Source organism: Mesoplodon bidens (genome assembly GCF_964165515.1).
Source record: "Mesoplodon bidens genome assembly, chromosome: 17".
NCBI lineage: Eukaryota > Metazoa > Chordata > Mammalia > Artiodactyla > Ziphiidae > Mesoplodon > Mesoplodon bidens.
In genome coordinates, this window is record NC_138174.1 from 77,396,068 (window position 1) to 77,537,950 (window position 141,883).

The 141,883-nt window shown below is 55.8% G+C and overlaps 1 protein-coding gene across 2 annotated transcripts; it reads right to left on the reverse strand.

The window, feature by feature from the left end:
* Positions 1-9,234: 9,234 nt before the first annotated feature.
* On the reverse strand, positions 9,235-97,433 carry RASA3 (RAS p21 protein activator 3). 2 transcript variants are annotated; one of them, XM_081214927.1, is made up of 24 exons: positions 97,296-97,433; positions 62,154-62,271; positions 50,443-50,546; positions 41,662-41,756; positions 34,913-34,989; positions 31,684-31,764; positions 31,283-31,355; positions 30,568-30,644; positions 29,694-29,798; positions 27,855-28,011; positions 27,412-27,560; positions 26,752-26,866; positions 26,012-26,086; positions 25,268-25,391; positions 24,832-24,938; positions 23,976-24,053; positions 22,371-22,448; positions 21,838-21,911; positions 20,926-21,032; positions 20,462-20,544; positions 16,588-16,796; positions 16,351-16,454; positions 12,606-12,789; positions 9,235-10,632 (listed from the first exon to the last, which is right to left on the reverse strand). In XM_081214927.1, the coding sequence occupies exons 1-24, from the start codon at positions 97,348-97,350 to the stop codon at positions 10,557-10,559; spliced, it is 2,505 nt and encodes an 834-aa protein (XP_081071053.1). In that variant the 5' UTR covers positions 97,351-97,433; the 3' UTR covers positions 9,235-10,556. The 2 variants fall into 2 exon arrangements, with proteins under 2 accessions (XP_081071053.1, XP_081071054.1); XM_081214928.1 differs by lacking the exon at positions 12,606-12,789.
* Positions 97,434-141,883: the final 44,450 nt, after the last annotated feature.

The window sequence follows — 141,883 nt, forward strand, 5'->3', positions numbered from 1 at the left end:
TGTTGGCTGACAGGGTGGGGAGAGGGGTCTAGCTAGGGGTGAGGTGGGACTCACGGGGATCCTGCCTCACCCCTCCAGCTGCAGTAAACGCCTGGGTCTCTGCGTGTGCCCAGGAGGAATCGAAAGCCCGGGGCTCGCCCTGTGCATCAGAAATCCTGATGGAGGAAAAGACTCCCACCTCCTCGAGTGTGACCCCCTCACTCACTCGTCCTCTGAAAAATCCCCCATGTCCATCTGGAACCACTTCTCTTCTTTCATGGCACATGTGATCACCTGTGGGATGTGGTGGCATTAGTTGAGGGGACAGGCGAGGGGGTCATGACAGGGGCCGAGGCCGGACCTGCTGATCCTGCCCAAGGGCAAGATGGGGCGTGGAGACTGCACTGGGTATCCTCCCACGAGACGGGGCACCGTCAAGTGGAAATTTCTAACTAGGGGACCCTGACCAAGGAACTGTGCCCTTGATGTGAGCTACCATGACCCCTGGACTGTAGGTCAGAAGACCTGGGCCCTAAGTCCCAGCTCTGCCCCTAACTGATTCTTCTTAAGTCCTTGAAGCCTGTGGTGCCCCGTGGTAGCCTTGTGTGTGGAGGCGGTCAATAAACAGCTCTCTTCATCGTGCAGCATGTTCTGAGGGCAGATTTAGATGGTGCAATCTGGAAAAAAGCAACCCCCAGGTAGGGGCTTACATTTGCCAGGAGAGAATTTCAAAAAACTTCCAAAGAGATGGCTGCTCACTATAGCAGAGAAATGGAGAATATATGTGTTGGAAAGGCCCAATCAGGCCATGGGGGTTAACCACTTCCTTTTACAGAAAATGGGGATGATGATGATGATGATGTGACAATGGTGATGGTGATAATGGTGATGATGATGGTGATGGTGGTGTAGGTGGAGACAGTGGTGATGATGGTGATGATGATGGTGGTGATGCTGGTGATGCTGGTGAAGAAGTGATGAAGGTGGTGATGATAGTGATGATGACTGTGGTGGTGCAGGTGATGGCGATAGTGATGAAGATTATGGAGATAGTGATGCTGATGGCGATGAAGATGATGATTGGGGTGGTGGTTTTGATGATGTTGATGGTGATGAAGATAGTGATGATGGTGGTGGTGGTGTAGGTGGTGAAGATGATATCTAATGCTGGGCCTTTCTGGGTACCAGGCAGTGTTCTGAGGGTGTCACAAAACAATGCCGGGCTGTGGGTGCTACTAAGATTCCCATTTTGCAGATGAGAAAACTGAGGCATGGAGAGGTATGGCGACTTGTTTCAGCATTCCCTGGAGAGCTGTGGAGGCTGGGTCTCCCAGCTCCTCAGCTTGTGCCCTTTCACCACCCCAGCACAATCTCACAAGAGGCTCTCAGGGCCCCTGGGTACCTCGAGGGATGACCCAGGCCCTGGAATCTATGGAGGTGCAGGAATGTGTGTCGGTTGGCGTGAGGGAAAATGAGAAAGAAGCAAGGTGCTCTCTGGTCCCCTGGCCAGTCTCCAAACCCCGGGGCCCCATCTCTGCCTCAGCCTCCAGCACACCCATGCCCGGGGCAAGCTTCTGGGAATGCCGCATGGCTCCAAGCAAGGCGTTTCCCGGTGGGTGGTTTGGCTTTGTGAACTTTGGGTTTTTTTTACCTCCTCTGCTTGGTCTCCCAGATCAACCTCCACAAACACAGATGATTTCTGTGGATAGAAACCAAAGAGGCGTGGATGGTGGGCTTGGGTGAGCCAGGGAGGTACACAGATCCCTGAGGTGGTGCCCAGGGTCTGGGCGTTACACTGAGCCCACCAGACACTGGCCGTGTGTGGTGGGACCTGCTGACGGTGTGGTTGGTAAGGTGCCCTCTGGCAGAGGGAGAGGAGGGATGTGGCCTCCCAACCCTCCCTGCTCACCTCCCATCAGGTCCCTGAGAACTCAGAGGGTCTCCCCCAGCTTTGCCCCCTGAGAATCAGGGCTGGTGATGCCCAGAGCTGGGTGGACCCTCCAGGTCCACTGCAGGCCTGCTCACCCGGGCAGCGCCCGAGCTCCGCCTCTGCAGACCCCCTGCCCTGCTGCCCGAGCTGCAGAGACACGCAGTGAGCTGGGAAGGCCTGGGGGGCTCAGGTGCAGCGGCCCCCAGGTCTCTGACCAGGCACCTTGGCTTAGCCCAGTGGTAGCAGTGTAGTCAACACTGGGAGAAGTGTTTTGGGGAGTGGAGGGGACCCCAGGGGCCCTGGACGCAGGCCAAGCCCAGCTCCCCTCCCCCCCAGCATGCGGATCGGGAAGGGGAAGGAAAGCCTCTCTCGGACAGGGTCCTGTGAGCACCGCTGCCCCCGGGCTGCGATGGGCCGGAGCTGGGGCTCCCTGACAAGGGCAAGCTGAGGGTCACCTCCTGTCGGGGCCCCCGCTTCCTCAGCAGCTGTGCTGTTTGGCAAGCCGGGGTTAAGGTGCCCCGGCGCCAGCCAGGAGCACAGACTGGGCGCTGAGGCAGCTCAGGCGGGGCCTGGTCCAACCCGCGCGTCCTCGGCAGGACTGTGCCTGACAGGCCTCCCCTTCTGACTCCGTTACTGAAGTGAAAAGCTCTTGCCTCTGTTTCCAGAAGGGCACCCAGCTGTACGGACTCTGGCTCTCCTTCCTGTAAGAAGACACCAAACAGATAAACTGAGGCAGGACTCCCACGCGCAGGGCCGGCAGCGCGTGCACATTAAAGGACCACTCCTGACCTTGGCCTCCAGGGCGCGCTTGTCTGCGCCCTCCCTGCCGCCCGGCTCCTCCTGGCCGCTGGCCTCAGGCTCCGCCTCCTTCCAATGCCCCTGCACCTGCCCAGCGGCGTCCTGGCGCTGCTCCTCCGGGCTCGCCTGGCTGCAGCGGGTGCAAGCAGGGCTTTGGAGACGACACCATCCTCCCTCCTGGGCACTGGCGCCCCTGGGTCAGCAGGGCGGGGCTGGCGGGCAGTGGGCGAGGCAGACCCAGGTAGAGGGGTGGGCAGAGCGGAGAAGGACGCGGCAGGGCTGCTGAGCTGACCTCCCTGAGGAGCCGTCACCCCGACCTGCCCCAACACGAGGGACGCCGGCAGCCCCGGCAGGCTCTCGGGTGAGATGCCTTCTGCCCGGGGATCCGAGGGGGAAGGTCTGCAGCGATAGGCGCCGGCCCCAAGATGCTGGGCTGGGGGGATGCCGGTGGGGGGCTGCTTGAGGCCCTGCGAGCCCCCTGGGTCACCGGCCCCCGACCCTCCCGTCTGAGCCTCGAGGTCTTCTCCGGACACCCTGGCCTCCCTCGAGCCCCCCCTCACCCACCAGGTCTTTAACCTGGCGCCCACTCCCACCCCGGCCTGCCGTGTCCTCCCCACGTCTCTGCACAGCTGCCTCCGCTGGACCAAGGCCACTCACCAGCGGGCATCTTCCATGTCGCTTCTGACGTCCTTCCCCTGATCTTCAGGCTCTGAGGAGGAAGCAGCGGGTCTGTCGTCAGCCTGCGAGGATGCTGACGGGCCACCTGCGGGGTGTGGGCACTGCCGCCCCAGTTCTGACCGGCGTTCTCGCGCATCCCCGGCCCAGGAGGCTGCCCGCCCCGACTCTTCACATCAGCCCTCTGCAGGCCGGTGCAGGCCATCGAAGGCCCCCTGCCCCCCGCAGGGTCCCCGCAGGGCCTCTGCCCGCTCTGTGGCACGCGGCGGGAGGCCTTGGTGTTGCCTCTACTGTCACTGTGCCAGGCACAGGGACCCCTTGCATCCTCCTGGTGGCAGCAGGTTGGAAGCAGCAGGAGCTGAGGGCCGGGGGGGTGGGGGGCCTCAGCCTGCGGCCAGTGGAGGGGGCGACCCAGCCCTGGAGGTGAGATCTGAGCCACACCATCCCCTCCAGGACGCTCCTCCTGGCTCCTCTGAGGGGCGTTGCTGGCGGTGGGAGTCCTCTGGCTGGGAAAGGTCTCTGTCCGGTGAGGAGAAAGGGGCACAGGATCCAGCCCCGGCCTCATGCGTGGAGCGGTTGTCAGTAAACAATTACGGGGAAGCTGCATTTTGGTGACTGCGGCAAGACAGCGTGAGCCTCGTGAGCTGTGAGCTCTGAGCAAGACACTGGGGTTTCCTGGTGAAACGCAGGCTTCTGCTTCTCGGAGGTCGCAGACCTCAAGGGGGTTTCCTACCCCCTTTGGGACCTAAGAGAAAGCCCCCGAGGGAGGGGTCTCGAGGTCGCAGACGCTCCAGGTCCCGTTTCTGTGCAGTCACCTCTGAGCCCAAGATGCCCGAGATGACGGTCCCCGTAGCTGCTCCAGACTCCCCAGAGTGGCCTGGTTTCCACCCCCCAGCCTGACACACAGCCTGGACTCCTGGCCCCGATGGAAACACCGCCCCAGGGAGACTCCAAGCTTTAAATAATGTTTTTGACAGGAGACACAGCAGGATGCCTCTGCAAGCCGCTATCCCGGAGGACTTCCTACAGAATTTGGTGGCCAGATCAGCTACTCGGGATCCTTTCAGCTCACAGGCCTCGGGGCCGGGGATACCTGCCGGACAGAGGGGGTGAGGGCCTGGCTCCGGCACGTGCCCTGCTTTCTGTTCCTGCTTTGTCGCTGGTCCTCGCTGTCTTGCATGCTGTCCCTCCCCTGGACCGTGTCCCCCGACCCCTGCCATCCTCCAGCGCCATCCTTCATGGGGACCTGGGCCCCCTGCCCAGTGTTAAGCGACCTTCCTTGGAGGCAGCTTTCCGTCACGCCCATCCTCCCTGGCACTCGGCACCGGCCCTGGGCTGGGTCGTCCGCGCACGTTCCTTGTCTCTGGTCTGAGTTCCCTGTGGGTGAGAACTAGGTGCTGTGCATCCTCCTCAATCCACAGTTCGCACACGGGCTCCGGGACGTCTGCTGACCTACGGCTGTGCTGCCATCCCCAGGCCGGCCCTGGCCACCTAGAAACAAAGCCCTGAAGGCCAAGGGTGGGGCGACCTTGGGTCTTCAGAGAGTATTTCAGAACTTCGCAGCTCTCAGCGGGAAAGGCGCTGCATCGACCTCAGATGGAAGGGCCCGAATGATTCGGCTCAGTGGTTTTCTGGCAGGGATCTACGGTGGACTTCTTCCGGAAAATCTTCAGCAGCCCCTAGCCCGTGTGTGCACACGTGTGTGCTTGTGCATGTCTGTGTATGTGTGCAAGTGTGTCCGTATTTATTTATTTATTTATTTATTTTGTGGTACGCGGGCCCCTCACTGTTGTGGCCTCTCCCGTTGCAGAGCACAGGCTCCGGACGCACAGGCTCAGCGGCCATGGCTCACGGGCCCAGCCGCTCCGCGGCATGTGGGATCTTCCCAGACCGGGGCACGAACCCGTGTCCCCTGCATCGGCAGGCGGACTCTCAACCACTGCGCCACCAGGGAAGCCCTGTGCTCGGACTTTTATCGGTCGGAGGTAGTGGAGATGCAGCGGCCCCTATGCTGTGACCGCTGGCTCCCCCTTCCCCTCCTCCTCCAGAGATAACACAACTTCGGATTTTTAAGCTGAGAGAAGAACAAATATTTTTATACAATGACCTCTTAAAATCGCTCCTAGGGCTTGAACAAGCAAACCGCATTTCCCGCTTACTGAGTTTTGTTTCCTAACAGAGTCATTTAGACTTCCTACACGACAGTCTCAGCAAAGGGCACTTGCTGGTGTGAACTACAACTGCTGGGGTCCTGCCGACGACTGGCAGTCACCCCGTCTTTCCGCCAACTCGGGCCCACTGCCCTGGGGTAGCTGACCTTCCAGGGGCAGGTCCACGTAAGGACCAGGGCGTTTCGGGCACCCGTCCCCCCTTCGGCCACGCCATGGCCCGCTCGCAGGGTTAGAAACATGCCGGAGTGGGACACGTGGCTGACACAGGGTATAAATGCTCACACTTTACAATGTAAAGGCCACACTAGTGACGAGCAGACGGGCGGCCCCCAGCCCGTGGGTTCACTGCTGCCCCTGGCCGTGAGGGCCCTGCTCTGGCAGCGGGACTGGGGCTCACCCCAGGGCCTCCTCATAAACCTGAGACGCTTCCCATGCTGGCCCTCACGTGCCAACGGTCTTCCCAACGTCCCCAGAGCCTTCACAGGCCACGGGGCCCAGGTCTCTGTCCTCACCCCCTCCTCCTGCCCTCGACAGAGCTTCCAGCTGCCCCCCTGCAGCCCCAGACTGGCCCTCCGGCTGGCCACCAGGATGTCCCCACACAGTCCCAGTCTGGCTCTGCCCCTCAGACCCCAGTGCCCGACACGTCCCACCCTGGCCTTTAGGCTCTTAGGCAGGGGCAGTGGGTCCGGGGCGGGGGTGGGTGTGTGGCCCTCGCTGGCCCAGGGAGAGCAGTCTGCCCCGTCCCGCCCGCGGCCCTACCTAGCTCCTTGCACAGCGTCTTGATGCAGCTCGGGGCGTCCCCCTTCTGGTGCAGGCAGCCCACACTCTGGCTCCTCTGGAGCTCAGCCATCCTGCTGGCCGCCTTGAGGTGTCCGGGGCTCACGGCCGAGGGAGGGGCCCCGGGGCCCGTCCGGTGCCTCCTGTGTGCGGCCACGGGAAAGAAGGAGGACCGGCTCTCACGCAGCCCTTAGACGGAGCGTATGGCTTCCACCCCTCCACGGGGAGCTGCCCTTGTGTGCCCGGGCCCCGTTGCTAGGTGGCCCCTGTGACATCACTGCAGAGGCGGAGCACTGGCCCTAGGTCAGAGGGGCCTCCTCCTAGGGCCGCCTGCCTCTCAGCAGAGACGGCAAAGGGCCAGGTGGCCGGGGGCCTTCATGCGGCTCTGCAGGCGCTTCTGGTGTCGGGTCTGCTGAGCCTTCAGGTGAATCTCTTGATTCCTAGCAGGGACGAAGGACTCGGAGGTCACGGCGGGGACTCCACTTGGCGGCCTGGGCCCTGGGTGGCGTCCTGCGTCCTCCCCCCTCCAGACGAGGGGAGATTCACGCAAACGCAGCTTCGGAGGGCAGCCGTCTGCGGACAGGTACCTCTGAACTGTGCCGAGGAAACCCTCCTCTGCGTTTTCAGTCGAGCTGTTTGCTGACACTGCCGTGACCAAAGGCTCGCTCGGGCGGCTTCCATAGTAGACATTCGCTTTCTGGGTCAGGAGCCCGGAGGTCTGAAGTCCAGGCGTGGACAGGGCTGGCCTCCTGAGGCTTCTCTCCTCAGCGTGTAGATGCCCGTCTCCTCCCTGTGTCCTCACGGGGTCGTTCTCTGTGCGTGTCTGTGTCCTGACCTCCTCTTCTTAAAAGGACACCAGTCAGACTGGATCAGGGCCACCCTAGTGACCTCATGTAACCTTAATCACCTCTTTAAAGGCCCATCTCCAAAGGCAGTCACTTTCTGAGGTCCTGGGGACCAGGAATTCACACATGAATTTTGGGGTGTCACAGTTCAGCCTATAACACAGCCTAACAGAAAGTTGCTGATAATCTATTCAACACAAGTTTTTCTTCTCATCTGGGACCACGGGGGACAAATCATAGCAGGTGTTTCCTGGGCACCCAGCCGACAGCACTAGGTGTGTCATAAATGTGCAGAACGAAGTAAAAGTGACTGACTCCCTTTTTCCACGTGCACTTCCGTTCCCTAAACAAGCTCCCAGCATCTCAGCTCCCAGGAGGCCTCGGCTCCGCCAGCCAGGGGCCGGTTCAGGTGCCGCCGTGGATGCTGCTCAGAGGCTGTCTCGGGGGGGAGACAGATGAAGCCAGGACGGCGGGCAGCTGAACCAGCTCTCTCTTGAGGTAACAGGTGGTCTGGAGAAAGTCAGTGGGCACAGATTGGGGCGCAAAAGATTGGGATCCTAGGAGTGGGGCTTTGGGTCCTCATTCTCCCAGGTTTTCTCTTTTCAGTCCTCCCACATACCCCAACGTGGGCAGAGCTCGTTACCTGCCCCCGCCAGCCCCAACTCTCTCCGCTGGGCCTGGGCCTGCGTGTGAATCTGAGTTGCCCAGGCCCCTGGGAGCTGCCCTGCGGCCCTGCCGTGGACGCTCGTGTCTGGGGCGTCTGAACCTCTTGGCCCCCACCCAGAGCAGACAGGAGGAGCTGGAGAGCAGCAGGACAGCACTTTCCTCCCCAAGTCCACGTGCACCTGGGAAGGAGGCTCATCACCACTGTCCTCGGTTCAGGGCTGCGGCACCCCTGAAGGCCTGACCCGGCTTCCCCAGAGCCAGATCCCACCACCCTCCCCCCACGACTCTCTCATACCAGGCGACCGACCAGCGCTGGACTTAAAAAGACAACTGAGTGGAAACCAAATGGAGAAAAGACAGGAGAAAGGAGATGAGAAGAGGCATTTTTCCCCGGGGGAGGGCGGGTCCCCCATATTGTGCATCCAGCTCCTCCCCTCCGCCTTTCGAAGGGGTGCAGCCATATCTGCTCAACAGCACTGAGCTCCCTCTGTCTCCCCTCAGGCCACCAGCCTCCTGTTCCCCCTCCCTCGGGACACTGATCTGTGACTGGCCCTCGAGCACACACCCCGCTGCTGAGTGCTCGGAGACATGAAGGACCCTGCCTTTCCCACCCTCCTTGAGCTTGACGCCATCTCTGTCCGCCCTGAGGTCCCCATGGCCCTCACAGGGCCGCACTCCACACCTTTCCATCCCAGAAGCATTGTGGTTTCCAGCACAACCCAAACCCCCACAACTGGACCTCACCTGTCACCAGAGGGACCTCACCTGTCATCAAAGGGACCTCACCTGTCGGGGGACCACATCTGTTGTCAAGGGGATCCCATCAGGTGTCAAAGGGACCTCACCTGTCATCAGGGGGACCACACCTGTCATCAGGGGGATCACACCTGTCATCAGAGGGACCTCACCTGTCATTAGAGGGACCTCACCTATTGTCAGGGGAATCTTACCTGTTTGTCAGGGGACCAAATCTGTTGTCAGGTGGATCCCACATGTCGTGAAAGGGACCTCAGCTATCGTCAGGGTGATCACACCTGTCGCTAGGGGGACCTCACCTGTCACCATGGGTACCACATCTGTCGTCAGGGTGATCACACTTGTCGCTAGGGGGAACCACACCTGTTGCTAAGGGGACCTCACTTGTCATCAGGGGGATCACACTTGTTGTAAGGGGGACCTGTCCTATCATCAGGGGGACACCCTCTATCATCAGAGGGACCACATTTGTTGTCAAGGCACCTCACCTGTCATCAGGGGGACCCCACCAGTCATCAGGGGGACCTCACCTGTTATCACAGGTATGTCGTCCAGCTCCCTCCTGCCCCACTCCACCACACCCCCCCATCTCCACGTGTGCAGTATCAGTGGATGCTCATGTGAAACCAAGCCAGTCTCAGAAAGAATAAAAGGTCTGTTTTAATTGGCCAGTAAAATACATCACAAATCATTAGTATCTTATAAACAGAAACATTAAATTACAAATCCATATTAAAAACTGCAGTTTGGAGCAGCCTAATAGCTGCGTATATGGAGCTTTTTTTTTTTTGCAACATTTTCCTCCACCATTTTTGTGACAACAGGCAATGTTACTATCTGCCATCTAGATCTCGAGTCTGAACAGACGGGCACGTGGCACCTGGTCCTATGGGTCTGAAAGGGCCTTTCCAAAGCCAGGCTGCAGCCGAGGCTTTCGGGGGAGTCAGCAGAAGCTCGTCAGGACCCCCAACCCCCAAAGCACAGCAGCCCTGGCAGCCCCCAGGGCCTCAGAGACAGCGGGCACTGCCCCTGGCCCGGTGTCCACTCCCGAGCCTCCCAGTGCGGGCCCAGGTTTCTCCCTGCCTCCCTCCCTGTTTTCTCTCGGGGACCTTTACTTGGCTGCCATGAGACACAACCACTCCCTTTTCTGTCCTATGGAGGCACATACAGGCCTGGATGTTCTGAGTTACTTTATATCAAAGAGCTAGTTAAAAACAGTCCTTTAAAAACATTAAGAAAAACAGCTTGAAAATAATGCACATTTCTATTTTTACAACCTTCCCCAAACTCCCACCAGGGTGGCAAACGTGGATTCTACTTTTAGCCCCACTCACAGCAAACAACACAACTTTGCTTGATGTGGCGGCTGCGTGGACGCGTATCAGCAGCAGGCAGGGGGGCTCCCACCTCGGGAATGAAGGCTGGGACCCCTAGGAAATCTCTCTGCAGAAGGACCCCATGTCCCCAGAGAGTGAGGGCATCCTCAAACTGGGATCTCCGTGCGGTTCCGACCCTCTGGCCAGGACCGATACAAACGTCAAAAGCTGAAACCAGGAGGCCTCGTGCTGGTGGCCGCCCACGGCTGGCTCATAGGAAAAGAATAACGCTCACAACATCCCCGCTGAGTCGAAGCAGAACGTTAGTGCCGGAAGGCTCCACGGTGCGGGCGCCACAGACCAGTGGAGACAAACGTGCATGCAGCACAGGGCACACGCTCTGCAGGCCGCGGTGTCGCTGGCACCCTGTTCCCGAAATGCCAGCTCAGGTTGCCTGCCACTGGCGTGATCAAGTGCACAGCCACCCAGAAATGGCCCGGGAGCCTCAGAAGTTCACAAGCTCGACCCCTGTCGGCTTGCAAGCTGAGGAGCTGCCCTCTGGTCTGGTGTTCTCTCCTTCCTGGACGTGGGCTCACCCGGCGCAGCGCAGGGCACCATCCTGGGACACGGGGTCCCGCGGGCTTCACATGGAATGGGCGGGGGTCTCAGACTGCTGCCTGATGTAGCTTTGGAAGCTCTTGTCTCCGATGGGGTGCTCCCTGCGGGGGTGTAGGGAGAGCAACGTGAGCGTGCGATGCCCTGTGGCTGGTGCGCCTCTGAACTGCCATTGCCTGTTTTTTTATTTTTATTTTTATTTTTATTGGGGTAGAACTGCTTTACAATGGTGTATTAGTTGCTGCTGTACAACAAAGTGAATCAGCTGTATGTATACATATATCCCCATAGCCCATCCCTCTTGCGTCTCCCTCCCTCCCACCGTCCCTGTCCCACCCCTCTAGGTGGTCACAAAGCACCGAGCTGATCTCCCTGTGCTATGCGGCTGCTTCCCACTAGCTATAGATGTTACATTTGGGAGTGTGTATATGTCCAAGCCACTCTCTCACTTCGTCCCAGCTTACCCTTCCCCCTCCCCGTGTCCTCACGTCCGTTCTCCACATCTGCGTCTTTATTCCTCTCCTGCCCCTAGGTTCTTTAGAACCGTTTTTTGGTTTTTTTTTTAGATTCCATGTATATGTGTTAGCATACAGTATTGTTTTTCTCTTTCTGACTTACTTCACTCTGTATGAAAGACTCTAGGTCCATCCACCTCACTACAAATAACTCAGTTTTGTTTCTTTTTATGGCTGAGTAATATTCCAATGTATATATGTGCCACATCTTCTTTACCCATTCATCTGTCGATGGACACTTAGGTTTCTTCCATGTCCTGGCTATCGTAAATAGAGCTGCAGTGAACATTTTGGTACATGACTCTTTTTGAATTATGGTTTTCTCAGGGTATATGCCCAGTAGTGGGATTGCTGGGTCATATGGTAGCTCTATTTTTAGTTTTTTAAGGAACCTCCATGCTGTTCTCCATAGTGGCTGTATCCATTTACATTCCCACCAACAGTGCAGGAGGGTTCCCTTTTCTCCACACCCTCTCCAGCATGTATTGTTTGTAGATTTTTTGATGATGGCCATTCTGGCCAGTGTGAGGTGATACCTCACTGTAGTTTTGATTTACGTTTCTTTAATGATTAGTGATGCTGAGCATCCTTTCATGTGTATGCTGTTGTCATCACCTTTTCCTACCTTTGCTTGTGATGCGTGCTCATCGTAATAAATATGAGAAGTATGGACTAGCAAAGGAAGAAGTTAGCCCAAAACTGCCTGCGGAAGCACAGCCCGTGACCCCGGTCTCAACGTGCAGGGCACATGTGTTCATGCGTGGGGAGACCATGGCCTCCTGCAGTGAGCACGTGGCGCTGTGCCCTGTTAGCTGACAGATGCTGGCGCAGCCGTGAGTCACGGGCTCTGCCGTGTTTAAGAAAAGGCATTTTTAGACGGTCGACGTGGGATCTGACAGGGTGTTAAAGGGTCTAGAATGTGATGGGAACGTCTGTGGAGCCGGCAGCAGGCATGGTCAGCGTCCCCAGAGGTGCTGGGCACCCTCGCAGCCTGGCCAGAGTCAGGGTCTCTCCCAGAGCCCCCCTTCCCTTCCCAGACCCAAGCCACGTCTTCCCTGGAAGGAAGCAGCCAGCAGGGAGGGGGCTGGGCCCACGCAGGGCTCCTGCCTCAGGTGCTGGGGCGGGCTCTGCCGCGGGTCCATGGGCTCCAAGTGCTCATAGGCTCTCGTCACCCACACGCTTCGAGCAGGAGGAGGGCGCCGCCTGGTTGCCTGCCCAGAGCTGGAGCTGCAGCCCCTGGCACAGAGTGCGGGTGGCCCGACTGCGCCTGCCCCTCTGCAGCCGACCCCTCCCTCCCAGGACGCGGTGGGGGGGGGGTGCCGGGGTCCAGAGCCAGCCCGGAGAGGCAAAAGGTGCTTCCCAGGGGCAGGGCCGCTGGCCCACGATGGAAGCCTAATTTCAGAAGCACATGGGTCGCGAGGCGGGGGCAGGAGGCGCCTCCGGGGACCCGGTGCAGAGGGCGCTGGGGGTGAAGCCAGACAGGGGGCCCGCCGCGCCCCACAGGCAGGCGGCCTGAGGCGGCCCCTCCCCGGCTCCCCATGCCTCCAAGACCCCGGACTCACTGGCTCCCGTACTTGGTCCTCTTGAACTTGTCCCTTCTGTGCTGGGCGTGCTCCAGCTCCAGGGCCCCGACCCCGGCGATGACCTGCTTCAGCGTCTTGTAGGTCTCCTGGGGGTCGTCGATGACGAACGTGGAGTACTCCTCCCGCTCTGGGCCATCGTACACAGACCTGCTCCCACAGGCCTCTGCAGCGTCGGGGGCAGGGGCCGAGGTCAGTTTGGGGCGAGCGGACAGGCTGCCCTCCGAGCACACGGGGAGGGGCCGACCGCTCACGCAAACGCACACGAAACAGGAGCCGCTAAGAGTGGGGCCAACCCTGAACCCCGGAGAAGCCTGCAGCGCCGGAACCGCAGCCCCGAGGGTTCAAGGCTGAGCACCAGGGCCCAACCCCTCTCCAGGGTGACCGGGCTCTGTGCAGCCTGGCCCAGGATCCCAGACGGCTGCTCCTGGAGCCTGAGCCAGGCTGGTTCAAGGACCGGTGGGGTCACCCAGGGTCAGTCTGGGGAGGTGCGTTCGAGAAGCCCCACCCTAGAAAGGTGTGCCGGGCTCCACCCCACATTTACGAGGACGCGCCACGGCAGGGACCTGCAGGGCGCAGGGTGGACAAGAAGCCATCCTCTCAGCCGTCACCTGTCGGCCAGTCTGTGCAGCTTCTGAGGGCCTCCATCGCCCCACCTGCTCAACAGATACCTTTCTCATCCGACTACCTCACTCCTGCTGAAGACCACGCTGTGGCCTTCGGGCCCCTCACCTGCCTACAAACACCCGAGCTGAGTCCTGCACTCCAGGGCCACAGAGAGACCAGGTGCCCGGCCCAGGTGAGCTGGCGTCAGCCCCTTCAGCACGGCCTGTGACGTGCTGATTCACCGTCACAGAGAGCTTCACTGCCTTCACTTCCAACTCAAGGGAAACCTCGTAATTCTTACTGAAAAATCACAAGTCTGTGCAAAGGGAACCTGGGAAGATTCAAACTTTGAAGGAAATGGGAACATGACGTGAGAAAGATAAGGGCTCCACACGCGAGGGATAAAGGCACAGAGACCGGGGCGGGAGCACCCAGGGCGAGGGTGAGCCACACCGGTGACGCCCCTGGAGCCCGGCTGCCTGCATGTCCTCCCCAAATCCCCTCTGGCTGTAACTGCTTGGCCTTGAGCGAGTCCTTCAAGCTCCCGAGCCTCAGTGAACCCTTCCGGGAAACAGGGCAGCTGAGGAGCAGGACGGGAATCACCGAAGGACCGCGATCTCATGCGGGGGGACGGGCAGTGGCGGGGTCGGGACACAGGCAGGGACGCCCGGCCGCCTCAGCTCAGGGGCTGCGTGAACCGCTTCACAGGGGTTGTTCCACGCGGCCCCTGGGCCAGCCTGGCGGGTGGGGCCCGTCGCTGCCGTTTCTCAGAGGAGGGGGCCGTGTGCCCAGTTGGTCTTGCAGCGGATGCCCTGAGGCCTGTGCGTCGTGGGGAATCCCATGCTAGGGCGCCAAGGAGCGTGGCCGGAGCCGGGGCGGGAGCCGGGACAGGCCTGGGAGGAGGTTCCAGGACCAGGCTGGGGAGCAGGTTTTAATTCTGGGCCCAACGTCAGACGCAAGGTTCGTGCCTGGACCCAAAACAGACCCGGAGCATCCACGGGGCCGGGCGGCAAGCTCACCCTCTGCTCCTCGTTAACGGGGTTCCCCAAACCAAGCCTGGGCAACACTGGAGCGCGTGCTGGTGCCAGCTGGCGGCGGGTACACGTTTCTAAAACAGCCCTGGGAACGAGGAAGAGCACAGGGCAGACGCGGGACAGTCCAAAGGCGGACTTGCTGACCGACAAGCCGCGTCCCAAGGACTGGAGGACAGCGAGCGTGGCCCCTGCCGGCAACACTGGGGGGCAGATATCAAAGTCGGGAGGACACCCAATGGCCGGGTGACACAGGACAGAGGCCATGACAGTGAGCCCAATGTCCGTGCCGTGAGATGGGAAGGGCAAGACTAAAAGTGCGTCTTGGTCCCTGCTAAGGGCAGACGGTGGCCCTTAGCTGATGAGCTGCACCGAGGTGCTGGCTGAGCCGTGGGGGGAGGGTGAAAAGGCTTCATGCTGATTTAACGGTCACGCGTGCAGCACGGCTCCGTGTCTGTGAAAGTCACCTCGAGACCTTCCCAGGCCCCCTGATCATGCCTGTGGGAAGGTGTGGGTGCAGGCTGCCTTCCAGGGCACAGACGGGGTGGCCGGCCGCCATCACCAGGACCTTGGCCACGTGATCTCGGTCCAGCAGCCCAGGCCCCACGGCAGCCCTTCAGCACACGATCCCGCCCAGCCCTGCACTGGCCCTGCGCCACCTGAAGCACTGGGCACTAAACTTCAGGGGGACACTGAGTGGGTGTCCCTGCCGTGAGGGAGGTGGGGGGACAGACTCAGAGGGGACCGGAACACAGCCGTCTCCAAGCACGGAAAGGCTGCTGTGCCCGGAGGAGAGGCCTTGGTATGTCGTCAGCCCATGGGCTGAGTGCTCAGGGCAGTTTGGCCGACATAAACGAGGGTCTCAAGGAGATGAGAGCCCCTGACAGCACAGTATCCGCCTCAAGAAAGCCCTGAGGTTCCAGGCAGAGGCCTGAAGACTGTGGAAAGTGACTCAGCGCTTTGGTGCCTCCATGAACTGAGTGGTAAGGTCTCCAATCCTGCTGACCTTCCGTGAACCCTTGTTGTCAAGATCACTGCTATCCTGGGAGGGAGGCTGGGTGTTCAAGACCCCTTTCCATTTGACTGTCCATCCACCCACCCATCCACCCATCCATCCACACATCCAGCAAACAGGTACTGAGTCCCTCCTGTGTGCCAGGCACCGGGATGAATGACACCAGCCTCTCCTCTCAAGGTCATGTGTGTCGCTGGTGAACAGATCTGAGAGGGTATCATCGTAATGACAGAGATCAGCACGGGCTGTCCGCGCGGGGGCAGGATAAGCTCAGGAGGGGCCCCCACAGGACACACGGTGTTAGCCAGACGAGGGGCGCATCAGGGGCAAAGGCACAGGGGTCTGCCGCGTGGTGCTGGGGCAGAGAGGGAGGTGGGGGGTCTGGGGAACATGGGCGGGCAGCTGCATGCTCACCAAGGCATGGCTAAAGTGCCCTCCAGGCTGTGGCCCACAACTGACCAGGAGACGAAAAGGAAAAGAGTCCAACAGGCTTGTTTCCAGGCACCTTCTGAGGGGGGCTACAGGGCCCAGCACAGAATCTCTAACAGCAGCTCTGAGAGGCGCCAGCCCCAGTGCAGGGTCAAGCAGCTCACCGCCCCCCAGCTCGTCTTGCATCTGCCTCTCCTGCTACAGCCCACGCGCCCCCCTGGTCTCCTGACTTGCCCCACCTACACTGCTTCATTCTGTAGGGCGTGGAGAGCAACGAAATGCAGGAAAACAAAGTTGCACAGATACGCCTGGAGCTGCTGGGCAGGCACAGACACACGCGCACTCACACACGGGTCCACACACACACACGTGCACACGTCCCTCCGGAAAACACAGAAGAATGAAACTCCTTGTTTGGAGGCGTGGGAGGTTATTAAGACATAGGATCTTCTCAAGAATCTGGCAGCTCAGAGGTTGCAAGCTAACTGCCATCTTAAAATGACCCATGGAACCTGTTATCAAAGTAGCTGCCCCCCAGATAGCCACTCAACCCGCAGAAACGTTTTCCCCATCAGCGCTATAAATGACGACACCGCGCGCAGCCCTTGGCGGCCCCCAGGGCTCACCCCCATCCGCCCCGCCTCACCTTGCATCTTCTCGAGTTTGCTCATGTACGAGCTGAAGAGAGAGTAGATGCGCTCAGTCTCTCGGTCCCCGTCGATGTCCAGCTGGATGTTTGCTGGGAGGCCGCTGCCCAGACACCGCGAGAGGCGGGGGGGGGGAGGGGTCAGTTGTGGCGCTGGTTATCTAAAGGTCACTAAAGACGGGGGACCCAGCCCCGCACTTATCCCCGCCCGGGGCTGGGATGCCAGTCACAGCCTACCTGGTGCAGGGGGAGCAGCCGGCGGCCGTGTCTGAGGAGGCCCTGCAGCACAGCCAGTGGCCGTTCAGGTAGGCGGACGGGTGGTAGACAGCCAGGCGCTTCTGGTTGCACTGGCTCACCTTGGTGAGGATGTCGATCCAGGCCTTGGCCTCCACGCAGTTGTTGGCCTGGATGTACAGTGCCCGCTCGGGCTGGATGACCTGGAACATCTGAGGGGCAAGAGAGGGCTCAGGGGGCCCCGTGGCAGGGCCTCCTGCCTGAACTGCGAGGGCCACTCTTGTCCACGCCAACCAGCCTGGGGCCGAGTGGGAGCAAAGGGGGGACACAGGAGGCTGCGTGGCTCGGCTGGGTCAGCCCTGGTCACCCGGGCCAGGGCACTGCCTTTTGGGGGTCTTGGGGTCCCCCTGGAAAAGCAAAGGCACTGTACCACCTGCCTCCCCCAGGACACCTGAAGTGGGACGTGGCTGTCACACAGATGCGTTGGCTCCTCTGGGCCTCCTCCTTCTTTGGGCGGGATGGGCTTTGTACAAGACGCCATAGCACACCCTGCCCACTCTCCCGTCTGCATCCCCAGACTTGCCTCGGGGCCTTTGCATGTGCTGTTGTCCATCTGAAATGTACCACCCCCCCCAGCCTGACCACTCCAGGGACCCCTCCTCCTCCTTCCAGGCAGATGTTACTTCCCCCGTGAGGCTTCTCGGAGCCTCTACTGCCTTTCCTGTTTATTATTCACTCAACAAACATTCCTGAGTAGCAGGCACTGTCCTAGGTTCTGGGGACACAGTGGCCCAGACATAGTTTCTGCTCTCGTGAGCTCCCAGCCAGCAAGAAAGACAAGAGTGAACACAAAGCACAGGGGCTGTGTGAGTGAGGAGGCCAAAGGGAGGGTCAGGAGAGAGCCCTCGAGATAAACGATCCTCCAGTTGCGATCAGACGGGCGACCCAGAGTTAATTAAGCTCAGTGGGGAAAGCAGGGAGGTAAGGCAGGCAGCAGGGGACAGTAGGTGCAAAGGCCCTGGGGGTCAGGTGCTCCCAGCAGACGCAGGCCCGCAGCCCTGAGCCCTGGGAGGCTGTCAGGCTGGACTTGTCAGAGGGCATGTAGGAGGCCAGGAGTCGGGACGTCCAAGTCCACGGTGGCCTTTTGCAAGGTGGGGCGGTGTGCCCGGGAGGAGGAACAGGATTCGAAGGATTCTGGGAGGGGTCTGGGTCCAAGTTCCTGAGTGAATAGCCAAGGCTCCCCCCAGCCCCACCCTACCCACACATGCACCGTCGCACAGGCCTCAGACTGCATGATTTGTACGTGGCTGTGATCCCCGACGAGGGGAGGCCCTGGAGGGAGCACTCTGCTCTGATCGTCCTCACAGGCTGGCCCCTCCCCCAGGGCCTGGCACAGCACAGGCCTTTGAAGACGTCTCACAAATGCAAGAGGACGTTGGCCTGGCAGTTAGTGCGTGGAAGCCGCCTCTGGGGAAGGCAGCGCGAAAACACAGGCCGATGAGAAAAGGATCCTGAAATGAGGGAAGCACTGTAACCCTGACGGGACGGAGCAGCTCACGGCGGCTTCTAGGGTATTTTCCACACTCTGTCCCTCTGTGGTCGTCGGGAACGCCACCGGCTGAGAGCACAGCGTCCCCAGCCCCATCCGGGGAAGGGGTGGGAGGTGCCGTGCAGACACATGCGGCAGGACGCGGCCCACCAAGGGGGCAGGACGAGGGTGCTAACCTCCCTCAGGTCCGGAAACCCACCCACACCTGCCACGGGGCCATCTGCCGGCCCAAAACGTGGCCTCAAATTGTCCTGGGGCGGGACCAGGAGCCAAGGTCGGGAGCCAGCGCAGGTTGGGAGCCAGCGCGGGGCGAGCGCAGCTGCCGTCTCCAACCATCCGTCCAGCGAGCGTCCTAACCCTCTGAGGCCGTGGGGCCGGCCTCAGACCCATGGCTCCGCCCATGGACCCTGGGTGTGGAGCCCATGCCGCCAGTCACCCTTGGCCCCAGTCACAGGTTGTGTCTCTTTAAAGCTGGAAGACTCGGGAATAATCTGGAGGATTTGAAGTTTTAACTCTTAGTTATTATGTACAGCCCCACTTTCCTTCAGAAAAGACTGCACGCGACTTATACAAAATACATCTAACGAAACTGAAAAATATAAAAAATATTTGGAAAATTAGGAACAGAGAAAGAGAAATGGGAACAGACTTGGGAGAAACAAGACCTAAGCGCGCAGATTTTCTAATGAAAACAGACAACCCAGAAAAGCCCTCAGATCGGCTCCGGGCTGGCGGCCTGGGGAGGTGGGACGCAAGGCCATCGCCCCCCAGTGGCCACGCGAGGCTGCAGGGGACTTCCCCACGAGACCACCCCTTGGAGAGCAGAGTCGTCCTGCCACCCGGTGGGAACCCCATGCTCCCCCTCGCAGGGGACAGGAGGGGACACGGCGGTGATGGCGGGGGGTGGGCAGCAGTGTTCGGAGGTGCTCGGCGACGAGAACTCAGGCACCGTCCCCCCAGCCCCCCTCCACCATGGTGCCCACAGTGTCGGGAAGTGAACGCAAAGCAGGGGTTCCCCAAGCTGTCTGCAAGCATCTGGACGGTCAGCAGTGGTGGACCTGATGGGAGGGTCCCCCCGAGCCTCCGCCCAAAGTCTGACTTTGAAATGACCAAGCCGATTGGCAGCTGCTCATTCCTGCCGGTCAGGCCACGCGTGGGCTCCTGCAGACGCGGACACCTCCGTGGGGCCCGACTGCGTGGACGGCGTGTGCCTGGAGGGGGGAGCTACAGGGGCAGCAAAAACCGTGCCATTCCCACGGCCAGATCCGGGCCACGTGAGCACCCACGTGGTCTCACCAATGAGGGGCTCCTCCCTGAATGAAACGGGGCCCTGCGGGGCCTCACAGCCCAAAAAACACCAGGGAGAGAGAAAGGCTCTCGGCAGGAGGAAGCGAAAAGATGCAGCGAAGGGACAAGAGAGGCAAAAAGCGTGTGGCCGAGAAAGACGGGGCAGAGCTGATGCATCCAGTGGGGCCACATGTCCCCGACCGACCCCCAGCCATGGGCCCCTGGCCGACCCCGGGCCACATGTCCCTGACTCACCCTGGGTCACATGTCCCCGACAGACCCCAGGCCACATGTCCCTGACTCACCCTGGGCCACATGTCCCTGACAGACCCCGGGCCACGGGTCCCTGACACAAGTCACCAGCGCTTGTGCCACATCCGAGGGAGTCCCTACAAAATGCATCACATGAAGCTGCCACACTGACCCCCTGACACACCCAAACCAAGGGCCGTCTCCAAACACTGGCCTTTCTGCTTCAAAAATGCCGAGGCCACAAAACACAGAGAAAGGCTGAGGAATGTCCCAGATTAAGGAGACAGCAGAGAACCAAGTACCAGGTGTTGGCCTGGGACAAACAACGGCTTAGAGAATGTCACTGGACAGCTGGATGGTGGCTCAGTAGTAACGCTGCGTGCGGGTTGGGTGTCCTGATTCTGGCAGCTGCACAGAGTTATATAAAGGATGTCCTTGTTTTTAAGAAATACACTGAAGATACACATGGTTCAGAAGACATATGCACATCTACACGGAGAGAGATGGGAGGAGGCCGGGGACTCAACTCAGCAAACAGGACAAGTGCAAACGACCAACCGCTCGCGGTGAGGGGCTGCAGCCCTTGCTCCGTATTTGGAGCTTGTAGATGCAAGACTCAATCTAAATCAAGTCTTAGAGAAGCCCCGCGGGTCCTGCCGACCCAGCAGGCAGGGTCGGGCTCTCTGCCCCGTGGCAGCACCTGTGGCTGCCGGCTCACAAGGGTCTGGGAGCAGGTGCAGGACGCGGGGCGGCAGCGAGGTCGAGTGGGGATGGGGTGGTAGGACTCACGTTCTTCATCTTGAAGGACTCCTCTTCCAGCGGCTCCACGGCCAGGATGTTCTCGATGGGGATGCTGTAGAGAGGCGGGTCCCCTGTGGCAGAGTGTGCCTGTGAGCCGCCAGGAGGGGCCGGTCTCCCCTCGAAGGCAGGGGACGCCGGCCTCATGCGCTCACCCCCAACAGGACCCGGGTCCTGAGAAGCCAACCCGTTTCCATGGGAACATACTGTGATCTAGATCATAGCCACCCACACAGGACAAGAGCGTCCACCCCGAGACCCTGCTCCCCACACCCACCCCGGAGGTGCCGACGCTGCTCCCCACGATGCCCAGGCCACCCTCTCGGTGCCCCTTCCGGGTAAGGACCTGCCCGCCCCAGAAAAGCGACCGGTGCCGCCACAGGGGCCGAGGCAAGGCTCTGGTCTCTCGGGATGCAATACGTGAGAACGAATAAAAAGCGAACTATTCTTGTTACCTTTGCTTTTCTGGTAGGTAAATTCATGGTTTGTCAGGCGAAACCATCTTTTCTTAAAATTCTTCATCCCAAAGCGTTTTCGCCCCTGTGCCCTCTTAATCATGAACCTGTCGTGAACGGCACAGGCTGGTGGGTGAGCAGCTTAGGGCTGGGCGCATGGTCCCCCTGCCCGCCAGCTCCGGCAGCCCAAGTCACAAAATCAAAGCCTGCAGAATCACAACAGGTCGCCACTGCCGTACCTGTGATACTCGAAGCAGACTGTGGGATTTCAGTATCTTATAATTTTGCTTCCAAGTGACAGGATTTAAAAATCAAAAGGCAAAGGTCTCTACTTTTGAAAAGTTTGGCTCCTGTGCTGGTGTCAACTTCAAGTTACGAGTTGGTGATGACCGTGGGTCTATCTAAGCTTCAACAAAGGGCACCCCACCTCGCCTCCCACCCTGAAAACACGGACAAGAGATGCTCCCAAAGAAAGTGCCGGCGGCAGGCTCCCAGCCCCACAGGTGTGCTCTGCAAGCAAAGACAGGAGGTGAGAGGTAGCTGCTCTCTGCCACGTCCTGTATTCTGAGCCCCTGACGAGGGACACTTCTGAGCGAGGGGTTGACGGAGGGCAGGGGGACCTTGGACTCGGGTGAGGGAGCCACCCGGGCAGAAGCCTCTGACTATTTGGGGGCCGTTCAGTCTCCCCCGCCTTCAAACTCTGCTCCCACATGGGCATCCCTCCACTCGCAGCCTCAGCAGAAAACAGGCACAGGAGTGAAAACTCGTCATGGCGCAGCCCTGGGGCATCTCTCCCAGACAGACCAAGGCCCCAGACGGGTCTGGACGCACTCCGGCCCCGCGGGCAGGGATGCCCGCTTGGCGCCGAGCCAGCCTGGGAGCCCCACCCTGCCTCTCTCCCGCCAGCCCTACCCTTCCTTAAGCAGGATGGGCTGCTGCACACTCTTGGGGTCTCTTCTCCCGGAGGACGAGATCAAATCTAAGAACTGAAGTGGGAAAGAAACCGGATGGTTAAAAGGCGAACCTTCGTAGGAACAGCGCCTGGGTGCCCTGCATCTCCTTCTGGAACCAGAGGAGAGAGGAGACTCTGAGAAGCAAGTTGTCGGGCGGGGGTCCCTCTGAGAGGACCATGGGATCTTGTCTCTGCTGAGACTGAGACACTTCCAGCCCTAGCTGAATCCCCGGCCCCTCCCGGGAAGGGCTGGCCGCACCCAGAGCTGTTACTGCTCCTGAGAGGCTGCCAGGCCTCAGGTAACACCTGGAGGTCCACCTGCTCCCCTCGTGGAGCTGGAAGCCATCCCGGCTCCCCTCCCTGGCCGCCCCCCGGGTTTTGCCCCCACAGGGCACCCCCGCTCAGTTCAACCACCCACGACCGTCTGGATCCCTCCCACCGAGTCAGCTGCCTCTGCTTCCGTGAGTCTGCGTTAATCGCTGCCGATACTTACATTTTTCACTGCATCAGCATACTTCTGCTCGTTGAAAAATTCATAGAATGCAGCCATGTAGGATTCCTTAAAACTGGCCTAAAATGAAACAGGTCACTTAATGAAGGCCTAAGGTCTCCTGGCCCGAACCCGAAAGATCTAGAGTGCGGCCACGGGCGCTGAACAGCAAAACACACAGGGGTGGATGCTGTCCGGGGCGCCGAGTACCCCGACCCCAGCCGCAGGGAGGGGCTTGCCAAACCCTGCAGGGTGGATTCCACTCAAACCGTGTTCAAAAAGCAAACCACACGGGGTCCTTGGTGAGATCTTTGTCGTGCATGACTCAACACCTTTCGCGGGCGCGTGGCTCCCAGACGCGGTTGCTGGGACGGGAGGGGTCCTCACCTCCAGGAGCTGGGGCAACAGCAAGAGGGACCCGGGGGGACCTGTGTCCGCATGAGGGCACTTTGCTACCCTGGGTGTGAAAACGAGCGAGTCTGTGCAGACCTCAGCCCAGCAGCTGCCTGTTTATCTGGGCTTCCAGCCGACAAACGCTGGGGCTGACGGATGCAGGAGAGCATGGGCGCACGGCTTCGTGTCCCTCGGATTCAGAGAAAGCCAAGCGTTTGCCCTGCAGGGGGCTGCTTGTCTGCAGTGCTGAGAGCCTGGGTCACTCCGCCCCACAAAGAACAGAATGGGGAGGGCTGGGGTGATCCTGTAGGTCATGGCTCAACCCTTTCCAGACAGAGCCTGACAGGCCCGTCCCTGAGGAACAGGCCACGTCACTGCCTGTGTGCGGGGTACCCGGAGCCCACACCGCTGCTGCTGTCATGGGGTGGACGCTCGGGGCCCTGGCACATCATCAGTCTCCAGGAAGCCCCCATGAAGGGGAGACGCAGATTTGTCACCAAAAGGGGTAAAACGAGCTCAGACCCAGGGAAAGAGGGGGCTATCGCTGGCTCCATGTAGACGAGCCCTCGGTCACCAGGCAGCACCCCGACTTCCTTAAGGTGCTCAGGCCGAGGACGCCCGGCTGTGTGGCAGGGCTAGGCAGTCCCTACAGCCAAGGGGACATGGTTTGCAGATCCATACATGGCAGCGGGAGTGTTAGCTGCCCACGGGGGACGCACAGGGGATGGTCACTGACCTCAGGGGACATCACCGCCCACAGGGGACGTCTCCACCCACAGGGGATGGTCACTGCCCACAGGGACAGTCACTGACCACAGGGGACATCTCCACCCACAGAGGACGTTCACTGCCCACTGGGACGGTCATCACCCACAGGGGACGGTCATCACCCACAGGGGAAATCTCTGCCCACGGGACGGTCACTGCCCACAGGGGATGGTCATCACCCACAGGGGAAATCTCTGCCCACAGGACGGTCACTGCCCACAGGGGACGTTCATCACCCACAGGGGACATCTCTGCCCACAGGGGATGGTCACCGCCCACAGGGGACGGTCACCGCCCACAGGGGACACCTCCACCCAGTGCGGCCGGGCTGTCCCCCCACAGGGCGCCCTCACGGCCCCTCGCGGGGAGACTCTGGGCAGCGCCTGCTCCTGTCCTACTACTCCTTCCTCCTTCGTGTTGAAAAGAGAACTCAAGTCAGCGACTCACAGACTTGGACTTGGACAGGCTGCCGAGAGTCTGAATGGTCTTCGAGACAAGCGTCAGCGTCCTCGACGTCTGCGGGTCCTGCCAGAGACGGGAAGGGGACGGTCTCACAGATGAGTCGTGAATGAGCCCAGAACTGCCGCTGACAAAACGAACGACACCCCAAAAAGCTGCCCAGAGCGAGCGCCGTCCGTGAGTGAGCAGATGAACTCGCCAACGCTGGATTCGGAGGTCCCTGTGGACCCTCCAACCCTGAAATGCAAGCTCTCAGGCCACCCCTGACCCCAGACCCCACGTTTCCAGCAAAGGATCGGATCCCCTCAGCGACCCTGGGGCTGAGTCTCCCGGGGACCCAGCTTGGGGGCCTCTCACCCTCCACACGGTTCACAGGCTTAATTTAAAACTAGCAAAACCAGGAACGGGCCCATCACCCTGGGCTTTCCGCCTAGCACTGTGGCCCCCTGGCACGCTCTCTGCAAGGGCTCGGGCCTCGGGCCTTGCTCACGGTGGGAGCTCAAAAACCATCTGCTGACCACGTGGCCTGAATGATGACTGAGTATCCACGCTCCATCTTCCTGTGTGTGGGCAGGGGGTAACGTCAAAACAAAAGCCCCCAGAGGAAGCCCTGGTCACACCATCCAGCGGTTTTAACAACACAACTTTGATTAAAACGTCTTGAAACCTTCCTGAGACAAAGACGTAAGGGCATGTGGCACGTTCACGACCCAGTCACCACCAGGGGCTACCTCTGCACCTCCCCGGCTCGGCTCGCGGGAACTGCCTGGGCCACCTGCTGGTCCAGGGGGCCGGATGCTCAGGAGGTCTGGTTGACTAGCTTACAGGACAGGTGCTCACTTACTGTGTGGTGGGGCGTGAGCTGGAAGAGGTTGGGGGACAGGATGGCTGGAGCGAAGAACCTCAGGAAGATGAAGCTGCTCACGGCCGTGTACCTCACGTCCAGGTCATCTGTGGCCAGGACACAGAGACAGCCGACTCACCGGGGCTTCTGGAGCCGCAGGGAATAACCGGGGGCTAGGAAGAAACTGGGAACCACTGGGACAAAGCTCGGCTGTGGCCTCCGGGTGGGGCTGGGGCCCAACTCACACAGGGGCGAGTGCAGACAGGAGCGGGGGGCTCTGCCCGCCGTGCAGCCCTCACGCTCGTGCCTGACCCTGCCCACTGGCTACGGGGTCAGAACCCTCGTTATAGGGCCCTGAACGTCCATTCTCTGCCTGGAGGCCTCGTCCAGAGAGGGGTGTGGGCGTCCCCATGGTGTGAGCGCCACAAGCACTCACCTTGGAAGCGCTTGGCGGCCGCTTCTCGCAGGGAGAAGAAGATGTCACACATGACGGTGGGGCAGCTCACCCCCGACTTGGTGATGACGCTGAAGACGCGGTCCACGTACTGCCGCAGGTTCTCCTGCAAAGGTGGGGCTCAGTGCCGTCTGCTCCGGACTCCCCTGGGCTGCCGTGCCCCACGGCCGCCAGGAGGGGCGAGGGCGGGGCTGGGGCCCCAGAGCAGCAAAGACAGACTTCCTGTCGCGGGTCAGGAGCAGCGCGCTGCAATCACAGTGACCCATGCAACCAACCAGGGATGCGGGTGGAGGGAGCACGCTGTGTCCCCCACATCGACCGACAGCCTAGAGGCAGCGCCCGCAGCGATGTGACCTCCCGAAAGCCAGGACTGGTCTCTGCTCCTTAGAGGCAAAGACTTGGCATGATTCACGTGAAGAAACCACACGGAAAGATGAAAACAGGGACTTGGCTGTTTTAAAAATTGGGGCGGAGCTCCAGGAGCAGCCAGAGGTGGCCCAGGTTGGGGACCGGTGTTTGCTGAGCTGAGGGAGACGCCCCCAACCCATGGGAGCCTCCCGGTTATGGGTGGGGGGAGGCGCAGGCCAGGCACAGAGCAGGGGAGGTGGTGGCTGGCGCGGGGGAGGGGGGTGGTCCCCTGAGGCCGCTGCAGCTCAGGCGCCTGCCACCGCCCACCATCCCGGGGGTCGCAGCGTCCAAGGCGCTGGAGGGCGAGCCGGGCCTCACCGTGTTGCTCTCCAGGCTCTCACCGTCCTTCAGCCTCACGGGGTCGATCTCACAGGACTTGTGACTCTGGCAAATCTGCGGAGAGCGTTGAGGACACGCAGTGCGTGAGCCGAGCCCGGAGCCCAGGTGGGCGGGGTCACGGCGGGCGAGGCGGGCCTGGTCCAGGAGGGGCCGTCCTTCTAGAGACTGCGGCGCGGCGGCTGACACGGGATGAGGCTTCACCAGTTTATTAACGTTTTACCTCAAAGTGCTCTCAGGGTCTGGCTCACAGATCAAACCAGAATCTATTCTCAATTCCCTCAAAGAACCGCAAGGATCGCAAAGGACCTGTTTTTTGGTGAAACTGTTCTGGGGGAAACACCCCCTCCCAGGAAGGGGTCAGTAAGAGATGGAGGGTCACTCCTCCCAGGGTGTCTGACCCGGGGCAGGGGTTTGGGGTTGGGGGGAACAGCAGCAGGGCTGTCTCTCTGGCCTCGCGGATCTGGGGAAGGAGGCGTCCTCGGAAGAACCAGTTTTTCTCTTGTGTGTCATTCTGTCTTAGTGGAATGATGGACTTGCTTAAGTATTTTTCTAATTTGAGAAAAGGAAGATTCTGGGATGCTTAGAAGGTCCCCTTGGGAAGCTGGGGAGAAGCTGACGTGGAAGCCACAGTTCTGGGCTTAGGCAGGGCCCAGGGCTGCGGGCTCTGTGTCACGTGTCCTTCCCTCGGGACTCTGGCCCGCCAGCAGCGCACCCCTCACCTCCTCTATGGTGGGCTTCAGGGTGACGTGCAGGTAGTGCATCCCCGCCAGCTTCATCGTCTCGTCAATGCACTTGGACGTTAGCGAGTTTCCTCGGAAGATGGTATTGGGATCCCTGGAAAACAGTGTCGGATAGGGAGGCATCCAGGGGGCAGGGAGGCCACCTGACCGACGCCTCGCAGAGGGGGCCTGAGCCCTGCGCCTGCCTGCCGTGTAACAAACCCACCGCGGCCACCGCCGGGTCCGTGGGGCGCGGCAGCCGTGCGCCCCCCACCCTGCGCTTCGAGGGCCTCCTGTGCTCCTCAGGGCCTGGGGTCAGCATGGGAGGCAAAGCCCAACCTCATGACACCTCCGGCGGGGCGCGCTCTGGATCCTTCTGAGCCAATGGTCCCAGGGCGCCACTCCCAGCAGAACCCACCTCCCCGGAAGGCCCGCGGCCCAGCCTCAGGAACGGAGCCGCCCCCGAGGCACCCGGTGCCCCGCTCACCGCTCCGTGCCACGTGCCTCCCAGTTCCCAGGAGAAAAGGCGCATTTTTAAAAGAGCAAGTGTGTCTCTGAAGGAACCCTGGCCCGTGTGGCTTCCTCTGGCCGCCCGGACCCCCGTCCAGCCCCTCACCAGGCCAGACCCCCAGAGGGTCTCGGGGCGTGCTCGGCACTCACTGGGTCCTCCGGACCTCGGCGCTGGCGATGGCACTGATGAAGGGCACCACCCGGCCGTAGTGCAGGAAGAGCCGCACCAGCGGGACGGCCGCCTCCTGCTTCTCCCTGCAGACCTCGCCCAGGATGTGGGCCGCGGACGCCGAGACGGGCTGGGGGGACAGGGCGTGAAGGAGGTGAGCCCCGGGCCCAGCCCCCTGCTGTGCGTGCGCCCAGCGGGTCTGCGCCTCCCCCCACAGCCACACACAGCACCGGGGCCGGTGAGCAGAGGGCCACGACCCTGGGGTCACAGTCAGACAGAGCGCCAGGCGTGGGCCACGCCGGGTCCTGTGGCTCTCGCTGCGGGGGGCGTGAGGGCTCCCATCCCCAGCAGAGGGAGACCCAGATGGTCCCGAATACACGGCAGGCCCAAGGTGGGGGCTACGGTGTGCGAGCCACGCAGGTACCTCCACGTCCGCCGACCGCAGAAGCAGGTCCCGCAGGGGGCTGTAGTAGTCGGAGGAGAAGACGTGGTCTTCCGTGTAAACCACGTTCAAACGCAGGGACCCCAGGTCTTCCGGCTTCAGGCTCTTACTGCCGTTGTCCCGGGGCTGAAGGAAGTACCTGGTGCAGGACACACGGACAGACAAGGCCGTCTGACGCAGCAGCTCCCCCAGGGACCCCGCCTGGGTGGTCCTCCCGTCACAGGCTGTGTCGGGGTCTGAAGCAAGGGGACTCGGGAGATGCTGCAGGACACCGCGCTTAGGTCCCTCTGCCTCAGTGGCCCCAACCTGACACCCCCGCAGGGTCCGGGCACCTGTGGGGTCCGCCACCTGACACCCCCGCAGAGTCCGGGCACCTGTGGGGTCCCCCACCTGAAACCCCCGCAGGGTCCCTGCACCTGAGGGGTCCCCCACCTGAAACCCCCGCAGGGTCCCTGTACCTGGGGGTCCCCCATCTGACATCCCTGCAGGGTTCCTGCACCTGGGAGGTCCCCCACCTGATATCCCCGCAGGGTCCCTGCACCTGGGGGGTCCCCCACCTGAAACCCCCGCAGAGTCCAGGCACCTGTGGGGTCCGCCACCTGACACCCCCGCAGAGTCCGGGCACCTGTGGGGTCCGCCACCTGACACCCCCGCAGGGTCCCTGCACCTGGGGGGTCCGCCACCTGACACCCCCGCAGGGTCCCTGCACCTGGGGGGTCCGCCACCTGACACCCCCGCAGGGTCCCTGCACCTGGGGGGTTCGCCACCTGACACCCCCGCAGAGTCCGGGCACCTGTGGGGTCCGCCACCTGAAACCCCCGCAGGGTCCCTGTACCTGGGGGGTCCCCCATCTGATATCCCTGCAGGGTTCCTGCACCTGGGAGGTCCCCCACCTGATATCCCTGCAGGGTCCCTGCACCTGGGGGGTCCCCCACCTGATACCTCCCGCAGGGTCCGGGCACCTGGGGCGTCCCCCATCTGACACCCCCGCAGCATCCGCATGGGCATCCCCCACACTGTGTACTTGGTGCTGATCAAACAGAGCCACAGACTCAGACGCTAGGGTGGGGAAGCGGGAGGGCGGGAGGAACAGGTAGGACGGGGAAGGGGTCACGAGCAGTTTAGGAAACCGCAGTAAAACAATTTACCCCTGAAGACTGACACCCGACAGCGGCCAGCCCTGAGCAGAGCCCGGGTGGAATCATCCTCATAAGTGCACGCCGGGGGGTGGGCTTGTGCTGCAGGGCGGGTGGCCCCGGCACATGGGCACCCAGCGGTCCTCCTGACAGACACTCTACCTCTCCCGGCCCAGCCGGCGGCCTTGCAGGCACCCGGCTGCTCTGAGCACACGTGCCGGGCGGCGTGCCCTGGGCTGAGGCACTGGCCACCGAGGGCCGCCCGTCACAGCCCCGTCACGAGGCCGGGCTGCTGGCTGAGCAGGGTCGCCTGGGGCACTGAATCAGGAATTCCAGTTTCCCCAGGGCACAACCCAAATTTTACCCACCCAGGTCTGCAGGCATGCAGGGCTCTGGTGTGTGGCGTGGGGTGCGTGCACCTGCCCCCGCCCAAGCATCTGTTGCGGGGACGTGGGAAGTGAAGCCAGTCTGGGGCCGGAGCGGCCGAGACTGGCATCTGCTCCCTGTCACGTGATGTGACCTGGAAGCCCTGGTGAAAGGGAACCAGGTGCCCTGGAGATGAGAGAGGGAGATGGGGCGCAGGACGGTGGTCTCCGGGACACGCGAGGGTTTTGAGTGTGGTGGGGCACGGCTGGCACGGCCTCCTTCCGTGCGGAGGCCGCTGCGGGGCCCCGGGTGCCCTCACCAGGCCTCGTGGGGGCTGGACTGCCGCAGCACCTTCAGCGGGACCCTCAGCTCCCCCAGAAACTCGTCCCCAAACTTCAGGTTGCTGGCGTTCCAGAGGTCCACCCTGGAAAACAGCAGTTGTGCGGGACCTTTTACCGGGCGGCGAGGCGGGGCGGGGTCCCTGCGCCCCCGAGCTCTCCCCAGAGAACCCGGGGCAGGACGGGACGGGGCCTGAAGGCCACACTGAGCACGGCTGGGGCGTGAGGTTGGGCAGTTCAGGCCCTTGGAGGGACAAGCCCGGCTGCCAGGAGCCTCACCCCCATGGCCTGTCACTGCTCGAGGCCGGGCTCGCGGGAGGGACCCGATTCTGGCCCCTCTGAGCTTCCGAACCTCAGGCGCCTCGGGAAACCCTGACCCACAGGAAAGCAGATTTTAAGTGATGTCAAATCTGGAGAATCCCCACGGTTCTCGTGAGCGGGGCCCATTGGACCTAATGCGGTCACCCCAGCCCCAGGCTTATGATCTGCCCCCTGACACGGGGGAGGTGCTGTGGCCGGCGTGGCAGGAGGGCTGGCGCGTCCCCCAGTGGACGCTGCGACCTGGCACAGCGGGGGCCCCGCAGCAGCGGGACCGCGGCCAGGCCGGGCCTTGCACACGCAGAGGGGCTCGAAGCCTTCGCCCTTCAGCCCGGTGGAAGATACTGCAAAGCGAACACACACCACCTTTGCCCTTTCGCCATCACCCAACAGCCTCACGTTAAAATAATCCAGAAAACTGAAGTTCCTTTCTATCCATTCCCCAATGTTTAAAGACAAAGCAAAAAGCAAGCAGGAGAGAGGAAATCAGGCCACCCCGCCGAGCCAGCAACTCGACCCCGAGCGCCTCCCGCTCACCGGATTTCCAGCTTGTCCACGTCCTCGTCCTCAAAGTCGAAGTGGGACTTGCGGTTGTAGCTGCAGGGCCTGGTCACCTGGGGGACGGAGGGAGACCGTCAGGACTCTGCTGCCCCTAGCTGCCCACTCTCCCTGCACTGGGAGCAAGGCCCCCTTGTGCTCATCTGTGCTGTGGCCCTTGTGGGGGAAGAACGGCCACCTGCACGTCCCCGGGGCCGAGGCCGCGGAGCCAGCGGCTGGCGGTTCTGCTCCGGCCTCGGCCCCCAGCCGCCGTCTTGCTGGTGGTTCACGTTCTGAGGGGCAGCCGGGGGCTCTCATCTGAATGCATTTCCTCTTCTGCCTCAAGACCCTCACTACTTCTGGTGAAACAAGCCTCCCTCCACTGCTCAGGGAAGACTGGGTGGGGCAGGCAAAAACCAGGAAACCCCAAACCAACCAAACCAAACAACCAAAAAAATCAATGTCTTGATAATTTGGCAAGTATTAATTTGTCAGCATTCAACTCAAAACCGGGTCATGCTGGAAGCAACAAACAGCCTTTCTTCTGCCCAGGGAAGGAAGGACAGGTCCTAGGAATTCGAGCTGCAGGGCAGGACGGGGTCTTCACGTGGGGGGACAGTACCCCAGAACTCTCAGAAGTAAGCGGCTGAGGGTCTTTCTGCCAAAGACCCTGGGGTGTGCTTTTCAACTGCATTTGTGCCACTGAAACACCAACCTCAAAGTAAAACACTTCGTCAAACTGGGGGTTGTTGGTCTTCTTTTTCACTTTTGTCTTCTTTGCTTCCGACCTGTAATCGAGGGGGGAAGATCAGCATGGAAAACAAACACTGTTGATGCCAAATCTCTTGGCTGAGGCTGGGCCACCCAGCACGCACGTCACCGTGGCCTACGGGCGTGTCTGTTTGTCTCCAACCCCAGACGGTATGCAAATCGGGGCCCTTTACTGAGCCAAAGATACCCAACATGAAGATCAGAAAGGCTCTCTTTTTTACAAAGCAACTCTAGTGCAATAAAGGAAACAAAAGGAAGTTAAAATTGCACACCCTTGTCTGGCTCACCTGCTTTTCCGAGCGGGGAATCCGACCTCGCCCCCCTCCCAGCCGAGGCTGTACTTGCCTGCATGGTCCTGCCAGGGTCACCGTGGCGTAGGGGTCACACTGCCCGTTCACGATGGGGAGGCCCTGGCACTCGAGGATGCTGAGGAAAGAAGTGGGAAGTCAGGAGGGGATCCGGGGCCAGCGGGCCATCTGTCAAGGCCACCCGGGGGTCCGGGAGGGCAGCTGTCTCAACAGCTCTCAGGCCAAGAGCTCTGAGTCCCTGCAAAGTGCTTCCCAGGGGCTCCCGTCTAATAGACAGAGATGGACGCGCTGGTCAGCAGTCATAAGACATCTGGAGGCAGGAGAAGGTGCGCGTGCATCCAGGGAAAAGGGAAAAGCAGCCCGGCTGCGGAGGACAGGCTGCTGGTGTCGACTGCAAAAAAACGCACAACAAATGCTATTGAGAATTGTTTTATTGGGTGGACTTTCTGAGGACTCGAGCCGGGGCCGCAGCCTCTCAGAAGGCTCGGAGGGACCCCTCTGAAGAGGTCAGGGGGGAGCCAGGATATGCAGGAGTTTCTGCAACATAGACCAGGTAGTCGGAACATCCAAAGATTACTGTTCATGAAAGAAAACCAGACATCTCCAGTTAAGGAATGTAGCGCTTCTCTATGTGTGGCGAGGCACGGGAGTCGGGGCTCACTGGAATCGTCCCTTTGATCTGCACCTCAGCTCTCTGGGGCCAGCGTCCTGTGCTTTCCCACCCGGAGTCCCCTCAGGGGCGCCGTGGGGGCAGCTGCAGGGGCCGCAATACCCTTTGTCTACTGATACGGCAGCTGACGTTCTTTGTCCACAGTGGAGATTTCCCTGAGCGAAGCCCCCACCCTCCCTTCCTAGGAGCTCGAGAGAGATCCGCCCGGCCCGGCCTGCCAGGTAGGAACTGTGGTGAAGTCCGTGTTATCGGTGGGGACCTGAGGGCCCGGCACCCCAGGGGCTTAGAGCCCTAGGCCGGGCGTTGCCTGCAACGCACCTCTCGGGCCGGGAGACCCCGTCTCGGGCCTCACTCTGCCGACCGCCCCGGCGCCTGGCCCCCTTTGGGCTCTGGACCGCCCTGGTGACTCCTGCGCCTGTCACCCTGGCTGTCGCTGGACAGCTCCTGCTCCTGCTTCTGGCGGGACGCTGGGCACTGTGAACGTCACGTCGCTGGTGCCCGGATTCTGGGCTCATCCGCGCTGTCAGTGGTTGGGGTCTCTGTCTGGAGAGCAATTCTCGTCTGCGGCTCTGTCCGGGAGGTGTCAGCAGCCTTGTTCGGGGACAGCGCGGCCCCACCGCCCGGTGTGGCCCCTGGGGTCCATGCTGAGGGTCGGAGTGAGCGCAGGCTCTCCACTGGGCTTGGTGGAAACTCGAACGACCCCCAGCTCTATGGCCCCATCGCCCCTTTGCCCCCTCGCCTGCCCGGCCCTGAGGGACCCCACCTTGCCCGTTGGCGCAGGTCTGGGGAGTGCCACGAGGCCCCCACCCTGCAGAACGTGCCCACGGTGGCCTTGACGCCCAGCTCCCATCTGTCGCCTCACCCGCCTTGGGCTCCGCTGGGGACGCCTTGCTGGCCATGTTGCCGACGCACCTCCAGGACGAAAGCTGGCCTGCGGCGACCTTGTCGGTTTCCCCACTTGGGGGCCGATCGCCCTCCGCCTGCACGGCTGGCTCGCACGGCGTCAGCTCCTTAGTGCTTTGTGGTGGGAGCCTGGCCGGAAGCAGAGCCCTAACCCCGTGCTCGACGCCGTGGCTCTGGGCGCCCTGCCTCCCACTCACTCCTCCACGCCGGGTGGCCTGGGCGGCTGCTGCGCCTCTCGGGAGCCTGGTGGTCCTGACGCGTTACGGGACCTCTTCTCGCGGGGCGAGGGCCCGTCTCCTCCGTTCCTGCTCCCTGGAGCGTGTGGCCTCTTCTCTCTCCATTTCTCCACCACTGTGTTCCGCCCCGCTAGACAGGCTGGCCCTCAGGGACTTTAGTGCATCTTTTCAGCTCTTTCTCCTTTCACTCTTCTTCTGGAATTTCTGCACTTCTCTCCCTGCTACTAACCTGGTCTTGGGTCATCCTCCTCCCTCTGTGAACTAACTCGTCACTAAACAAGTATCTTCAGGTACATTTCCAGGGACAGGCACAGAACCCTGAGCCAGCCAAGAGCTTGTGCAAGGGGCTGACACCCTGAGAAGCCCCCCGGGGCTCGGGGGTCCCGGCAGCCACAGGGAGAGCGGGTGGGTGACGCATGCGAGGAACACACAGGGCGACCCGTCGGGCGGGCGGGTGGGAGGGGGTCTCAGGACAAGCCCGACCCTCCCTCAGTCGGGGGGTTGCTGCCTCTGGGGCTGGAAGCATGAGAAGGGGCTCACTCGCCCCCTCCCTCTGCCAAAGCCCAGAGTTCAAGGCAAACGCATTTTGATCACATTCAGTTGTTGAACAGGAAGGTTGGGACAGTGGTGCATTTTGGATCCGAAGAGATAACGGTTTTCCCGGCAGCAGCTCAGACAGGGGGAGCAGTTCTTCCCACGGCTGGTGTCTTGGAGAAGCGCTGCCAGGTGCAGGGCAGCAGCCGCCCGTCAGTGTCACTGCCGCCCCTCACAGACCACCGTGAGGAAGGCGCTAACCAACACGCCGCCTGGGCCCAACGGCAGTTACACATCCCGGAGAAAAAGAAAAACCGACACGCTGACACCTGGATGCAAGACGCACAACAGGAAAACAGGTGTCATGGGCACATTGCACCCTCCTCCCTCAGATGTCACTTCACCAGCTGCATAACCTGGGGGTCACGGCTCAGCTGTATAACCTGGGGGTCACGGCTGCTTGCATCACATCCAACCAGAGCCTATTTCACTGCAAAAGGTATATTCACACCCCAGGCATTTGTCTAAGCCGATCCCATACACACATGTGCACACTCACACGTACACACCTACACCCTCACACTCACACCTGCACACACTCACACTGCACACTCATCAAGCATACAGGGTAGGAGGAGCTCCGATTTCGGGTCGAGGTCTGAGGTCGGGCCCCAGCTCCGCCCCCACCTCACTGTCTCCACAACCCCAGCCTCTTTGCCTAAACGTCGCCCTGAGTAACTGGTTACTTGCAGAAGCTGAATGCGTCACCTCCAGGGTGAGCAAGGATGTTAAGAAAGTCATCTGGGGAATGCCCAAGTCTGGGAATCCTGAGTCATTTGTTTAAAAAACATGAGCCACCGCGCTCCCTGGGGGTGAGACTTAGTCCTGGGCAGACAGGCCGTGGCGGCCGTCCCGTGACTTACCGCGTGGCCAGCTTGTGGCAGACGACACCCGAGTCGGTGATGACCTCACTCAGCCTCAGCTCCAGGTGGACCTTGCCCTGAAAGTGACAATGACAGGGGGTCACAGGGGGGGCCACAAGCAGTGGGAGATCTTGGGCTCCGATCACAGACTGGTGACACATGACCCTGCGTGGCATCCACGCGCGTCCAGCCACCCGGCTCAGATCCCAGAGAGTTAAAGAAGCTTGCAGCCCATCGGGCACGACGCTGACAGCGGGCACTGTTTCAGAAGAAAGAAAAGGAAAAGGTCCTGGAGGCAGCAGTGTCCCCAAAGAGCCTGACTGTCCACTCTGGGCTGGGCTGTGTCCACTCATGCGCCGCAGGCCCCAGGCAGGCATGGGCAGCTCTGCCCGGGCGTCTCGGTGCTTCTGCGTCTGCGACAGGCAGGGTCGGAGGCCAGGACCCTCAGCCCTGCTCTTTAGGAAGGAAGCGGACGCTCACGCGCGCTCTGGGAGGAGGGGCGGAGCAGCCGAGGCTGTGCTTCCACCCGTCGGCCCGTGCAAAGGGCGCCATCTGAGGACGGCGAGTGGGCGGGGCGGACACGGCCAGGGCATCATCAGGGCCACGAAGAGAAGAGGGGAGACGAGCTCCTGAAAAGTCCAACGGGAGGAGGCATGATGCTCGTGTTTCCGTGAGCGAGCGTTCGGTTAAATTAAACTGACTTTCCTTAGACACGGAGTGAACTGGATCCATTGTCTCCAAGGTTGTTTCCGACTGAAACCCCTGGACCCTGCAGCCTGGGGAGAGCCTGTGAGGGCCGCCACGTCTCAGGAGAACCCAGGACGCGGTGGGGATTGCTCACCAGCTGGGGGGTCGATGAGGGGCGCTCGGCCCCACACGCTCCCGTCACAGCCCCGACAGTCACTGCAGCGCAGGACCCCGACCCCACGCGGGAGCATCCAGCGCTCCGGCCTGGGCCATCTGCACGGGGCGTGTGCTGACCTGGCCAGCGGCTCCTGGGCCTGGGATGCTTGCTGTTCCTCTTCTGCCCCAGGGAAGCCCGCTCCAACAGCGGCCAGACCTTCCCACCTGCTACTTCTAAGCTTGACCTGAGCCACCAGAGAAGTGTTTTGACAAAATGCCAGCAGCACCGATTATGAGAAAGGGAGAGGCTGGACCCGGACACGCAGCCTGAGGATGGGGGGCGCGGGGAGCACCCCCAGCTAGAACCCCGCCCGCCAGACAAGAGAAAATAAACAAGAAACCAGGGTCTGGACATGAGAAGGGTCAAGGGCGATACCTCCATCACCCCAGGCCCTCTTTCCTACACACCTCTCGGGCCCCGCACTGGTAGATGACACGAGCTCCCCATGATAGCGTCTCCCACTCTGAGCAAACCAGCTCCAGGATCGCGAGCCTGGAAGCGAGCAGGTGCCCCGGGCCGCAGCATGGGGGGTGGGGCGGCCTCACGCACCAGACACCTCACCCACGACACTGACACGGGCTCCCGATGACACAGATGCCTCCCCGTGGGGAGCCCAGGCCGCGGGCGGTGCTCACAGCCGCAGATGCGTCCAGGCCCCCCAGCCGCGGGCAGGGCTGGGTGCCGGCCTTCCCGGCCTTGCCCTCACCTGCGGGCAGGTAACCCGCGACAAGTCCTGCGAGGTGGGACCAGCCCGCAGGCGTCACAGCCGCGCGGCCCGGGTGACACCAGCATCCCGACCCGGAGTCACATCTGTTATCTGCGGAGGCTCTGACGGGGCCCGCCCCTCGCGGGGACGCACTCGCCTAGAGCAGCGGCTCTTCCCACAGTGGCTCGGGGCGTCCGCCCGAGCGCCCTTCACCCGCCAGGCGCGGACACAGGGTCCACTGCGCACCACAACCCTGGCGCGCGGCAGGCTGGTCCGACAGTGAATCCTTGGGGCCGGTAACTGGGGCGGGAGTGGCGGGGGGCGGGGCGCGGCCTCCCTGTGCGGGTGGAAAAAACAAAGTCCCCAAAGGCCAGTGGCTCATCCTGAGCCACCCGATCCTCATCACTGTCCCCGGAGCGGGAACTGCCGTCCTTACAGTGAAACAAGCACGCATAGACTGACGGCCTGGAAACCAGCCCAGCAGAAGCTCAGCTGTCACTGGTGGCCCGGTCAGCCTGGTGTCCTTCGTCGCACCCCAGGTGCACGGCCGCCCGCTCTGAGGCAGATGGTGGACCATGGCCCCTCGGACCGACACGTCCCCAGTGATGCGCGACCGGCTTCCCAGAAGCGGGGCCCCAGCCTCGGGCGCCGGGCTCTGGGCTGGGGAGCCGCCGGCCGTCCAGGCCTCTGCTCCCCAGTGGAGGATGGACGTGGACTGTGACCGCTCGCTCCTCTCCTGGGGCAGTGCGTCCTCCAGGAGGCGGCAGATGTTGTCAGCTGATTCGTGCTGTTACATTTCGGGGGGTTTGGGGGAGGGTGGTATGAGGTAAATAAAACACAAACACACACATCTCGGAGAGAAACCCCTGCAGAACAACCCAGGACCTGCAGCTCAGAAGTTCACACCCATCCTCACTGCACAAACAGTCCCACCGCAAACACCAACGCCCCAGGGTGGCGCGGGCCACACCCTGCACAGGGCAGGCAGGAAGTGTGGTTTCCCAGGCTCAGCCCCTGCAGGGCACGCGACCTTCCATGGATGCATAGCTACACACAAAACTGTCCCCTCCGCTTGTTTTGGCCCCAGGGGGAGCCCTCTCCCCAGGGAGGCAGTCACAGGCCCACCTGCCAGGCTGAGGGCAGAGGTGGCCACGCCTCCCACAGGGGCCGGAACCCCGGAGGGGGTCCAGCTGAATGGTGCTCGTTAACAATTAGCCCAGGCAGGATGTACTGAGACTTGGCCGGCATCCTCGCATTTATGTTGGTGTGTGAGAAGAGAAAGCTTCGGACAGAGCATTGAGAATGCTGGTTTCATAGTCGTTCCCAGTCTCATTTAAGGAGAATAATGAGAAGAAGTCGTTTAAAAAACCAGCTGGGACTGAGCAGCATCACCCACCCCCACGGAACATCCACTGGGAGAGACCAACCTGGCCTTCAACACGTCAGCAAGTCTAGGAAAGTAAAAATCACATCACAGCTGCTCTCAGACCACAGTGGAAATTAAACTAGAGCTCAGTGACAGAAAGATAGCTAGAAAATCCCCAAACACGTGGAGGTTAAAGAACACACTTCCAAATAACAAGCAGGCCAAAGAAGAAGTTTCAGGAGAAACTGAAAAATACTTTGAATTCATTTCTTTTCACAAGTGAAAATGAAATCAAACATCAAAATTTGTGAAATGCAGCAAAAGCAATGCTTAGAGGGAAATTTAAAGCAGTGAATGCAGATACTGGAAAAGACGAAAGGCAAAAATCAATAACGTAAGTTTCTAACCGTAGGAAACTAGAAAAAGAAGAGCAAATTAAATCCAAAGTGAGCAGAAAAGAAATAATAAAAATTAGAGCAGAAATCAACGAAAATGAAAACTGGAAATCAATACAGAAAATAAACAAACCAAAGCTGTTTTTTTGAAAAGATCAATAAAATTGGTAAAGTTCTAGCCCCGCTAAGGAAAAACAGAAATGAAAGCAGAGCCGTCACTCCTGGCTGCAGAAAACCAGCAGTGGTTCCGACAGGGGATCCAAGACGTCACCCGCCTGTCCGCCAGCGGGGCCCAGAGCCCAAGGTGAACCCCACTGTAAGCCGGGGGCTTCAGCGAATATAAGGCGTCAGCCATAGCAAATGCACCCAGGATGCTAGCAATGCTTGGGGGAGGAGTACATGGGGTTCTTCATACACTCCCCTCAACTTTTCTGCAAAGACCAAACTGCTCAAAAAATAAAGTTTATTAATTAAGAGAGAAAAGCACCGGTGGTTCCTGTGCAATTTTCTCAGGAAGGCATCGGCCCCTGATCTGCAGGGCCCGTGGCCGCAGGCAGGGGCCCAGCAGCACATGAGCCATCACTGCCCTGTCCTCATTCTGCACAGGGCCTGCAAGGCCTGGCGGAGGTCAGCGCAGAGCAAACCCAGGCGCAGGCGACCGAGTGCTGGACCTGTAGCCCCGCCGAGCTGAGGGCATCGGGAGGGGGCAGGGACACGAGGGCGACCAAGAGAAGCGGCCACGTCCTCGAGGGGAGGCGAAGGCCACGTCCTCGAGGGGAGGCGAAGGCCACGTCCTCGAGGGGAGGCGAAGGCCACGTCCTCGAGGGGGGAGGCGAAGGCCACGTCCTCGAGGGGAGGCGAAGGCCACGTCCTCGAGGGGAGGCGAAGGCCACCCCCTCCTCTCCTTCGGACGCTCCCGAGCCTTAGACTCTCAGGTCCTTGCAGGTGTATGGCTGCAGGCGCTGATTGTTGGGGAAATCCTCAGACAGGACGGCAGACACACAGAGGACGTTCCCAGGGCGTCCACTATGAGGCCAAGGTTACTGCCCTGTCGCTACAGGTGCAAGAAGAGGCCACGGGCTGGGGGGCTGCGGCTCTGCTGGGGCAGCCCTCCTGCCTCTGCCTTTTCGGAACACGTGCTCCAAGAACAAGTTTCACAGAAGCCGCTCAATACAGAGCTTGCGGCTGCCGGTGTCCTTGGAGGATCAGCAGGGGCCCTCGCGGACGTGAGCATGCATTCTGGCCACCGCTGCCCGGCGCGGACCACGGGTAGGGCCGTCCCTGCCGACTGCCTCATCCAGAAGGTGCCCAGCCGGGGACAGAGAAGGAGGAGAAGCGACGGGCTCTTTTTAATAAAGCGATTGAGCAGAGACCTTCACAAACGTCAGTTCCAGAGGGAAGCCAGGCGTTCCTCCACTCCTCTTCTTCCCCCAATTCCATGACTTGCTGGTCTCTCGTGGGCCCCGGCTTTGCGACACTCCCTTTCTGCTGCCTTTGTGAATCGCTGAGCAGATAGGTAGAGAAATCGTATGTGTCCCCTGACCTCCGTGGCTGCAGGGAAGTTGCGTAACTGACCCTTTAAAGGCTGCTGCCCGTGGCACCTGACGGGTCCCCTCTGGAGAGCACTTGCTCGGTGCCTGGAACTCAGCGGCCGCCACCGCCCACAGTCCCGCTTCCGTGGAATCACCAGTGGGTCGGGACCCACGTCACGGGGACCATCAGGGAATGGCCTGGGCGTCCTCAGGCTGCAGGTGGACACACGCGTCATGTTCCCAAGGCTGCGGTGACCCAGCGGCTCTGGATCTGGACAGTGGTGGTTACACAGCCACACGCGTGAGACGCACCCACAGGGACATGCAGGCACACGCGGGGCTGGTGAGACCTGAATGGGGTCGGGGACCCTGTACCAGTTATGCGGATGTCACTGTGCGGGGCCCGGGAAGGGACGTGGCCCTGCTTCCTATTTTCAGTCTTTGAGTGTCAACAGGAGAACACACAGCTTGCTAACCCTTACTCCCTGTGCAGTACTTCCTGTGGCTTCCTGTGACTCTGTAACCATTTCAAAATTAAAAGTTGGTTTTTTTGAAAAGGCAAGGAAAAGGAAAAGCTACACTTGCCAACAAAACAGAACTTAAATCTGGGGACTAAACAGCGGGCTCATCGCGGCCACAGGCGGAATCTCTCAAGAACGACAGTGACGGAGGCAGGCGGGGCCCAGGTGTAAAGCACACACGGCACAGGGGTCCGGAAACTTCTTCCTAAGGAGGTGATTTCCTGGTCACCTGAGCAGCAGTGGCCGCTGTCCTCCTGGACTTGGGGTTCCGTGACTAGTTCTGAGCAGTCACAGGGCCCCCAATTTCCACAGCACGTGTGGGCCCCTCAGTCGGAATTAACTGAGCGTGAAGCACCCTCACAATGTCCCTTGGGCTAGGCTTCTCAAGGCGTCCTTCTGGCTGCCTCTTTGTCAAAGTTTGAGCATCGGCCCCGGCGGCCACCAGGGGCCTCGGCAGTGGACACCCTGAGCCACCGGTGTGCAGTTCCAAGCTCGGCCAAGGCCCCAGGTCCATGAGGAGGTGTGCTGACGCTGGGCCAGGAGCCCGGGGAAGGCCTCGCGAGGTGCCCACTTGGGGATTTTGTCCGTGACACCTGCTGTTTGACCCTGCTGTTCACAAAACCCCGCTTTACAGGAGAGGAAACCGAGGCTCAGAGAGCATCAGAGCCACACACTCTGCTGAGCTCAGAGCAGGCCCAGCTCGGTGCTGGACCCAGAATTCAGGCATGGCCTGGGCTCGGGGACGGGCTTGACCGGAAACTCATGCCAGGGTCACCAGAGAAGAGAAGATGCAGGCGGCCCCCATGACGGGCATCTCCTGGACCCTGGGCATGGGGAGCGGCCCAGCTGGGGGAGAAACCCCCAGTCCCGGGGTGGGGGCACCTTGCACTGGTCAAGGGGTCAGTCCCAGTTAACACATCGCCAGGGCGCTGGGCGAGCCCCAGGGATGCTTAGGCCACAGGGACTTCATCACTTCGGTTACTCCCTTCAGGTCCAGCCCCGCCTTGCTGAGGTCAGGGAGCCCGGAACACACACGGGCACTTCCAATGGGCAATGCCCACAGCCTTACGTTTTCTCACCTATTCTCTCTTTACCTTCAGGTATGCGTTGCATTCTTTCGCACGTTACATTTTTTAAGCTGCACGACTAAGTCCGACAGTAACCAATGGAACAAACCAAATGCACAAGCCCAGGAGGACGTGTGCAGGGGACAGCTTGCTGAGCCTTGTCCCTCTGAAGGCCAGAGTCCAGCATCTCTGTCTCTAACCACAATCAGGCCTCCTCCGCCAAGGCCCCCATGTCCCGAGGGCCCCGCGAGGCCTCACCTGCACCTCGGAGTCGGCGTCCACGTGCTGCAGCTGGAACCACGTGTCCCGGTTGTGGTACTTCTGCAGGTCTTCCTTCCGGATGGCCACCTTCCCTGGAAGATCAATGCAGAGGAGACCAGTCACGAGGGCACCAACCTTCCCACCCAGCAGGGCTGGGAGCGGTCTCCACTACCTCTGCCAGTCACTCCAAATGGGAAATACAGAACAGATCATCGGGCAAGAGACGACGCAGTTAGAGCAACAGATGCCACTCTGCATCTCGAAGGTGCCACATCCACCCTGAGCACAGCCCGTCTCGAGGTCACTTCCACGGTGTCCACAGCCTGGGCGCAGACGGGAGCCTCTCCCCCTCCACCCAGGCTGCGGGAGATGGGGGCACCCGGCGCAGATCTTACAGATCGGGGAGCGGCTACGCCAGGTTTTCCTGCTCAGGGCCCGGAGGGCGGCGTGTGGGATGGGGTGGGGCAGCAGGCACCCCGGCCATCCACGCCCCGGCCATCCACACCCCGGCCATCCGCGTCCCGGCCATCCACGCCCCGGCCATCCACGCCCCGGCCATCCGCGTCCCGGCCATCCACGCCCCGGCCATCCGCGTCCCGGCCATCCACGCCCCGGCCATCCACGCCCCGGCCATCCGCGTCCCGGCCATCCCCTGCCCCGATGCCCGAGCTGCAGAGCACGGCAGGACGGCGTCTGCTGGGAGGGCTTTGCTGCAGAGTCCCTGGAAGTGCGTGTCTGCCCGTGTGCGCTGTGGCTTAGAAGTCACGTGTGTGCACATCTAGCTCACAGGCAACGTCCACAGTTGGCTTACAGAGTGTGCACACGTGTGTGCGTGTGTGTGCACATCTAGCTTATGTAGCACGTGTGCACACGTGTTCCTGTCGGGCCCGTGGAATGAGCCGGGTTATCGCCCGCCTGGGTCTATGAATCAGTGTCTCTCAAAGTGTAATCACAGGCCACCTGCATCAAAACAGCTGGAGAGTTTCCTAAATGCAAGTTTCCCAGCCCCATCCTGCATGAGAAAACAATCTCTGGGGTGGGGCCCTGCAATCTTCGTTTACACGAGGTCCCCAGAGAACTTCTGTGGGTCCCAAAGTTTAAGGACGTCTGCTCTCAACAGTTTTACATTCCTGACATAGGCTTGGTACTTAGGAGCTAGAATTTCAACGAAAATACACACGTAAATATACGTGTGTGATGTACATTACCTGACGCAGATTTATGGTATTTAAATATCCATCTACCACCGTCATGCATTGTTCATTCACCTTATTTATTCGAAAGACGTACATGGCAGCTAGCAAGCACACACCCCACAGCTTGGGAGGACAGAGGGCACCGGGCACTGGGCTGTCCTCCTGTCCCCACATCCCGTGGCCTCGGGCACGGGGACCACGCTGTCTACCAGGATAGGGGAGTTGGATGCTTGCCCACATGAGCATTCCTGAGTACACATGTATATGCATGCAGTACACACGTACACTGTAAATCACACATGGAAATAGGAACGATAAAGGACAACATAAAAGTCAACATTTTTTCAGTTCAGTTGTTTCTGGCGAACAGCCCAGGACACACTGCCTAACTCAGGATCGCAGTCCAGTTACCAAAGGACACGTTTTGGGCCCCTGGCGCCATTTCACCCCACGTCATCTGCTACTTGGGACGCTCCCCAGGCCCCTGTGGCCACCCTGCAGAGCCCCGAGCTGGCTGGCCCACCCTGCCCTCACCCAGGACACAGAGTCCTCTCCGCAAAGGGACTGCCCTCCGTTTCCTGTTTCTTCAAAGACTTGTGCTTCTGAGCAGAAGCACCCGGCGGCCTCACAGCGGGGCCCGATGCCCCAGCTGATCCTCTGGTTGCCCACACATGCTGCCCGCCAGCCCCTCGCACTCTCCCCTCACGTCGCCCTGCAGCAACCCCGGCGCGAGGCAGGAGGTGCTGGTCACAGACGTGGCAGACGTCCTGCCCACAGGCTTTGGGCCTCGTCGCTGCGGCTCTGCCCTCCGTGCTTCTCCTACCACTTCTTCTCCCCAAACGCCCGCATCCCACGAGGCCCCCCTGCGATGTCACCTCCTCTCCGGCCTCCCCTGGGGCCCACAGGGCAGCCTCTGCTCTGCTCTCAGAGGCTCACACGAGGCCTCGCTGGGGCCCAGCCACCTGCTGGTTGGTAGGCTTAAGGGAAAGGACACTCTGCAGGTGGCTCCTGGGGGAGCTCAGAATGTCACCCAACGTACACGCGGCGCGTCTCAGAGCGAGAGGCGAGGGCAGCTCGGCCGTGAGGAGGGGGCGTCGGCCCAGAGGCCCGTGCACACACCCCGCCAGGCAGCCTCCACGGTTCCTTCCAGTGCTCGGCGCCCCAGGAGCCCGCACCCCCCTCCTCTGGCTTGTGCCTCCTCTGAACGTGCTGTCCCTTTGCTAAGATGCACTGCGGGCCCACGTGTTGCCAGCTCCCAGCTACTCGACGCTGAGGTTCCTCCCGAGACGTGCGCTTGGAAGGCGTTAGAAAATGCTTGCTTCTCTCTTGTTAGCCCATCTTCCATCTAGTTTTGTAGGGGTCCAGCCGGGGAACCCAGGTGGGTGAGAGAAGGGTCTCGCCCTGCAGTCTTCACGCCTGGTGTCCAGACCCGACAGGCGCACCCACCGGGCACAGACGGGAAGCTGGAAATGAAGCAGGGACGCGCCGGCCCGAGTGCCGCGGCTGAGCGCGGCGGAGTCGGGTCTGTTTACTCCCCACCGTCACCTGCAGCAGCCCCGTCTCCCTGCCCACTGTCCCCGCAGCACCTCAGCACGCTCACCTCGGCCCTCCACTCACCTCCCACCGTCACACAGCCTTGGGAAAGGCCAGGCTCGGTGGTTCAGGGCCAGCCCTCTGTCCACTTGCAAGGTGGACGCAGCACAGCTGGCTCCGAGAGTCAACACCACTGCCCACATCGACCTCGCTGGCTCAGCTCTGGCCACGCAGACCCATCTGCGGCCAAGTCCTGCCCAGCCACAGGCCTCACAGGGCACTGAGGCCACGGCATGCAGAGTCCGTAGGTGGAGGGCAGAAGACACAGAGCACACAGGCGCAGAAAGAGGGTGTTCCACAGGGATTCAGGGAACTGGAGCTACAGGCCACACAGGCCTCGCTCCAGCCAGCATCAAGTCACGAGGACTAACCCCACCCTAACTCCGGCCCATCCCAGGCCCCTCCCCTCCCACCACTCCTGGTCTTGGGGGCACCCTCCGAGGTCCTGACGGGGGTCCCGCCGCCTCTAACCACCTGTCACCAGGCAGAGCCCCCGGCTTTCTCTCTGCTCGGCTCCTGCAAAACTCCACCCCTTTCACCGATGGGAATATAATGTTGAGCGTTGCAGGAATAAAGCCACAAGAAACAAACATTTCTTGGAACTAAATTGGGCAATAATATTCCACTAAAAAGGGATAAAGAAATTTGCAGACTCCACGATTAGTTCAGCTGGATAGGAGGGTTACATCTGAAGTTTGAAATTTTCAGTAAATGCAATGTTTTTATGAGCTTTGACTGGAAGAGGGAGGAGGCACGTACGTAAGGCTCATATGACCCCTACAACGTACACAACCTCATTACTCTTTATTTTCAGAAGTACTTAGTTTTAAATAGGTAATACCAGAACATAGAACAAAGTCTGAAACATTAGAAAGGATATAAAATACAGCCAAGAATAACTTTCTCTCTCCCCTGCTACACGGGTCCCACCTCAGGATTACCTCTGTCACCAGCTGCCAGTCTGTCCTTCTAGAGACCGACCACATCAAGAACACATGAACATGCACTCTTTACACGTGAGAGGTAGGTGTTCCCACAGGCTGTCCTGGGGAGCACCTGACCTGCAGACCACAACGCCCACTTAAACGTGCCTGATGTGTCATAATCCACAGCTGTCCCGATCGATCTGAGCGACATCAGGTCACTATGCCCCCTGGGCCTCACCCTCTGACAAGGACACAGGTGGTGTGGCAGCCTTTCCACCACTAAAAGCCCCGTGTATTACTTCCTCTGGTGGGTGCTGTACCTGCCAGGGTCTGTTCAGAAGAGAGAACCACATCAGGTAGTTCAAGAGGCAGCATGTGACGTGGGGAACCAGGTACGGTAGGTCAGAGGGTGCAGGAAGGTGGGCAGTCAGGGGTGACACCTGCAGGGTGGTGACTAAGGAGGGACAGCCGGATGCCCCCCGCTGCCCGGGCCTGGCAGGGGGCAGAGATGTCTTTCTCATCGCTCTTGTTCACCCTGGTGCCCAGCAAGCACACAGAGGCAAAAGAGAGAAACAAGGGCCTGTAGACTTGAAGGGAAGAAATAAGTCTTTATTCACAGAATCTATAGGAAAAGCTACAAGAAAAGCTGGCAGACTAGGTGTGTTTAGAATAAAGGTCAATACATAAAATCAATTGTATTTGTACACACAAGCAATGACAATGGAAATTGAAATCGAAAAGATGCCAACAGCACATCCACAAAATGATGCTTTTACGGCTTGAGTTTTTGGTGTACTATCCCAGAAATCTTTGTCTACTCTATCAAAATCATAAAATATAGGGGTATATTATATGTATACACACACACACACACATACACACACGTGTGTGTGTGTGCTGAAAACACATCACAAAACCCTGATGAGAGAAATTAAAGACCCAAGTACGTGGAGAGACATGCCATGCTGGAGAGTCTGAAGACTCAGTTTTGTTAAGATGCTAATTCTCCCCAAATTAATCTATAGATCAGTATAATCTCAGTCATTTTGGAAATTGAGAAGATGACTGAAAATGTAAATGACAATTCAAAGGACCTAGAGTAGCAAAACAAGTTTGGAAAAGAATAAAGTTGGTGAGCTCACACAACTGACTTAAGACTTGCTGTGAAGATACAGGAATTAAGACAGTTTGGTGTCGTGTGAGGAAAGGAATACAGGTCAGTGGAACAGAACACAGAAGCCATAAATAGACCCATGCATATAAAGTTAGTTGACTTTCAAAAGGTGCTAAGGTAATTCAACTGGACATCTGTAAGGAGAAAAAGGAAGCCTGTCATGTGTAAAATTCACTTGAAATGGATCGCAACATGAGAGCTAAAACCAAAAGCTTTCTAGAAGAAAAGATAGAAGAAAATCTTCACAACCCTGTGGTAGGGAAAGATTTCTTAGACATGACATCAAAAATACAAACTATAAAAGAAAAAAATGTTTGATGAATTGGACGTCATCAAAATTAAAAACTTCTGCTCTTCAAAAGACACTCATAAGAAAATGAAAAGACGAGCCACAAGCTAGAAGAAAATATTTGCAAAACATACATCTGATAAAGGACTTGTATCCAGAATATATTTTAAAAACTTTAAAAACTCAGTAAGAAAATCCAATTAAAAGGGCAAAAGATTTGAATGATTTACCAAAGAGATACAGATGGTAAATAAACACATGAAAAAATGCCCTACATCATTAAAAGTAAATTAAAAGTAAAAGCTACAATAAGATACTACGCACATATTAGAAGGGCAAAAATGAATCAAAAATAAAAGTTGATGATACAAGTGCCGGAGAGAATTCAAAATGGTGCACTCAGGAAAGGAGTTTGTCAGTTTCTAATAAAGGTAAACATACACTGCAGGGGAGGAAAAATCTTTTTCCTTCTACTCTTTTAGGTTCTCAGGACAAAGAGAACTGTAACAAAAGAAAGATTAACAAGAGAAAAACAAACAGAAGTTTATTAACATGTGTATCTCAGATATATGTGGGGGAAACTCCGTGATGAGTATCTCAAGGGGGTGGCTGGAACTCCTAGCATCTTAACGTAAAACAACCACCACCAGTTTTCAGAGAAGTGACAAGACCAAGGAAAGGACTCTGAGTTTCAAGGAAGGTAAATGTATGTGGGAACCAATGGTCCAGAAGGCTCGTTGTGTGGGTTCTTTGGTGTAGCCTCTGGGCTGACAAGGGTCTAGGGTCGTCTCAGATTTGGATGAATTTATGTTCTGCTTTTAGGGTAGAGAGATTTCCTTGTGTCTGCTTCTTCCCAACTGCCTTCCAGCTCAAACAAATCGTTATGCCACAGTGGCCTATTTGGAATGGCAAATTCTGCTGTCCTTTAAAACCTACAGTACGTCCCAGCAATCTCACTCTTAGGTATTTTCTAAGAGAAATAAAAACATTTGCCAACACAGAGACCTAGGCAAGAATGTTTATGGCAGCTTTATTCACAATCACTAAAAGCAGGACACGACCCCACCTCCGTCGAATGTCGAGTGGAAAACGGTGGCACTTCCCTGCAGTGGGCGCAGTGTGCAAATTATACCTTGATAACCCCGGCTTATAAACAAAAGGATCAAGGTCTCACTTCACACCCCCCCACCCTTTAATGCAGAAACTGCAGGAAGCCCCTGCCAGCGGGCTGGAGGGACAAAGCGGGGAGATGGTGGGATGAGCAGGCCCACAGCCGGAGTAGGGCAGAGGGGGAGGCCTGGCTCCAGGCCCCCAGAGCCCCACCAGCCCACGCCCCGCACTGGAAGTGGCGTTGGTGGCCCTGACCCAGCACTGCCTCAGCCACACCCACACTGCATCTCCACACCCTCCCTGAGACAAACCCCACCCCTGGACTCGGTCCGCGGGGGGCCCACGCGCTGCTGCACCCAGAGAACCTGGTGCGGCACCATCAGATCACGTGGCAGAGGTGAGAAGCCGGTGACACTGTGCTCGTTTCCGTGACACAAATTTATACCCTAGAACTTGGTTTCTCATCCTGGTAACAACATAATTGCTAGTCATAGCTTCAAATCATCCCTGGAGATCCAGACAGCCTCTTATTTTTACGGCTGTGAGAACAATGTTGAAAACATCTAAATCTGGTTGCACCCTGACACATCCCAATTTTAAAGCCACCAGGAATTGCTCAACCATGGTTTTGCTGGTTCTCTTTAAAAATAGTGGGTGCCTTAAACAGAATGATCGATAAACATCTTATTTGATTTTTATAAGGGGAAATAACCCCAAAACCAACTAGATCAGGTTCTCTGATTAAAATGTGCAAAGATATTTTAAAATTTCTTTTTCCTTAGGATTACCACTCAAAAAAGCTCCCATGTACCTCCAAGGATTAGTCAAATTCCTCTTCATTCTGGTATAATCTGAGCCAGCTACCCTGCCAGCGCTGCATCTCCCTGTGGGTCTCATCGGTCGCCCAGGTGAGCTCCATCAGGTAACATGTCAGCTTCCAACCCACCACTCTGGCCCTCTCCTTTCCTTCTTGAACAAACCTTGGTGCATCCAGCAGGCGCTAGACCGACACACCCCCGGGCCCTGCTCCGAGAGCCCCAGGCCACAGGAAGTACGGTCCAGTGGACACAAAGGAAATGCTCCCACAGGCGACGGTGAGCATAACGCACACCAAGGAGCAGCCTCCAGCTGACCTGGGTCTCGGGTGACAGCGGCAGCCACGTGGGCATCGGAGAAGGGCCTGAGGTGGGCGTCAGGCTGCGAGGCACCGGGAGAGGGGCCGGGAGGGCCAGAGCCTATGTCTGGGCTGGAGGAGGAATCCCCAGAGCATGATGCCAAGCTAAGGTTCGGGCGCCATCCGGAGGGCGAAGGGAGCAGGCCTGCAGGACGAGCAGCATGGAAGTGCCCCCGCAAACACGATATCCTTCTCGCTTCAGAGTTAAAGGTCTGCTGAGAGGCCCTATCACAGCTCCCTCTTAAATGAAGTCAAGGGTGAATTATCTGAGCTGCTGTGTCATCTAGGCCGTGTACTTCCTGAACAAACTCTGGTGATTTCTACGTAAAACACAGCAGTTTCCAAGCATGCTATTTGTTGGAAATGCAGACTCTGGGCCCTGCCCCAGACCCAATAACCAGCATCTGCATTTTGACGAGTGTGGGAAGCTCTGATCCATGTGCTGGAAACACGGCCAGATGCTTCTTCAAAGGACCTCAGCTCCAGAGCTGCCTTCAGACTTTTTTTTGAGGGCTGCTGGCCTGGGCGCAAACACCCCTGACCAGTCACTTGTGGACAGTGAGTGGAGCTGGTCAGACACCCCAGGAGCGGGCGGGAGGCTGCGGTGTCAGGGGCCCCACAGATTCAACTGCTCTGTCCAGGAGCGAAGCACCGAGACGCCTCCTGCCAGGAGCAGCCAGGCCAGCGACGAGCAGCTGGGGTCCCATGGCCACAACTGAGCCCACATTGGGCAGCTCGGGTCTAATTCTGGTGCCACGGGGAACTGATAGGGTTTTCCTGGGACAGAGGTGCACCCCCCAAACGGGCGGCTCTGGGCTGCCCCACATTCAAGGTGGGCCCCACTCTCTCCAGGACGCTGGTGCCTCTGGGGCCCTCAATACCTCTGAGACCCCCAGTACCTCTGACAGCATCCCAGTGTCTCTGAGAGCCCCTAATACTTTTGAGTGCACCCCCCAATACCTCGAGGGCACCCCAGTACCATCCCAGTCCTCCATACACGGGTGCTGGGTTCGGGGATGGGCAAGGCCTGGGGTGGTGGGATGGTTGGAGAAGGCTCCGGGAGTCGTTTGGGGGGACGCCTTGAAGGATGGTTTGCCTTTGCCGCATGTCCCCGTGTCCCCGCGTGAGCTCGTGGTGTGTCGCCCCAGAACACAGTGACAGGGCAGCTCCGGGACGGCCAGCAAGGGCAGGCGAGATGCTGGCATGGCTCACCGGCTCAGACGGGGTGCCCGGGAGATGCCCCAATTCTGCGAGAATAAGCCCCGTTCAGAAGAGGCAGAGAAAATGAAGAAAACACCTGGTCGGTCGGTACCTACCTATAATTGAATCTCTCCGGAAAACGTCTCTATCGAAAATGTAAAAGGACAGGTGACGGAAACTCCGCGGAATCTCGCAGTAGAAGTCCTCTCCGTAGAAGGGGCTGGACACAGACAGAAGGGGCACCGTTAGATTCTACGAGGCCGCGTCCCCTGCCCTGGGGGTCAGTCCTGGGGGGTCAGTCCTGGGGGAGGATCAGTCCTGGGGGGTCAGTCCTGGGGGAGGATCAGTCCTGGAGGAGGATCAGTCCTGTGGGGAATCAGTCCTGAGGAGGGAATCCATCCTGGGGGTGATCAGTCCTGAGGGGGGGTCAGTCCTGGGGAAGGATCAGTCCTGAGGAGGGAATGCATCCTGGGGGGCAATCAGTCCTGGGGGGATCAGTCCTGGGGGAGGATCAGTCCTGGGGGAGGATCAGTCCTGGGGGTTCAGTCCTGGGGGAGGATCAGTCCTGTGGGGAATCAGTCCTGAGGGGGGAATCCGTCCTGGGGGGTGATCAGTCCTGAGGGGGGGTCAGTCCTGGGGGGTCAGTCCTGGGGGAGGATCAGTCCCGTGGGGAATCAGTCCTGAGGGGGGAAGCCATCCTGGGGGGTGATCAGTCCTGAGGGGGGGTCAGTCCTGGGGTGGGGATCCGTCCTGGGGGGGTCAGTCCTGGGGGGTGATCAGTCCTGAGGGGGGGCCAGTCCTGGGGGGGTCAGTCCTGGGGGGTGATCAGTCCTGGGGGGATCCGTCCTGGGTGTAGGATCAGTCCTGGGGGGGGCCGGCTTCCAAGCGCCTGCCTCAGGCATGCACCTGTGACCTCATATGGGGGACACGAAATTGGGAGCTGGTGGTCCCGGCGGGCCGAGGGAGGTTGGGGAGGGGAGGCGAGGGCAGGTGACAGACATGGAAGGACCTGTGCGCAGGAGCTGCATCAGAGCCTCCGCTCGGGAGGGGGACGAGCCCACCTGTGGTGCTGCTGTCAGAAGCACCTCACAGGTTTCGCTTGTTTTACTGACCAGCTCAGGTCCAGAGCAGGAAGGGGGACCACGCTGGCCTGAGGTCCAGGCGTGCAGGGAAGCCAGCTGCTCTCCCCCCGCCATGTCCTGGGGGCCAGAGCCCCGAAGGCACATCCCCCAGGAGTCAGAGCTGCGGCCGAGGCCGCACGATAAGGCGCACGTGTACGGCAGGTGTTTCCAGGGCTGACCCCGAGACGGCCACACATGCGAGTCCTGACTCCAGTGCCCCTGCCCACGGCCTGGCCCCCATCCCGGCTTTATCTTGGGGGACTGTCCCCACTCTCAGCTGCAAATCAGGATCACCTGGAGAGGTTTCTAGAAAACACACTGCCCAGGCCCTACTCAGAGGACCCTCTTCAGGGGTGGGTCACAGGGTAGCACCTTCAGTCCCACACCTGCCACCTCCTGACACAGAGCCGTGATGCCAGCCGGTTACAAGTGGGGGACACAAATCTCACCCCAAGCCCTGGAGGCACAGGAGCCCCAGGACAGGGCGGTCCTGCACCCGGAATGCACTCCCCTCAGTGAGGACATGCAGAAACTGAACTGCTTGTAGGAATGTAAAATGGGGCCATCACTTTTCCAAAACGGTAAACCCGGAGTAACCATTATAGCCCAACAGCCCACCCCCAGGGGTATGTCCGGGAGCAATGAAAACACATCCATACAAAAACTGGTACGTGCAAGGTTACAGCAGAAACAACCCAAGCATCCATCAACAGAGGACGGACGCACCGAACGGGGCCCCTGACCCGCGGGCACCTTCAGCTCTGACGCTGATGCTCAACGAGAGAAGCCAACACAAGTGGCCACACAGGGTGCTGCTCCCTCTACGTGAAATGACCAGAAGAGGCTCATCTGCGGAGACAAAGTGGATTCCTGGTTGCCAGGGGCTGGGGAGCAGGTAAAGGGAATGGGTTTCTCTTTAGGGAGATGGACATGTTCTAAAATTGGTTGTGGTGATGGCCACACAACTCTGAATATAATAAAAACCACAGAACTGCACATTTTAAACGGGTAAATCATATGGTATGTGAATTATATCTCAATGAAGCTATTTTTCAAAAACAAAAAATTTTAAAAATACATAAAGATGTCAGCAAGTGAATAACAGAATTAACATTCTAGGGTATATCATGCTTAAGTTTTTTTTTTCTCTAAAGTTATATGGATATAGAATAAAAATAAAGACACATGTTTTTAAATAAACGTGGGGTTACATTATTCAACCTGATATACAGTCAGCTTGTTCCTTTAGCATGAGGCCATGGACCACTTCCCAAGTAAGTAAAGGCCAAACAGCACCTGAGGTCTGAGTGACCACAACCGCAGGACTCACACCTTCCAACACTCAGACAGCAAGTCCTCCCCCACGTCCACCACCGGGAGTGTCCCTAGCCCTGGTGTCCTCAGGACAGTCCCCGAGGTGGCCTGCTTGGTGGGAGGGTGTCCTCCATCCTGGGCTCTGGGACCACGGACCTTCCAGGAAGGTCTCCATCAATGTTTACAAACTCTGCTAAGCTGGTGACCAAAACTACTGCTTTCATTTGAAAAGTTTACATTATTGGTGAGCCTGAATATCTGTCAAGTGTGTCTGAAGCACTTCTTGTTTCGTTTTGTGTTGAAATGTCTTTGGCTCATTTTCTGTCAAATGACCATCTTTTCACATTCTTTTCAAGTTCAGGATACTAATCCACTGAGAACTTTTAAATTTATGTTGCAAAGTAAAAGACAAGTACCTGACGCCCAACATACAAGGAGAATGTTTGTCGTCCACGAACAGGGACAGGCAGGCGACCCGGCTGTCCCCACCAGAAGCCCAGGGGGTCCCTGCACAAAGGCCTCCTCAGCCCAATCATGGCATCTCTCAGGTCGGCGCTGGCATCAGCAGGGCCCACAGGGGCATGAGGGAGCAAGGCAGACGTCCTGGGGGTGGGACAGGCGCCCCCTGGTGCCCGCACGCGGCCGGGCCACCCCCTTCTTGGTCGACGGGAAAGCCTGCAGTGTTTCTTCAAGGGGGCAGAGTTGGAAGTATATTTCCGAAAGAAAAGGAAGCTGTGGATGGTGGGGAGCGGGGTGAGATCCCCCCACGTGCCTGCAACTCAGACTCTCCTTTCTGGGGGACTCAGAGGGGCTGCACAACCCTGGCTCCCCCAGCTGGCGCCTTTGCCTGGGCATCTCTGCGCACAGCTCAGCAGCAACAGAGGCAGGGTTCATGCCCTGCACGGTTGCAGGCTTGTCCAGATAAAGGGAAAATGCCACGCAAAGGACTGGACGGCCTTAACTACCACTATCTGACAAGGGGATTAAAACGTGGCCTCTGGCCTCTGAGGCCGGCCAGAGAGCTTTCCTCGCTAATTACAGGGAGAAGTTTAAATGCAGTTTCACAGAATTGGGAAAAGAGAAAAAGCCTCCAACAGGGGAAGCTGTTGGCCTCCTGCTCCGTGAGCCCAGATGTGCAGCCGAGAGGTCCCGGCAGGGCACCCCCCGCAGGACCGCAGAGTCCTTCCCCGGCCCCCACAGAGCCCGGCTGGTACTGCCCTGCCCCCGCCGGGGCCAGACGCGAGGTTCTCCCCAGTTTCGTGCTGTGTGCTGTGTCCTATGTTGCAAACGCCAGCATCTGTTTCCCAGCATCTGAGGGAGGGGAGTGCGGGAGCCACAGGGACAGAGGGGAGCCTCCTCGCAAGCCCCGGATGCACCACAGGGCAGCCCTGGCGGAGTCCAGGTGCCCAGAAGCGGGGACCCGGGGCCCACACTGAGGCCCAGAGAGAGCTGGAAGCCAGGCAGGCAGGGCCCGTTCTCCGAAAAGGGTGCTGGCCGGCTCTGAACAGCTCTGCGTTCGGCTAATAAATGTGCAGGTGGTTAAACCATTCACTAAAACCTGGATTAAAATTCATGAAACCAAATACTGTATTCAGACGTCCACAGAAGAGTCGGGAAGGGAGGGGACTCGTGCAGCCTGCACCCCGCACGGGCTGGTGCTCGTGGGACCCCAGCACTGGGAGGGCCTGCACCCCAGGCGCGAACCGCCCATGGCTCCCAGAAGCAGGAGAAACCCTGTCTGGTTCCTCTCTCACTTCCTCCAAATGGCGATTTTAAAGCAGCGAGGCCCTCGGCACCTGAGAGCTTGTCTCTGAGGCTTCCAATAAGCTACTGCATCTCACTGGGAGGCTGGGTGCTCAGCATCTGCTGCTGAAGCCTCCCCCTAAGTCGTGGGTCACGGCCTGAACACAGGGAGGGGTGGCTCCCAGGAGAGAAAGCCGCTCCGTCCACGCGAAGGACGGATGGAGAAACGAGGGCCTGCCCCCCCACCTTCATGCAGATGTGAACGGAGGGATGCAGCTGACCCTCCCGGGGAAGGAGCCTTGGAGGTCAGATCACAGTTTTCCTCCAAATGCTGGGGAAGAAGCACCCTGCCTGGACCCCACCTGGGCCAGTCTTGGCCCGCAGGACAAGGCTGGATCACAGGGCACAAGGGCACCCAGGGCGCCCGACTACAGGGCCAGCAACACGCTCTTCCAGAAGCACAGGACCCCAGCCGATGTCTGTGCCAGAGCCCGGCCCTCATGGGTGACCTGCAGCCCACGGTGGATGGCCACGTGGCCTTGGCGGGTTCCTCACTTCTTCCAGACTCAGTTTCCCCATCTGCTCACATGGGGTGCACCCCACACGGGACTCCCACGTGCAGCCCCTACCCTCCCCCCACCCCCCACCCCCAGAAATCACGTGTCCTCACCAACAACTCACACCCGGACTGTCCTTTTAAGGCCTGGCCACGTTTCTTAAGGTAACTGAAGCCCCCGGACTCCAGAACCTTCAGAAAGGCCTCAAGGGAAGGAGGGTGTCAGGGTGAAGCCTGGGGGCGTGAGAGGGCCGGCAGCCTGGGGAGCTTTTGGGGACCCCAGAGGAACCCATTAACCACAGCATCCCGACACCCAAACTGCCCAGCCCACAGCTCCACGGGGACTGACTGTCTACTCAGGGAGGGTGGACAGGGCAGGCCCATGGTCTCTCCCTGCAGGGTGGTCTCTCCCTGCAGGGTCCCAGCCTTACGTGGGCCTGGGCATGGCGGTCAGCTGGGCATCTGGGAAGCCCTGTGAGAAGCCCCACATCCTGAGATTCAGGGGCTCAGTGAGGACTGGAGCCCGATGTCAGGGGGATGCTCCGAGCTAAAGGCCCACCCTGGACCAGACATCTCCCCAGGACCGGGGGGAAGGGTCCCCGCCTGGAGCTCCCCAGGACCGAGAGGAAGGGTCCCCACCTGGAGCTCCCCAGGACTGGGGGTGGTGGAAGGGTCCCCGCCTGGAGCTCCCCAGGACCGAGGGGAAGGGTCCCCGACTGGAGCTCCCCAGGACCGGGGGTGGTGGAAGGGTCCCCGCCTGGAGCTCCCCAGGACCGGGGGTGGTGGAAGGGTCCCCGCCTGGAGCTCCCCAGGACCGAGAGGAAGGGTCCCCGCCTGGAGCTCCCCAGGACCGGGGGTGGTGGAAGGGTGGTGTGGAACGTCTGGGCCTGAGACCTGCATTTATGTCAAAAAGACTTATTTTTTAAGCTTTAACTTGAGAAATTAGAGAGAAAAGAAACATGAGGAGAGATGATGCTATTTGTACAGTCTCATAATCTCAAAGTTGGTGTTTTCTAGTCAACAACTTGGTTTTCATTAAGAACATCTGAGAAGATGACGTCTTTCTTCCCAAACCACAGGCTCCCTCTTGTGCCGTCACACCCTAACCCCAAACAACTTCTCCCTCCCGGAGACAAAGACCCGAAGACCGCGGAGGCCACCACACAAAGCTCTATTTTCTGAGCAATTTGCATCTCTCGGAGGAACAGAGAGACCCTCTCAAGCCACTGACCCACATGCTCCCTTCTGATTCCAACCCGGAAGTCCGCGCCCACCCGCGGGGGAACAGCCTTTCATTCCGGAAAATTCTTGGCGACAATGACGGGATTAGAGATTCTGTAATGACACCCAAATAGATAAGCACCCAAATGAGCTAGCTTCTTCCTCACTGTGCTCTAGAAAGCGGTTATTTTACTAACTTCTAATGTTATGTAAAAAAAAAAAAAACCAAAACCTACCAACAAAAGAACAAAAGTACTGCCCATAATCCCACTACCCAGAAAAAACAACCACATTGGCATTTAAGTCCTCACATACCAGACCATTTTTAGAGCTATGCCAGTTTTTTAAACAAAAAGGAATATTACTGTGAACACAACTTTCTAACTTGCCTTTATCGCTTGACAGACACAACCAAACTCTGCGAGAGGCAAGGAGGCACAGTCGCGGGGTCGAGGCCGTCCGGTCCAGAGGCCCTCAGGGGCGGGAGGGAGGGGCTTCTGGGCTGGATATGGGAGGGGCGCGGTCCAGGCAGGAGGCTCAGCACAGCCTCAACAGAGTTGCCCTTGGGGAAAGTGAGGGTCCGAGTAGGAGCCCCATCCTGCCTGTCGTGGGGAGAGGCGGGCAATGTCCTCCTCAAAATAATCACTTACATGGACAAAAGGAAAAACTGGCACTTCATGGGATACGCCTGCAAACGATTGGACCAACCCAGCTCCTAAGAGTTCTTATTTTTAACTGTAGCACGAACGTGCTCCTTTTACTGGATAGGACGGTGGTTTTCTCCACAGGCAGCCTTCAGCTCTGCTTTGCCCTCCCGGGGACCCCAGGATGCCCTCCGCAGATGCACTGTGGCCCCAGGCAGGCAGCTAACCCGCACAGACCCTGACAACCCAGTTTCATAGAGCCTTTCCATTTAAATAAATGGTAAAGAAATGATGACTTGCCATTTAAATGATTAAAAATTATAGCTGTGAAAAGTTAAATGTGAACACCGTCCACTTGCACCATCAGGAAGATACTGTTCTCAGGACAGAACTTTCCCCGAATCACCGTCCTGGAGGAGGGGCGGGGCCGGAACAGCCTCCTTCTCCCCGAGGTGTCCGACCCAGGGGTCTCCCCAGTAAATCTGCAACAGCAGTCCCCTATCAGTGCCCACTGTCCCACGCCAGACAACAGGAAAGGAAGGCAGGGACGGTGACACCTGCTCATGGGTGAGTGGCGTTCTGCAGACCCAGGGCGTGGGGACACCCACAGAGCCAGGCCGCAGCCCGATTCCCGGACCCCCTTCCCCTGGAGAAAGGAGGGAAGGGGGTGTGTGTCCTCCCTGTCGGCCTCAAGCTCCATCTGCATTCCAGCCTGAGGGAGCACAGACCACGCTGTGTGGCACTGATCCTCTGCGGCCACCGAGGCCCCCCTGACTACGAGCCCCAGAAGGGGCACCAGGTCCTGCCGGCTCTCTCAGGTCCAGAGATCAGACGTAGGCTCTTTGTTTCCTACAGCAACTTTGCCAAACAAATGATCAACCCTCACAGGCGATGCTGAGCCTGGAGGATGATCCGGGAGTTAGGGCCATAACACAGCAAGGCGTGCAGCTGCCCTGTGCGGGCAACACTGAACCCTGACGGCTGCTGGTGCCCGTGGCCTGTCCAGGGCGCAATGCCCTCCTTGTCACCCAGGCATGCCCCCTTCCCTCCACCCTCACAGCCGCAATCTGGGTCTGGGTCTTGTGCTGCTGGGCTCTGCCCCCCAGATTCAGCTCCTCAAGAACTGAGCTGCATTAAGACACCACCCCCTGTGACCTCCACCCGGGGTCTCTGGCCTTAGGAATCCCCACAGGACGTATGCAGATGTCCCTCCACCTTCTGTGTCTCTAAACCTCTCTCACACTGTCCATTCCTTTGTCTCTGGGGTAGATTTCTTTTTTTTTTTTTTTAAAGATTTTTTTGATGTGGACCATTTAAAAAATCTTTATTGAATTTGTTACAGTATTGCTTCTGTTTTATCTTTTGGTTTTATGGCCACGAGGCATGTGGGATCTTAACTCCCTGACCAGGGATTGAACCTGCACCTCCTGCATTGGAAGGCAAAGTCCTAACCACTGGACCACCAGGGAAGTCCCTCTGGGGTATATTTCAAATGTACCTTCCACTTTACCAATTTTCCTTTCAGCTATGTCTAATCAACTATTTAATTCATTCACTGAGTTTTTCATCTAAATTCTTGTGATCTGCATTTTTAGAAATTCTGTTTCATTCTTTTTCAAATTGGTGCAGGCGTTCTTCATCATTCCTTATCCTGCTCATGTTTTCAATCTTGTCTCATTACTTTTAAGTTCATTAAACTTTGTTAGCTGACATTCTGCAAACACTGCAGGCCTGATTCTGCTGTCTGTTGTTTCTCTTGGGAAATGCACATGACGCTTTATTTCTGTGTTCTTTGTGCATTTTCTCCTCTGAGCTCAAGCTCCCTGAAACGTTTTACTGGAGAATCCTGAGACCTAGATTGAAGGAGAGGAGTGGATTTGCTTTCGACTGCCCTGTCATTGCCTCAGCAGGCGTTACAAACTACTAACCCAAGACTGCATTAATGTACGTGCGTGGATTGTGGTTTTTGAACCACAGATGTGGTGTGGATTCAGGCTACACACTCACAAGAGCCAGCTTGTGATTTCAAGTACTCAGCACCAAGTGGAGGCACAATTTTCCTTGCGAACTTCTTTTATGGAGCAGGTTATTTGCTTTTGCCCTTACACTGTAGAGTCAAGGTCTGGGGCTACCAGCTTGCCCCTCACCAGTATAAATAGGGGTTTTGCCTCAAAACTAAATGGTCGCATACACCCATATTTTTAAATCATTTTAAAAATTAAAGTATAGTTAATTTACAATGTGTATTAGTTTCAGGTGTACAGCAAAGTGATCCAGGAATATATATTCAGAATATCTATCTATCTATCTATCTATATATGTGTATATATATATATATACATATATATATACATATATATATATGTTCTTTTTCAGATTCTTTTCCATTATAGGTTCTTGCAAGATATTGAATATAGTTCCCTGTGCTATACAGTAGGTCTTTGCTGTTTATCTATTTTATATATAGTATTGCGTATGGTTAATCCCAAACTCCTAATTTTTCCCTCTCCCCTCCCCCGCTATGCCCTTTGGTAACCATGTTTGTTTTCTATGTCTGAGTCTGTTTCTGTTTTGTAAATAAGTTCATTTGTATCATTTTTTTAGATTCCACATATAAGTGATATCATATATTTGTCTTTCTCTGTCTTACTTCATTTAGTATGATAATCTCTAGGTCCACCCATGTTGCTGCAAATGGCATCATTTCATCTTTTTTATGGCTAAGTAATATTCCATTATATATATATATATGTACCACATCTTCTTTATCCATTCATCTGGTGATGGACATCTAGGTTGCTTCCATGTCTTGGCTATTGTCAATAGTGCTGCTATGAGCATTGGGGCGCATGCACCTTTACGAATTATGGTTTTCTCTGGATATACACCCAGGAATGGGACTACTGGATCATATAGTAGCTCTGTTTTTAGTTTTTAAAGAAAGCTCCATACTGTTCTCCATAGTGGCTGCACCAATTTACATTCCCACCAACTACGTAGGAGGGTTCCATTTTCTCCACACCCTCTACAGCATTTATTATTTGTAGACTTTTTAATGATGGCCATTCTGATCTGTGTAAGGTGGTACCTCATTACAGTGAGGTTTTGATTTGCATTTCTCTAATAATTAGCGATGTTGAACATCTTTTCATGTGTTTGTTGGCCATTTGTACATCTTCTTTGGAGAAATGTCTATTTAGGTTTTCTGCCCATTTTTTTATTGGGTTGTTTGATTTTTTGTTAGTAAGTATGAGCCGTTTGTATATTTTGGAAATTAATCCTTTGTCAGTAGTATCATTTATAAATACTTTTCCCCATTCCATAGGTTGTCTTTTCACTTTGTTTATGGTTTCCTTTGCTGTGCAAAGCTTTTAAGTTTAATTAGGTCCCATTTGTTTCTTGTCTCATTTTTTTTAACCTCTTGGAATTATTTTGTGTATGTTTGTCTCTTTATTTACTGTCAGCTTTAACTTTCTGCTTACAGCACTCCCTGACTTATCTGGCATATTAGATAAGCACTCAATAAATATTAATTGAGCTAATGCATAAATTAACCTTTCAAAAACTAAGCTTATTAAAACTGTCTGAGGAAAGCAGGAATGGTCTGTGAAGGGTTAGACGCTCTGATGAGCTGGGAGAATCACCTCGGCATACTCACTAGAGTTAACTGGCTCCTGGTGACAGTGTCTGGGGGCTGCCCCTGATTCTGGCTGTATCACAGGTAGCTGACTTCCCAGAAGAGACAATATTACTACACCACTATTTTTATTTGGCTTTCAGCCTCCCTTTTCTGCTCCAAAAGCACATTTTCTTGTGCCATCAAAACCAGAAACTATGATTTCTATTTCTAAACTTGTAAGAAATATTTTCAGGAATGGTCCCTATTTCTAGGCCTCAACTAAAGCAGAGGTTCCCAAATTCCCTTCCCAGAGACCCTCACCCAGCAGGTCTGCGGGGAGCCCAGCTCTGCAGACACAGACACTGGTTCTCCAGGTTTACAACCCTCTAATGTGGACTCTTCTCCTGGGGAGCTCACGGAAATAGCCCTGAGGGCGACGGTAGCACCTTCAACATCAGCACCAAAGCCACACGCGACTCCTGACAAACTCCTCAGTCTTCTCCTTCTCCTTCAACAAATTACTTCAGAGAATCCAGAGGGTGCATTCAAATAACACAGGGCCTCAGGAGCAGCCCTGCCGGTCTGGGCAACAACGGGGCAGACGGAGAAGGGAAGTGTCTCCATGTTTGTGGGGCAGGAGATCTTAACAGTTTCTAAAAGTTAAATTCATTAAGTCATCAGAATGTGCTGTTTGTTCCCACTTAGAAGCATCAATATGCAAGGATATAATTCATCTGCTAAAAATGTTCTCAAGCCCAAGATAGCTCTTTGGATGGACCCATACAACCCACAGTTCTAAGCCCGAGAGTGGGCCCACTGTCAGCACGGGCTCCAGAACCACTTACTCTGGTTGGGACTCCACTCGGCTTTACTGTGCTTCCCCCAGACTCACGCCACCGTCCCCGCCCGCCTGCCAGGGCGGCAGAGGCCCCCCTCACCTACCCACTCCCTCTCCCGGAGACATGCTGTGACCACAGGTGCCACCACTTCCTACCCCAGGGCGGGGTCCGGGGCCAGCAGGCCAGGAGCTGGTGGGAAATGCAAATCACCGCCCTACCCCACCTGCCTGGGGCGACACCCGGGCTTTAACAGGCTCTCCGAACGGTTCCTACACAAGCTGGGGTTGAGGGGCACGGACGTGTTTCTTAGGCTGCAAACCTCTCAGTCTTAAGGCTTAAATGCTGCCCTCTCTCACCTGACCCCTCTTTTGCTCAAATCTAGCAACAATGCTTTCTAGGTCTCTGATCTCTGTGAACAGTTACCTCCTCCCCCGTCTTGAGCCTCTTTAGAAAAAGGAAGATGGTCAAAGCAAGCTTCCTGAATATTTCTGCTCTGAAATCCTCGATCTGTACTCTTCTGTTGCACTACATACTGCCCAGCTCACCTGGACTTAGAAAGTCCTCGCCCACCGCTCAGCCGACAAATAAGTCTATGTGCTCTCTCCCTCCCGCTCTGCCCCGGTCATTACGGGCATTTAGGGACCACGAGTCCGTAACTGCCCCGGGAGCCCGTTCCTCTCTCAGGCCGAGAGAGAGGAGAAGGATCGAGTGAGGACACCCTCCACACAGAAGCAACTGTCAGCATCAAATAAAGCGGCAGCAGAGATTACCAGAGTGATTTCTCCACGATTTGGGTCCTGAAAACCTCCTCCTGGTCTAGGTTCACGGTGCAGTAACAATCTCGCATCTTGTTTGGCCCCGGGTAAGTGGGAAGATTTTTGGCTTCACCTAAAAAGCAAACGTAAATCTATCATCAGTTTAGCATGGAATTATTTAGTCTCCTTGTTAACCACAGACACCTTTCCCAATGATGGATTTATCTCACAGCAAGGCACCTGCCCACTTCTGTATGTTCATTAGCTCTTCATGAGGTCTCGGTTTTCTTGTCACCAAAGTGTTGATGAGAAAACCATCTGTTCTGTTACAGTGCAAGGTAACATATACATTAACCTCTAAAGCAATGGATTCCTATAAAAGTAGTGATCCATTGGCCTAGGAATTAAGGATTGTTTCGTTTTACCCAATTAGTCCCTTTAATATTTTTCATGTTTAAATGATGGTAAGATACATAGAAATTAAAATGTATCCTCTCATGCACCTTCACACATACAGCTCAGCAGCACCGCAGTGAACTCTATTCACACTGTTGCACAATCAATCTACGGAACTCCTTCACCTCGTAAAGCTGAAACTGCACCCGCTAAACAACGAGCCCCGCTTCCCCGCCACCCCCAGCCCCTGCCGCCCACCTTCTGCCCAGGGACCTCACAGAAGTGGAACCACACACTGCCTGTCCTTCTGGGTCTGGCTTGTGTCACTGAGCGCAACGTCCTCAAGGCTCATCCACATCACGGCCCGAGACAGGATTCGCTTCTTTGCCAAGGCTAACGTTTTGCTTATCTATTCATCCCCCGGGTCCCTTTTTATTTTGAATTTAATTTGATAGTACTAGGTCAAAGTTGGGGCAATAATTAAGGAGAAGGACTCTTTTTTTACTGATGAGTAAGCTACGAACTCCAGCTGTGTAGAAGCCGGTGAGGAGAAGTCTGGGGTGGGGGGACCAGCCACGGGCCATGCCTCCCTGAAATACGCTGGAGAAGAGGCAGGAGCTGCCCACGGCCCCGTGGAATCTTGGACGCCATGTCGCCTTTGATCTTGGGTCTCCCCGAAGACCATTAGCGAAGCCGCAGCTGCTGGACCCTCTGCCAGAAGCTGGGAGTGAGCTTGGGCTGCAAGTCCAAGCAGCCCCTTTGCTTGTGGACTGACCGGGAGCAGAGGGGCTTGCAACCAGGGGGGAGAAGCCCCTCCATGGAAGGAACCCCCCCCGGGCTGGGCGTGTGCAGGCGCCAGACCCAGGGCCAGGAAGGGGGCCGGGGCTGAGCACCCAGCACCCACCAACGCAGCCCAGGCACGGCCGACACCTGCTAGTACCACCCAGGGCCGCACTACCTCCTCTGGTTAAAACTGAAGGAAAAGCAACAACAGAAAGCAAACCAAAACCTCAGGGCTCAGCACCCAGAGGAGCCACGCCCACACCCCACAAACACACTTGACGCCGCTCTCCGGGAAACACGCAGTTGGCAACTTCCTGCTGTGACCTCCCAAGGGTGGAGGTGAGCTTGACCGGTGCGGAGTCTTTCTCTCAAACTTCTGATTAACCTTTTTGCTCGGGACGGAGGAGAGCAGCAATGAACAGAAGTGGCTCAGTAACTGGGTGGATGTTTTCTGGGCCAATACATCGAGTGTTTTGAGGCTTCCTAGCAGCCCCAGCTGCACTCTGCACAGGCGGATCTGCCGCACACGCGGCCGGGACACCAGGCCTCTCCTCTGGGCCTCGGCGTCCCCAACCGTAAAAGCAAGACAGCACACGTCTCCCCGCCTCCTCTAACTCAAAAGGTTCTGGGAATTTTTCTTTTGGGAATCATCAGGGAGTCGTCAGTGACTCTCAGATGGTGAAGAAAAAGAAATAACAAATGAATGTCTTCCTAGGGGTGCGATTATCCTCACAGAAGGCTCCGGGAAGCGCCAGTCCACAAAGAGTCAGGCACAGACCCACAGACCATCTGAGAAGAGGCGCGTGATCCCTGCCCGGCTTCGAGCCCGCTGTTAAGTGTCCAAAGACAGACTTTCCGATGGCTCCTGGCAGACGTGAGCAGTCACGTGTGCACACACAGGTGCATGCAGGGGGCGTGACGACCCACATCCGAAGGGGCCCAGTGGCTTCCCGCCCGCTTTCCAAACTGATTTACATTCACAAATCTTCCCCCTCAAACAGCCCGGCTCTGCTGACTTTCCAGCTGACACCTCTAGAATGTGACCCTATTTCCTGCTGGAACTTTTGGGACAACAAATGAGATATTTAGCTGCAAGTTCCTGTGCTTCTTAAAAGTAGAAAAAAACCCTTTTCTTTGAAAGTCTTATTGGAGATGGCCATTGGTGGAAAATACAGAACTGGGATTTTTCTTCTGTTTATTCCCGGAAGAACCTCAGAACACAAGCAGCGGCAGCTGACACTTCTCTTCAAGGACGCGCCTGCCCTGAGCAATCGGGTTAACAGCTGCGAGATGCCGAACTACCTTGTGCGGCTGTGAACATGGCCTGGCTCCCCGCCTCCCACCCCTGGCCCTGCCCAACCCCACCGGTTACAGAAACATCCCGGTTGCTATGACGATGGCGGCACCAGAGCACCGGCAGGCAGAGCTGAGCCAACATTAACGAGCGGCTCAGGCCAGGAGGGTTGGGAGCGGGCCGGCACCCGGTCCTGGCCACGTGGTCTGCCCAGGGTCCTCCAGCTGGGGACCCCACCGTGGTCCAGGGGGCCGGGCGGGGCATGTCCCAGCCACACTCAGAGCAGATGACGTCTCTTCCATGCGCGTTACTTGTGCCAAAGGCCGGAGGCCGCTCCCCTCCCTGGATGCAGATTAGGGGCCTTTGGTCTCCCTCAAAGGAGAAGAGAGCCGTGACCCTTTTCCCAGTGTGTGGAGACATTTACCTAAGAAGGTAAAGCCATGCCTCGTATACATTTGTTGAATGACTGGATGGATAAACGCCTGCAAGGAAAAAGGAAAGTAAGCTCTGGTTTCAGTCTACGAGCCAAGTCACATTTTCAGACGCCTCCCTCCTGTTACCCACGTCTCAAAAGCGCACACTGTTCACCCACCAGAACTGTCTGCTGGTGGATTTGATAGAGACAGCAAATTGGCGCCCAGTACCATCTCTGAACCCTGAATTTACTAACAGAAGTAAAAGGGAGCACTTAAAAATCGGTAATGAAACGGCACTGAAACAGCAAACCTGTTTCTGATTACAGGCGTCACACTCGGGGTGATCACAGCCAGAGAGCCCCAGACCCACAGGCAGCTGGGTCTCCAACCTGACCCGGTGGAGGGAAGAGCCAGGTGTGGATGTCCACGCCTCCCGCAGGGCTGTGGGTGGTCTTCGTGGCACCGCTAGGTTCTGCCCTGACGAGAAAGCCTACTGCCCTTACGGGGCAACAACGCTGTCTGCACCCCAAGACGGTGTTGGAGGTCTAACCAGCCTGAGCACCGCATGTCAGCCAGCTCACCTCCAAGGGGCTCTGTCTTGTCTGCTGCCCTCGAGAAGAGTGTCCTCAGCCACCCCAAGAGAGACTCCCAGCCGTGAGCCGGGGGCTCAAGTCTGCCACATCCATGGAGTGTTGGAACTTCGCTCTTTCCTGCTCAATGTGTTGGTTTTCACCTCAACTACAGGCCAACCTCTGCAAATGACACCTAAACAGGTACTAGAGACCAGTGCACTAGTCCTGTAAAAGCGACCCTCCCTGGCCCAGGGCCTCTGTGCACAGAGGCAGGACACGTGGAGGAATTACAACCCCCGGTGCTCCCGTCTTTACATGGGCTTTCTGGTCATTCTAAACACCTAACGGGTCTACAAATTCTGGCAGCCAACAACAGCTCATTATACCTACATAAAAGCCTACTGGTCTCAAAAGAACAGTTTCATGATTGAAACATTCTATTTCCATGAATATATTTTTGACTGCCTTGCTATTTTACTTTAGCACTTGATATTAAATAGAACAAAAGTCCGTAAAACCTGATGACATTGGATTTTATAATCAAGTTACCAACAGCCTCCTTCCTCTACTGTATGCTGACTTACAAGTCAGGAGAGCTCCAGGCTGAGCTGCCGGACCCGCAGGGCTCGGCTGATGTCTGCGCCCGGGGAGGGGCATGACCAGGACACAGGAGGATTTACTAACATGCATCGCAGGTTTCCTCCAATTTCCAAAAAGAATAGGCGACAACATGAAAGACAAGTTTAAAATAAGGCTGTCAGGGCTTCCCTGGTGGCGCAGTGGTTGAGAGTCCGCCTGCCGATGCAGGGGACACGGGTTCGTGCCCCGGTCCGGGAAGATCCCACATGCCGCGGAGCCGCTGGGCCCGTGAGCCATGGCCGCTGAGCCTGCGCATCCGGAGCCTGTGCTCCGCAACGGGAGAGGCCACAAGTGAGAGGCCCGCGTACCGCAAAAAAAAAAAAAAAAAAAAAGGCTGTTAAAATGGAAATTAAACGTTTAACATATGGTAAGAGGGAGGAAAGTTACACCTATCCAACCCCACGGTGAGTGGTTCCGAGTTTCCCGGAAGCTAAGGAACAAATGGAAATATGGCAGAACACACACTTCTCACAATTTACCTAAAAATGAAACACACCAGGGGCTTCCCTGGTGGCGCAGTGGTTGAGAGTCCGCCTGCCGATGCAGGGGACACGGGTTCGAGCCCTGGTCTGGGAGGATCCCACGTGCCGCGGAGCAACTGGGCCCGTGAGCCACAATTACTGAGCCTGCATGTCTGGAGCCTGTGCTCCGCAACAGGAGAGGCCGCGATAGTGAGAGGCCCGCGCACCGCGATGAAGAGTGGCCCCCACTTGCCACAACTAGAGAAAGCCCTCGCACAGAAACGAAGACCCAACACAGCCAAAAAGAAAGAAAGAAAAGAAAAGGAAAGAAAGAAAGGAAGACACCAGCTCTCCAGGAGGAAACGCCATGAAAAGGGACGGGCGTGTCCTCCGAGAAAATTTTACAAAAGATGCAGAAACATGTTCATGGGTTGCTTCTTTTCTGTCCTCAGCAGGTGGGGACTCGAGTGACGACCTGTGAGAATCGCTTGGCACAGGAGGGGACGCTGACGGGGGCCGAGGACGCTGGGCGGCCAGGAGTCCCAGGAAGAGCCCGGTGAGGCCCCATTCCGCACACAGACACGACAGGGTCGCCCCTCAGGCCCGGGGCCTGCGGGTCGGAGGGACCCCGGGGGAGCCTCTGGTCACCCCCTCCTCGCTGTGGACCCCCCGGCCACGCCTGGTCTCCTTTCCTCTCTGCATCCAGCACCCCAGCAGCGCCAGGCAGATGATGAGCGTCCCTGAAATGTTTGTCCCGGGGATTAAAGGAGAAAGTCTGTGATGAAATGACCACGCACGGCAGCTTCTGAAGACACTCGCCAGAGACACGACGTGGGGACAGTCACAGCTCCTATTCTGCTCCTCCGAGGGGGACTCGTGCGTCCCTCCCTTTGGTCTGGGCTGGCCTCAGGGCCCTGACTGACCAACAGTGACTGCCCAGCTTCCTGGGAGATGTCAGAGCCATGTGCCTCCACCCTGGCCACTGGACACCCTCTGAGCCCTGAGCCACAGGCCAGGCCCCGGAGGCCACCGCTGTGGGGACAATGCAGCTGCCTGGACAACCCGGGCCAGTCTAACTCCCCAGCGCCCCACACGGGTGACGGACGCATCTCGTGCCTGCGGGGCAGCCCGCCCACCAGCTGCCCACCATGGCTCCATCCAGGCCTCACGTCCAGACCAAATCCCTGGCCCCAGCGGTGTGAGAAGTGATAGGCTCACGGGGCTCTAGGCAAAGCAGCTCTTCACCGGGCCCCTCCCTGCACACGGTGAGGGCTGAAAGGTGGACCAACCCGGCAGCGGAGAGCCCAGGAGACACCCTGGAGAGGTCCCGTCCCTACAGGTGAGGAGACCCTGCCCTGCGCCCCTGCTGCCTTCTGACTCTGACTCAAAGTACCTCCGACTCCAATGAGAATAATAATGAAGTGCGGCAGCCGTGCAGCCGGGGGACACCCGGGCTCCGGCAGCACCGCCGACAGCTGGGCGAGGGCGGCGGGGGGCTGGACCGCACAGCAATGACCAAGGGCCTTCCGGACTGGGAGCTGACCCTCAGGTCTCAGCTGGGGGCTGGCGGGGAAGGCAATGCTCTCCCTACACGGTGATTTTTCAATTCTGAATTAGTTGACGCCATTTAAAACTGGTGATTTCACATTTTTCTAATCCAGGACTCCCACTCTATTAGAAAACTCAGAAGATCCAGTGGTGCTGGGCCACGTCCCCGTTTTAACAGTCCCTGGCCGGGTCGGGCAGCCCCTCCCAGGGGCACCTGTCCGCCCTCCTCATGTGCCGTGACTGTCAGATTCTATCTTGTCGCCGCCCAAAAGACTTGTGGAGAGAAGTACCGACAAGAGCCCCCAGCTACACATGGGTCTCCTCCCGCCTGAGGCCTCCACCCGCCCCTGGAAGCTTCCGTCTCTCCCCATGGCCCAAGCACCGGTCACCTTGAGGGACGGGAATTTCTGGCTGGATGGATGGCCCTGCAGGGCTTGTGGGGGTCCTCTGGGGCACAGATCTGTGGGACCCCTGCAATCATAAAATGCAGGGCTGGCACCACCTGCCGGGCTGCTCGGCCCGGTGCCCCGACACCCGTGGGAGCCCCCCAGCTTCTGAGCCGGCGGAAAATGCCGGGGCTGCAGGGGGCGGGTGGGCGTCTCCTCCACCCTGGGCTGTCTCCCCGCCCTCAGTGCTCCTTCATGCAGAGCCCGGCAGACGCCCTAAGGCAAGGGGGCGCGGAGCACCCTACGCACTTCCCTGCTTGAACTGAGAAGGCCTTAGAATCTAAAGAAAAGTGCAGTTTAGGCTCCTGGACAAGAAAGAACGCCTGTGGCACGAAGAACAGCAGGTGGAAGATCATCCGCTTCTCCACGTCAGACGGACTTTGTGGACAACAGCACAGCCCCAGAATTATCTAGATCCTCCATCTGAATTGAATTCAACCTATTCAGCACCTAAAAACACACAAAATATTAGCTAATTTTGCTTTTACTTAGAGGCTGGTCTTTTCCCATCGGGAAAAAAAAGCAAGTGCTATTCTCTTGTGCTTTTCCAATTAAGCTAGAAATGAAAATAGTGTTCTTGGACAATAACTCAATCCCCAAATAAAAGCTGTAAAATTAAGTCCAGGGAAAGAGAAACCACTCGTTTCCTTTCATTTCAGAATGCTGTGGTGAATGGGTATTTCTGATTTCTTGGAACCTGAACATTTGTGCCTCTGTTGAGGACATACTTTTTCACCTAATGCTGCATTTCTAAGGGCTGCTAAGGCCAGAAAAGAGCAAGTGGCACTTACTCTGCCACCCTAATCCTGGGGACACACCTGAGGGGCCTCGGGGAGTGTGGAAACGGGGCAGCAGGCGCCCCAGCAGGCACTTGGGGGCACACAGCGCCCCCGTCCAGGGCTCCCTCTGGGGGCAGGACGTATGTGCTCCGTGACATACACGTGCACTCAATCAACAGCTCGGTCAAAGGCCCCACGACTGAGACACAGCATCTGACACATGTGCCGGTAGCCACTGCCCCGTGTGCCGGGTACCCCGAGCAGCTGTGCCTCTGCTCTCGCCCCCGGCCTGCGACCAGCCTCGGGACCCTCCCCAGCCGAGCTCCGGGCACCCGCGCCTCGCCCGGGCGGGAATTCCCTCCCATCTCTCCTCTTGGCTGTGAGCCCCTCGAGAACAGGAGCAGAGTGTAAAGAAGCTGGGGTCCTCCCGAGAGCCGCTGTGGACACATTTGAATACACGTGTAAACTGCACATCTCCCGATTAATTTTCACACGAGAAGATGTTGGTTAGCTGGTTACTAAGATCAATGCAGAAGCTTCTGGAAAACACCTAAGAAATAAACAGGGATCAAGAACATCATTGTGTGTGACATCACGATGACTACAACAGCAGCTGAAGCCTGTGGGAGCTTCACCCCAAGTCCAGACCCCCTCCCCCCCCCGCTCGGCTGCACGGCCCCCCAGTCCTCTGCCTTTACTAACTGCACAGGAATTTCTAGCAGGTTACCAGTAAAGGGGGAGGTGAGAATTTCAAGGTAGCTGAGAGGGTGAAGGAGAAAAAGGAAACAGAGATGGCAGGGCCATTACTAGATTTTTCTTTTTAATGAAACAAACTAAGGTGAGGATATCGTGGAAACTTCGGGAAGAGTGAGGACCCCTGGATACGAGCTCCGCAAGGGCAGGGAGGCCACCCCTAGGGTCCCTGCACATGTGGGCAGCGATCCGGAGGTGCCCGTGAGCACAGACGACACCGAACAGAACACAGCCCTTGGGACGTTTCCGCGCTACGAGACCCAGACGTGAGGGGTGAGGAAGGGACCCAGAGGAGAGCCAGGAAAGGTGGGGACACCCAGGCTGACGCGTGGCAGTGGGCATGGCCAGACAGCCATGCCCGCAGCCGGCCGTTGGCCGCGACAGCCATCCTGCACGTGCCTGGCATGTACAGGTGTGTACATGCATGTTTCGATCTTTGTTTTTCAACAGCTTTATCACACTAGGATCGGAGGACCATGAAGTTCACCCACTTAAAGTGCACAATCCAATGCTTTTAGCACATTCACAGGGGTGTGCACCTATCACCCCTCACACCCCACACCCAACTCCCAGGCCCCGGCAACTTCGTTCTGCCCAAGGGTCCTCACGGTTTGACCAAGTGTCCGTTCGGGGTTCAAGCTGCCTTCCCCTCAAGCCTGCAGGGCCCCGTCCCAGCTGTGGGAGCAGCTCGAGCGCACTGAATGGTCCGCATTTCAGTGCCAGCCTCAGCCTCCTCCACAGGCTGCAACGTGCGGAGTCCTGCTCCTGCTGGAGATTCGGGGTACACAGGAGCCAGCCCGGCCCCCAGGCAGCAGCGCCCGCCGGGCCGCGTGAGCGCCCGCCTGGCGTCAGGACCGGGCAGAGCCCCCTCTGCCGGGGGAGGGGTCTGCTCAGCCTCCCACTGAGTGACGGGCCCCTTCCCGGGACCGTGAGGGCCGCAGCAACAAGCGCCCAGAATCAGACGGTCCGGCCGAAGGGCGGTTTGTGCTTGTCACACACACGCAGCGCGCTGCCCAACGGCCCTCGTCCGGAGCAGCGATGCACGAGCCACCGCCGCGTTTGGAAACGCTCTTCCCAGATCCCGGCTAGAACTGAGTCGTCGAAATCATGCGTCTTTGCCAGTCTGAGAGGTAAAAATGCTGTGTGTGCTTTGCCCTCCGTTTGTTAAGAAGGGCTCTTTTTTTTTGAAGGACCTGATTCCATTCCATTTATTCGGGAGTTGAAGCCACTCCCAGCCTCTCCTGTCCCTCTTCTCTGTCCTCCGAAGGACGAGGGCCCCCAAACCAGCCCTGACAAGGGTTAGCACCCCCAGCTCTGACGGAGGCTGTGAAAGCAGGGGTTAGGGAGCTGAGACCTCCTTGGCTGTCAAATTCTGATTTTCCAGCTGTGTCTAGATCCACCCTCCTGACTAGCCCTACAATATCCTGTGGCGCACGGACTGGAGGGGCTGAGACCCCCGCACGGCCCGACGCGGCAGGGGGTCCGCCCGCCCTCCAGCGGGTCCCCTGGTGAAGGCCAAGGACCCTCACCTCGGGTTAAGGGCTGCCTGGCACCGCTACAGTCCAGGTTTCTGGATTCTGACAGGAAAACATTCCTCATAGCTTGCATTAGTGTTATTTTGAATTCAAGGAGGAAAGACAATCTGGAAAATATGAATTTGGGGAAAGTCGCCAAGTGCAGTGCAGCCATGAGCCCCGCTGGTCTCAATGAGCAAAGGAAGACGCCTGGCCTCCAAAGACCCCCACTCCATTGGCAGAGGAAAGATCTAGGTTCATTTTTCAGAAACAATCCACATACGACCCCACCCTGTATATTTTGGTACTATTTCTGCTTTTCTTTTTCCCACACCTTTCTCTGAAAGAGTCCTGTCTTGAACTTGAGGAAGAAAACACAAAGCGGTGCAGCCACGGTGGGAAGAAAAACTTAAACACAGAGTCACCAACCAGCCCAGCAATTCCACTGGAAAGAAGTGAAAACAGGTGCTGAAACAAACACTTGGAGACTTCCCTGGTGGCGCAGTGGTTAAGAATCCGCCTGCTAACGCAGGGGACACGGGTTCGAGCCCTGGTCCGGGAAGATCCCACATGCCACAGAGCAACTAAGCCCGTGCGCCACGGCTACTGAGCCTGTGCTCTAGAGCCCGTGAGCCACAACTACTGAGCCCACAAGCCACAACTACTGAAGCCCACATGCTTAGAGCCCGTGCTCCAAAACAAGAGAAGCCACTGCAATGAGAAGCCCGCTCACCGCAACTAGAGAAAGCCTGTGCACAGCAATGAAGACCCAACGCAGCCAAAAACAAATAAATTTATTTTTTAAAAAGCAAAACAACACACATGTACGTGAATGTTCACAACAACTCTGCTCATGCTGATAACACACGGTGCGTCCTCCGTGTTGCCAGGGGGTCGGGATGAGACGTGTCCTTAGAGGCGACTCAAAAGCTCTAGAACTAGAGCCCGTAGTGGCACAACATGTAAACGTACTAAATGCCCCTGAACTGTACACTTAGGAATGGCTAGACTGCTGAATTCTACGTGATGTGCATTTTACCACATTTCAAGCAAAACCAAGAAAAGCTGGTTACGAGTGTGGACAGGGCGGGGGTGGTTCAGTGTGAGCGTGTGTCACTCACGGCCACGCACCTCCCCAGACCCTTTTCTGGAGAGAGAAAGGGCGGGAATAAATAAATACCTCTTTTGGAGTGTACATTTGATGTTGTTGTTTGTCATTTGTACCTTTTTGTTGGGGTACAACGCACACTCGGTAAACAGAGCTCCACGAGTTTCCCTACATGCACGGCCGGGTAAGATGGGGAACATTTCCGGCGCTCAGCACATCCTCAGGCCCCTCCCCATCCAGAGCCTCTCAGAATTCCACAGCATCATCCGTTTTGCCCACTCTGTACCTCATAAAAATGGAGCCAAATCCAGGCGGTTCCTGGCAAACGTGGGAACAAGGAAAGTGCTGGGTGCTAACGGGGACCCGCCCAGAGGGGAGGACGACCTTGGCTCGTCACCCGCCTTCTCTCAGCGGAGCAGCAACCATGCGGCCGACTACACGCACCACCACGCAGAGGAAGTCAGGGGCAGGTGAGGGCGCCCGGAGGGCGAAGGGGCACCGTTGCTGAGAGCAAAGCGCCCGAGGGTCCGAGGGGCAGGCCCCTGGAGACAGAGAGGTGGGCAGGAGTCTGGAAGGTGGAGGCTGGGGTGACCGCCCCTGGGGGTGACAAGGGGACGCGGGAAGGGCAGGCACAGTGGAGGCTGGCTGGAGTCAGAGAAGGCGTGACACCCCGGGAACATCCCGGAACATGGGCTTCCTTGAGCCTGGGGCCCAGGAGAGAGGCAGCTGGAAGGCACGCGGGTGGGGTGGGGGGAGGCAGGACCCTGCCAGGGGTTCCGAGAATGAAGTAATAAAAGCTTCAAAACTATTTCTAAAGGGCTGTCTCAGCCGTGATTCATATGCAGGAGTGTCTCCCGGCGGGAAGGATCTCAGGCCCACCCTGCACACCAGGACCACATGTCCCGGGTGACTCAGGCCTCGGCCCGGCGGCTGCTCTGCACTCCCCACCTCTGGGGGCCTGAATATGCTACAGACCCAGCCCCACAGAAGCCCCCACCCCCGCCCCCGGGCTCCGCATCTCAAGAGCTGTTTAAAGCTCCAAAGTCATTTTCAACACCACTGTCAATCTAAGGAGGCACGAAACACCATCAAGTTTACCGCCTCAGCCGCTAGACACACCTCCTGTTGTGTGGAGGGGGAGGGAGGGGCCATCAGGACCTGCAGCAGCAAAGGGCTCGACAGCTGGGCCTTGCCAGGCACAGCCCCCAACACCCACTCCATGGGGAACTGAGGCCCGGAGGCACCCGGCAGATTCGAACCAGGGGGCGTCTGGGCTGCTCCCCACACTGCGGGCGCATCTCGGTCAGAGGACACAGGCCGAGTCTGCCTTCGCCCGAGCCCGAGGGCTGTGTGCACAGCGTCCTCCCGGCAACAACTGCCGTGCCCCAGGCTTCCCGACTCGACTCTACCATCTGTGGCAACAGCCTGCTCTCCGGCTGGTGGAGGACCACCTTGAAGAAGAGCCCAGGACCCACCCGGGCACGAGATGCTGCAAAAGTGCGATCCAGAATGGTCCTGATCCCGGCGGCCACGTGGGCGCGGCATCGCTGCGGCCCTTCTCCCCGCGGCCACCACCCCTGACCGGCCAGCGGGGGGACCTCCACGCCAGGATGTGGGCCTCCAGGGTCGGGCTCCTGCCCAACCATTCCCGCTGCAGACTCGCCAGGTCTCAGGGAACAGACGGGCGCTGGCCTGAGTGGGGACCAAAGCAAGCCAGAGATGCTCACGCTCGCCTCACCCCTCACCTGCGGGGCTCCACGCAGTGCACAGGCCTCGCCCTGGAGGCCTGAGACAGGGACCCACCCCCAAGGGAGCCCCGCTGTCATCCCTTCCGGGTCTGAGGGCAGAGTCTTGGTGAGTGACCAGAGGCCACGTAGAACAAGCAAACAGCAGAGGGTCAGTCCGCGGACTGGCTGCCCCAGAAGGTGTGCACGGCTCCAGTTTCTCGAGGGGTAGACGGCCCGGCCCAGAGCAGTGAGCGGCCAAGGCCGGGCCCCTCTGAGCTCACCAGCTCGGCGGTGCCCACACTGTGCGGGGTCCGGCAGGAGGAGAGGCAGGCTGACCAGCTTAGACGCGGCAGGACCCCAGGCCTCAGATCTCGGCAAGTGCGCCAGTCGCCTGGCACCAAGCGGACTGCGGTCCGCCACTCGGGACCCCCTCAGGGCAATCCCGGCCCCATCAAACCACGAGGGTCTGAGAGGCTCGGAGACGCCAACAAACACAGAACCTCAGGATCCCAGGCACGCTGGGTCTGTGCCCAGCACCCCAGACTTCAGCGCCCAAAAGGGAGCCCCGGCTCATGGCTCATGGACCCAGGCCTGGGGGGCTCCTGCCACGAGGTGGCCAACTGCCAGGTGCAGCCACACTGGAAGCCGGGCCCAGGGGTCTGCAAGCACAGGCCGTGAGCCCCCAGGAGTGCCACTCAGACCTGGCCGTCGGGCATGGGTGACCGTGGTGAGCATCATCCCGCTTCAGTGAACCCGCTGCAAAGACGGTCTCTAATCTGCTGTCCCTGCAGAGAACCGCAAGCCTAAAGCCCACGCTGGCCTCTGGATATGAGTCTTCGTGGCAACTTTAGGACAGAAGAAAACGGCAAAATTAACACTTTGGTTTTTCCTTCCTCATTCATTACTGGAAAGAGCGGCCAAGAGCGAGATCAGGTTCCACGTCAGAGAGACGGTGGCGTGTTTGCCCCTTCGCTCCTGAGTCACAGCCGTGGCAAACCTGCGGCTCACACGGGGCGTACACGGGTGGCCCACCTTCTCCCACCCTGAGGCTTCCCGCCGCCCCGGGGCAGGAGGCCCCGCCCACAGTGCGCAGAGAGGAGGCAATGGGTGGTCCTGGGGCCGGGCAGAGGGCCCCCTGCCGCCTGCTCCCCGAGCTGTGTGGACCACGAGGGGCAGGTCCGTTCACAAGAGCAGCGGAAGCTCGGGGCGCAGCGAGTGGGTGCCGGCCCTCCGACGCCGGCGCCCAAGCTCCTTACGCCTGGTTCTGGCCAGCAGCGCGGGCTCCGTGGAGGGCGCCCAGGGCGAGGGCAGAGCAGCCCCGCCACCGCGGCCTCTGCGTGGGAACTGCCCCCCACTGGCCACCCACCTCCCCCAAAGCCAGTGTCACATCAAGGGCCACGGCTGACAAAGCGGAAACCCACCTCCGCATCCTCGCCGGCCTGAGGTGGGGACACGGCACCCACGCCTCACTGCAGAGGCCCTGTGCCCGCAGCTCCACGGCCTCCCCCGACGCCTGGCTACCATTCCCACAGCTGCCGTTTCTTCTCGAACTTTCAAAACCATGTTTTAAAGGCCATGAATACATCTACATCTAGGTCTCCTGAGGCAGGGGTCCCCAACCCCCGGGCCACAGACCGGTACTGGTCCGCGGCCCGTTAGGAACCGGGCCGCACAGCCGGAGGTGAGCGGCGGGCAAGCATCTGCCGTCCCCCACCGCTCGCGTGACCGCCTGAACCACCACCCTCACCTCCGTCTGTGGAAAAACTGTCTTCCGCAAAACCGGTCCCTAGTGCCAAAAAGGTTGGGGACCGCTGTCCTAATGAAATAATCCATAAAACAAAGATTTATGAAGGATCGATGTTTATTATAACAATATTTATGTTGGCCAAAAGAAAGGGAACAGTTAAATGTCCAAAAACAGGCGATTCCAACGGCCTGGGCCCGGCCTCGAGAGCTGACGGCAGGACCCCCGGCGTCCAGAGCGCAGGAGAGGCGAGGGCGGGGAGCGCAGGAGGGAAGGGGGCTGCGACACAGCAACCAGAGCGGAGTTTACAAACAACTTCCAGTAACACACAGACATGTTTGAAGGGAAAATTTAAGGGGCATACGTAATACACACGTATATATGTGTGTTTTTTTGTTTTGTTTTGTTTTTGTTTTTGCGGTACGCGGGCCTCTCACTGCTGTGGCCTCTCCCGTGGCGGAGCACAGGCTCCGGACGCGCAGGCTCAGCGGCCATGGCTCACGGGCCCAGCCGCTCCGCGGCATGTGGGAGCTTCCCGGACCGGGGCACGAACCCGTGTCCCCTGCATCGGCAGGCGGACTCTCAACCACTGCGCCACCAGGGAAGCCCTATATGTGTGTATTTAATAACTAATAAGTATATGTGCACACACAATGTATCTCCATATGAAAAACAAAAATGGAGAGGAAATAATTGAACAGAAGAACCAACATGTTAACAGTGGCAAAGCTTTCAGCGGGGAAATGAGTCACCTTTTTCTCAACCCTGGAAACTTAAGAACTAGGTTTTCTAAAATTTCTATAGAGCATGCACTATGTTTGAATAGAAATGCTTATAAATTTAACAGCATCTGAGATTTATTTTAAATATAAATTTTAGGTCTAATCTCTCTTTTGCCAGCTATTCCTTCCTTTTACATTAAACACTGACGGAGTCAATTTATTATGTGTAATGATAACAGCCATTTCTGATAAGTAAGTTTAAATGTAAAATGACAGAGTATAATTCAGGGCTTTGTGAACAAATGCCCCCTTTATTAACTCTAAATTAGAAATTCACTCACAAACCCCACTGAGGCCGAGAGCTTCCAGCTCCAGAGGCTGAGTCCCTGGCAGATGGTAAATTAATCACTTAATCTTATTAAGTGTTTTCTGCTTAAGTCCTGAACCAGCTGGGTCCAAACTGTGACACATGCCAGGAAGTCACCTGTCCCGTCTCAGGGCACACGGGGGGCACACAGTCCACGGCCACCGAAGGACAGGCACAGGCTCTGTGCTTGAAACTGAGTTTTATAGAGAAACTCTTTTTTCGGCCTCTTTTTGAACACTTTTTACTACAAAAGAAATACATATTCATTGTAACCGGTAACGCTGCATAAGCACCTACAGAAAAGGTTCGTCACCAGCCTCCCTCCGCCGGCCCCGCAGCCCTGAGCTACACCAGCCCTGCTGGTTCACTTCCAGACCCTGCGCTGCACCCTCACAGCCCCACAGGGAGGAAATGTCAGGGGTGGGTGGAGAGACTTAACTTGGTCACTGAAACAGGATCACTGATCACGGCTCGGCGAGAGCAGTTTTCTCTTTACCACGAGACAGGTCTGCTTCCACCCATGGATCCAGGGACGACCCGGCCGTCCTCAGGACGTGGCACCAACACGGAGTGTCCACCCCGCTACCGTGTGCAGGCAGGGCTGAGGGCGAGGCCGAGCCACCAGGGGAAAGTGTCTGCGAGCATGTGGCCTGGGCCCCGCTCACCTGTCCCCCACCTCCTGGCCGGCCTGTCCCGGGCATGAGCGCTCAGCCGCTGTGAGGTCATCACTTAGACATAAATCTTTATTCTTATATAATCAGATCGGTCTATCTTTTTAGTTTACTGACTGCTTAGAAGTTCTCCCACATTCCAGAGGTTATTCACAATATTCTCCAAAATGTTTCTGATATCTTGCTTTAGTTTTTCACTTTGTAACCTTTAATCCATTCGGCACTTGTTTTATATGGTGTGAGCTAGGATGTAACCTTTTTCAAGCCGCATGCCAAAGAAGGCAACTCCCACATTCTCCAGGGAACTAAAATGCGTCTTCATTGTGGATTAGGTGCCCATATACGTTCTGATCTGCTTCGGTATCCTCTGTGATATTTTGTCTATTAGGAATCTAAGAATATCTACCTAACGTTTTAAAGAGTCGACCATGTCTGTCTACTAAAAGGTGACATATACGCAAGCTGACAACCCCGTCACTTGTCATCCTCCAAGTGATAATCACATTTCCACACGCTAACTTATACACCAGCTAATAAACCAACACTGAACGCTCCACACTTACTCTTTAATTTATTCTAATCTGAATTTAACCATCCACTTCCCGCTTAACCGTCTACGGTGCCTGAGCAAAACACAAAACTCTACAGAAACTTCTCCGGCCGCGTGCCCTGTCGGCCGTGTGCCGTCTGGGCCCCAGCACCTCACCTGGGGACACTCGCCCTCCCCAGAGCACTTCTATTTCAGCTCCCAGAATCTGAGCCCTTGGCTGGCCTGGCCTAGCCTGCCCGATCGTTAATCAACCAAGGGCCAATTCGCCATTTTCCATGAATTAAAATAAACTGCACTCATAGAAGAGTCCAGTCCTAATGCCACCACCACTTCTAAGAAATGAAAAGTGCCTCCAGCTGCAGAGGCCGTCTGGCGGCCCCTCCCCAGGGCAGTGACGGAGGAGCAGCCCCGATGGCCGTGTCAGGGGACCGGGGGCGAGAGGACGGGAGAGGGCGGAGGTCAGGCAGGGAGATGGGGACAAGGCCAAAGGGCAGGGCGGGGCGTCAGGGAAGGTGGAGGCCCAAGGGCAGAGGGAATGCTCCCTGCATTAGCAACACAGGAAGCAGCTACCACTGTGTGTGTTGTTACAACAGTGGAACAACGGCCCAGGACCTCTGAAACCCAGAAAAAAGGAGGGAAGAGAAGCAGAAGCCTACGGCCCTCGCACACACCGAGCGCCCTGGATGTTTTTCCCGCGTTTTCTGTTCCCCTGGCTGGTGATGGCAGATGTAACGTTTTGTCCCCACCTCCCTCAAGCGCGGCCCAGCGGTGCCACTTCCCACCCCCATTACCCGCCCTTCGAAGGTCTGCGGTCCTGCCCCTCACGCCCCGCTCCCAACGTGGGCGTCCCCCCATCCTCCCAGGAAGCTCCAAGCCTCCGGGCTCAGGGCTCACGGCGCGGCTGTGCTCTCCAGGACAGAGCCAGCGGCCTCCCTGCTGGCACCTGAGGTCAGCAGCGGCCTGTGTCCCTGTCGGTAAAAAGGGGACATACCGCCTGCGAGACGCCCGGTTCCTGGCACTCTCCCAGGGCAGGCGCTCCCCCGGGACCATCCGAGCCCTCGTCTTCCCGCTCCTACCACAACACAGGGGCTGCCACTGCCATCGCCTTGCTTGGCTCTCTTGGTGCCATACCAGCAAGGAGAGGCCCCTGCTGCATGTCTGGACCCGCCGGGTCCACAGCCTCACACTGGAGGCCGGGTTCACGGGGGGGTGTCACGGCCCCCAATCACACCGCCAGCGCTTCAGCTTGCGTGTTTCTGAGCCGAGCCAAGCGTCCCGTGTAGGTCACAGTCCTTCCACAGAACTCCGGTCCCACAGTTATCACCGTGAAGGTCCAGTTCATCACAGAGAGGCGCCCAGAATAACAGAAGCAGCCGCGAGCAGACGGGTGACCACTCACTTCAGAGCTGCAGGAAGGAGGCTCGGGCTGTGTGGACGGTCAGGGCAGATCCAGATCCAGACGCGGGGACGCGGTGCCTACAACCTTCAATGGGGTCAGAATCCCAGGCGTTTCCCAGGGAGACTCTTCTGAGGAGCTGTCAGGCCCTCGGGTCTGACCACAGGCCACGCAGGCCGGCCAGGCTCCTGGGCTCCGAGAGGCTCCCCACGGCCGCACGACGTTCAGCTGCCTGTTTCAGTCCAAACCTCTGGTGCAGCGATCTTGCCTAGAGAAAAGCTTCAGGTAGCCAGCAGGCACTCTGCAGCGCTGGGCACCTTGCTCTTGGTCCCCTTCACAGTTCTGCTTTGTCACAGGGCTCTTCCCACCAACCCAGAAGCCCAGCCAGGCCCTCGGGGCCCGTTCCCGGCCGCCTCTCTCTCCACGTCCCTCCAGAGCTCGGCCCAAGTACACCCGCGTCTCGTCATGACTCCCAACCACCAACAGCTCCAGACGCAGGGCCGGCCACTGCGCAGCACAGGCTGAGAGGCCGAGTCACGTTCTCCCAAGCTGAGGCCGCCTCTAAACCTGCGCCACTCACCGGGCACCAGGGTCATGCACCCACGCGGGTGAAACAAAGGCCCTCAGCCTCTAACCGCCACCCGCAGGCCCCTCTCCGCTCCAGCTCCCGGAGCAGAGGCTGCAGCCGGCCCCGGGCGCGGGGGCGCCCTGTGATTCGGGGGTCTCTCAGCTTTGAAACGGGCCTACAGGTCGGAACCCACACGGATGTGCGCACGCGGAGCGCAAACGTGCCCCGCTTCGCGGCTGCCGGCTAACGGGCTGGAGTGACCCAGGCCCGAGGCACCCGCCGTGCAATTACAGCTGTTCACGTCCTCACTTTGCTTTTCTATGTTCCCCACACCTTCTTCAGGGAAGATGTTTACTTTTGAACACACACACACACACACACACAGACGGCATCCAGAGGGTGCTTGCTTCAGTCCTCAGGGGACGAGCGGGCAGCCGAGACCCCGAGAGGGAAACGCGAGGGGGGAGGGGAGGGCGGCGCAGCAGGAGCCCCCCCGCCCCTCAGCCGTCGCTGCCCTCCTCCTCCTCCTCCGTCTCCAGCCCCGGGCTCTGAAAGTGTCCGGCGCCTGGCCCAGCCAACAGAAGCAGGTCCTGGGGGGGACCCAGCACTGCTGTTGTCCTAGAGCTCTCTAGGGCAGCCTGGGGACAGCTGCCTGACTGCCCGTGGGCGTCAGGGGGACAAAGAGGTAGGTCCCGGCCCCATGGGCATCTCCTATGGGTCCGGGGATGCATCCACCCACTTGGTCATCAGCCCGCATGCACCTCGCTGCACAGGGACACACTGCTCTGGAAACTAAGAAGCTGAGCCCTGGTTCATGCCTGTCTGGGGCCCGTGGAGACTGGTCAGCATGCGGAACGGCGCTGAGACCCCGACTGGGGCATGAAAGCTGCCGGCATGGCAGCCCAGAGGACGTGGGACCAGCCCCGCCACCACTCAGGGCTGCTCCAGGTGAACCAGGTAAAACTACAGAACAGAACACTGTTGATGCCACAAACGAGCTGAGTGAAAATTCCAGGGGGCTGGCGGCTCCAGGAAAGAAGCCCCAGGTCCCACACCCCACGCTCGCAGGCAGGGCCAGCCTCTCAACAGCACCATGAGAAGCCTCGGTGTTCCAAGTACATTCGTGACAATCTCCTTCCAGAAGAGTCTCTAGCCACACGAGCTGTTCAAAGCAGCTCAGAAGTAAGAGCAGAGTGTGTGGAGTCTCCGTGCACGGCCGGCGACCGGGGCCTGCCTGATGCTATCTGAGCAAAACCGGCACTTCTGGGGGCTGTCAAGCCCCAAGCTGTGGCCGGGGCCACCAGGCACAGCAGCGGTGACTCAGCACAGAACGCAGCCACCCTAAACCTGTCCCGCTGCCGCCCTCCGTCCAATTCCACAGCACGGGGGAGGGGGTGGATTGTAGTGGAAACAGCAGAAGCCAAAAGCAGATCAGATCGTGGGGTCCCACCCTCTCCTGCAGACGCGCGGTGGGTGGGGAGGCGGGGGGCGTCCTTCCAGAGCTGCCAAAGCCACTGGCCCCCGTGGGAGCCGGAACCTGGCCGCAGGGCAGGGAGGATTTCCCCCGGGAAAGCCGGGCCCAGGGCCAAGCGCAGCCTTGCCGATGACAGTGCAGGATGACAACGCAGGACGCACGCGGGTGCCCAGCTCAGCTGTAAGGGAGCAGACCTTGGACCTGGGCCCTCGGACCCCCTCCGCGTGGGACCCTTAAGCAAGACCCCCAGGCCCCGCCTCAGAGGACCCCCCAGGGAGAGCCCTCCGTGGGTCCACAGCGGGTCGAGGGGGAGAAACTCAGGAGGGGTAGGGTCCCGTCCTCTCCCACGTCCAGGTGGGCCTGGCAGCCTCCTCATCGAGCTTATTCAGCGTCAGGCGTCTGGTCCCCAGAGGGTCTCTCCCGGGACAGGCCCCACCCCCTGCACACCACACCCTAACCAGCAGCTGTGGCTTGGGGTGTTCCTGAAACCTCCGAACAAACAAAAGGAACATCAAAGAAACATATCTGAAAGGCTCTGCGGATCCCCGTCACCCCATGGGGAATAACCACCATTGCTTTCAGCAAACTTCTAAGAAAGAGAGAAATGTGCGAGTGAGAAAACCAGACTGGTAGCCTTTGTTACCCGAACTTCAGGACTGAGACTTGTTCGCTTGCACACGGTTCCTTAATTTACCCCAGTTTACTCGGAGGGCCCCGGCGCCCCTGCCCTTTGCTGCGATGTGAGGAGGCCAAACCGCAGTTTATCTGCAGAGCTGAAAAATGAACTTCCCCTTGTCACGTGCTAATGTGTATCCTGGACTTCCTGGGGTTTCCTTTATTAGACTTGCGTCCAGGTCTATCTCAGAAAGGACTCTGGGTCATCTCGGCCTCGCACTTGTGAGGGGGTGAGGAGGACAGTTAACCTGCGGAGGGGCGTGGAAGTGGGCGCATCCCTGCTCTGGGGCCCTCAGGGACCAGCCACAAAACTGCTCAATGCTGCAAAATGGGCCAGCACCTCATCCTACCTTTAAAAAAATGCCTTATTCTTGGCTGGTCTTTACACTGCATGGGCCAAAATGAGTGGAACATTTTTATATATATGATTTTACTTATAAAAGCAACGTGTTTGGGCTTCCCTGGTGGCGCAGTGGTTGAGAGTCCGCCTGCCGATGCAGGATACGTGGGTTCGTGCCCCGGTCCAGGAAGATCCCACATGCCGCGGAGCGGCTGGGCCCATGAGCCATGGCCGCTGAGCCTGCGCGTCCGGAGCCTGTGCTCCGCAACGGGGGAGGCCACAACGGTGAGAGGCCCGCGTACCGCAAAAAAAAAAAAAAAAAAAAAAAAGCAACGTGTTTTTCTTCCTTCTTCACTAACCTTTGTTTACTCTTTTTTTTTTTTTTTGGCTGTGTTGGGTCTTAGTTGCGGCACGCAGGATCTTCGTTGAGGCATGCGGGATCTTTCGTTGTGCCATACGGGCTCTTCACTGCAGCGTGTGGGCCTGTAGCTGTGGCGCGCGGGTTCCGGAGCGCATGGGCTCTGTAGTCTGCGGCACGAAGGCTCTCTAGTCGAGGCGCGGGAGCTCAGTAGTTGTGGCTCGCGGGCCTAGTTGCCCTGCGACATGTGGGATCTTAGTTTTCTGACCAGAGATCGAACCCGCGTCCCCTGCATTGGAAGGCGGATTCTTTACCACTGGACCACCAGGGAAGTCCCGAACCTTTGTTCACTCTTATCCATTAATAAAATTGGGACAAGTTTTCTGGACGAGCCTGAGAGTGGGTTAAACACACCCTCCAAACTTGTTTGGTGTTGGTTTCTCAGAGGCCTCATTTCCATGTGTGGGGAGAAGCAGACTCTCTAAATCACTGGTGAAATGATCCACGTCACCTGAGCAGGGGACACGGGAGCTAGACTCTCCCCCCACCACCCACCCTGGCTAATGTCTGCGTGCAGAGAGCACCCCCGGCCCATGGAGAGGTCACTGCTGCAGGGGGGCACGGCGACAGTGAAGCATCCCCAGCCCACAGAGGTGGGTAAATATTTACACCCTTGTCCCACTGTGAGAGGCTGAGCAGTTTCCCCAAGCATTTCCCAGGCAAGGTTAGCACATGAGGGGTCAGAGCAGCTGTCCCTACCCAACTGTGCAAGTCCCGCCCATAGCGCCTGTGTTTGGGGGCTACAAAGACATCACAAGACAGCACCCTAGATTTACAAAATAGTTAACTGATTCATTAATACCCACTTCCTGTCATAAAAGCATTGTGCCATAGAGATAAAACCACAGAATGATCCAGAAAAAAGTTACAGAATTCAAAACATGGTAAATAAGCAACTGTCACCTGACGTCCACAGTATCTAAAGGGGGACTGCTCTTCCCATTTCTTCCCAGACGCGTGCAGCCCTGTGTGAGCTTTTTAGCCAGGCTAAGTGCTCTGTGCTAGCCCGGAAGCCAGAAATCCCTGCCGCTCCCCCCTCCCTGCCTCTCTCAGGGAGCACAGCCCCTGATGACGCTGCTGCAGGTCCCTGCTCCCGCAACACCACGCTCGAAGGCGAGATTACGCTTCTTGGTTAACACTTCACCTTTAAGTCATCGGCGGCTGCCCAGAGAAGCATCGACGCTCGGAAGAGAACGCACGGGCTCGGAAGTAGCCTGCGACGGAGCTGGTGCCATCCCGGGGTCCCCTCGGGGGGTCGGGTAACGCAGCTCAGACCACACGGCTGGGGAGGGTGCCGCCAGACCCCAGGGGCGGCCACACAAGCCCACGCCCTCCCAGCCCAGCCCTTCCGCCCACAGCCACATCCTCCCCAGGAGTCGGCGGCCCGGTCCTGCTTCCACCGCTCGTGAAAACAGCTTTGGCTCACGGACGCAACCTGGCGACTCGAACAGGTCCAGACCCTTCGGAGCCTCACTCTCCTCCAGCGTGAAGTGCGGCAGCGGGCAGGAGGGTGACAGTCACCCTCAACCCTCTAACAGCCCTGCGAAGGAGCTATGAGTACCCTCAGTTTACAGACACGAAAACTAAGGCACAGAGAGGTTAAGTGACTTGCCCCAAGCTGCAGAGCGGGAGTGTCGCCAGCGGACTGGCCACAGTGCCGCTGCCCCAGGGTCCTGCCGGCCCCATCCACACCCTAAACCTTTGGGCAGTGTGGCAGGTCCACACCGCAGGCGTCTCTCCCCCAGGCGAGCATGGGATCTGGCTGCTCCCCGCCCGCACGCTCCTGAGGAGAGGCAGAGAGCACACAGGACACAGGCGCGGTTTTCACACAGCCCCCTCCCCCGGGCACGCCCCGTGCACACTCAGGTGCTGAGCTTGGGGGGGGGGGTTCCGCCCACTAGGTTCACACTCCCCCACCCCCAGCGTGACAAACAACAAGTCCCCGAGCATGGCCACCTGTCCCCGGGGGGCGGTTCCCTGTCTAGAACCGGGGCACTGGAGGAAAGTGGAGACACTTTCCGCAGCGGCCGGGAGCTCAGGACGGGTCTCTCGGAGCCCGATGGAGAGACTGTCCCCCGCCGCAGGACGTCTGCCCTCAAGGCAGGAACCACGCTCACTGGTAACCCAGGAACAAGCGCATCTTAGAGAACCCACGGGCCGTCCTGCTGGTTTCCACTCTGCTCCTCAGGGGCAGAGCCCAGCAAGCTCCCTGGAGCCAGGAGACCCAGGAGACCCCGGGGCCAGGAGACCCCGGAGCCAGAAGACCCCGGGGCCAGGAGACCCCGGGGCCAGGAGACCCCGGGGCCCGGGGGACCTTGCAGAAGGCGGCCTGCTGCTCCCTCACTTCACCTGCAACTCGTGTTCTCCGTGGTGCTTCTCTCCTGTGCCCTGCTCCGCACCCTCTCTACAGGGACCCCACAGGTTACAAAATCCCTGGAAAGGAAAAGACAGAGGACCAAACCGCGAGCTGGGGCACAGCCCAAAAGCCTGGCCCAAGGGGGCGGCCGGGTCCCCCGAGCAGGCCTGCCCTGCTCAGGGCCCTACTTTACCTAAGGTGGTTTGCGACCCAGAAATTCAGACACACTAAAACAGACGTACAGTGTCCTGTCCGCCGCCCTCCCGGCCTCTGCCTTCCAAGGAAGACGGCACGTTTCAAGGACCCCAAGACGCCTTCATAACAAGACAGACTACTGTCGTCTGCTACTAAGAGCGGGAAGCAGTGACCATCAAGGGGCCGCTGTAGAGGCGTCCCCTCCCCAGAGCTGTTAACCAGGGGGCAGGTACACCTTCGGACAGACTAAGCCTTAGAGTAGAAAACGACAAGTTAATGTTTAGTTTAGTTTTAATGATAAAAGTAAGTGCTGCCCTCTTCAGTGGGGGTCACTTTATACATTTAGAAATTAATTCTGCACGTACAGTTTCTATTACTTCTAAGAATTCTCCAGGCTTGGAAAACACATTGTGTGCAGAGTGTGTGTGTGCGCACGTCTGCACGCGTGTGCATGTATGTTTGTGCACACGTGTGCACACATAGGCCCCCGTTCCTGGGAGAACAGGAAGAGAGCAGGGAGACCCCTTCCAGTCTTCCTTAGCACCTCCCCAAGACCTGAAAATCCCAGTTATTATTATTCCCATAAAAGCGTGACTATGTTGATGGGTTTGTCTTATTTATCCTTTGATCTGTAGAGGCTTGGAAGGCAAGGCCAACGTTTCCCGTGCATCCTGTGAAATGCCCAATTTATGGCCCCACGGGCCCACGTGCAGCACCTGCAGGTGGCGTCCAACTGCCGTGGGACAACCAGGGAGGCAAAAGTCACCCCCCACCCCGCCCCCAGGCCGACTTCACCTAAAGGTCAGCCCATGCGATGCGGAATCCCCCCCTAGACCACCCCTGAGCACTTTTTGCAAGGAGGAGAGCTTTTGGAAACTAGCTTTTCCCAACCAGTCTTTGTGATTCACACGTTAGGTCAGGCTCAGAGTTCCTGCTGCTGCTTCAGGGTGGCCCTTACACTGGCCTCCACGTGCCCTGATGCACAAAATCAGCATGTCTGTACACGCCCCCAACACGTCCCAGGTCAGATGCACAGAACCCTCCCACACTGTTCTGAAATATTCTGTCTGAAAAGGGTGCCTCCACCACTTCCAGGCCCCGGTGACAGTAAACCTGGACTGGCCTCTTGCACGTGAAGGGCTGAAGAGATCTGTGTGCTGGGGGCCAACACCCACTGTCCCCCCAGCCAGCTCCTTCCGGCCACAGAAATTCCTGCTTAAGAAAACCCAGCACTCTTATGTTATTCACCAAACTGGGGGGTCCTCGCACATATACTGATAGGGAAGCAGGCTAGGCTGGGGAGAGGCAGGAGGAGGTCTAGTAACAATCAGAACTAAATTGCTACTAACTATAGTGAATCCTGTGCGGGTGAAAAAGAGGTGGAAGCGTCTCATTCAGGACCCAGGCTCTGCCCTCCTGACTGGACAGCCTGCCCGTCCGGGAAGGACACAGGCAGAGAGGGAAAGGCCCTGGAAGAGAAGGCCAGAACACCCTCCGCAAAACCAACAAACAGAAAGTCAAGAGACGGAGCAAAACCGTAGCGACCAGGGGTTTTCTGTCCCCGAGACCCTTCCTTCCGGTCAGGATGTGCACAAACACATCCTCGGGTCCAAACGCTGAGAAATCCTTTCTCCAAATACGGAGGCGGAGCTGAGTGGAGCAGGAAATGATGAACAGAGAAAGGAACGCCACGGACTCCAGATGGACGGGGCCAGCTGGGGCTCAGGAAGCACAGGGTCCTCTGCCCTTCCCCTCCCAACGCCCCAAGAAGCATCACCCAGGAGCTACAAGGTCTCCGGGAGCACGGCCAGGAGAGCCAGGGGGCCATGGGGCATCTGCAGCCCACCTGGCTCGGGTCCCACCAGGCAGGCGCCCACTTCCAGGGAGCTGGGCTCTCTCGCCCGTACAGCCGGGCAGGAAACAAGAGCCTCACACCTCGGGGGGCGAGGAGGCCCCTCGGCAGCCCCCCACCCACTATGGCTCACCCCCATTTGCAGTGCTTCCCGATTCACCTTAACGTCCTCTCGCTTGATCCCAGCATACTCTCCCAGGGAGCCCAGCCCGGCCCGGGGTCCTCGTAGCTTCTCAAAGCCTGGGGGCTCCCACCTGAGCACAGCCAGGAGACAGAATGGGCCAGAAATGAACAGGAAAAGAAGCTACAGGAAAAACCCGGCTTGTGGGCCTAAAATGTGAAAGGTGTCTGATGCACATACAAAACATTAAAGAATCAAAAAGTGCAGAAAAGACGCTCGAGTCACAGAGAGCGGAAAGGCAGGCGTCCCAGCAGCGAGGCCCCAGAGCGGGGTGGGGACCCGGCCATGACGCCCTCAGGGCTCTCGGACGGCAGGTGCCGCCAAACATACACCCCAGACCCCCGGGGCCGGGCCCACACAGGCCCCGTGACTCTGCAGCCTCCACCACGTCGGGCAGGAGAAAGGACAGCAAGAACGCCTGAGAAACAGGAACCTCTTCTAGACTCCACACGCCTTGCTGCGCAGACGAGGCCGGTACCCTGGCACCACGGGTCCCGCCAACGGGAAAGAGCCAGCAGGAGCCGCTGTGGGCCTCCCGGGCCTCCCCCGCCATCACCGCGCGGTGACACGACACCACGCACCTCTGCCCCGGACAGGCCGGGGGCGTGTGTGTGCGTGTGCGCGCACACCCGTACTGGGACGTGAGGGGCCCCCGTGAGAAGGTCAAGGCGAACCACCCCTCCCTCAACTGAACACTCTGCCTCGTGGGGTGCAGGCCTTCCTCAGGGGAGCCTGGGGACACCTCGCTCCTCCAGAAGGTCCTGGACACACCACACGCGGGTGGGGTGTGCCCTCCACGGGAACATTGCATACACGGTGTCTTCTGCCCTTGAAACTCACCCCTACAAAGTAGATAAAACACCCAGTCGTCAGATCCTAAGCTAAAAACTGCTTGTGGCAGTCAGCCCCAGGACAGGCCAGCAGGGCCCCCTGAGAAGGGTGAGCTCGCCAAGCCGCAGCCCAGAACAATCTGGAATTCCCCAGCCCGCCCTCACCCCGAAGGCCATGGGAAAAGCAGCCCCGGCACAGCAGCCCATTGCAGACCTCTACAACAAGGCAGCTTGGCCAGGTCCCCTGGAGTCTGCACACCGATGGGATTTCTGGAACCAGCTCGGGTTCCAGGATCTCTGCAAACAGCTCTGTACCACCATCTGAGCCCAGCTCTGGGAAGTCCCCAGTCAGCTGGGTCCAAACAAGCAGAGGCCCAGAGGCTCTGGGCCTGGGGCTGAACCACCTCCGGCTGGAGTTTAACTGGCCCACTTCACCCCTCCCCGCTGTTGCCTGCCTGGCCGGGGGACTTTTCCTGCATAAGGCAAACTCTGGGCCTGGGTCCCACCCCAGCAGGAGGAAGAGATGGTCAGAAGCCAGACGGCGGAAGAAACAGGGCTGCTCCCGCCCCCAGGGCAGCCTGCAGTCTGCCCACTGGGAGGCTGGCCCCTGTGTAAAGCACGGTCTCAGGGCAAATTGCTCAGGTGTCCAGCAGCTCAAGACACTCAGCTGGGAGGTGGTCAGCAGGCCCTGAGCCCCGGGTGTCCTGGCCTCTCAGGACCACAGGTTCAGGCGCCGGTGTCACTCTCCTGAGAATCTCCCATAAATGCTTGTTCAAAGATTCTCAGGGAAGGAGAGGCCTTGGTGGGAAGTGAGCTGCCTACTGAGGAAGTGACTTCATAACACACCCAAGAAGGCTGTTCCTCACTGACCACAGGAGGAGTGCCTGGGCCTTGGTAATTTCAAGTTCATTACAGGACAACAGTCACAAGCTCTCCTGCTGTGTGACTTTGGGAAAGTGACCTGGCTTCTCTGAGCCTGGGGGGGGGGCAGTTAAGACACGTGCCTGCACAAGGCACAGAGTCGTTGCCAGACTCTGACAGGACCACGTCCTGCAGGGGCACCTGCTGCCCCCCGGCGTGTCCAGGGCTCCGCGGGCAACAACGGATCCGGCATCGTGGAAACGCACAGAGTGCACAAAATCAGACCAGTCCCACAGAGCAAAAAAGGAAAACGACAACTTTTTCCTCAGAGGAAAAACCACACCAGACAAAGCTACAGAGAAGATCCAGGGGCACGCGTAGCTGCCCTCAACCACGGGGGGCTTGGCCATGGGGGCTCCTGGGAGGGCCAAGGGGCGTCACAGGAAGGAGAGACAGGCCCTGACTCCACACACGGATCACACCCGACGGGACCCATGGTCGAGTCCAAATCAAAGCTCCAGAGAAAGGCAGGCTAGTTATCAGCCCCCCACTCAGTTAAATGTCCCCAAAACCCAGAAGCCCAGGCCCACTCCTGGGCTCCCGTCAGCCCTGGGGGGTGGCCGAAGGGGGAGCCAGTCCCGGGAGAGGCCGGCCACCAGGCCCGGTCCTGGCGCTGCCGCAGGCCGCAATGGCACTCGTGGCCGCCAAGCCGAGAGCGAGGCTGTGTCCGGAGCACGAACGGGGCAGCCTGGCTGAGGAAGCACGGCCGCCAACCGAGGCTCCAGGCTCTGAGTCACCCTGAGTCCAAGAGAGATGCGGTGACTTTGCCTGCCTTTGGATTTTATCCCATTGGCAATGGGGGCCGAGACAGAACACTTCTTTACACTTTGGAAATTATTCAGACAACAGGAAGAGAAACTGTGCGAAGAGGGAAACAGGCACTGGTCTGACTTAGGAGTGCAGGGCACAGCGCTCGGCTCAAACCCTGAGCGGCGGCGGCCCAGCCTCCCCCAGGCCTCCACGGCAGGTCTCGGGCGTAGACACGCGGCCGCACCAACAGGGCCCTCGCCCGGATGCTGACTGGCCCTGCCACAGGCTGCAGGCTTATTCGAAAACGCAAACGAGCAAGGCCAAATCTCAGGAGAGACCGGGCTGGCCAGGGATCTGCCCCGCGTGCAGAAACACAACCCGTGTTTGCAGACACTCGGAGGACGAGGGTCACGACCCGTGGTCCCACGGTCCACTTGTTGACCCATCACTTCCGGCAAAGAAGCTTCCGATAACGAGCAGCTCTGAGTCTGACCCAAGAGCCGTCGTGTGGAAGCGACACGTGGGTCCCGGCCCACGGAGTGAGCTGGGACGTGCAGTCGGGAGACACTCGTCCGCTTATTTCTAAGGAGGATCACGAAACGTGCATTTACGCCGCAATTTGAATGTGTTCACTGTTAATTCTGGAAGTTGCCTCACACTTAAAGAAAAGCACAGGGTCATTTGTGTGGATGGTGGGACTTTAACTTCCCTCTCATCCGGGTCAGGGTTTCCTGAACACAGGGCTGCAGCCCGCGCCGACCGCGTGTCTGGGTCCGTTCGAGGTCCCCTCCCGGGCCAGCCCTCAGCCCGTCACTCACTCGCTCTTGGACCTGCTGGCAGCCCCACGCTTTCCCTGCACTGAGTGAGCCTTGTGTCATCTAGGAAATTAGTTTATCTTTCTGGGCCTCAGTGTCCTCTATAGAACATTGTTCATTCCATTTTTTAAGTGGTTGTGACTTTTAAACTCTTTATTTACCTATCTGTATACATAACAGTAATATTCTTGCTTTTTCAAACAGACCTTTTACTCCCTCTTCCTACAAAACCACTTGCACACTCCCAAGCCCTGGGGGGCCAAGTGACAGACGTGTGTGGGTCTCGCTTCCACACCTGCACACCCGTATCGGTTGCCTTGCTCTTCTCTGGGACCTTCGGAGACACGCTCTGCATGCTGCTTTCTTTCCAGTCACACCCCACGGGCTTCCTGCATGTCACATGGCTGGGCCGGGCTCCAACTTATTTCTCTGAAAGCTGCACAATATTCCAGGCTGTGGAAGCTCCGTCATGTAACTGCCCCTTCCACTGGCATTTATCAATACTCTGTCTCCCCATTTTGCTATCTGAACGTCCCACCGACTGGGCACAGCTGGAACACAGACCCCCATGTTGACCCTGGGTGCAGGGGACAGACAACTAGCGAGCCCTCCCCACTCCTGCCTCACCACCTTCTCCTGACTTGCTGAGCTGGATCTCTAACCCGTTACAAGATTAAGAGAACAAGTAGCTTCAAACTGTACCAGCAGTAACACCTTGCCATCAGGACCGGAGCGATGCGAGTGTCTGTGTTCACACAAGCTCGCTGAGCTGCACAGAAAGGGCCTTACTCTCCCCTGTGACAGAGGAAGAAACTGAAGGCAGAGTGGGCTCAGATGTGCCTGAAGTTGCAGAGTTAGCGAGAAAGGTGGCCGGGACTCAGTCTCAGGTCCCAGCCTCCCCTCCTGGGCCGCCTGGGCCCAGCATGGACCCTCCTCGCTCGGAAGCAGCTGGGACACCTGCAGCCTCCACCTTCCAGTGTGACTTGCAAACCTCACTTCTCGGGCTTAGCTGCTCCCACTGTGGTTGTTTCTAAAGCGTGATGCTCCGATGTCCTGATTTCCCAAATACTCTCCGGAAGGTGTGAGTGTTGACACACGCAAGTGCCTCGTTAGCTTCAGAGAAACAAATCCAGATGTTTTCTGCCAAATGGTGTTTTGCAGCCCCATGGCCCATCCACAGGGCCCCACTACCTGAAGACCCTTTTCCCTGCGTGCCCGGGGCTACGTGGGCTGCAGGTGGCCCCGCTCGAGGGCTCGGCTCCGGGTCTCGTGCCCTGTTCAGTCACACCTTCACGCGTTCTGTCCCCTCCAGCTTCCTCCCAGCACCTGCACTAGGGGCCGTGTGCGCACACCCCGGTCCTCCCACAGGCGCCAGTGGCCCGGGACCTCCCCTCAGGGGCACCGGTGGCCCCTCCTGTCCAGGCGCGTTACCGGGCAGGAGGCAGCACGTGAGGTGAGCTCCCGCGCCCTGCAGGCCAAGACCCTGGGCAGGTGACTCCATGCGGGCTTGTGAGAGCTTAGGTGCAATGAGAGAAGGCGCACGCCAGACCCTGAAGTCTGCACCCTTCCCACCTCACACGTCAGCACACGCCACTGCGCTGCCCGGAGGAGCCCAGACCCGCGGGCTGCGGCCAGGCGGCCGACCCTGCGGCCCTGCGGGCAGCGCCAGTCTGCACACCGGTCCTCAGGGGCCAAAAATAGACCGCAAGCTGCGCTCCCAGGTTAACAGAGTATCCAGGCTAATTTTAGCATCAGAGAGCTCCAGAGAACACGCAGCCCCTGATGCCAAGAACCGTGCGTGGCCGGCGCAGCTCCCCGCTCCCCGTCCCACGCGCAGCCTCGCGCGGACGTCGGCCATCGTGCGCACAGAACGTGTCCTCTAACAGAGCCTGTGACGCCCGGCTGCTGACAACCGCTGCCACTTACAAGCTGGACCGCCCCGCCTGAGCCTTACAGACCCCGGGACCAGCGCGCCACTGCTTCCCACCTTGGACATTGCGTTAAAAAATCACACTCTCGGCAGCGCGGCCCTAGAACCCTGAGCTCCCAACCCCTGTGGTCTGGGGCTTCTTCTCCAGGCCACCCAGGGGCCCTCCCTGCTCCCCGCTTCCCCGACCTGAGGAGCCTCCTGCTTCTGGGGGGGTGACGTTTGGGGGGCGGGCGAGCCTACAGCCAGCTGCCGCGGGGCCACATCTGGCTGAATGGGGGCACGTCGCTTGCCCTGGCCCTTCTTGGTGACGGGTTCAAATCTGAATGAGAAGGAACAGGAGTGGGTGCTCTCAGCCCGGGGAGAACAGGGGGGCCGCTGCTCTGGGTCCAAGAAGGAAGGTCTGCCCTGTGGCCTCACATGGGACTCGCCACGCATCCCCAAGCTGCCCTCAAACCTGACAACGACGAGACCAACTCACAGCCCAAGAGGACTTTTCTCACCCTCAAGGGCAAGGCCAGGATTTTCTCTTTTTTTAGCTTGAGAGGAATACCTTTGGACATTGCTCTTAACTGGACACACTTATCAAGATGACACTTTTAAAAACAAGGAGTAACTATCATGGAAAAGGGAAATATCACCGTAAAGTAAAGCTATGTTTCAAGACCTAAAGGAGTGCCGAGTCCAAAGGAGCCTGCCGGGCAGAGGCGCTCTCGCCGGGAGCCTTCACCCGTCGCCGCCTACAAACCTTCACGTTGCTTCCCTTCCAGGGCTGAAGCCCTGACTCATGGAAAGCCAGAGGAGCACACTTCCTCAAGCAGCCTCACAGGAAGTGTGTTCAGTCTTACGTGACATGAGATACTGCTGTTACCAAAGATAGACCGCGGGTAAGATTTTCAAGTGTGCAGAAGAACGGTCCAAAATAACTGCGAGATTTAAGTGGGGAAAGACACAAGTTCTTCAGGACAAGGACTTGAAATAGTTACAATAAAAATACCCTACTTTTATTTGGCACTTTCTTATGTATTATCTCATTTGCAAAAGGTGGAAGGAAAAAGAAAGGGGAAGAGGGAAAAAAGGAAGAGATTCTTCTCATGTTCCCCAGCGTTAGCCTCTCAATGACCACGTACTACCAGTACACATTCCAGACTTTCTAAGGACTACACGGCCAAGGCTCCCCCACTAAAAACTCTTCAGCCCCCCAAAACGTTCCGCCTTTCCCCTCAGCCACAGGAACGGTGACACTGCTGATGCTATAACTGGAGGGAGAGTTTCTCTCTGTCTCTTTCTGGGATGAGGGGCTCCCACCGGATGCCACAGACAATGCCTGCCGGCATTTCGCAAATGGAAAAATGAGGCCGTGAAAGGGGGGCGGGGGGGCGCCTGCCCTGGGTCTTCCAGCCGGCAGGCCAGAAGGCCACCAGCAGACACGGGCACGCAGCCAGCCGGCCCGGAGACAGGGCTCAGCATGAGTGGCCAGCCGGCCGGGGTCTCCGGGAACAAGGAGACGAGCATGCCTGTGATTCCTGCGCAGCTGCCCCTCCTCCCAGTCATCTCTGGTGTCCTTCCTCGTCATTGTACCTTCACGGCTGGGGCACTCAGGCAAGTCAGAGTCAAGACTGGCCACAGCAGAGGACTAAGGAAAGAAACGGAGAGCTCGGGGCACCGCCCACCAGGCCCTGTCTACTCACAGTGGGACAAGACTAAGCCCCAGGCCAGTCCCCACAGCTCACCTCTGGGGCCGGCCCCGGCTCTAAGTCGGCAGCACAGCCCAGGACACCTCTTTGCTCCAATGCCTGTGCTGTGCACAGGCCCCTGTTCCCTGCAAGCCCCAGCAACGAGGGTGGGACACAGATGTCTCCCTCCTGCAGCCCCGAGCTGCAGGTGAAGACCCTTGGAGTGGGGAGAAGACAGGGGCTTCTGAGAGCCGGAGCCGCGTCCAGGGAGTTGGACCACTGTGCACAGCCGTTTCTGCTCATCGTCTCTGCTACAGCCCCCAGATATGGGGGCGGGGGTCCAAAGGTTCTAATAATACCCCGTGCCCACACGGAGTTAGACCGGCAGATGTTCAGTCGCTGCACTAATCCTCAGCTGAGCTGGGCATTTCTCTCACTTGTTTCAACTGAAGCACAAAAGAGGGAAAGCCTAACCGAGCAGCATCTTCAAACTCCTTCCTTCCACACATGGCCCCTGTGTGTGAGGTCCAGAACCTCCCGTGAGGGCGCCCTGCCAGGCCAGCAGATCTCCTCGGTGCCATTCTCGAAAGAAATCAATCCCCTCTGCTTAACAGACCACGGTTCCAGAACCCTCCTGAGTCGAGTCCAGGCTGGCCGTGCGGGGCCTGAACCCCAAAGTCCCCAGACCCCTTCCTGCCTGCTGCACCCAGAAGCCTGGCACAGCCCTCACAGCCTTGCCCCACCCCTTCCTGTACCCTAATTAAGGAAGCACCTCAAGGCCTCTGGGTTGGCATCCCCCTCATGCTCACTGGACCCTGGCACTGAGAGGCACTTTCCCTGCCACGCTTCAGGTGGAGTGCCGTGCTGAACCTCTCAGCAGACAGCGACAGCAGAGCTCAACCGAGTAAACAAGAGAAACCCCCTCCGGGCAGGCTCCTCAAGGCGGAGGTGTGACCACATCCCATCTGCAGTGCCTCTGAGCCAAACATCAAGAGCGTCCCAGCGATGATCCATAAACCAAAATAAAGCAGACAGGAAACAACACGCTGATCTGGGGTAGCTGGAATTCCTAAGCAGCATCGAATGTCACCAGCAACTGACGCTCCAGCAGTCACTGGGCGCCTGGCTTGGTTCCCGGAGCCCCTTTTTCACATGGGAATGTGGAGGACCCAGGCATTCAGTGGGCAACAAGGGCCCCGAGGACGGGCAACACACCAGGGTCTCAGAGGCCCTCTCCAATGGGAGCTGTCCTCTCAGCTGGCACATTTATGGCATTAATGTGCAACAGTCCCTCCAGGAACCGATCTTGTTTTGGGGGGAAGAAACTTGCACATCACCCTCCCAAGTTAAAACAGAACTGGGAAAAAGCAAGTCTCCCCAGATAAACCCAGGAAGTCCAGATATAGCCTTCCAGCCCACTCCAGAATCTGCACTTCCCTCCCCCAGCTCTTGGGTCCAGTGAGAAAGGCAGACTGCTCCGGGGACACGACCTGAATGGCAGGCCCTGGTGGCCAGAAGCTCCCGCAGCCAGTTCTCAATGGAAGGGGGAGGGGTGGCTCTTGTGGCGACCTGCCCGGAGGGAGCCCTGGGCCAGAGCGTTCCACAGAGTCACAGGCAGACACACACACACACAAACACGCAGGAACACACACATGCCCACACATCCACCTACACAGTCGCGTGCACACCCCGGCTCCATTCAGCCGCCCGCTCGGCCCCTCGCCCCTGGGGGAACCTGAAAGAGCTTCCACTTCCCCAGCGAAGGAAGGGTCTGGGTGCCGCACTCAGCGAGGCTCGGAACCCCGGGGTTGGTGTTTTTGGCACCTGAAATGCACTCATCCGGAGAGCACCCGCGCGCGCGCTCATGCACACGCAGATACACACTCCCAGCGGGGACCCGACCCAAGTCCGGCACCGCACCTCCCTCTGGTGCAGGCGACCCCACCTCCGGGGACCTGGGGCCGCTAGTGGCGTGGAGGCAGCGCAAGGAGCTGCGTCCCCGTGAGCCGCCGGCCCGGCTCACCCAGTCCGTCCTTGGAGGAGGTGGGGAGAGGGCAGCGGCCGGGCATCTCCTGGAGATGGGGAGGGAGCCGCGGTCCATCATCTCCCTGTGATGGGGAGGGGGCCGAGGCCCGCGGCCTCCGGGGTGGTGGGGAGGGGCCGCACCCGGGGAGCGCACATGGCCAGGAGGCGTCAGGGCCTTGGCCCCCAGGGAAGGGGTCGGGGGCCTGGGGGCGCCCGCCGCGAGCCCCCTCGAAAACCCCGCCGCCCCCGCCAGCCCTCGGGAGCTCACCGATCTTGATCTTCACGCTCTGGAAGACCCGGAGCCCCTCTTCTTCCACCGCCATGCTGGGTCTGCCCGGAATTCGCGCGCCGAGCCCCGCAGAGCAGCAGAGCCCGAGCGGCGGCGCAGTCCCGAAGCTCTGCGCCCTACCCAGTGCCCGCGCGTCCGCGGCACCTCCACCTCCGGCTCCGCCCACACGCCCGCTCATTGGCCGAGGACGCGGGTGGGGGCGGTGAGGCTCCGCCCACGGCCCTGCCCAGTTCCCGCTTGCCCAAGGCCCGCAGAGGGGCGGGAGCGTTACGGTTCCGCCAACAGCGCGTCCCCAACTGCCCATTGGCTGAGGGCTAGGAGGCGGGAGCAAGACGGCTCCGCCCACATCCCAAGGCCCGCAGAGGGGCGGGGTCAGCCTCCGAGGAGGCAGGCATCGAAGGGACCCGGAGGGGACGTCTCGCCCCGCAGGGAGGATCCGGCCGGGAGTGCGGGGGTACCTGGTCGGGCGGCGGGGGCTACCGGGCGAGATTTGCTGGGGGGGCGACCGGGCTAGGGTTGGTGGTGGGGGGACCAGGCGGGAGCGGTGGAAACTGGCCGGAGGCTTTGGTGGGGGACACATGCACAGGGTTTTAAGAAACTCAGACCTGCAGGTATCAAAGGAAAAGAATTCCCTGGCCCAGCTCAGCCCCCTCAGAGTAGGGGCTGCCGGCCACCTGGGGTCTGGGGGAGTGCGCAGTCCGGGTGAGATCCTGATCAGGCTCCAGAGCTGCCCAGTCCCTCCCGCTGCCCTCCTGCCCCTCTGCTGTCCCCGGGCATCTCTCGGGCCACCCTGGCTCCTAGCTTCTCACACAGGCCAAGTGCACTCTTGTCTGCCCTTGCTGACCCGCAGACCACCAACCTCAGCTCATTTTCTGTGTCTCCTGATTTCCTGTCCACTTCCTACTCCTCTGGCTTTATAGCGCCCAACACCACTCTCTCTCTCTCTCTCTCTCTCTCTCTCTCTCTCTCTCACACACACACACACAAACACACAGACACACCCCCCCATGTGTAGACCAGACTACAAGCTTAATAAAGAGAAAGCCCTGTTCTTTTTATTGCTTTACCTCACTTCCTAAAAAAAAAAAAAAAAGCTTAGGTACATGTTAAAAAAGATTAATGAATGACCTTTCTTTACCCAGACTACCTGCGCCTCCGTCCAGGTCCTCAGTCATCTGCTTGAGTTTATCTTCTCAAGACCTTCACAGGAAGCGTTTACTCAGGTTTAACAGGGCGGTTAGGGAAGCAGCCAGTTAGAGCTGCCGTCTCTAAGCCTGGACGTCAGGCGGCTTCTGTAGCGAGTGCTGCCATCCCTCTGCATGACCAAGGCTTTGCCTCCATCCATGTAACTGAAAAGCACCCCCAGCTCCCGAGCGTCTCAGAGGATCGGCCGGAGCCCCGGTAGCAGCAGCCTTGTTGTCAGGCTGCTTCTCTGTCCAGCCCACCTTCCCTCACACCCTCACAGGACTTCTCTTCTGAGAACACTGCCAATAAAGGCCTGCACACAGACTTCTGCTTCGGAGTCTGTTTCCAGAGGAACCCGGCATAAGATGGCTGGGGCCAGGAGTGTTCCAGGAGCAGCCTCTGTGACGGGGTTTGAGAGCAGGGCACCTGCTGGTGGATGCAGCAGTGCTGAGCGTGGGGGGCACACAGTGGGGGGCAGCGTCTCAGGCATGGGGAGGCTGGGAAGCAGGAATCACCTCGACTTTGGAATCAGGTGGTTCTTGCTGAGGGCAAGGCAGTGAAAAGATCACCCATTTAAAGAAAAGTGCGACAAAAAGGTTTTCTTGCTACCATATAAAGACAGCCTCATCTCCTACACCACAGAACCAAAAAAGGTGCAGATCAGAGCGAGAACTTAATCATGAAGGTAGTGGTGCTCCAGGGCTGCCTGCAGGCTCAACCAAGGAAGGTTGCTGTAACCCTGAGGCTTGGGGGAACATCATCTGAATTAATGCACTCAAAACCTTGAATCCCAGCTTTCCGTAAATCTTCTGGACCTGAAGAGGTGTCCTCCTTCCCCTGTGCTTGGAGATGATTGCGGGATGGTACCAGTGCTCTGTGTCCAGCTCCACTCCCAGCCAGGGAAGCACAGCAGCATCACCCAGCCAGGGAAGCGCTGGGTCTGCAAAGAGACCCGGGAAACATGCCAGTGGGGGCTGGGTGAGCAACGGCAGAAGCAGAGCCAGAGAATGCTGGACCCGGGAGAGGTAGCACGCAAGGGGGACCAGGTTAGAGTTCACTGGTATGGCATCATTCAACCATGATGCAGGATTTGGCACGCTGGCCAGGACCCCAGGCCCCTAGTATGGCCTTTGAAAGCTTGTAAAAAGCAGCATCCCACACTAAGTGAAGTGGAAATGCCCTGTGGTCATGGCAGACAGCCAAGGAAGGCATCCCAGTGCTCAGAGAGATGGCAGGGGAGAGTAAATAAGCTCCATGAGACCAGGAAACCTAGTCAGTGCCTAGGATGAGGAATGTGCCAGAGAGAGCTCAACCACGGCTGGACATGCAGGACTGGGCTGGGGGTGGAGACGCTGTCACAGGGAGCATTGGGCCCCCTAAGAGCAGTGAGGATGATGGGGTGGTGACATGACAGAGGCCAGAAGGTGACATTTAACATCAGAAGCCAGGCAGGGGCAGTTATTGTGAGCAAGACTGCAGTGGCAGCCCCGGCGCCCTGACCTGAAGAGGCTGTAGTGATGGTCAGTCGAACACAATGTCAGGGGCAGGATGGAGAGCCGGCCAGCAGCAGTGTAACTCAGTTTACGCTGCCAAAGGAAATCGTAGACAGGGCTCGGGGGTGCTGAAGAAAGTTGCTTCAATAAAACCTCACAACCCTTTACCCAGTTTCCAGGCATGAGCCAGTTCTCAGCCCTGGAGCCTGCTGACTGGAGGAGAGGACCCGGCTGCACATGTGGACAGTGAGGATTCCCCTGGGATGTCCCCAGAGGGGCCTGTGGCCATTTACTCATGTAATTCCACATGGAAAGGGAAACACCTAGATGTCTGAAGGGCTGCTGGGCTGAGGTCTGAGTCGAGGGGTCGTCATGCCCCTGTTAAAGCAAAACTTGTGAGGTCCAAGAAACACATGGAACTCTGCTAGGAGCGGCTCACAGGGAGCCCCCAAGTGATCATTTCTCCTCTCACCAGAGGTAAGGGACCGGTAGGGATGCATGTGACAGTTGTCAAAACACCCACCTTGGTTCCTTGGTATGTGGGTTAACAGGCATACCAGCAGGGAAGCCTCAAAAGCAATGACACATCCTGGAGGAAACATGGAGATCAAGACCTCCCTTAAAGACCTAAAGGATCATATAATTCACCAGTCCCATGTCTGATGCCAGATAGGTTCTGGAGGATGACACTGAACCACCAAAAACTCAACCACACAGTAGCCCCCATTGTAGCTGCCATGCCAGAGGTGGTGCCACTTCCAGGCCACATCAGCATGGCTTCTGATCCGTGGTATGTGGCCATGGAACTGGGAAATGCCCTCTTCTCCATCCCGAATAAGGAGGAGAATCAGAAGCCGTTTACATCACATGGCATAGACTCTAGCCCACACTTGGAATCTCACCTCATCCTTCCGCTTTCCTGCCCTCTGTTATAATACAGCCCAAAGAGACCTGGACAGTCTGGACAGTCTGCAGAGCATCAGTTTGGTTTGCCGTATCCATGACATCATTTTAATCAGACCAAATGAGCAAGAGGTTGGCAGCTCATCAGAGGGTTTGATAAGACACGTGTGCTCAGAAGGTCGGAAATAAGTTTATGAGGATGCGGGGCCGCACATCAGTGGGGCCAGATGTCGGTGAGCACCTTGCTTTCCCTCCACGCAACACGGAGACCCACACAGCACCCTTCCTCTATTCCTTCCCTAAGAAGACTCACCTCCGTAGACCTGTGCGGGCACCGTGCCTTCTTAAACCTGTGTTCTGCCCAGAGGGATTGATCCTTCTTTTCTAAATTAGAATCTGTTGCCTTAGAGTTGTGATTATAAGAGACAGGAAGATACTGAGGGATTAAAGGAAAAGGTGATGACTCATAGAAAGCATCTATACACTCTTGTTTATAACTCGCTGTTGTCTTATTCTCTCTTTGATAGAATCCTCTTCTGCAACCCCCCCCAAAAAATATTTATTGAGAGGCATCAATCTATCAACCAGTGGATATTTATGTATTGGCTAAAACAGCATAATTAGATAATTTATTATTCATATCTGCTCAGTCTACTTTCAAAGGATTTGAAGTGACATAAAATAAATGACCGGTATACAATGAATTTAAAAATTTTTTGAAGGAAGAAATTATTGCATCAAACATCTGCAGTGAAAACAGCTACTGCAATGAATGTAGAGCTCAGCTCTGAGTTTCCTGATAGTCAAGGTGAAAAGGGAAATATGGAAACATGTTTCCATATATGTTATATATTACCTAATAAAAAGAAGTGTATCCATTTTTTCAGAAAAGGCAATATTTTGGCCAACTGAGCAATAGGAGGAAGTTTTTAGATAATTTTTTTCCTACAGATATTCAACAAGTCCGGGAAGGATTTTTCCATCTCAGATGACTGACCTTTGCTGCTCTGCTCACAGCACTGCCTGGCACATAGTGAACGTCCAACTAATATTCGTGGAAGGACTGTAGTGGTTTCTCCTACTGTCACGTGGAAATGTTGGGGACGTAATGCTCAACCCTAATTCTCTGATAGTTACTCAGGCCCTTAGGAGTCAAGGGATGTGGCTCTGGTGACCTGATAGTCTAGGAGAGAAAGCGCTTGGAGGGTCCAGAGAAATGAGTAATAACGCCCTCAAATAATCTTTCTCCAATGCTGCTCGTTTGGGCCACAATGGGGAGAAAAGCCATAGAGGGGAGACGCCTGCGCTGAAGTTCCCACTGGATGCTCGAAGCCCAGGTGTTCTAAGGGGGCCCGCCTACAAGGAGGCAGCGCCAGAGCCACTGCCAGCACCAGCAGCTCCTCCTGGGACGGGCTGGGGGGCGGGGGGAGTAGGGGCCATGCCGCCTCGCTCCTGGCAGCTCGCCGAGGGACCGGGTGCCTAGGAAGTGGGCGCATCTGGTTGGAAGCTGGGAAAAGCCACCGTGTAGCTTCGTCTCTCTCTTCTCCATCGATGGCAACTGGGAGGCATCGCTTCAAAATTCAGAGCTAGGGCTTCCCTGGTGGCGCAGTGGTGGAGAGTCCGCCTGCCGATGCAGGGGTCACGGGTTCGTACCCCGGTCCGGGAAGATCCCACAGGCCGCGGAGTGGCTGGGCCCGTGAGCCATGGCCGCTGAGCCTGCGCGCCCGGAGCCTGTGCTCCGCAACGGGAGAGGCCACAACAGTGAGAGGCCCGCGTACCACAAAAAACAACAACAACAACAACAACAAATTCAGAGCTAAGTGGACCCCTGAGTCCCTGTGGAGAGGCAGCTGCCCTGGAACCGTCTTGATGAACAAACGTGAGAAATGGCTCCTGTTGTGTAAAGCCAACGAGATGTAGGGATCACTGGCCCAGCCCATGCCTGGCCCAGCCTCACTAACAGAAACCCTAACAGCTGATGTGGGATGGCATTGATCAATATCAGTATACCCGTCAGTTCGAGTTAATAGTAAAATATAACCCCAGGTACCTAATGGACTTAACCTGTGGAAGACACTTGTATAATGCCTTGATCGCTTATTATGAAGAACAATTGCTGAAAATATCTACGTTTTTATCATAGTAAAGTTTAACTTGTTATTTTTGACCATAATTAGCCAAATATCAAGCAGCTCCTTGAAGACACCCCTGAAATCAGCAATTAACTAGGCTCCAAGTCTTGCCTTCTTAGCTATGGACGGATGGTGTGCGTTTTTTCTTCTAAAATCTCCATCGAAGGATCCCAGAAGCTAAAAGGAGCGGAGGGGGTAACTGACCACACCACGGGAGACGGGGCTTTGCTGCCACTCAGTCCTCACAACAGGATCACAACACAAGCTGCAAAGGAGAAAACCCAGGAGCTCTGACCACAGACACTTCCTGTCCAGGGAGGCAGGCTCCAGAGACCCAGCGACAAAGGCAGCCACGGTGGCAAACTGCTTGGCAGGTTGTTACAACCACGCAACAGAGATTTTATCAATGGCCAGTAGGAGCTGCTGCTTTTGTGAAACATTAGGTTGGCAGATGCAACGTAATAGTAAAGAAACTGGAAAAGAGCCAAATGATACCTGTGTGCCCACCATTATATTGTATTTCCTTCAAGGTTTTATTAACATTTATAGACAATCTTGTACAGTGGCCGTACAAGGTGTTTGAATGAGTATGTACTCTTGTTTAGCGATTCATTTCCTGAGCACGGGGCACATGTCCAGAAGCCGCGCGATCCCGTGGGAAGAGCAGGAAGTCACTGTCCCCCCCACGGCCTGCAGTTAGTTCCACCTGGAATGGTGCGGGGAAATAAGCAGAGGAGACAACCCCAGAAGCTGACGTGGTCTCGAAGCTATGAGCACAGTGGCAGCACCGAGTCAGAATGGAAAGCCCGTGTCTGTCTTCTTCTTCTTCTTTTTTTAACGTCTTTCTTGGAGTATAGTTGCTTTGTGATGGTGGGAAAGCCCATTTCTGAGGTTGTGCCGACTCTGGGGATGGGGGAGCTGCCTCGGGGCGGCGCGGCCGGGACTGCCCCTCAGCCCTTCGCAGGAGCTGTGTGGCCATCACTCCCAGCTTCAGGGCCATGGGTGGCACAGGGGGGAGTGGACGGTGGCAGCTGGCCAGACTGCATTAGCACAGCACCTGCGGGTGTGAACACGTGGCAATCAACTGTGAGTGTGAAAGTGACGGGCTGGCCCTGCTTTTACTGCAGACGTAGCCCACGACACCCCAGTTAAACTACTTCTCTTCCTTCCAGATGGTTTGAGGTGAACAGAACTCTTCCCCGCTGATTGTCTCTAAGTTTCTTGGTCTGTGAAATGGGCCAGCAGCAGTGCCCACCCACCCGGCTGCCGTGGGGCCCGTGTGCTGCTGTGCGGGGTGCAGGACCCGGGCCTGCTTGGCAGTTTCATCAGCCCCAGGGTTAGGGCGGGATGCTTTCCCCTCGCCCCTCCCCACCAGCGCCCAGGAGACACTGGCTGTCCTGCAGCACTGGCGCTGGGCCTGGGAGATGCTGGGGGGTGGGCAGACGGTGGCTCTGCCCTGGGACCTTGGGATGCGGTCCCCGCAGGTCCCTCCAGGCCTCCACCTCCTCCCAGGAGTCAGCACCCCCCCGCCCGCCCCCGATGAGCCTGTAACCAGTGCAGAGGGAGGCTTTACCCTCTGCCCAGACCCTCCGCCTGGAGGAAGAAAGTCTCCTTCAAAAGACAGGACGCTCACAAAACCACGCTGTTCACTGACGCTGCAAACCAGAGGCAACCTCCACCCACCCTTCCACAGGTAGGAGCCGAAGCCGACTCTGCTCTGCAACAGAAAGGAACAGATGACTGACGCAGTAACCCCGGCGACCTCGAGGTGGAGGAGAGCCTGCCGCGCTCACGCGTGATGCCACTTACACAACTTCTTTTCTTTCTTCTTTTCTTTGGCTGCGAGGCTTGTGGGATCTCAGTTCCCCGACCGGGGATTGAACCTGGGCCCTGGCAGTGAGAGTCTGGAATCCTAACCACTAGGCCACCAGGAACTCCCTACACAACTTTCTTAGAATGACAAACTGCAGAGACGGGGAAGGGACAGTGGGGGTCAGGGCCCAGGGAAGGGGGAGGCGACGGCTGCGGACCTAACAAGGCAGCAGGAGGGACCCTGTGGGGTGGACGCGTTCTGTGCCCTGACAGTGGTGGTGGCCACACGCGTATGCCCGTGTGACAGAATCACACAGATCTACACACACACATGCGCGTGTGCTTATGCCCTGGTGCACCCCAAGCGGGCAGCGGGCTGTATCTCTCCCAGCTCCTGCTGAGATCTCTGCAGTCACCACGGTCACGCAAGACGTCACCACACGAGGCCTTGGGGACGGCGATGTGGGATCTCTGTCCTACACCTTATAATTGCACGTGAACCTACAATGACCTCAAAATAACAAATAATTTTTTTGAAAAGGACAAGACGGTGGTAGACGAGCGCTCACTGTTCCCTCCTGTGCTCCTGCTGCAGCCCCGCAGGACCCAGGTCCCCTCCGGCGGGGAGTCTGAGACCCGGCGCCCCGGGAGGGGTCCCTGCACGACCGCTCACCTTGCCCTTGGTGTCATGAGACGGTGATGTGTGGGTCCCCGTCCACACCTAGGACAGCGACTGGCGCCAGCGGCTCAGGGGCCCGAGGACAAACCCGGCTCTGCTGCCTTCTTTCCCCTCCAGGGTGTCCTTTTGCAGAGTCCGTCTCCTCAAGCTCTCGGGGCATCTCCCTCAGACAGCAGGTCATGGGCGCGACCCTCCTGACGGTCACTCTGAAGCTGGACAGAAAGGCAGCTGGAGTCCCGATTCCAGAACTGCTCACACTTCTTGTTAAAAGACCCACAAAAGTAAATACACTTTAGGTCACGACCTGACACACACAAGCACTTGACATCCTGACTAGATATAATCTGCTCTAAAAGTTCATATTCTATCCCAGCTTCACTTAACCTCGTCTGGTTTACGTCATCTTGAAACTGCTTTCAGGACCCTCAGTGAGTCCGTGAGCCACGGGTGGCCTGGAGGCAGCGGCTCACGAGGTCAAGCGCTGCGTCTTCGGGACTTCTGCCGGCCGTTGTCAAACAGAACCATCATGTTAAATTAAATTATATAAGCTTTCTAAGTGTATAAAACTGTACAAAGCCCTGCTCTTGAAGTCCTCACTGGCTGTTACACGGTGGAAACACCGCATATGATGGGCCCTTTGTGTCTCTTCCGGCGGAGGGTTGATGCCATGGAAACGGACAAGCCCTGCACGCACCCCTCTCCCCGCTCCCCGGCAGCTGTTGAGCTCTTACCTGCCCGTCGCTGGCCATGACCCACCGTTTGAAACGCCCTATTCCAGGCAGCTACCCTCGCCTGCCCAGCTCTGTTTTATGTGAAGGGACTGACAGGGGTGCGGGAGGGCCCGGCGCCCAGGACCAGCTGGTGTTTGAGCTGGGTCACGGCCACAATCCTGCTGTGGAGACCGGGCCCCAGCTTCGGGGAGGCGTGGGCCCTGGCTTCCTGCCGTCCTGCTGACTCGGGGGGCGTCTTCACTGTCCCTGTCAAGACACCTGGCGGAGGAGGCGTGGGGAGAGGCCAGTGACCGAGTGAGAATGCCCAGCCTTCCGGAGGGTCGTCCTCCAAGCCGCCCCTCAGGGCGGCACACGGCAGGAGCTGCATGTGGCTGTGTGTTGCTTACGCACTCCGTCCAACTCCAGCGCCCAGAGCACTTCTCTGCGTGTCCGCTGCCGGTTGCTGTACGAGCAGTGCTACGGGAAACCTGAGAGCCCACGCGTGCCCCCCTCCCATCTCCACCAGTCCTGTCCCTGAGCGCCTGTATTTTCACAAGGTCCTGGACAGCCGGACCCCTGCACCATGCCAGTGGAGCGCGCACTGCGGCCTGAGGGTTTCCCTGGCATGGACGGCGAAACTGGGCTCTGCGCGTTGGAAGGGGATGAGGTGAGTGAGGCCACGATTTCACTCTCCCACCACGACTCTCTCCCCGCCTTTTTCAGCTTTAATTAAGAACAGATGCAGTTAGCGGGGCCTCTTTTCCTCTGGACAAAGAAAGCGGCAAACGCCGTGTGCCCCTAACGAGATCATGACCCTGGACCCCAACCACCCAAAGGTCCCCAAAGGTCCCGCCTTCACTGTCCCTGCCCACCCCCATCATGTAGAGCAGCTTCCTGAAGCAGAAAGAGGGAGAGGCCCCTGGAGGAGCCCCGGGATAGACGGGGCCTTCGGGCTGAGGTGCCAGGTTTGGGGGCCAGGGTAGCAGGAAGCCTCATGGCTCCCAGTTGAATTGTCTTTGTAATTCCGGCTCACACAGTGGACGGGACTCAGAACGTAAATGTATGAGTCTGCTGGACGGAAGAGCCGGAGGTCGGTGGCCAGAGCAGTGCATGATCACACAGGGCCTGATCACACAGGGCCTGAGACTCGACGGAGGCTGCCGGCCTGGGGTCTGCACAGAGCGGCAGCAGCTGTCAGGTTCCTGAGGGTCGCTTTCTTGCTGCGAGGCAAGGAAAAGATGTTTATCCCTGTGCTAGCTGGGTCGCAGTGGCCATGCTCTAATTCATCCCAAATTTCTAAGCCAGTGAAATAGAAATTTACTTTTAAAAGTCTACCACAGGCCGCTCTCACCTTCTGAGATGGCCCACACTCTGTCTGTGGAGTGTGTTTCTCTCTAAATAAATCTACTTCTTACCGAAAAAAAAAAAAAGTCTACCATAGTGACACCGAGGCCCCTCCTGAGACTCGCGTATTTATTTTAAAGGTGATGTCCCAGGGGTAACAGGGCCAGGCCGCATCCCCAGGCGTCAGTTAATCTGCCCCCATATGTTTATGTCAGGCATTCAGTCTCTGAACCGTGGTGAGTGTACCTCTGAAGACGGGAGGGACTGAAACTCAGGGATGCTCGCGGCTGTCCGGCCTACAGAGCTAATCAGGGCCTGAACGTTTCGCATGCCCTCACCGGAGGATTCTCAGCCAGAGTCGGTGACTCACGGCCCTCCGGTCACTTCCTTCCTGCTCCCTGGAGGAGGGCTTCCTGCCAGGGAGACAAGAAGCATTGCTGCCCTAGCCTCCCGTGGCCCCAGAAGCCTGCGAGCAGGTCTCCCACTGTGTGCGTGGCCTGCGCCCCGGTGTGACCTCCATCCACACGTGTGGTACTCGGCCCAAAGAGAATTTAAACGGTGGATCAAAATGAGAATTAAGATGTGTGGCATCATCATCTCTGTTGCTGTAATTGAGGATGTTTTCTGATTTAGCAGCTGTCTGACCCCCAAGGAGCCAGGAGTTAAGGTTTGGTGGGTCCCATCAGGTGTCGAGATGGGAAACCCCCAGCACGATCTCTGGACCGCTAAGCAAACCAGAGCACCTCGCTGGCGGATTTCCCCAAATTCCTTTCTAGCCCTCAATGCTGAGTTTAAAAAAGCAACTGAGAAGTCCCAGAGCCAGAAACACACACAGATTTAATTTCTTTAACTCTTAAGTGGGGTTAAGCCAGAACTGAGAAAAGTAAGCAGAAACAACTGCTCCAGCTCAATATGAGAATCTGGCATTGACATGCCATTCCTGGCTCTATCCTCAGCTGCTGGTGTATGTTAGCTTCATCTGTGTCTCAGTCTCCCCATAAAATAACCAGAAATACAAAAAAGATGGTTGCATGGTATTTTGAAATTCTTATTCAAAAGGGCTGTATTTGGTTCTTTTTGGAGAGGATCTTGTACTTCTGTTTCATCTTTGTTTTCTTTTTTGTGTGTGTGTGCTCTAAACTAAATGCCAACATCTAAACTATATATAGATAGACATCATTGTGTAATTACCAGTATGAGACTCTCCTAAGATGGACTTAGATATTCAAAGGCTTTTGTACTAACAGATTTTTTTTTTTTTTTTTTTTTTTTTTTCCGGTACGCGGGCCTCTCACTGTTTTGGCCTCTCCCTTTGCGGAGCACAGGCTCCGGACGCTCAGGCTCAGCGGCCATGGCTCACGGGCCCAGCCGCTCCACGGCATGTGGGATCCTCCCGGACCGGGGCACGAACCCATGTTCCCTGCATTGGCAGGCGGACTCTCAAGCACTGCGCCACCAGGGAAGCCCTGTACTAACAGATTTTTTAAAAACTCCCAACCACGTTCACAATGCCCTTAACGGCTTGATTTCTGTTTGAGACTTTCAGAGCTAGTTAGCAAAGCCCAGCTCAACCCAGAGCGTCAAGGATCACGAGCCATGTTTACCTACTCAACACTGTGCTGAAATGCTTAATCCCTGGTTAAGTTACAAGACTCTCTATTCAAAACTCAGAGAGGCCCATGTCACTGCTGATCTCAAAGCGAACTTTTCTCCCAAAATCTGGCCAGTGATGAGGGCAGCGAGGTTCTGTGCACACGTGTCCCTGCGGTTCTCAGCTACGTCTCCACTGTGGCCCCGACGGGCTACTGGGACCTGCCAAGTTTCCTGCACCGGCCGTGGCAGGGCTGGGAGCTCAGGTATCGCGTCGCATCGGCTCTGCTGCTCGCAGCTTACGTCCTGCTCAGAGCAGCCCCCTGATCACGTCCTGCTCAGAGCAGCCCCCTGATCACGTCCTCTGCTGCCACTGCAGGAGATTCCAACGCCAAGACAGTAGGCAGTCACACTCGTGGAAGTCACTCACCGGAAGTCGCTGTGATGTGGGGCGATTTCTCAGGTAACAGAAATAACCTACACTATGTGTTTTTTATTTTAAGCCAACTGTGAAGTAATGGGAATACTACAAAAATTTATAGAGCTACTCTCTTTACTTTGTCTCAAATTTCCTCCTTAAGAAATATAAAAGACATTGCATTTTGGCGACACTCATCACTAAACCATCTTACTTTCTTCTGTGTCCTGGTGAAGGCACCCCATAGATTTTTACCAGGACTGGACAATATTGGCACATCACCTACAAAGCAGAGTAAAAGCTAAAATGTGGTTGAGTAAACCGGCTGAATTTCAGAATATCATCCTTTATCCTTTTTCCTCAGAAATCTGTGCTTACCAGTTTCAGTCTGACCAGAGCCGAAGAGAGTGTTCTTTGTAATTACACACGACCGCGCTGCAGTGCTAATTATGCCAATTATACGTTTCTCTTCATCACTGCTGATGGCGTGATTGACTGCGCATGCTTTGCAAATAGAGACACCTGATGTTTCAGCAACCAAGTCAGCCACTGGGTTTACTCAGATTTCTGACGGGGTGATTAGCACGTGCCACCTGCTGGAAACATTGACAATGTCCCCCACGTGAAAAGGAAGCCTGGAAGGTGGCCTGGAGCCAGCCGGGAAAACCCAGCTTCCTGAGGCTTGGCAGGTTAGGGCTGAGAGCTGGTGGTCAGACCACAGGTCTGCCGGCTTGCCCAGCCACTGGGTTCCTGAGGTGCTTCTGTTAAACTCCAGCCCTCCCTGGGCCCCTGCCAGACGAGCCTGGACCCCAGCCCCTCCTGGAGCCAGTGCACAACCCTTAGCTGCATCAGCACGGCCTGAGGTTCTGACTCAGCAGGTCCAAGGCAGGCCCAGAATTGGCATTTCTGTCAGATCCCAAAGGATTCTTCACTGTTGTTTCTGGAAAGGTATGACCAGCAGTCCCAGTCTGCCAGGGACAAAGGGGGCTCTCAGGACATGGGACTTCAGTTTTAAAACTGGAGCATCCTGGGGCAAAGCTGGGATGGCACCTTGGGACCCTGACCTAAGCACCCACCCCAGTGATGGAGTTCTACCTCCAGTACCAGTGAATGGTCCAGAACGCTGTTGTGTTCATGGCAGACATTCTCCTGAGATATAAATGCACCAGGAAGATAGCAGAACAAGCCCCAACACCTAATCTGGATTTGTTTACAAGAAATTTTCTCTTACAAAGAGGAACTTTGAAAGAGGTAACCATTCAAACAGGGGTAAAAAACCTTTCAGAGACCATTGTGCATCTAAGCTAAAGACGTATTTTATATACTTCACTTCTTTAGGTCTCAGATCTGCACTTTATAAAGTGTTATGTTCTTTCCAATGTCCACGCGTAGACTCATTTCCACATCTTCATTTTATGCACTAAGCAGCTTTAGCTTCAACCACTAACTTTTTAACAAAATCTCTCTGCCGGTTATAAAACAACCGCCACACACCTTGTGGCTTAAAGTGGCATCGCTCTCTTGTTCTGGGGTTGGTGGGCAGTTCTCCTGGTGGTCAGGCTGGTGGCCTAGGACGGCCTCACTCACCAGTGCAGGGCCGGCCCCACCATTTGGTCACTCGTGCTCAGGCCAGCAAAGTGGGCTTGCTAACTTGGTACCAAGGGGTTCCCCACAGCACAAGTGGCAAACCCCAAGATCCATGAACGTTTCAAGCACCTGCTTGTGTCCCATCAGTCGAACCAAGTCACCTGGCCAAGCCGAGAAGCAACATGGAAAGGGACCACCTGTGCTCAGACACAAACCCTTAAGCAGTTTGCCACAATCTCTTAACAAAAACTTCATGGCTTCTGAATTGTCTTTCAAAGCAACTTGTGAGAAAGGAGAGGCTCACCAGCAGAGTGCCCCCCAAATCCGTGCTGAGAGGCACGTCCAGTTCTCGTTCCTTGGGGCCGATCAGACAGTCCCCCAGCACAGCCCCCATCTAGTGTCCAAGGCCACCCCTCAGCCTGGGCAAGCTGAGACAGCGGCCACCCTGTAGTCACCCCGTGACTCCAAACCACTGTTACCCCATCTTGCAGGGGAGGAAACCGGGGCCTGGGGGCACGAAGGGACTGTCCCAGGTGCTCTTGTGAGTAAGCCGCAGGCTGCGGTTGGACCCGTCCAGTGGCACAGCCCAGAGCCGTAGCTGCCACAGCATCTCCCGTAACACCTGGGAGGCACCTTCAGCTCTGGGAAGCGCTACTGCCCTGTCCTCATCACTCGCTTCATTTAAAATCATGATTCCAAATGACTGTGGTCTGTGTTGAAAAAGAAAATTCACATTTACCTTCAATGACAAAGATTTGCCATATATAAGGATACTCCAAAGAAGGCACAGCTGGCTCTGAAGAGGTGTAAAAATGCTTTGAAGAACGGGGGCACAGATGCACTCAGCCACATGCCCAAACAGGACCACAGCAGGCCTCACCCCACACTCCTTGTAACGTTTGTTTGTGTTTCTTGGGGTCATGAATCTTTTCACAGTTTTAAGGCCAACGCATTTCTTTTTTGCTGTGAAATGTCTGTTCATAGTTATTGCTCACTTTTCTATTGGGTCTGTGGTCTTTTGTATTGATTTGTTGGTATCCTCATTTGTTAAAGCAATTAACCTTTTGTTTATGCTTATAGGTTGCAATTTTTGTCTTTGGCTTGTGTTTTGTTGAAGATATATTTTATTTTTATGTAATAAAATTTATTGATGTTTTTATTTTATTTTAAAAATTATTTTTATTAATCTTTATCATACTTTAGAAAGAAATTCCCCTCATATTATTTTAAAAGTCATTCATATTTTCATTTTCTACTTTCATGCTTTCATTTTCTCCAGTTAAATTTTGATTTATCTAGAATTTATTTTGGTGTGGATTGAAGTTAATTTTTCAGATGGCTATTTAGTTGTCTCAGGACCACATGAGGACTAATCCTTTCCCTGATTATTTGAAATGCCATTTTTATCAGTAGATTCTTGTATAAACTTGAGTGTATTTCTGGTTTTTCTAATTTGTTAATTGGTCTATTTATGGACTAGCACTACCCACCACCATGATTCTTTCTCCTTGGATACTTTTTGTGGCTATCTTCGATTCTTTACCTTGTCTAGTTAAAACGATATGCAGCCCCGTTCTGATGTTTTTCTCAGGATCACTTGCCTGGCATGTCTCTGTCCGTCCTCTCATTGCAAACCCTCTGACTCCCTCTGCTTTAGGAAGCTTCCTGCTTTGTGATCCAACCAGATGGTCCTCTTCTAAAAGGCGAGCTGAGCTCAATGAAGGACATTTGTTGATATCAAGGACGTGGTTAGTCTTAGTTTTGTCATCATGTTTCTTGTTACAGTTTCTGGTTATAACTAATTCTCCTTAAGAAAATTCACTCTGTGCCTTTCATTTGCTGCGTGTTCTCATTTGGAAGGGCAATCTTTTTGTTCCTGAAGGGGTGTCTGCTCAGTTTTCACCCGCTTCATGGCCATTTTTTCTGCTCCTTCTGCTGTGTTTTGCTTGCTCTTTTCCCTTTATTTTGTGTGTTTTATTCTCACCGTGTCTTTGCACAGGTCCTGTGCTGGTTCCTTTCTGATGATGACTCCCCTTTGCGTAGCAAATCCTCCCTGGATCAGCTATTTACAGGGGGCTCCATCGGGGGTGGGGCCCGTCCAGCTGGCACCACTCCCCCCAGACCAGGGCTGGGCCCAGGTGATCCCCCGGCCCGCTGGCAGGCGCGAGGCGCGAGGCCTGCTCTGGCGGCTCTAACCGCTTCTTTTTCGCGCCGCGAGCCTGACGCCCACGCTCTGTTCCTCGCTGGGGGCCTGGCGATGACTCCGAAGCTTCGTGGCCTGCAGTCTCCTGCCCCTCGCACCTCTCCGGTCCGCGTAGTTCAGGCTCTCGGCTGGCTCCTTGTTTCGCTGGAGGTGGAATGTGTTTCTTCTTCTCCTTTTCTGTGTGTATTTTTGGTCCCAGAAGAGGGGGTGGACATCATCTCCCCTCTGCCGTTTCACCCTGTGCGGCTTGATTGCTCGTGTCCTGTGAACTGGCGTTGACAGGTCCGGTGTCCCCAGATATCCTCGGGCCGGGTCTGGATAGCCCGTCCTGCTCCTGACGTCCTCAGCCTCCGTGGGATCAGTCTCCTTAGCCACGGCTTCTTCCTGCTTGGGAAGTTTTCTCTGTTACGTACTAGTGAGTACTCACCCTTCTTTTTTCTCTCTGACACCCTAGTAGTCTGACATATCACTCCCAGGCTGATCATCGATGGCCCTTACTCTCCTTGCGTGTTTCCCCATCTCTCCACATTTGAGCTCCATCCTGGCCGCCAGCTCTTCCGTGGATTTAAGTCCAGCAGTCATTTTTTAATTTCTTTCCTGTTCTCTGCCTGTTCGAAAACAGCATCCTGTTCTTACGTTATGGACATGCAATATTTTCTGGAACGTTTCTGAGGACAGTAATTCGACTTTTAATTCTCTTTTGTTTTCTACTTAGCTGTCTGCTCCAAGGTCAGCGTCTCTGTGGAGATTCATGTCTCTCCTCTGTGCTGACTTTCTTCTGGAAGGCTCTAGGCTAAGAATCAGGCTGCTCCTGAAGTGCAGCTGTGGGTTCCCCTGGGTCCTCAGAGTGGAGACGTTAGCTGGGGTTGTGTCCACAGATGGGTTTTGCTGCTTTATTTGGTTAGATGGGCAAGGAGTCAGCTGGGCAGTAGGCGGGCCACCCCCCTCCCCTACCCCCAACATATCCCAACCCAAACCGGAATAAGGAAGCCTTCACTCAGGGGCCACAGACACGGCTAGAAGCTGCAGCCCAACCCAGGTCTTTGAAGGAGGGCCCTCTGGTGTCTGCCCCACGGGCGAGCGGAGAGGCTGGGGGTCAGGGGGCAGGCGCGCGGGGAGCTTGTGCACAAAACCACGCCCGGTGACGCCCACACCTCGGGCCCAGGGCCCCTCCCATGGGTGAGAGCAGCCTCCACGGCCCCTCCCCGCCTCGCGGCCCTCCCGCCCTCCCAGCCGGCCGCCTCCTTGCTGCTCCTCCCTGCGTGTGTCTCCTTCCCCCGCTGGTGAGGCCTGGGGGCGGGGGAGGGGAGGCCCAGGTGTCCGGGGGCGTCCTGCTACTTCACGACCCCGATGTGGAACGAAACTGACCTGTCACCCTTCCAGGAGCTCGAGAAGTGCTGAGACGGGGTAGTTACTGTCTCAAGTCTTTCCCTGGAAACAGCACTCGGCAGCAGGTTATCATCTTAAAAATCACCTCTGTTGCTGATTCGTCTTCAACACAATAGGACCCTCGCTCATCTTTCCTTTGTCCTACTGTCTGGTCATTATGGTTCCGCTTGTGCTGAAGCGCTTGGACACTTGTGGTCCTCAGACGCTGCTCTGTCACTGTTGCATTGTCAACCTTTTGGGTGAATCCCTTTTCTAGTAAAGGCCAGGCTCAGAGAGGGGGGCCTAACATACCTGTGGGGTACGTGCAAGGGCTCTGCCCACGCCGTTGTGAAGCGGTCTGTGTGGAGCTCCCAGAAGATCCGTCACGCTCTCCGGGACGCCCTGCAGGATGTCGCAGGCCCCGTCCACCCTCCCTGTGCCATCTCTGTTAGGGTGGCCTGGGTAAAAATCTTCTGGCTTCACTAATAGGCCAAATCCCTATACTCGAGGACAGAGAGGGGAAAACAGTATCTACTGACTGTGTCTTCTACTTACCTGCATGTTTCACCTCAGCAGCTCCACTGAATTGGGAAGAATTGTGCTGATTCATTGCCCAATTCACTGACATCTTTTAAAATTAGACATCACAGCAAATTACTATTCCTTGTTTATGGGCAAAATATCACATGTCACACGTACTAGTTATTAGCTTTAACACTTAATATTCCAGCTGTGGATTACTTCGTTTTTCATAGTTCCTATGAGTTTCAGGACATTTTCTTCAAACAAAAGCACAGAACCAACATATTTAAGTGTGTTCAGGAAGAGTTGCTCTGCTTGGGTTTGGAAGGTTCTCGGGGTCCTGCCCTCTCAGCCTCACACCCTCTGGTGGCTCAGGGGCCACCTCAGGAGACGTCTACCCAGCAGAGAACACGGGAACAGGAAGCATTTTGCAGAGAAGGAAAAGGTTGGGGCAGATCCTGAAGCCGATATGATTTGACATTGGGAGGGGGCGCTTGTCTACCAAAAAGAAAAGGGGTTAAAGTTACAAAGAGAAAATGACTAGACTCTTCCCAAGGCCTTGGGGTTGGGGTCTTGCGGGTGCAGTGTAGGCTCTGGACTTCAGCTTCTTTAGCTTCAGGGTAAACTTGCATTTTTCCTGCAGAGGGACCAGTGGTACAGAAGCACGTGGGAGAGAAGCAAGGCAAGGTCAGGGGTGGGACAGGAATCTTTGGGTTTGGCAGTGAGCAAGTCAGATTTTGGAAATTTTAATTGGTGTGGTCTCCATGGAGACTCAAGGTCAGGAACCTGATTGAAAGGGCCCTGGAAGCTCACACAGCAGAGGAAACAGCTTGTGGCAGCTGGTGAACCAGGGGAAGGAGCGGGGGAAACCACAGCCCAGCCCCTACCCTCCCCTTTCCAGGCCACTGTCAGTGACACTGCAGAATGAAAACACTTCGCCTGCACATCATGGCCTCAAGGAAAGCAACAGCTCATCTTCAACGAAAGACCTGGTCTGACCTTCTAACTTGTATGTCCTTGACACCAAGATAGCTACTGTGATGTCTGTAGAAGAAGGTAAGTTATCACCAGTGAAACATCTGGCTTATTTCACCAAGACACGACAGACACCGAGGTCTAGGCAGAGGGAAACATCACTGGACCAAGAGTCAGAGCCCCTGGGCCCAGCTCTATCTCCACTGGATCTGGGCCTACTGTGTAAGGTTGGAACACTTGTTATTACTGCAAAGTGGATCCGGTGCCATTTTGACAGAAATCACTTCCATTTTTAAAAATGAAGTAGCTCAAGAGTGCCTCTGGCCCAAGGACAAGAGGACAACAAGACACTTTTCTGGCATTTAAACTCAATTTTGTCCTGGAAGAAACAAGCTTTAAGAACTCATCCACTCACTGTTAATGAGATGATGACCATAGGGGAGAGTGTGAAAGGAGGGAGACCATACACATAACTGCTTAAACCGGCTTCGCCAGCTGCACTGAGGTGCGGCCTCCCGCCGGTCCCCTGATAGTGTGCCAAGCCAGCTGCCCCCCCAGCGGTGTCCGCACAGAGATGCGGATGGGGCAGCAAGTGCCTCCAGAACTGCTTTCCCCCACGGAGGCCGAGGCCCTTCGTTACAGCGTGGGTGAGCGGCGCTCTTCTCACATCTCCTTTTTCTTCTCAGTGGAGGGGGTGCAGTTTTCTCTCCAGGTGAATTTTCTCCTTTTCCTCCATGTGCTGCCAAGACCACTGGTGAACTGCTTCCTTGTCTCCTTGTTTCCATGAGGGAGGAAATGGTTTCTTATCGTACGGTGGCATCTACATTAAAATGGCAGCAAGGGACAGCGGGATTGAGACCTGGGGCCCGCTCCTTCCCTGGGTTCCCGAAGAGCTCATGAGCATCTGGAGGGTCCCCTGGACGCAGCCCTTGGGCCCAGAACACACACGTCCTGTTCAGCCTGTGCCCCTGCAGAGCCCGAACTTCAGGGCTACTGAGACAGTGTCTGCGGCTGCCGGTGGGTCAAGGGCTCTCCCGGGGCCTCCCGGCAGGTGGTCCTATGGGTCCTCCGGGGACCAGATGCTCTGCTGACTCTGCAGGTCCCGCCAGCATCCGCATCCCTGCCCTGCAGAGGCAGGGCTTTGCCAAAGGCCACACCGTGGGACCCATAACTGGCGACAAAATTATCTAGCTGCACAAAAGCCCAGAAGGCCTCACTGTCTTCTCGAGCCAGATGGAAAAGTGAACCGGGGTAGAGGCCCTGCAGGACTGGGTGCTGGTGCAGACCCGGGCACCCGGCCTGGCCTTGGAGGAGCCCACTGGGAGCTGTTCACAGCGTCACTTCTTTGCCTGGTTTCTCAGTTGCCTGAAAATTCAAATCCACTCTCACTCAGCCTGGCTTGGAAGAGGGAGGAAGGTACAGAAGGGAGGGTGCCCCTCAAATCCTCCCAGACACTCTTCCCGGGAATGCTCTGTGGCCTGAAAACTTCTCCATGTTTGGTTCTTCCTCCATTTGTGGGCTCCCCACTACAGGGCCCGGGGCAGCCAAACGCCCTGAAAGCAGTGGGAGGCTGCATGACCAGCAAACAGGAGACCCCAGGGAGGCCCTGTTCAGATGGGAGGCCCCGGGGATTCTGTGTGCTTCGCCAGAGGCTCTGTCATGGAGTGGGGGGGCCCGCGGTTGGAACTCTCCAGGCTCAGTGGACGACAGCAGGGGTTAGGGAGCTGGGTGGGCTGCAGATGGTGTCATCAGGGCCCACTCTGCACCCCAAGTAGATTTTTTAAATACTCACACCAATATGATAGATCCATTTTAAATATCAAGACTCGCTTCATTCCCACCTATAACAAATCAACCTTTCCAGGACGTCCTCTAGGCTCTGTGAGCACTCCTGACTCCTATGTGCTGGAAGAGGAACAATTTTCTATCTGCTTTAGTGGGTTTACAATCTTTGTAATCATAGTGGTTCGGCTGCACTATATCCCATCATGTGATGTGCACAGGTGACCTTCCCCCACAGAGGACACTGCAGGTGCATCACTCCGCTAGCAGTAAAATTAGAAACACTGAAGTTCGTCGTCTGTGTATATATTAGCTTTTCTTTTTTTCTGGATTAACTCCCTAAGACCATCTTCAGAGTAGGGTTAACAGACCTAAGTGAATCTTTCTGGGACTAACATTCTTGAGAAGTGGTTGCCTAACTGAGGCTACAAATAAGCCCAACATCACTAATTACTGGCAACTAAAATTCCTTGGTTTCAAAACACCCAACAAATACATCCAGTTTATCCTAAAAGCACACGAAGGTCACAGGAACATCCCTGTTCCTGACCTTAGAGCTCATCCAAATACACGCGATTCCTAGCTATCTCTGTCGTTAATTCTTAGCTCAATCTCACTTTAATGTTATCTGTATGATCGTGGTCCTTTGAAACTTGTGGAGATATTTTTATAGCTCAGCATATGGTCAAATTTTGCAAATTTTGTAAATGGTCCTCCTGTATTGAAAAGTTTTGTGGTTTCCTGTATCCTGCAGATATTTCCAATTTCGGCTTTTTTCCCCTTAAAACGCAGTAAGTGCCGTTGTCCTATAATCGTCTCATGATTTCGGTAGCTGTCATCTCTGGGAGTTGGTTCTGAGGTTTCTGCTGGTTCTACTCACATCGCTTCACTTTGTAAGACGGTCGTGCCCTGGAGACACTGGGAAAGTTCGGGGCCTTGGAGGGAGGCCATGGCTTTTTCTCGGCATCTTGGGACGTCTCCGTCCAGGGCTGTTTCAGCCAGTGCCCCAGGTGAGGGTGTTTGGCTGCCAGGCACTCGAGCTGGGCTGCAGGGTCTCCTCCTCACTGGCCTGCTCTGCAGGAACCTGGCAGCTGCTTTTGGAGATTATTTCTTTCTTTTTTTTTCCTTTGGCTGCATTGGGTCTTTGTTGTTGCGCACGGGGTTTCTCTAATTGTGGTGAGCGGGGGCTACTCTTTGTTGCAGTGCGCGGGCTTCTCATTGTGGTGGCTTCTCTTGTTGCGAAGCATGGGCTCTAGGGCGTGGGGCTTCAGTAGTTGTGGCTTGCAGGCTCAGTAGTTGTGGCGCACGGGCTTAGTCGCTCTGTGGCATGTGGGATCTTCCTGGACCAGGGATTGAACCCGTGTCCCCTGCACTGGCAGGCGGATTCTTAACCACTGTGCCACCAGGGAAGTCCTGGAGATTGTTTCTGATTCACCTTTTCCCAAGGGTGCAGCCGTGGTCTCCTATTGGGCTCCTCATGTCTCTCACTTGCAGAGACCCCAATTTTGGGGACCGTGAGTGCCCCCAGAAAGAGCTCCCCGTGGGCTGGCTCAGGACTCTGGTTTCTTTGACTGTAGCCTTGACCCTAAGTCAGCTCCTTGGTGCATTTAAGACGCTATCCATGTTTTCAGGTGTTCTCGGTGCTGGGAGGACAGGCAACCCCTTACTGGATGTAGGAGCCCGGTGTCTTCACCACGGCCTCCCAGTGACCCGCACTCATCAGTGGCCACTGGGGGCACCTCATTATTTCTGAGAACAAACATCTGTGGGCCAGTTTCCCTCCAAAAGTGAATGAGTCTGAGGCAATTTGAGATCGTCCTTAAACTAGTCTGTCCTGTGAAATAAGAATGAAGCCTGTTGCTCTGTGTCACTCTCACTGCCCCTGTGGGAGGTAAAGGAACAGAAAAACCAGTTATAGTCATAGGACCCAAGCAAAGAATTATGACTGTTAAGGACTTAATGAGCACTTATTATGTCACAAATGCTTGACCCGTGTACACATCATAACCAATCACGTGCAAGGGCTTCACGCAGTCATGGCATCACTTGGTAACATTTCAAGGCATTATTAATAAACTCAATTTTCAGGTCAATATTGGGCCAAAACACTGATTAAGACTGAGCCGAACACACAGGTGTCATGTGAAAAATCAAATTGAAATCAGGCTTTGGTGTTTATTTTCAGCAGAGCATAAGTAGAAACTGTATAATATTAAACGTTCAAACCTAGGACCATATAAAAACAATTCTCTGCTTAAAAGTTCACAAAATGCAAAGTGGTATCACGGATTGGGTCTTGGACAGAAAAAGAACATCAGTGGAAGCTAACATGGTCTCTTGCTACTAATTAAACTCCAGGCCTTCTTCCACTTTTATGAGTAATTCTTTGATGTGTGTAAATCCTTGTCAGTGTTTCAGAGTCTTTCCTCAGGACAAACCCCAAGGAGCTCCTGGCTAACTGACTTTTCTGTCTGATCTTGTTGAAAACTAAACCTTAGCTCGAGCCTGGGTGGGCAGGCACATGGGAGCCAGGCCAGGTAGCTTGATGGTGACCTTTCTGGTTCATGGGGGCACATCTACCTTTTCCAGGTCCTCTGCCCTGGGTCCCGCCTTCAAGTCAAATCAAACAGCAAACGTGAATCTAGTTGCTGGTCAGTCGAGAGCAAGCCCAGGTGGACGGTCAGCACACAGCTGGACGGGCGCATCCAGTATTTGCTGTGGTGTGCAGCAAAACCACATATTCAAAAGCCCTCAAACATCCTTTACCCTGTCCAGTTTCTGCTTTGTCCTCAATCCCCAGGCTCTCCACATGACCTCGAGCAAACTGGACAGAGTGGCCTCCACCCCCAGGCACCTGGCAGGACGCTGAGGTTGTCAAAAATCTCTCAGCCTGTGAGGCCAACGGGCTTCAGGAAATGAAGGACAAGAGTTATGTGGACCCAGACCCGTGGTTGAACAAAAAGTCTCAGATTCCCAGCTGGGGACTCAGTGACCAACATCAGTCCCATTTTCCATCATCATTAATGGCAGATATTGGGCTTGATCAATGACTATAACTGGGTAAAGACAATTAACTATTTTAACAGAATTCCTCTGACTGTGACGTGCAGGTTTTATAGGCTAAGAAATCTTAATGAAGCCTACGTCTTAAAGTGCCGACTGTATTTTTTAGGCAGTAATTCTTACATCTATCTTCTACTGTATGTGCATAGTTTTCTAAAGTTAATACTTGTGAACAATCCTGAACTAAAATAAATTAGTTCTTTTAATAATTTATTCTACTCAGATAACTTTTTAACTTTCAGCATATCAACACTTTTACCAACCTGCAAATTCTTCTACCAAAATTTCGAAGATCATTAGAACCAGCTAAGTACGTTGTAGCTCAGGTGCCTGGAGCAGGACACGGGAGAGTCATATTCAGATTTTATTTTCATCTTGCTTTTCCCAAGTCTGATTCAACTTAAGCTTGGCTAATTCCCTCTCAGACTGACAGCCACTGAGTCGTGTTAATATGCAGAACTCGATTCCTCATAAAATGCCCCTTTTCAACACTTTACTTACACATAGCTGAACAGTGAGCTCCCATTCACGAATTCCACACTGCAAAGTTTTTGTAATGGATTCTGTAATGTAATGAAGACCAGAATTCTGAAAACGATACTGCTACTTTGTCATTAACCAATTCCTCTAATCATGTCATCTCCAAAATGATGCACATGATTTTGACAAAGATGAATGACTCAACAGACATGCTATCATCACTTTACTTCATTTGTCTCACGGAAAACCCATCCCGACCAGAAAAAAGCCAGGGAGAGAGGAATGGCCTAAAACGCCTAAAGCTTTCTATGGCTAATCTTCAAGTCCATTGCCAAAAAGTTTAACGAAGGGGCTTCCCTAGTGGCGCAGTGGTTAAGAATCCGCCTGCCAATGCAGGGGACATGGGTTCGCTCCCTGGTGCGGGAAGATCCCACATGCCGCAGAGCAGCTAAGCCCGCGAGCCACAACTACTGAAACCTGCGCGTCTAGAGCCCGTGCTCCGCAACGAGGGAAGCCACCGCAGTGAGAAGCCCGCGCACCGCAACAAGGAGTAGCCCCCGCTCACCGCAACTAGAAAAAGCCTGTGCACAGCAACGAAGACCCAACGCAGCCAAAAATAAAAACAAACAAACAAAAAAATTTAATGAAGATCTGCCACCTAAGCTGCAAATAAAAATATTTGGAGTTGTCCAAATTATTATCACATTCAAAGACAGAAGAGGGAGGGGCTAAGGAAGGGGAGGATAATGTGGGGGAGGAGAGGAGGAAAAGATGGGGTGGGGAGCGGTTAGCTGGGGGAGAAATTCTTTACCTTATTCGTGAGTGTGCGGTGGTGAGGGGTGCTCCTCAAAATGGCATCTCTGAGAAAATGCCTACTGGAGGGAAGGACATTCAGCTGCTCCTGCCAAGTGCACAGGCCACCCTCTTCTCTCTTGCCCTCCCCCGAGCTTGGAAGCCATGATGATGGTCATGTGACCCAGCAAACACAGTCCCTCCAGGGCTGCACGGCCGGGGGCTCCTCTCTGCTGTGGGAGATTCCCAGAGCCCCCCGGCTGACTCTTCCCCATGGCAGGGGCTGCCTTTAGGGCACATGGGAGAAAGCCTACCCGGATCTCAGGAGAAAAGTAGGGAGCAGGTGAGCAGAGCAGGACCCCGGATGCCAGGGCTCCCCTGGAAGCCAAAGGCGAATTTTCTTTTCAGAGATGGAATGGTTGAAATGACATTTCCTTAAAAGATTGGTCACATATGTTGCCATACAATAAAAATTCCATTAAACAGACTACAGTTGGTTTTCAAATGCTATGTTTTAGGACCATCCGTTCTCAAACGTGGCACGTTTATAAAGTACTTAACTTTTCCTAAATGACCCAAAAGGCAAAGAGATCCCAGGGACCCTTTCCCTTATCCAAACAGCACACCCCAGTGGGGACGACGAGCTGACTTTTGTCTCTGTTGGGACACATGTTATTCTTTCCACTTACCTGATGCAAACTTGGAGCTCGTTCGAGAAGGTGGCTCTGTGGTCCCGAGCAGCCCGGCGGTCTTCTGCCCCCGAGACCTCGCAGAGCCATCCAAGTGCAGGGTGCTGGCTGGCTGTCAAGGCTGAGAAATGCTCTGAAGAAGCGGCCGTTCTGGGAACCGGGGTGCCCTGGGATGATCTGGAGGGGCCCCCCAGGAGTGAACCCAAGATTCCTGCTCCTCCCGGGGTGCTGTGCGCCTGGGTGCAAGGCTGGCCCAGGGCCCCCTCACGCGGCCCTGCACCCGTGTCCCCACGGGAGCCCCGTGGAGCCTCTTGGCCACGTCCTGGGCTCACCGCCCTCCCTGCGACCTCCGGTTCTGGAACCTTCCCCGCTGGCTCCCTGAGAACAAGGACCGGCACACGGCCTCTCACTCTGCGTCTTGTTCTCCTGCTTCGCGTCACTGCGTAGTGGATGGAAAGCGTTCGCTTGGTTCTCTTGTTTGTGTCCCCCAGGCTGGGAGGACGGTGGTCTGGTCCTGTCACCCAGAGCACGTCGTGGGCACTCGGCAGAGAGCCGTCGGTGGGGAAGGGTTCACCCCCTGATGTCTCCCCGGTTCTGCTTCCATATCAGCGTGGGGTCGGCTCTTCAGAGGACCTCCTCCCTGCTTGGCCAAGAACCCCTGGGGATGGAAGGGACTTTGGTGCAGCTTGTAGGAGTGCTGTGCCCACAGCACCTGAAGGTTCAGACCCCTCCCCCAGCCCCGCGTCTCAGCAAGGCCTCAGCCTCGGAACCTCAACACCCATTCATGCCAAAGATAAAACAATAAATAATAAAACAGAAATTGCTATTGATGTTTCCTTAACGTAAGCCTGGGGCCGTCTCCACCCCTCCCCTCCCCCTCCCCCCACCCCAGCAGGCTCGCGCCCCGAGCCTGTCTCACCTCCCCTGGTCCCCACGGCCCTGGGTGACTGCGCCTGCGTGAGGCCTTGTCCCCCTCCGCACGCAGCGGCAGAGGACCTCTCCCTTGCCTCTGCTCTCCAGGGGCCCCCTTACTTCAGGACACAAATGCTGGTTCCTGAGCATGGTAGCCAAACCCTCCGGCCAGCTCCTGGCTCTCTGCGCACGTGCCTGTTCCTTCACCACTCAGCTCTGTGGGTTTGGGTCCCAGGTGCCTGGTGCTCAGCCGTCACATTGGACAGACGCGGCTGGGGGAGCTGCCGCTTCCAGATCAGCATCTGGTGATTTGTGAGCAAGTGTCTAGAATATGGGGGTTCCTTCTTATTGGAAGTGATAATATGTACAGCCATTGTGCATTTAGTCCATCACATTTTACAATATAAATTCTTCCCTTGTTTGTACATTTTCTGATAGGAAACTCTGCATAGATCATTTTGCACTTAATCAATGGCTAAGGTGCTCATTCTGAAAATACTGCCAGAGGCTCAGAAATTAGAGTCAGATGGATTCAGGGACATAATTCACTGTCTCAAAGCCCTTTGGCAACAGAGTGCAGAGCAGAAAGTCAGCTGGCAGTTATGCTTTATGAGATCTCCCTCCACATGCACCTGATTCTCTACTTGAAAATGACCATGTAGGCTCATTTCCGAGGGCTGCCTGGTTGCCTCCAGGGGATGCTCGGGCTCTGAATCAAGTCCTGAGCCTCATTCAGCACTTTCTGCCCAGGCCAACTTGAAATCTCTGGTGCCATGAATGACGATCTATACACGTTCCCAGTGCCTGCAGCCAAGGAGCTGCCCGATCAAAGCTAGGTGAATTGCCTGGTAAGAGTGTGCCTGGGCCACACCGCCTGCTCGGCACAGATGCAGAAGGCCCGGCCGCTGGTGGACACCTGTGCCTGAAACTCGGGAAGCTCAAGGTAACCTTCAGTTCTACTCCAGTTACTATAACGGCTAACTAACATGACACCGAAGATGTCAGCTTAAAACCCAGGAAAAGGAAAAAGGCAAGTTTCTCATAAGGAAGAAACAAGTCACGTATCAAAAATAAAATGTCTCTAAGCAACCAATTAAGCCTGTCTCATCTGGAAAGGAGGGGTGGTAACTGCACCAGAAATCTTCTCTAGTCTCCCTGCTGACCTGGCAGGAACCCAGGAACAGGAGGCGTGGCAATTTATTCAGTGCAGATCTAGAGTAATTAATTAGCGTCGTTCCTTTAAACCAGACCATTTTGTGCCCACCTCAGAATATTTATTTCTTGAAGTTTAAGCCATCTGAGGAGAGTAAGAATCACATGGTAATACTGATGGTCATGCCTCCAGAAGCAAAATGCTGTGTGCTCTTTATGTGCCTGCCAGGTGCCAGCCTAACTGGGCAGGACAAAAGAGAAGCAAACCAACAGATCAATTTAAACTCTAGAGCAAGAGGACTTTTGATTCCTCTGGCCTCAAATCTCTTCTTCTGGACAGTATAAAATCTATCTCTTAAAATATAAAGTGAGGGCTTCCCTGGTGGCGCAGTGGTTGAGAGTCCGCCTGCCGATGCAGGGGATACCGGTTCGTGCCCCAGTCCGGGAAGATCCCACATGCCGCGGAGCGGCTGGGCCCGTGAGCCATGGCCGCTGAGCCTGCGCGTCCGGAGCCTGTGCTCCGCAACGGGAGAGGCCACAGCAGTGAGAGGCCCGCGTACCGCAAAAAAAAAAAAAAAAAAAAAAAATATATATATATATATATATATATATATATATATAAAGTGATTTCCTTTATATTTCACTGACACAGCTCAGAGTTTTTGAGGATGACCTAATTTCACGAAGAATCACATCATGCTCACTGTTACTTCCACTCCGAGCATGTGAAGTTTGGCCCCATCTTAATGGGTCCCAGTTCAGAGACACAGGAGCCCATGGCGTCACACAGGAAGCTGCTGTGGCAGCGCTGGCTGGCGCGTGAGGACGTGGCCTAAACCCCAGGAAGGGTGGGGCTGAAGGGATCCTCCAGATAGACCTGTGCACAGGGTGGCCCAGGCACAGCTCCCGTGGGTCTGCACAGCTGGAGGAGGGCCGGCTGCCCGTCATCGACAGGGACAACCGTCTGCTGCTGTGGAGGGGGTCCTGCAGCATGAGGACTGGGGTGCAGACCTGTGGCAGAGACGCCTGCGTGCACAGGAGATCAGGGGCCCCCATCCACAGGCGGCACCAGAGCCGGGTGGACATGGAGCCTGGGTGCAGGGCGAGCAGGTTCTGCCCACGAGCCAGAGCCAGGCGCCTCTGCCCTCTCCAGAGAGAACTGCACACCGCCTGTGAATCGAGGTTTCACCCAGACCTGGGCTGGTTCCCCACCTACAGCACAACCGGGACCCGAGCAATAGCTCTTGTGGCCAGGGGCTGCCAGTCCACACGGGCCCCTATGAGCCTGTTAAAGCCGGCACTCTTTAATCCTCACAGTGACCCAGAGACGAAGAGGCTACTGCATTCCTGATTTACAGATGAGGAAACTGAGGCCCAGCGGCCACAGAACGCGGCGGGGCGGCAGCTAGAAAGTGGGGGAGCACAGCTTCCTGGTGGAGTGGCCGTGCCCCAGGGCCTGTGCCAGGCGGTTCTCAAAAGTTCCATTTCCAGGAGGTTTTCCAGGATAGGGTTTCATTTTTCTGCTGGCAGACGCCTGGGCCCAGGATCTGGGAAGAGCGCGGAAGGTCATGTACTCCCGTGTCCTGCATCCTGCTTCTGCTCGTTACACTCCCAGCCAGGGCGCCGCTGCTGCCTTCTAAGAACCCCGAGTTTTTACCCAAAGCAGAGTTCTCTGTGGACGTGGAGACCGGCAGGCTGCCACAGTCTTTAAAATCACCCTGCAAATGCTTAGAGACAGTCGCGAATCCTAAAAGCCCGTCTTTCCAAGGTAAATAACCTCTGTGCCCTGCACCCTACACACCCCAGACTGTGCTCACTGGCTCCATCAGAGTCCTTTAATGTAGTGACCATGATTATTGTAATGAAGGCGGCTCTTTTCAGAAGTGCTCAATCCTTTTATAACCTGTAGCCTGTAAAGTGTTTTCTTGAACATTAGTTAGTGGGTTTGTCCCATGTTCTAATACAATGGCATCATTTATTTGCTCAATCAGTTCCTTCTTATTAGGCCACTAGATTAACTGAGTATTTCCACTGTCATAAGTGATGCGGAAACGGACGTCTTTACGCACGAATTTTCATGCAGACTCTTTTCAGCTCTACTCTGTGTGTGTTGAATGAAATCGCTGATTTTTCATTGTTTTTCACCTACAAACATGTCAATTTGACACCAGTGCCCTCTCCCTGCCAGCTCCAACTCTTTCTCCCATCTTACAGCTCCTTTCTGCCTCATCATCTTCGTCTGCCCGGATTTGCCCTCCAGTCTCCCTAACCTCCCCACGCAGCGGTGCCCTTTCTGCCTCCACATCAGTGCCACTCCAAGCTGCCCATCCTTTCACACCCACAACTTCAGCTGAACAGGTGACTCCATCTCGACGTTCCACACGACTCAGACCCACTGGGGCATGTGCTGCAGCTCCACCACCAAGTCGCTCTGTGACTCTGGACACGTCTTCCACCTCAGCAGGGATAATGATACTGCCTGCCTCTAAGGGTTGAGTGAGATCATCACATTTCATAGATTCTAAGACACACTCGTGCCCCCTACACACACACACACACACTCTCTCTCTCTCTCTCTCTCTCTCTCTCTCTGTAACAGCTCTGGAGATGGAATAGGTCTTACAGAGCACGGCATGGTTTTGCTGGCAGCAGTTTTCTTTCTGGTGGTACATACAGCAGTGGATGGCATCTGTCGTCAGTGGAACGGTGTGTCTGAAGTATTTAGGACGGTACTCAGTAAACGTTCTGACGGTGGTGCGGGTAGCACCCCACTGTCACTCCCTACTTCAGCAACTCTCCCCGTGTTCAGCCAGTCACCCTGTCCCAGGACCTATGCAGCCCTCACCCCCTCTCCTCTGCCTTCCCACAGCCAGCCAGGGCCAGCTGTTCCTGGTTCCTCCTCTCGGGCAGCCCCCCATCCGGATGCAGCTGCCTGACTCTGGCCCTCGTATTGTCACCTGGACTGCGGCAGTGGGCTCCCAGTCGGTGCCCCCTCCAGTGTCACTCTTGTTCCTCCTCCACCCTCTCTCCAGCCATCTTTCTAATGCACGTGTGAGTGTGATTTAAAACCATTGATGGCTCACCACTGCCTTCAGGACAAGTCAGAACTCCTTGAACTACATGTACCCAAAGGCCTGGCTCTGTTGACCTCCTGCTCACCTCTCCAGACATGCCAGGCCACCTGAAACATCCTTCCTCTCCGTCTGGCCTGTGACAACTGCTCTGCCTTCAGGCTCTGTCCCAGCATCACTTGCCCTGGTCACCGCCTCCTCCCACTGCCCTCAGGAGGCTCTGAGTGTCCCCCGCCTCGGCCCCCAGTGCATCAACACCACCGTCTGCATATTCTCCTCTACACATCACCTCCCCAGCGGGGCCACAAGGTCCCCGAGTTCAGGGCTGCGTTTGTTCATCTCCAAAGCCCAGCACCTCCCAACCAGGCACCTAGAGAGGGGTGGGCTTCCAAATGTTTGTGAAACAAAGGAACGAGGGGGACACTCCCGCCCTGGGAGCCCTTCCTGCCCAGACGGCACTTGGCTCATTCTCTTGAACTGAGGACTCTGTCACAGGCTTTAACCCTCTGCATGGTTCAACATCAGCGCTGTTCTTTGGAGTCTAAACAGGGAGAAAGGAGAACAAGAGCTTCGTAGAGTGCAGAGAGAAAACAGAATCATTCTGGAAAGGACCACAAACTCAGGGCCAGCCTATCGAGCTCAGAGCCAGGACACTGTCACCAGGCACCCTGGAAGGGGCGGACCCGCCGCCTGAGAGGTACTGCGCGTTCCTTCTTCTTTCCAACCCATAGCTGTCTGAGACTTCCATTCCCTTCATCGGATTCATCAAACATATGGACTTACTGATTCTTTGCTACTTTAGGGCATTTTATTCTATTGTCAGCAAGCGTATGCCAAGTGGTCATATCCTAATAACAGAAGACACAGAACAATGACTCAACTCATGAATTCATCTACTATTTCCTCACTGAAAAAGATAATAAGGAGATAAAAATGAGCTCAGCTGATTGATTATAGGTCGTAGAGGAAAGATTTGGTGAAAACCTTTCTGAGTAGGATAGTCTGCATAAACCTCAGTGGGAAATTATATGATAATCCTGAAATAGCAGTCACACACTGTGTCCAGAAAAGCAAAGAAAATAATCTGAACATGTGTGGCAGATAATTTAAACTCTAAACTCTCTCTCTTCATCTTGTCCTTGTTGCTGGAAAAACAATAATTCCGAATGAAAAAAAAAGATACTTTAATTTTGTCATTAATTATCCTGTTTATGAATGTCCCGATGAATCAAACTGAAGAGCTGTAAAATCTTCACTCACGCCCCCCCCAATTTGTATACATAGCCGTTATGTTTCGGGGACTTGCTTTCCCTTGAAATCTAGTCCATCACAGGGAACAATGCAGAGACATCAAAGTTTGAATAAACACTCGGTGCCCAGCACTCACCCCAAGACGGACCCAATGTCTTGGTTTCCCAGCACATCTAAAAGTTATGTTTCCACTATACTGTAGTCTATTAAGTGTGCAGTAGCATCCTGTCTTTAAAAAGTACATTCCTTAATAAAAAACACTTTATTGCTAGAAAATTCTAACCATCATCTAAGCCTTCAGTGAGTCATGGTAGTAACATCAGAGATCACCTAACAGATATGATAATAATGACAAAGTTGGAAATATTGCGAGAATTACCAAAATGTGACACAGAGACACAAAGTGAGCAAATGCTGTTGGAAAAATGGAGCCAATGGACTTGCTTGATGCAGGGTTGCCCCAAACCTTCAATTTGCAAAAAAACGCAATGTCTGTGGAGTACAATAAAACGAGGTGCTAAGGCATTCAGAAAACCTAGTTTGCAAATTACATTGAAAAATTGAACAATTCGTTACAAATCTTTATTTTTAATTATAAAACTAATATTTGTTTATTGTAAAAAATAAAATATAAAACAGTACAAAGTGTGTAAGAGGCAGGCTTCTCTTGGTCTGGACCCCCTGGAAGTGATCACTGTCACCAACTTTTTTGTGAGCTCTGACTTTTCTCCTTACATAGATTCGCTTGTTTAAACAAAAATGGGATCACATTCTACACAGTTTTCTGTAAGTTGCTCATTTCATTCAATAACATACCACGGAAATAGTTTCATGTCAGTATATAAAGATCTTTTCCATTCCTTTTTAGCAGTTACAAAGTATTTGTTTTCAGATGTGCCCTAATTTATTTAATCAGCCCCCTAACTATAGAAATTTAGGCTGTTTCCAGTTTTTCACTCTTCCACATGAAACTATGATAATCATCCTAGCCCATATGGATCTTTACACACATTATTTCTGCAACTTATATTCCTAGAAGTGAAATTGTTCAATCCAAAGGTATGCACATTTAATTTTTCGGTGCTGCCAAACTGCCCTTGAAAAGGGTCCAGCAATTTGCCGTCTACATGCAATGGCTTCACCTGAAATATCCGTTTCCTCACACTCTTTTCCTTCTGATTTCTTCTATGGATCAACTGTCTGTTCATACCTTTGATCAATTTCCTACTGGTGTGTCTATTTTAGTTTTTAATATGTATTGTTAGTATTTACTGTTTCCTATTATCAATGTCACAAATATTTTTCCCACGTTATTATTTATCATTTCACCTAGTTTATTTTTAGGTCATCAAATCTGTCACTATTTTCCCTTACGGCATCTGGTTCTTGTGCCATACAGAGAAAGGGCTCTCTCAAGCTAAGATTGGGAAAATATTCTCTTATATTTTCCCTTAATTCTTTCATAGTTTTCTTGATTCACTTTAAATCTTTAATTAATATAGAATTTAATAAATATGGAATTTTTGTACATTGTGTAAGTCTGAGATATAAGTTCATTTTCCCCAAATTTATTGCTTAAAAAACACCAGTTTGTAATATCAAAAGCTTTTCCTATTCTTTACACTTGATACAAACTGCTTTCCAGAGGTTTTCAGTGGCTCACACCCCCAGTAGCACAAAAAGCTTCTCCTAGGTCCTCCCTGATGGAGGGAGGAATGTGCCCATCACATGGGGTCTCCTCACTGACTTCTCTGGGTCCTAGGGCCCTTTTCTATTGGGATCACATGTGTTTATTCCTCTGAAGCCCTCCTTTGGTTTATATCTATCTAATTTGTTTTTTGACATCATTTTATTTTTAATATTTCTGTGTCTTTTTATTTCAGGTTTGTGTCTTCTAAGCAGAACACTGTAATTTTGTTTCATAATCTAGTCTGAGAGGCTTTTTCCCCCAGTTTTATCCATTTATATTTATTGACATAAGTATCATATCATGTTTGCTCTCATTTCTAGTTTTTTGCTTATTTTTGTTTCCTTACTTTTTTTCCCCATTTATTGTTTTCTTTAGCAAATGTCAAGAAAATGCTTGGAATTTGTGCTTCAAATCCATCCTTCATTTATTTACTTTGACTCTCTTGAAATCCCCCTTTTACAAAACAGGAAACAGATAAAGCCCAAGAGTAAAGGGAGATGTTAAGATAAAGTAAAACAAAGAAAGGGAAAACAGAACTTCCTAGTAATAGGGTTTCCTGCACTTTATTTGAAGTGTCACCAGCTCTGCTAAGTGTTTAAGTGTAGGGCCAGGAGCTGCCGGAGGACTAGGACAGGGGCCTTAGGGGAGAAGCACTCACAGTTCTGACGAAGACTAGACCCTAGGGAATGGGGCAGGCAGGTTCCCAGTGCGGGGCCTCCCAGCCGGGTTATCACTGCTCTGTGCTTTCCTCCTTCATGAAAAAACAGACAGGGAAAGTATCAGGAAACAACTGCCAGCTCATGGTCTCTGGGTCCCCAGTCGAAATTGTGATCTGAGTGTCAAAATCAAAATCCAAAGACAGCTCTCTCATGAGTGGCCTTCATGCCCTGTTTGAAGTTTCCAGGGCCTCAGCTTCTGTGTGCAGGACGAGGGTGGTGACAGGCACAGGGCAGAGGGACAGACACCAGCTATGGAATTCCTCAGTGAAAGACCCCTTCCCTGCCTTGAACTAGCAGGACTTGCTCTGAACCGTGTACCCGAACTTTTCCTTGACAAGTCCCTGCCTTCCATCCTTGGAAACACAGGGATTTGGTGAGCATTCAGGTGGGAGCAGGGGGAGCAGGACAAAACCAAGCTATGTGAAAACTGCAGGTTTAGGGAGGAAAGAAGTCTGTTTTCTAGGACCAGAGAGTTGGAAGACGGTCCAAAGAAATCCCAGTAGCCACCCTTGACCAGATGTCACCTACCCAATGTCCAGTCAGCTGGGTCTGGGGCCTTTGCTGGTCTGGCACAGACAGGATATGCTGCAGTTTATGTTTAAAATTCCAGAAAATATGGGTTTCGTTGATTTGGCAGAGAAAACGGCCCTTCCCCCCTAGAGCCCTGATTCCTTCTCCTCCAGAGCAGCATCTCCCAAGGGAGCACTGGACATTTCTTAAGTCGCTGAAGGGCTGAACTGCCAGCTCGTCTGGATGTCTCTTCAATCTTTCTTTCTTTCTTTTCTTTCTGCTAGTTTAAATGTTAACTTGCAAAATATCTCAAATATTTTGAAAGAAGGATTCAGCTCTTCGTCCTCCTAAACCCTCTCAAATCACCCTCATTTACCCCTAACTCTAAACTTGGAAATTACTGAACTGATTGGTAACTTTTCACCGAGGGAGGATAAGGGTTCTATAAGATCAACCGATAAATCCTATTAGCCGTCCTGGAACAGCTGGAGCCCTCAGTTACTGGAATTGTGTATTATTCTAGTCTAGCACCCCAACCCCAAATAACCCACATACGTGAGAAGGAAAGAAAAACAGAACAAACACAAGTGACCTCGAAGAGCAATGGTTCAGTGTTTTTGTAACCAGTGCAGAGGGCTGGGTGGAGACACAGGGACTGTGAGACTGACCCCAAGCTTGCCCGGCCCCCGTGAGCCCCCATTGCTCATTTGTAAGAGAGAATATGAACCCTCTCCCAAAACTCATGTCAGGGTTAAACATTTGCAAAAATGACTACAAGAGTGCCTGGCATTTACTTGGCAAGCAATGAAATAATGAAATATTCTTTCTTTCTTCCTTTACTGTATGCATCTGCCACACAAAATAAAAACACTAACCAAAAATCTCACTCACTTGAAAGGTATATGCACTCGCCCTGTTCACAGCAGCACTATTTACAACAGCCAAGATATGGAAGCAACCCAAGTGCCCATCAATGGACGAATGGATAAGGAAATTGTGAGATATATAGTTATACATATAGATATTATTCAGCCATTAAAAAGAATTAAATCTTGCCATTTGTGACAACATGGATGGATCTCTAGGGCATTATGCTGAGTGAAAGACATCACACAGAGAAAAACAAATACTGTATGATCTCTCTTATATGTCAAGTCTAACAATAATGATGATAATAACAAGCTCATAGATACAGAGAACAGATTGATGGTTGCCAGAGGTGGGGGTGGGTGGTGGGAGAAATGAGTGAAGGAGGTCAAAAAGTTAAAAAAAAGTAAAGACAGAGCCTTTAACATTTATGCAAACCCTAAATTTTGTTTATCTAAAATCCTTCATTAAGAACACATGGTGGGGGGCTTCCCTGGTGGCACAGTGGTTGAGAGTCCGCCTGCCGATGCAGGGGACACGGGTTCGTGCCCCGGTCCGGGAGGATCCCATATGCTGCAGAGCAGCTAGGCCCGTGAGCCATGGCCGCTGAGCCTGCGCATCCGGAGCCTGTGCTCCGCAATGGGAGAGACCACAACAGTGAGAGGCCCGCGTACTGCAATAAAAAAAAAAAAAGACCACATGGTGGGCAAATGGGACCTTAAGGTATTTGCCCACCTCAAGGATTTTATAATCTTGGTGTGTATGGTATGTGTGTGTGTATGGTGTGTGGACAGTGTGTGTGTGTGTATGTGTATGTGTGTGTATGGTATGTGTGTATGTGTGTGTTTATGTGTGTGTATGTATGTGTGTATGGTGTGTGTGTATGTGTGTATGGTATATGTGTATGTATGGTGTGTGTATGTGTTTATGTGTGTGTGTGGTGTGTGTATGTGTTTATGTGTGTGTGTGGTGTGTATGTGTGTGTGTGTGTATATGTTGTATGTGTGCCGTGTGTGTATGTGTGTACAGTATGTGTGTGTGTGTTGGAAATCAATGGACGATGAATGACCAGGGATGCCGTTAAGATTACTTCGATTCTTACTTGAGAATAGTGCATGAGGAACAGGGTGACATTTTTCCATAGGTAACTGAATTTTTTTTTTTTTTTTTTTTTTTTTTTTTGCGGTACGTGGGCCTCTCACTGTTGTGGCCTCTCCCGTTGCGGAGCACAGGCTCCGGATGCACAGGCTCAGAGGCCATGGCTCACGGGCCCAGCTGCTCCGCCGCATATGGGATCCTCCCGGACCGGGGCACGAACCCGTATCCCCTGCATCGGCAGGCGGACTCTCAACCACTGCGCCACCAGGGAGGCCCCGGTAACTGAATTTAATTACGAAATACTCTTGTATTATCGTTTAATGTGTTTTTTGAGAGCCTACTACTTACCAAGCATTCAGCATCCAACAGGGATTTATTATTTTAGGCTTATAGTTAAAACTGAAAGAGAATCTAATAGGTTCTATTTATAGGTTTTAGCCATTTAAGATAATGGAAAAAACTAATGTGGCTTATTTTAAGCCATAGGAATCCATCAGTATGTTTATTGAGGTGGCTTTTCAACCTACCCCTTGAGCTATATATAAGTTTTGGGAATATTTTGTGATCACATAGGCCATCCCTTGATGGGTTGTTTGCCTGATTATATCTTAACTATGTTGTTCAAATAAACAAAACTGTAAGAATTCAACTCCTAGCATTTCACGTGAAACACTGATTTGTGCTATGTAGTCCCCCTGACACACACGCTGTGGAAGGTCAGGGTAAGCGGATACTTTCCAGGGCAGGACACAGCAGGGAGCCTTCATTCTCCCCTCTTCCAGGTCCTAATGAGTCCATACACTTTCCCTGAGAGACCTGGACTGCTAAGTCCCATTACCCCAGACTCTATCCACAGGCAGTTCCCAGCACAGCCTTTCAGGGAAATAAAAGAAAAAATAAAAACTCTGGGGTTTGGCTGATGTCCTAAAGGCCCAGCAAAACATCCAACACCAACAAGCCAACAGGTTCAAAGTGCAATCGTGGAAGTACCAATCTAGTGTAAAAGTACTTTGACCCATTTTAGAACGATTTTCAACAATGAACTTGAAATAGCACAAGATGATCTGATTACTTAAATAGATATTTCTCCAAAGAAGATGTACAAATGGCCAATAAGCCCATGAGAAGATGCTCATTGTTATTAGGGGAATGCAAATCAAACCCACAATGAGACCTCACTTCACACCCACCAGTTGAGTAGAATCAAAAGACAGAAGATAAGTGTTGAGGATGTGGGATGTGATGCCAGGATGTGGCAACAGGACACTCTTCTTCTGCCAGTGGGGATGTGAAATAGTGTGGCCACTTTGGAAAATGGTCTGGCTGTTCCTCAAAAAGTGAAACATAAAGTTACCATAGAACCTAACAATTCCACTGCTTGGTATACACCCAAGAGAACTGAAAACACATGTCCTCACAAAAACTTGTACAAGAATGTTCCATCAACTGATGAACAAATAAACAAAATGTGATATAACCATACACTAGAATATTATGCAAGCATAAAAAGGAATAGCGTTCTGATACATGCGCATTGTAGCTGACCATCGAAGACATTATGCTCAGTGAAATAGGCCAGATACAAACAGCCACGGAGCATATGATCCCATTTTTATGAAATGTCCAGAACAGGCCTCTCCACAGAGACACAAAGCAGATTAGTGGTTACCAAGAGCTGGGGAGGACAGCCGGCAGCCACAGCTGGTGCAGGGGTTTGGAGGGGTGATGAAGGCCTCTTCTAAAGCTGGATTCGGAGATCACTGCACAGAATTGAATATACCAAAACCACCAAAGTATACACTTTGAAAGGATGAATTTTATGTTATAGAATTATGTCTCCACAAGGCTGTTATTTTTTAAATGGATTATATGATTAATTCTAAATAAAGTAGAATTGTCAATGAGTTTAATTAAATACTCCATTTCCCATGCATTCTAGTAAATTGGTATTTTACTCTCCTTACCTAAGGAAAGTAGTTTGTTTCCAATATGTATTTTTTTTTTTTTTTTTTTTAGCTAATTGGGCCTCTCACTGTTGTGGCCTCTCCCGTTGCGGAGCACAGGCTCCGGACGCGCAGGCTCAGCGGCCATGGCTCACGGGCCCAGCCACTCCACGGCATGTGGGATCTTCCCTTACTGGGGCACGAACCCGCGTCCCCTGCATCGTCAGGCGGACTCTCAACCACTGCGCCACCAGGGAAGCCCCAACATGTATTTTTGATCCCACAGGAACTGAAACTGAAATTTAGCAAAGACAAATCCTGAACCTGAGAAGTGAAGTGGAGGGGAGGGCTCGGAGCACAACGCTGGAAAAGAAGACGCGTGAGAAGCGGTGATGGGAAAACGGCAAGGCCATCACGGCCACCTTCGTCCTCAGAGTGCTGGCCCTGACCTCGGCCAGGGCAGGCCCTCCTCGATTATCACACGAGGACAGCACTCCGAAACTGTGTGTGTTCACAGGATGTATTTGACCAGATGATGCAGCAAAACTATTTTTTGTGCTTCTTAGGCTGATAGCTGGAAACAAATTATGCAGAGTAATATTGGGAGTTAAGGGCTTTTGAATTGGATTTTTTCTCCTAGTTATTAATTCTTACTCTGTTACCATATTTTGTGCTGTTGTGGATTTGCTTATAATTCTCAGGTGTATTTGTGTAATTTGCCTTAAAAATCTGTGATTATTACTTTAACAAATATCTAAATAAATCAGATTAAAACTCCTCAGTGTGATGAACTTACACCCTGACCCCAAAATGCACAACATAAGACGTAACAGGAATCAGTAGGTCTTGGTTAGAGTGACTAAGCACCGCTGCGAGGCTCTCAGAATCTGCTTCCTTCCTCCGCGTGCCCAGGTAAGAGCATACTTTCCACAACCACGAACATCTGTCCTATAGTTAAGGCCTCAAAAAAAAAAACAAAACAATGAAAAGACTCATTCATTTATCAACAAACTCTGGGTATGTGCCAGGCCCTGGGGCAGGCCCGGGGTTCAAGGCAAGAAAGACTGACGCGGTCCCCGCTTCACGGAGCTGGACCCTTGGTAGCATCACAGCACCTAGTACTCTAGGCTATATTGAACTCGTGCTGCAGGTTTAGGCTGAATTCTCTACTAAAGCAAAAGAGGAGAACCAGGACTAATGTCACTCCTTCCCGCTCAAACCCTTGACAGCACCCTTGAAGATCAAGGGCCCATCTCCTCTCAGGTTTCCATGTCTATGTGGAATCACCCAGGTTCCTCCCTGCTCCTGGCAGGCAGGCCCTTCAATGACGGTGTTTTTGTTTCTTTGAAAGAGTGTTTATTATTTATTTATTTATTTAATTTATTTTTGGCTGCATTGGGTCTTCGTTGCTGTGCACAATGAAGTGGGGGTGAGTGGGGACTACTCTGCGTTGCGGTGAGCGGGCTTCTCATTGTGGTGGCTTCTCTTGATGCAGAGCACAGGTTCTAGGTGCATGGGCTTCAGTAGGTGTGGCTCACGGGCTCAGTAGTTTTGGTGCACGGGCTCTAGAACGCAGGCTCAGTAGTTGTGGCACACGGGCTTAGTTGCTCCACAGCCTGTGGGATCTTCCCGGCCAGGAATTGAACCCGTGTCCCCTGCCTTGGCAGGCGGATTCTTAACCAGGGCACCACCAGGGAAGCCCCAACGACAGTGTTTAAAATCACGGGCCTGGAGTCAGACAGACCTGGATGTGAGTTTTGACCCTTCAGAGGATTCTCTGAGTGGCGTGAGAAGATTACTCAGCCTCTCTGAACCCCCGTCGTAGAGCGAGCTTGTGCTAGAACCTGGCTCTCGACTGTGTGCTCGGCCTTCAGTGTGCTGTGGGGTGGCGATCCCAGAGCCCCTGCAGGCTGTCCACATCCCTTTCCTGTCAGGAAGCCTCAAACTGGGCACAGTGCTGTGTTAAGAGTCTTGAGCTCAGTGATAAATTTGATAGAAAAACCCTCCGAGTAGCAATTGAATGCTTGGTTTACAAGCGCTCGTATCCGTCCCTCCTTTATAACCGTGGCAATTTAGGGTCAACGTCAGCACTTCCTGACGGTAGCCAGTGTTCGTCTTGCCTTGATCCTCACCCAGTGGCCACATTACTCCCAGAGCTAAGTTTTAGTGGCTGGGTTTCTGTAGCTTTAGTCCTGAAAAACCCAAGTGCGATGAATTTAGACAATATATTTTTGACGTTTGAGTCTCCATGGCACTCAACTCCAAAATCCAAAAAGAAGCTTGGAAGAACACAGGGGAATGAAAAAAGGTTTGTTATACCTGATAAGGTTGTCAAGAAATGTCTTGTTTCTAGAAAAGAAACGTGTTACCTGTTGAGCTTTTGAAACAATTACTCAACTACCTGTATTCACCAAAGAGACTATTAAAAGTTCAACAAAAGAAGCACTAAAGATTCTGGAACTGGAAATGGTGCTATTTGATCATGAGAACGTAATTCTTTTTCCACCTGCCACTGCCCAGAGAGTCCACAGCTCATAAAGCTGCTGAATTGCTCCATGGGGTCAAGGAGTGGCTCTCCTTTGCCGGGAGCCTCCTCTGGCTTTGGTTTTTCCTCTCTGGCCTCGGCCCACAGAGTCTCTGCTGGGCAAGTGGTGTTAGTCCATACAGGCCCCTTGGGGTGAAAACTGGCCATCCAGGACCTCTTATTTTGAAGATAACTTGAGAAATAAAGAACCGGGTATGTTTTCAGGTGTTTGTCCCATATTACCCTGTGCATCAAATTAGTTTAAATATGTAGAACTTTGGGGCCTCCCTGGTGGCGCAGTGGTTGAGAGTCCGCCTGCCGATGCAGGGGATACGGGTTCGTGCCCCGGTCTGGGAGGATCCCATATGCCGCGGAGCGGCTGGGCCCCGTGAGCCATGGCCGCTGGGCCTGCGCATCCGGAGCCTGTGCTCCGCAACGGGAGAGGCCACAACAGTGAGAGGCCCGCATACCGCAAAAAGAAAAAAAAAAAAAAAAAAAAATATGTAGAACTTTGGACTGCTTTTATTTATTATTTTTTTTTTTTGCGGTACGCGGGCCTCTCACTGCTGTGGCCTCTCCCGTTGCGGAGCACAGGCTCCAGACGCGCAGGCCCAGCGGCCATGGCTCACGGGCCCAGCCACTCCGCGGCATATGGGATCCTCCCGGACCGGGGCACGGACCCATGTCCCCTGCATCGGCAGGCGGACTCTCAACCACTGCGCCACCAGGGAGGCCCGTGGACTGCTTTTAAATCTCCATAAATGTAATGACTGGGGACAGCGACAGGGGAGGGGAGGAAGAGGAGAGGGGGGAGAGGAGTGGGGAGGGAGGGAGCCCCGGGGGCCACCTGCACAGGGCTCTGGGGCCCAGGCTGACCCCGGCTAAGACAAGGAGGCACTGCCCCCGGGGCCTGCAGGGCCGGACTCTGCACTTGGGGGGCTGGGTGTGGGCACCCCTCCATCTCAGACCCAGGGCCCCAGCTCCCCAGAAAGCTCCACATCACCACAGCCATGTTCTCATTCTCAGTGACAGTTTGGGGGGCCGATTTTGTCTAGTTTTACACTACTTGCTTGCTTTGCCCTCTTGCTTGCTGCTAAATCAGCCAAAGGCCCCAGAAAGGCCCCAGAAGGCTGCCCTCGGGGCTCCTGGATCCCAGACGGAGAAGGGCGGCCTCCTTTCCTCCAGCTCGGAGGGCACGCAGGCCCCTCCTCTGGTTGCCGAGCAGAGTCCTGAATGTGAGGGAATGTTCTAGAAGTGCAGATGTGGGCGCTGGATAGAGTGTCTGGTGCTGAAAGTCTGTAACTTCTAACTTCCGGAAACAGTGGTCTGGCCTGGTGGTCAGACGTGCCCAGCAGAGAAAGCAAACTCCTGTGAGAAATTCGGGTCCACTGGCCGGGTGGGCAGAACCTAGGGTGCACATTGAAACGATGAAAACTGGAAACTGTGACACGGGCTTGAACCGCTGGGAAACAAGAGCAACTGACTTTGAAGATGACTTGAAAGAAACAAACTGCAGTGTGTCCTCAGGCCGTGGTGTCCGTCCAGTCAGGCAGCTCAGGAAGCCGCCACAGCCCCTGGTCCCTATCAGCTGGGACGGTCGCCGTGCAGAGTCTGTCTCCTCTTCCCAACATCAACTACAAACTCCTAAAAACACGCTGTAGAAGCTGAACCACACTTCTTGGTTAGTTACTTAGAAAACAGGTTCACTTCCACGTAATCCAGGAATAGGTTGGGGAAACCACATAGCAAACTGACCCTGGAAACAGTGGCTGAAACAGACAGGGCCTCGCTGGTCCTCAGGGCCGTTGACCCGGCCCTCCTGCCAGCCTCCCGAGGCCCCTTGCCTGACCCGGCCCGAGGCGCCCACGGAACCGACCCGCTCGTCACCCTGGGCCCGAGGGCCTTGGAGAAGCTGGTGGAGGCGCGCCCTCTGGTGGTAGCCCCGGGGCCGCAGCCCAGGTCGGAGAGCTGCCGCACGGGGTGGAACTGCAGAGCCCCCAGTTCTCTCCCTTCCTACAGTTTGATGAGAACTGTCCAGGAGCCCACAATTCCAATCCCCCTAATTAGCACTCTTTTTCTCATGTGTTTTCCAATATCTTCATCAATCTGTGAATTGTAGCAAAATAATTAATTGTTCTCAACCAAAATGTACTAAGTCACGCAAAATACTGCGGCCTAGAGAAGGACGAAGGTACCCCATCACCACGTGCGATCTGCGCTCAGATGAGCAGCTCTTCAGCACGGTTGTGTGGCTGCTGCTTTATAATAAGCGTCTCCAAGTCATGAAATCCAGTTTGGGAAAATTTTTTAGAGTCCCCAGGAGTTTCAACGGAATTGTGTTTAGAAGCAGCGGGAGTAAGATCTGTGGGGAGGAAAAAGCTTCCTTTCGCCCTCCGAGGACCTGTGGGCGGCCGAAGAACTGAACCGACAGATACAATACAGGAGGGAATCAGAACGCTTACTTAATATTTTAAGTGAACATGGGAGTCTTCAAAAGGAAAATGAAAACCTGAAGAAACCAATAGACTCAAGACCTTACGTACCTTTTTAAACCAAGAACGCTAAGTTGTAAGGATGTGGCAAGAAAGAGGGGCTTGGGCTGGAGAGTGCCCTGTGGAGCCATGACTGGGGGATGCACGGGTTGGTGGAAGATAAGGGTTGTTTCGTAGGTTTGCTTGTAGACCCATTTCCGCAGACTCCGGTCTCTGGTGCTAAGAGCCTTGTCCTCTTGGTGCAGGAGGGCAACCTTCTCAAGGTAAATTTATGCCCTGCTTTTAGGCAGAAAGGGGGAGGGCAGGGAGCCCTGCTGCATCTGCTGTTTCTCCAAATAATCAATAAGCCAACGTGGTGTATTTTGCTGTGGCGTGTTCTGATCCCCTTCTGATCCTTATGAAAACCCACTCAAAATAACATTGCCACGTGAATCACAGCTTGCCACGTTGCTGCCAGAAGAGAACTCAGACAGTGGTGTACACACTGTTGTGTCTCTTCCTCCCGGCGTTTTCCTTTTTCACATGGCAGTGTCCTCTGCTGGCACAAGGTGCACAGGGGGGATAGCGGCTGACCTCTGTCACTGATGTGAAAGGTCATTGCTTCTTCTCCT

Bases quoted from the DNA above. Each gene is read 5' to 3' on its own strand.
- RASA3 (XM_081214927.1), bottom strand. From the start codon at position 97,350: ATGGCGGTGGAAGAAGAGGGGCTCCGGGTCTTCCAGAGCGTGAAGATC. The intron at 31,765-34,912 runs GTAAGTCACGGG...TTCTTTCCTCAG, and splicing joins TGCCACAAGCTGGCCACGCG to CATCCTCGAGTGCCAGGGCC. The intron at 12,790-16,350 runs GTGAGGCGGGGC...CCGACGCTGCAG, and splicing joins CAAACTCGAGAAGATGCAAG to AGGCCTGTGGGAGCAGGTCT.